Source organism: Balaenoptera borealis (genome assembly GCF_965194805.1).
Source record: "Balaenoptera borealis genome assembly, chromosome: 15".
In the NCBI taxonomy this organism is placed as follows: Eukaryota; Metazoa; Chordata; class Mammalia; order Artiodactyla; family Balaenopteridae; genus Balaenoptera; species Balaenoptera borealis.
In genome coordinates, this window is record NC_138871.1 from 87,368,786 (window position 1) to 87,495,846 (window position 127,061).

Sequence of the window (127,061 nt, forward strand, 5' to 3'; positions counted from 1 at the left end):
CCCACCTGGGACCTGAGCCCAGGGTGCCCTGAGCACAGTGGCCGCACTCCTGACCATGATGGTCTGCCGCCCGTCCCGTGTCGGCCCCATTCCTAAAACGCACACCCTGAGAGACGCTAGAAAGGGAAGAATTGTAAAAAACCAGTAATGAGCAGGAATGGCTATTTTTAAATGTCTGAGTCATCCACAGGCTGAGACAGAGCCCAGGGAACAGGAGCATTTGACACTGTGTCCGGATCTGGCCACATCAGCAGCTACATTCTCCCATAGGAACAGGGCACCCGGTGAGGTCGACCTTCGCAGCAACCCTCATAGGCACACAAGCCGTGGTTAGTACCGACACCCTCCCACGCCCTTCAGTTTGGGTCCCCTAAGAGGCTGATGTTGGTGAGTGCTGGTACAGAGAGGAGTATTTTTTGTGGGGAGGACGAATCCATGCGCCCATGTGTACACACACACACTCACACACACACACAGATTTATTTTGCTTAAAAGCAGTTTGCTTCTCAGCAGAGTGTCCTCTGGGGTGATTCTCACGTTCCAGGTCAGCTTGAAGAACTGAGGTCCAACCAGAGTGGCGAGGGGTTGCTTCAGGGCGGGGGAGGCTTGGCAGTCCCCCACCTTTGGGTCTTCTCTGCCTTCTGTGATCGGTCTTACTCAGGCAGGGCTGTCCACCCATGGGCCATGCTCCCTCTTTGGGCTGAGCTGTGACCCCCCAAAACATGTTGGAATCCTCACCCCGAGCACCTGTGAATGTGACCTCATTTGGAAACGGGGTCTTTGAAAACGGTTAAGTTAAGATGAGGTCATCCTGGATGATTTGTCCCTGGTGGCACTAATCCAGTGACTGGTGTCTTTATAAAAAGAAGAAATGTGGACACAGAGACAGTCAGGCACACCGGGAAAGGACCATGTGAAGATGAAGACAGAGGTTGGTTTGAGGCATGAACAAGCCAAGGAATGCCTGAGATGCCAGCAAACCCCTAGAAGCTGGGAGAGAGGCTGGAAGAGATCCTCCTCGCTCGGGGTTCTCAGAAGGAACCAAACCTGTTACCCGTTGACCTTGGGCCTCTGGCCTCCAGAACTGTGGGAGAAGACATTTTTGTTGTTTCAGCCCCTCAGTCTGTGGGGCTTTGTTATGGCAGCCCTAGAAAACCGACCCACTCCCCGTAGCTTTAGAATGAAGGTCGAGTCCCAGAGCTTTTCACGCTATGCCCACCGCAGGTGGACGCTTGAGTGACAGTTCAGCCCCGGTGTGCTCGTGACCAAAGCCCTTGCACTTGCTGGACCGGGCCATTCCCTTGAACACTCCAGCCCTCGTTTTTGATTGGCTGACCCTTACTCACCTCCAAGATCCACTTCACGTAGCTCATCCTCCTGACAGCCTTCTCTGGCTGAGGGGCTGCAGGTGGCCCAGCAGATCACTAATCATCGTCTCTGATGGGCAGACCTGCCTCACTCCAGACTAGGAGTCCCTGTGAGCAGGGACTCTGTGTCTTCAGTGCTAGCAACGAGTCCCCAGTTCACACAACACTCCTCGCTCCATCTGCATCTCCAGATTCTAAGGGTGGTTTTTAAAACGTAGCCATAGGACAGGTAACTAACTGTCTATGTCTAGCCTTTCATTTCAAGTTAACGAGTGAGGTACGTACATTCTTCCATGAGGTTTAGATGAAGCAAAGGAAAATCAAGGTGGAACACTCAGAGTTACTATTCTTTTCCCTTGCTAAACACACAGAATCCATATTTATTCTTTTTTTCCCAGTAGTGAAAGGATGATCACTGATTTTGATGATGGTCTTGTAAACTTTGGTAGTTTTGCAAGTGCTTGTCTCTGTGGATGTAGGTAGAGTGGCCAGGCTGGGATGCCTTCTGATGCCGCCTTCCTGGGCTGGCACCGTGAGACGGAGACGGGGGAGGCTGAGTGGGCTCACCTTCCCAGCGTCCGAGATCGTTTTGGCTGCAGAACAGAGTTGAGAACATTCCCAAGAGAGAAAACCTCAGTGTAGGTGGAGGGACCTGGAGGGTATCATGCTAAGTGAAATAAGTCAGACAGTGAAACACAAAGAAGCTATGATTTCACTTATATGTGCAATCTACAAGACAAAACCAACAAGCACACGAAACAAAACACAAATAGACTCATAGTTACAGAGAACAAACTGGTGGCTGCCAGAGGGGAGGGGGCTGGAGGACGGACAAGGTAATGTGCAGGAGGTTAAGAGGGACACACTTCCAGCTGTAAGATCCCAGGGATGCAATGTAATACAGGGAAAATAGTCAATAAGATTACTCAGCCATAAAAAGGAAAGGAACAAAATTGGGTCATTTGTAGAGATGTGGATGGACCTAGAGTCTGTCATACAAAGTGAAGTAAGTCAGAAACAGAAAAACAAGTATCGTATATTAATACATGTATGTGGAATCTAGAAAAATGGTACAGATGAACCTATTTGCAGGGCAGGAATAGCGATGCAGATGTAGAGAACGGAAGGGTGGACACGGCGGGGAAGAGGAGGGTGGGATGAACTGGGAGATTAGGATTGACATACATACACTACAGTGTGTAAAATAGCTAGCAAGTGGGAACCCACTGTACAGCACAGGGAACTCAGCTCAGTGCTCTGGGATGACCTAGGTGGGTGGGATGGGAGGGAGGTCTAAGAGGGACGGAATGTGTGTGTTCGTATGGCTGATGCACTTCGCTGTGCAGCAGAAACTAACACAACATTGTAAAGCAATTACACTCCAATAAAAAAAAAAGATTGTAAAAACTTTATATGGTGACGAATGGTAGCTGGTCTTACTGTGGTAATCATTTCATAATGTATAAAAATATTGAATCACTATGCTGTACACCCAAAACAATATCCTAGTGTATGTTAATTATTACTTTTTTTTTTTTTTTAAAAAGCTGTTGTCCCGGTGGTAGAAGTTCCCCTTCCCGTCCACCTCCAATCCTCATAATATTTTCAATCTTCAAGACAGCCAACTAAGAGTATAAAAAAGATGGAGCCAGACAGGATTTACAAAAGTAACCTGTATTCCAGCCAAAATATCTTTAAAAAGAAATCCCTTCTAAAGGGGGGGACAAACTACATAAGACACAATACACTTAAAATATGTATTGAAATTACAAATCAAACTTTTCCGTATGATTCCAAAGTACAAAACACAACATTAAAAGGCATTCAAACAGCTCTTTTATACATCACAGTGTTAGTGGCACAAAACGTACTGACATTTCAAAAACACAAACCAAACTTGTTTTTGTTTTTTTGTTTTTACCACCACTTGTCAAATACATAATGTATACATGTGCATGACTCATTCATGCATATTTTTATACAAGATTAAAATACACCCATGGTAAAATGAGCATGGAATGAAGGAAAGGTCGGGTACCTACCCCTCCCTGAAGGCTGCTGGAATCTCGGAAGACAGGATTGTGCAAACCAAGGACGGGGAGACCACGGGCTTTACACACCCAAACAGCAGGCTCTCCTGGTTAGGATGCACCTGTCATTCTGCTTTAATGCAGCCCCTTCTTTCCAGCAGGCATTTTTGACAATACCAGTCATAACGCTTTATTTTGTTTACTTTCATAAGGGCTTGCGTTAATGATAAGGAATAAACAAGCTTTGGTATTTTTTAAAGAGACCTTCAGGAAGCTTTATACATGCAAAATGTTTTCCCTTGATGATTTTACTGTGATTTATATACACATACCGGGGTATTTATTAATCAACGAGAATCTGAGAAATATACAAAAAACCCACCCTGGTTCTTTCCAATCCTCTCATTTTTAAAGACGACCAAGGGAAAAATGCTCTCTTCTAATGTGCGAAATAACCTTTAACATTTGTAACATAGGAGAGGAAGATAAAATCATCTTGGAGTAATTTTTGCATATCCGGTACTCCCCTTCCCCCGGGAACTGGCCTGGTTGCTAAACCGGTTTTGTGCAATAATATGCTGTAAAGAGAATTTGTTCCCCTTTAAAAAGATGCCAGGGGTGGCGGATATTGGTCCCTCAGTCCGCAGCTCCCCCTGGAGGTGGAGCCGACACTGGTCTGGACGGTCAAAGGCTCTGCGCATGCTCAGGTCCCAGGTCGGTCTCTGCCCCGTGAACATCTACAGAGACGCCTGTGATGGCGCTGGTCCCCCGTGACGATGGCGAGCTCGGCTCGCCAGGCTGAAGGGTGCAGGACAGGATCAAGCTCGGAGACCGGGCACGGCCGGGGAGACCTCACGGCCTCGTCAGTTACCGAAGGGACTCAGAGAACCCCACCCGGACAGTGGCAGGGTCAGCCGTGGTCTGTCTCCGTCCTCTTCCTCCCCTCGTCCCCAGATTTAAAGGCCTCTAAATGAATAAACAGACGTGTGCTCCCAGAGACTTTTCCTGCTGACTTTCCAGAGTCAGCAGGAAAACCACCTGTAAAAGTGTCATTTTTAATCAAGACCACCTCCTAAGCATCGAATCCCCAGGTTTTACTGGGAGGGACAGCAAGGTCAAAACCCAAACCGCGGGCCACCTTCCCACATCCTGTTTACATCTGACATCAAGCCTGGTTCATACTGCGTCCCCACAAACAATGGGATGGCATTCCTCCCTGAACGAAAAGGAGTCAGATGGGGGCGATGCAAGTCTATGGAATGATCTCAGTGCGATCCCGCTGGTATCTTTCTAGGGAGTAGACAGTTTTAGTTTTGTTTTTACTGAATCAGACTGAGCATTCTGAGGCATGCTTGATGCAAAACCTCAGAGCAAGTAGGTGCTGCTTTGGCCCCGGCCGGCCCCAGAATCTCCGGTGTTCCCTACCTGGGTCAAACCACGTGCTATAAGCCTGTCAGAGGTAAAGGCACAGGGATGTTTGGTGCTCTGGATGTGCATGATTTGCCCATGGACTCTTCTAGGAGAGACAAGACAGCCCGACTCGCTAGGAATAAAGGGACCTGAGTGCTGACCCAGGGAATGCAACCTCTCCAAAGGCTCTGGTTCCCACCCCAAAGGAGGGGGTACTACGGTATGGACGTCTGTATGCAACGGGCAGTAGCGAGCGCAGGCAGGATGACCTGGGATGATGAAGACCTGCTCCGTGGACCACTGGACACGGGCCACAAGCCTGCTGTATTCCATACGAATTTGAAAGCGCACTCACAGATCGCGATGTGGTCTCCCACCTGGGCCACCAACCTCATCTTCAGGCCTCACGGAGTTGTCACTCTCTCCAGAAAAGCCATTCTACCTCCGGGCCCGATCAAGACATCTCAAGCTACAGAGACCTGGTGCTCAGGCTTCATCCGGAAAGACGGTCCCAGGCATGTTCTTATTGTTACTGAGTTTTCAAACTGCAATTATAAGGAGGATATTTTGCATGTAATTTTGACACAGACTGGGTTCCTAAATGGCTTCAGTTTCAAAAAGAAAATCAATACTAGAGGGGAAGAGTGAGGTGAGCCTGTGTCTCCTAACTGATGAAATGTTAGGAAATAAAGACATCTCTCTACGGGAACCAGGACCTGAGACAGGTACACAAATGCAGAAGTCAAGGATGTAAAACACCACCACACTTTACAGATGTGCTTGCCACAAGCAAACAACTGAGATAAAAGTCAGGGTTTGTTTTCATTTTACTCCTTTGTGGAATGCTTAGTAAGCTTTAAAAAAAGTTCCACCACGATAAATCTACAACATTTGCCTTTCTACTATGTTTAGAAGTCCCAAGTTGGATGCAATCAGTTTGCCCTTTAAAAGCCATTATTAAAGTCAACTTTCTGTAAAGAACACACTGTCCAAAGGCAATTGATGGAGTTCCGTGTGTCTTACTGATCCGGGCATCCTGCTGCCATGGTAATAGACACACACAGCCTGTAAAAGACCAATCAAAATAACTAAGTGAAATGGAAGATTTTTTTCAGCAGGGTAAGCAAAATGGTAAGCAACAGGATTTGGAACTACGATGATGTCTCCAAATTAACTTAGTCATTACAAAAACTGTGAACCTCCAGAAGCTTCTCCCCCAGGCCCTGGGAGCCCCCCAGCCCTGATAGGAGGCCCCCCTTCTGGGCATCAATGTCACTATTTGCTTGGTTTTTGTCTGCTTGAGGAGACTGAGGCTACCGCCAAACCACAGGGATTCTCAGCAGAACTATTTCCAAGTAAAACATTTGGTTTCCGAAGACATGAAAAAATATTTACTGACACTTGGGTGAAAAGAGAGGAGCCCTGTGAGCTGAGCTGAATCACCAGAGAGAGAAAAACAAAAGGCAAACCTAAGGATGGACATGTTCCTTCAAATGCATCAGTATTTTCAAAGAAATGCAACGATACAGGAAACACGTTGATAACAGTACACAGCTTACAGCATCCAAAAAGTCTCCACAAGTTTCAAGAAAAACACAAAGAGCGCATAAGGCTTTCTCAATCTCCTGAAAAGTGGCCGAGCCAGAAAGGTCATTTAACCATAACTTCTTAAAATGCACATTTCAAGAAAAGGCATAGGATGGTTTCAATGCACCTTGTTGATTTTTCACTACTCAGTTGGAAAAAAAAAAAAAAAAAACCTTCTAAAAAGGATTTTACTAAATGCCATTAGTAATAAAAAGAGTTGTCATAAACAGAGTGCTTTTCTCAAGTCAGAACACTTGGATTCTGTCTGAAGTGAGAGGCGATCCTTAAAAGACTTCTTCTCTCAGCAACGTGGCGCCAGCTTGAAGCCAAGGAGGAGACGGACAACATTCTGCGAGAGAAGGTCTCCTAAGCAACACCAGATGTTCCTAGTCTACCACTACCTGGTGCTCCATACAGCAGCTCCCTTGTCAAGTCTGCAGAGACCGACCGACTCTGTGGGACGTGCCCCACCCATGCCAGCCTTGCCTCCCCCATGCCGGGGTGACTGCACCTGGGGCCTCCGCCAACGATCTGATATCAGTCCCTGAAATCACGGCATCCGGCGTGACACTGTGAAGCTCAATGGGGCACATAAGGCAAGAAAGATGTTTAGTGAGAGGGGGACGGCGGGTGGGGATGGGAGAGAACCACGCTTCCCGGAGGTGGGGTCTTGTTCCAGCAGCACGCCTTCCTCTAGGTGGGCAGGGGGTCATCGTCGCCTTTACTGCACTTGCACTTGCAGCAAAGTACAAACGGAGTGGCCAGGAGCAGGAAAGGCGAGGCCACCAAGAGCAGGAGCCCAAATCCAGCAAAAATGCCCACAACCTGCAAGAAGGAAACAGAGGAGCAGAGGGTGAGTTGGCTGGTCTGTAGGTTCGATAGCTAAAGTATAAACCACACAACCACCCACGCATCCATCACCCACCCACCTATATCCACCCATCTATCCATCCACCCATCCATCCATCCATCCACCCATCCATCATCCACCCACCTATATCCATTCATCTATCCATCTATCCATCCATCCATCTATATCCACCCATCCATCCATCTACCCATCCATCCATCTGTCTACCCATCCATCCACCCACCTATATCCACCCATCTATCCATCCATCCATCCATCCATCATCCACCCACCTATATCCACCCATCTATCCATCCATCCATTCATCCACACATCCATCCACCCCATCCATCCCATCATCCACCCACTTATATCCATCCATCCATCCATCCATCCACCCATCCATCATCCACCCACGTATATCCATCCATCTATCCATCCACACACAACATCCACCCATCTTTCCATACATCTGTCATCTCTCCATCTACTCGTCCATCCACCCATGCATGCTTCCATCATCTACCACCTATATCATCCCTCCATCCATCCATCAGTCCATCTATTCATCCACTCATCATCCATCATCATCCATCTATCCAGCATCCACTCACCTACCCATCCATCCATCTATCCACATTTCCTTCCCTTCACTTCCTTCCTTTCACTCCCTCTTCCCTTTTTTCCCTTTTTTTCTTCCTTTCCCTTCTCTTCCCTTCCCTCCTTCCATCTAAATACCCAAACCTCCATCCAATTATACATCCAGTTAACCAACAAGCTTCCTCTGAGCCAAACGCTGTACTAGGTGTGGCAAACACAGAGGCACATTAGATCTTGGCTCTCAAGGACCACCCAGTCTGGTGGAAAGAGACCATGATTACAACTGATAATAATACACTTTACAAAAACTGCCATTGGGCTCCAGGGTGTAAAGGGAGCTCAGGAGCCAGACACCTACATCTCCAGGGGCAGGAGACTTTGCATGCAATGGGAAATGGTTGAGATTAAAAGGATTATGAGGAGGCGGGTGGTAAACAAAAATGAGTCGGAGAAGGAATTCCAGGTGGGAGAACAGAAAGGCACAGGCATGGTGCATTAGCGGGTGACCAGACCTGTGTTATTCCTGGAGTTTAAAACCCAACATTTACTGTTAGGAATTTTGATTTTTTAAAAAAAACATATGTTTATCCCTAGGTATGAGTAAATGCCGAAGGAAATAAGCCTCAAATGTAGACATACTGTCATTCAAATCAGGCAGTGAGGCTGGACAAAGAAGCAAGGGGGGTTGTTCTTTAACTGGTCCCCTCCACCAGCTGCTAGAGCCCAGAATCGGAATCCGAAGGTGGAGTTCGTCCGCCACCTAGTGTTCAGAGCGATAAATACATGAACCCCTTGGGCTCATGGTTCTAATCCTGACTCAGTGTGTTCACCTCTCTGGGCTTCAGTTTTCTCAATTATAAAATAAGCAGATGAAGTAAAAGATCTCCGAGAGCTAGTATCAGCTCGGAAGTATGATGCTACACTACAGCATCACAGCAGCGTGAATGAAAGTACACCCTTAGATTTTGCCGGAAAACCATCGCACACACACACACACACACACACACACACACGCACACACCATGTTGTGTTTCTAAATTAGATTGTGCTCATGCTAAGAATCTGTGTTTTCTGCCGACTGGCTGAGTCCATTTGTCTGAACATAATGTCAACGGTGGAACTACGTGGTGTGGATTCAGATCATGCTATGTTACAATCACGCACGCAGATATTTCAGAATACATAAAACCCTTCAGAAAGGCGTCTCTGATCTGCAGGGCACCGTGAATAACCTCGACCACCTGGGACACTTCCTCAGTCTCTAGGGAGCCAGGGACTCTTGCACCGATAACACACCAAAATCCTTCACCAAATGCTCACATTCTTGGTCAATGAGAAAGACACCATCTTCATTTTCACTCAGGCTATCTTGTCTCTTTCTTTGCATGCCATTGAACAAGCGATGTTACCCAGTGGGTCCCAACTGGTGATGGGAGGATACAGATATTGTCAGAAGGAAGTCAGCCAACAATAAAGAATGAGACAGGAAGCAAATACCTCACAACAAAAATAATCACTTAGGGGCTTCCCTGGTGGCGCAGTGGTTGAGAATCTGCCTGCCAATGCAGGGGACACGGGTTCGAGCCCTGGTCCGGGAAGATCCCACATGCCGCGGAGCAACTAGGCCCGTGAGCCACAACTATTGAGCCTGCGCGTCTGGAGCCTGTGCTCCGCAACAAGAGAGGCCGCGATAGTGAGAGGCCCGTGCACCACGATGAAGAGTGGCCCCCGCTCGCCGCAACTGGAGAAAGCCCTCGCACAGAAACGAAGACCCAACACAGCCATAAATAAATAAATTAATTAATTAATTAAAAAAATAATCACTTAGTGAGCATCTTATAAGTACGTGTCAGGCAGAAATGATACACTGTAGGAGACAGAAGGATAAAGAAGGAATCACGGTGAAACGGGGATCATTCATACTGGCAAACCCTGATTTAAAGGAACGGCTAACCAGTCAGACAGTTTCTCAAGAGGTACACTCGTTCCGAGCAGGACACAGTTTGTGTGACCATCATAAGCCCCTGTGCACAGCCTGGTGGCTCTGCCTTAACAAATGTCCAATATGTGTTTATAGGATAAACCAGTTCAATGGAATCTAGTAGCTTCTGAATCCTTTCCCCCCAGTTCTGTGACAAAACCACTCCAGGGCTTGGGAACACTAACCCAAGTCAAAGAGATGGTAAGATGAACGGGACACATTTAATTCACTGAAACTTGGCATCGGACACAGCCCGGGTGTCTGCCGCGCCCAGGCCTGACTGCGCAGAGGCCGGGTCATTGGCCGAGGGCTGTGCTGGGGTATATGGGGGCTGCTCCCATGTCTCTTCCCAGTTCTCCATCCAATGACATCACCTTGGCAACTTGAAACATCACCAAGCCATCCTGGGGGTGCTGACGCCACAGAAAGCAACCGACCTTACAAAGTCGGCCTGCCCCCTGCCGCCCCATGGCCGGTTGTTGAATGTTCTCACTACGCTGGCCCTGTGTGTGTTTTGAGGCAGGGGACGAATGAGCTAAGAGGGCCGGTGGCAGCTGCGTCGTTTACGTGGAACGTTTACTGATCGCTCCCACTGCAGTCGTCCTCGCCCCACCACAGAGCTCCTCTTTTCTCTGCTTAATGAACATTTGCTGTTCTGAACTGGATAGAGTGCGAGGGAATTAGGGTCTGCTTTTGTCCTCTGAGAGAATGGGTTCTCCTGTTGGGAGGAGGAGATGGACGCAGATAATGAAAAACTTCTGCACAAAAACAGAGTCAGGACACTGAAAACAGCCTCAGGAGAGGCGGCAGGTCCCGCAGGAGTCAGGCAGGTGGAGACGGGGGCCTGATAAGGGAGTGACGGAAAGCCGTCTCTGAGGATGGGACCGCCGAGCTGCTGTCCAAAGGAGAAGGACCCCAGCAGGGAAGGTGAGGACGGCTACCCGTGCAGGGAGGCTGGGAGTAGCGTTCGGGGAGCAGGAAGGAGGTGATGTGGCCGGAGTGGAGGGGTGCTGGGGGGAGTGGGAACCCTGGGGGCGGCCCAGGTCTTTTGTTTAGAAGATACGGAAGCTGGGGGTGCGCTTCCCGAAATGAGGGAGACCTGGAGGAGGAGGCGATCTTGAGGGAAAGTGTAAACTTCTGTTCACGCCTGTTCTATCTGAAATGTACCGTTAGACCTCCAAGTGGAGGCGCTGGCAGCCAGGTGGGCACGGAGCTGGGAGTTCGATGGGGCCGCCAGGTCGGAAACCGAAGTGAGGCAGACATGGCCTTGCAGTCCCGGGGGGGCGTGGGCTCTAGGAATGCACACAGAGGGCTGACACGACGTCCCCTCCCTGCCGTGGTCACAAGCGCGGGTCCCACCTCCCTATAAACGTAGAATAATGAAACCATGGTTGACCCTGGATAATAATCCAGTCCAATTTTCTCATTTCACCAATGCAAAATCTATGGCCAAAGAGCGATTCCAAAGGCCCCAGTACTTAAGCCAGAGATGACTTGGCGTCTAGTTCAAGTACAAGACATGACTTGTGTGTATTTTCCTGAGCATAGCGAAAAATACCCTCCGAACAGGTGACTGCGCGAGGCCCCTGCCTGTGGCCCGGCCCGGGGGGCTGAGTGAGGGCACCTCCAGCACAGGTGAGCACAGACACCAGCAACCAGCCGCGTGTTAAATGCCGCCCTCGGGCTAAAAGTGAGCTCTCTCTACAGGCAGATGGGTCTCCTGTTCAGAAGGAAAGGAAGAGCCAGCGTGGGTGAGACCCCCCTTGTCAGGTGCTGGCCTCCTAAGGAAGAAGCTTCACTTGACTGAGAAAGGAATGCCGCCCTTGTCTCTTACGCATGATGGCTGATCACTGGAACAGCACTGGGAAAGGCAAGGGGCGCTCCACAACAAGCGTGTTTCCAGAGGATGTTCGCAAAGGCAGGTGGAAGGTCTGGGCCGCGACCCCTCAGTGTGGTCAGGGACGGGGGCAGAATTAGGACGTGCAGAGCCGGGCACGGACAAGACAGGGAGACAGAAGGGTGGGTGACGAGGACCAGGACAGCAGCGGGGCCGCAGCAGGGCCAGGGAGAGGGACACAGCACAGCTGGGGGGCTTCCGTCCCGAAGGCCAGGCAGTGACGAGGAGAAAGAGGGGAGGGGGGCTGCAGAGAGAGACCCAGAGTCGGGCCATGGAATGGGGGCCTGCCCGCCGTCCCAGAGCATCTGAACATCAGCGCCTACTATGACCCCTGGGCGCTCGGGAGACACTGAATGCAATTTTCCTCAGTAAATTGATGGAAGACAATCAAGCCTGCATTTCTGCTTAAGAGACTTGGTGCTAAATACAAAGTAAAACTCTACTCGCGGATCGTTGACGAAGCAGGTGATGAACATGCCCTGAGCCAGAAGCCCGTCTGATGGGTAAGGGAATGGAGGCCACCAATCGGACGGAAAACCAGGAGACTCACAAGGGAAATGAGGACTTTCTCAGCTTCCACGTGGATGCTCTTCCTCTAAAAGCGACTTACGAGAGCGAACGTTCCTTTCAGTAATGGAGATTCTGTATCTTGTGCTGGGAGGTGGTTCTAACTATGAAAACTGAAGGCTTACGAGCAAATTGGTCTTGTGATTGTACACGAATGTCTGCTCTGGGTGGGGCTCTCCCACTGCACACCATGTCCCTCGCTAATTCCCAAGCCTCTGGCCTTCGTTCCTGGTTTATATGCCACACACTTTGCTAGTTTTTGTGACTCCCTTACTTTCCTTTTGACACTGTTCACTCATATTTTATTGTTTACCCCAAATCCAGCACTAATGTGTGGACATCTGTCTACAACCCTGCGTGTCTCCAGGGCTCCTCACACCCCAAGGAAGAGACCCCTGCACCCCGAGTGCCTTTGTTCAATTCCACCAGCACCGAGAGGGGCCTGAGATCGGGGAGGGGGGGGCTTCCTTTGTCCATGTGGCTCAGAGCTGGCACTCAGCAGGTGCCCCTGGCAGGTGCCGACCGACGATGCTGAGAGAGGCTGGTGGGGGGTGCCCCCAGGCTCCGTCCTCAACAACCGGGGAGGCTACGGACCCCCGTCCAGGCTTCTGCGCTTCTCAAGGGCCCGTTCTCTAAATGACTGTTACCAGGAACTGCAGCTGTTCCAGGACCCCAGGAACACGTGACTCACTCCCGAGGATAAACGGGCACGAGGGCTGAGGTGTGAGCGCCCAGCCCAGCCTTGTTATCGGGCAGGGTGACAACGGTTTCCCCGGCTCTCACGCTCTCCTGGGAAGCTTGCCACGGCTCCGGCCGCCATGCTCTTAGGGAGCTCAGGCCACGTGGAGAGGCAGCTCCTTATTCAGAAAGAGGGTCTTTACAGAGGGAATCAAGTTAAAATGACATTACCAGGATGGGCCCTGATCCATTACGACCGGTGTCTTCATCCAAAGGGAAGTTTGGACACAGAGACAGGTGTGCACAGAGAAAGATGAAGTACTGGAGAGACGCCCCTGGGAGCCGGGAGCTAGGACTGTGGGGAATGGCCAGGAGCCAGGAAGAGGCAGGAGGGCCCCTCCTACAGGTTTCTGAGGGAGCCCTGCCCACACCTGACTCCAGACTCCTGGCCTCTAGAACCGCGAGGGAGTCTATTTCTGTTGTTTGGGGTGCTTTTTTTACACAGCAGAGGTGGAGGGGCGAGCACTGGAGCTGGCCGTACTGGCCAGGAGGACGAAATAAAATACAGCTAAAATCCACTCTCCACACCGAGGTCAGCAGACTGGCCCTCGGGCCAGATCCGGTCCACAGTCCGTTTTGTTTAGTTTGGTTCTTACAACTTTATGGAGCTATAACTCACATACCTCGCAACTCACCTATTTAATGCACAATTTGATGGTTTTTACTGCACTCAGAATTGTGCAACCTTTGCCACAGTCAGTGCTACCACTTGATTGTTTAAAGCGTTTTCCTGGAATGCAGCCATGGGCCTTTGTTGGCATACTGTCTGCCGCAGCTGCTTCCCTACCAGGCAGAGCTGATAGTTGCAACAGAGACCTTATGGCCTGCAAAGCCAGGACCGTCTACTGTCCGGCCGCCTGTGGACTCATCAGCCCTGCCACGTGGTCTGCAGTGAGGATCACCGAAGAAGCACAGTTACGGGTGGTCTCTTTCTATTCCCACAAAACTGCCTGAGTCTCTGTTCCTGCATCTCCCAGACAGCCTGCTTCAAGGCTGTGCTGAGAAATGCCGAGAATGTGGTAATGGTCGGAGCCCATCAAGGCTCTTCCCCGCACCCAGGAGCTGGCGCACACCTGGGTCCTGCCTGCAGCTCCCCTCGGTGGGCTGCCCCCGCGCCCAGAGCACACCCCGAAGATCGCACCTCAGCCTGCAAAGCCCGTGGGGTCAACTCTGATCATCTCTGACCACTGCTGCCTCCTGCTGCTCTGTCCCCACGGACCTTTATGCCATAGTTCTGCCCATCAGCCCATCTCCGTCCCCCCTGCCTGGACTGTCCCCTCTACCTTGTCCCACCTACTCCCACGGCCAGCTCCCCAAAACTCAGTGCTCGGTCATAAGCATCACCTCCAACAAGCCTTCCCAGCCACACCATCTAAAAGACCCCTCCCCAGTCACACCTCCCCTATAGCTGAATTCACGTCATGTACATATACATTATCTGTCCCTACATGGAATGTGGGTTCCTTCAGAGAAGGATGCATCTATCTTATTCACTGGAGTATATCCAGCTCCTAGAATACTGCCAGGCACACAGTAGGAAATAAATATGTGTTGAAAGTATGAATAACCGCACCAGCTGCACAGACATCACCACCCAGGGACCTTTCCATTCTTTCCCTCTTACCCTTCTCTGTGACTAATTTGCTCACCTGGGAGCCTCTATGGAAAGCTCTTCCATTAAAGGCCATGCAAGGATTGACTAAGCACAGCGGGTCATTACCAAGGTCAAGAGTAGGTGCAAGCAATCGAAAGCCTGATGTTGAAGAATCATCACGGGCTAAGTGTGGTGCCTATTTATTCCAGGCCTACTGAAAGCATAATCTTAGTCCGGGAAAAATTCAGGCAGGAACCCCATTTACTAGCTGTTTTTCTATATAACAGACCTTGGACCAACTGGCAAGTCTCCTGGAAACCCCACACACGTGTACACACACAGTCTCTCTCCCTCTCTCCCCCCGGAGGTCAGAGTTCGAGGTGAGCAGCCTCCTACCTGTGTCCGATGCCAGATGACAGATGCCCTGGAATGGCCCAGCTTGTTCCTGCAGGGCCCTTTATCATAATGGATCAGGAGGAAGTCATCCTGAGAAGGAAGAGAAAGAACAGGGGTGGGTGGGAGAGTCCTCTCTGTTTAGTGAATGAGTCCTGCCTGGTCCCAGTTTCTTTTTTTTTTTTTAAATAAATTTATTTATTTTATTTATTTATTTTTGGCTGAGTTGGGTCTTCTTTGCTGCGCACGGGCTTTCTCTAGTTGCGGCGAGCAGGGGTTACTCTTCATTGCGGTGCGCGGGCTTCTCATTGTGGTGGCTTCTCTTGTTGCGGAACGCGGGCTCTAGGCACGTGGGTTTCAGTAGTTGTGGCACACAGGCTCAGTAGTTGTGGCGCATGGGCTTAGTTGCTCCGCGGCATGTGGGATCTTCCCGGACCGGGGCTGGAACCCATGTCCCCTGCATTGGCAGGCGGATTCTCAACCACTGCGCCATCAGGGAAGCCCCCAGTTTCTTTTTTTAAAGCTCAAATGGGCGATGTGACAGAACGACGACAGCAGAGGAAGAACGTACACCCAGAGGGGGCTGCTGCCACCCCAGGTCCCCGTGAGTCCCCAGGCTCTCCCTCCTCCGTGGCGCGTCCCCGACAGACTGCTCAGGGGCCACTAGAGGGAGCCCTGCTCCAGCGTCGGTCTCTGCCCCAGCCCGGCTCCCCGCCCCCCGGGCTCAGGCACTCCGTGCTGATGCAGGCCTTCTGAACAAGTAGGTCAGGGGCTCCCCCAGCCCTGGCTGTGCTTTACTCCCCAGAGTCTCTGCCTGTGCATCTTCCCGCCACCCTGGCAGGATTATTCCGGGATGAAATGACTTCCTTTATGTCTGCTCCATCCTCCTCGCCCTGAAAGTGCCTCCTCTCAGCTCAGACCAAGAAAATGTTCTCAGTTCTCAAGAGGAGACCCGCCCTCCACCTAACAGTTCCTCGGACTGTCTAGAAGTGAGAGGGAGCTCGAGGGAACGTCCTGCCCACCCTACCACCTCCAGATGTCCTCACATCCCACCTCCATCTCCAATCACCTTCCCCTGACAATCTTCACCAGACCATCAGGGTCCTGGAGCTGGGACCCTGAACTGATGTCAGCCTCTGTAACCACGTCCCCGGCTCGGTGCTCGGCCCCCAAACCTCAGCAAGCAGTGACCGAGGTGCAGGAGTGGGTTTTCTGGACAAAACCCTCTGCTTCTCCATGTACAGGAGGTGCCATTTTCTCTCCTATTGTCCATAAAAAGAACCAGCTCAGTAAACAGCACAAAAGAGAGGCCGATGCTGTTTGTTCACTTAACTGAGGCTGTAAACTGAGCTTCTTTTTGAGAAAAGGGGAAATAAGCACAAGGCCCAGGGTGTCTGAGACGGGAAGTCACTCCTCCGAGGGCCGGGCAGAGCCGGTGGCGGTGGTGTCCTTTGGCCCTTCGCGGCCCCGCTGGGTGGTCCTCCCAGGGAGCCCCCCTCTCATCCTGAGAGCCGCCGGCCTCCAGTCTGATGATTTCATAGGTCGGCCTCGCGGAGCCTGAACCCACGCTGGAGCATCCGGAAATCCTGGCTTTCTGGGGGTTGTAGCGAGGGCCCAGACTGCCACCCCCGACTCACCCCCTGTCCTAGACCCTCATCTGTCCAAGCAAGCACAGGCGCGGGTGAATGCACGCCTCTTCCGGCTGGAGCTTGTCCTCTCTGGGGCCATTTCTCATGACTTCTGTCCACGGAGACTCTCTGTTCCTTGAACTCCTAATTCTGTTTTCTTTCACCCACACACCACGGAGATTAACGTCCCATTTTAAGCCTCATTTTCCCAGGCTGCCTCTCACAGTCTTGCTCTGTAGATGCCTAACAGCCTTTGGATTTGTTTTCTGAAACGCAAGCTGAGCTGCGTCACCCAGCTGAGAAGTCTTCAGGACTCTCGCCTGGCAAAGCTGGACAAACCCAGCTGGACGTTACAGTCACCGGGGCCACCTGGGGAAACGCGGATCCTGACTCCGGGTCGGGGTGGAGGGGGTGCCCAGGTCACAGATGCCCCACATGGCCCTTATCAAGCTGCTGTTGGACCAGTGCTCGGGGGGCACCAGCCCCCGTGCCAGAGGTCCAGCTCTAGCTTGGCACGGAGACCCTGGTCACGTCCCCCGCCTCGGCCAGACACAGACCACGTACAGCCCACATCCTTCCTGACCACGTCCTATCCTCTGGAGGTGACCCGTCTCCCACACTCTGCCCTCTGCCCGGTCAGCTAACTCCCCATAGCTGTGCCCACACCCCACTCCCACCCCAGACCCAGTGACCCGCCCCAGAGGGGCTGCTGGGGACGCCACACTAGCTGTCTTGTAGCACTGCTCCCTAGGACCTGGTGCTCCCAGGGGCTTCTCAGTCGGGAGGTCACCAGCCCCTCAAGGTCACGGATTTTGCCAGCGACATCCAGGCCTCCATGCGGAGTTGAGTTGCCAACACTCACGGCACGCTTCCTGAGCAAAACAAAAGCCTTCTCCCTAACAAAAGCACTCCAAGATGATTTTACAATATACAAGTGATTTCACCGTGACTTTAAGTTCCTGGATGAAGCCCTTGGGCATACCCACCGCAGGACCTGCCAGGAACCTAGGTGCGTGGTGAGAGTGAACGTTTCCCTTACATTGTTCAGAGAAGCCTCATCAAGCTTCTGGGTGGAAGCAGAAACAATGGTGCTGGCGAAGGAGAGCACGGTGGCCCAGATGCTCGCAGATAACAATGAATTCCTCAGAGCAGCTCCACCACGGAAGGTTTGAGCCTTCCTGCCCTACTCTGGCCGACAGGGACTGGTCGTACCCAAGCTGCTGGGCCTTAGGGTCGGAAAGACCAGAGAGTGGATGCCGAGTCCATTCCTCACTCCGTCGGTGCTTTGGGGAAAGACGGCTAACCTTCCTGGACTGCTTCCTAAAGTCAGGAAATCATCATTCCACCTCTCACAGAAAGAGTGTCCGTATGGAACAACAGAGGTGTGCAGCGCAAGTCACAGATAGCCTAACCTTCAGCCCACATAAGCATCACTTCATAAATAGGGACCATTGACCACCACCTCCAAAAACGACAGAAGGCGAGCGGGTCCCTTCTGTCTGTGAGCGGTGAATGTTGGGCCCGCGGGGGCAGCAGAGAAGCAGTGCGGTCCTGGGCCTCACGGGTGAGGGCGGGGCCTGGCGGGGGGCAGTGGCAAGGACGAGGATGGAAAGAATCACCCTAAGATGACTGATAACTCCGGGACGTGTACGTGCACAGGAGCCGGTGCTCGGAGAGGAAAATTCCCGAGAGGATGGAAGGGGGACGTGTAAGCCCCTCCTCCGTCTCAGAAGCTCTGCTGCTTCCAGACACACGTTCACACACTTGTCTTAAATCACGGCTACTGTCCTTGACTGACCGCTGCAGAGCTGACCCCCTGCCCCTCAGGGTCTGTTTACTGTGGTCACAGGGTCACTTTTCAGCAGCTTGTCATCTACAGAGGAAAACAGGCCACCCTTGGCCCCGAGGACGCTGACTTTCAAGGAGGAAATTGCCCTGTGCTACCTCTGTCCCCGGTCCGGGCAGAGCCAGGACACAACGGGGCCTCTGGCTGGCGGGGACTGTGCTTTAGAGCCAAGTCAGACGGACACACAGACGGACAGAGAGGGTGTCTCTCCAGAGACCAGAGCAGAGAGAGAACAGCTTTGGGCTCAAAGGGGACAGACCTCGGGGAGGTCAAGGTAGCAGGGGAGGTCACAGCAGAAGCAATGCTCCCTCTGGAAGTCTGTGTCTGTCCATTTCTAATACTTCCCCCAAAAAATCTACCAGGAGATTTGATAACATGAGGTAAAACTGGCATTTCATTTCCTTTCCCCTTTAGGAAAAGTTGATAAGGAATTGCAAATTGCAGGCCAGGCTTTAGATAATATAACATAATTTAATAATCAGTTTTCAAAAAAGAGAAATACAGTAAAATGCAAATTACATATATATATTATGTATAATACAGGGAGACTATATATAGCCTATATATGATATATAGAGACTATATATATAATTATATATATGATATATAAAGAAACTATACCCATAAAGCCTCTGAAGGCCCTAAAGACTCTGTAATGCTTTAGACATCATTCTAAACAGCAGAGACAGCGCAGGGTACACTGGGGAGATGGTGGCCGTATGAGGCCAGAAACCTCCATTCTGCCAGGCAGCAGAGGGTCTGTATGTTCTTCTGCCCTGCAGGTGACACGAGCGTCACTAAAGTAACTGCCCCGCGCCCAGCATCCGCGGTCCCCTGCCTCCGTCATCCTTGCTATTCCAGGAACGGCCCCGGCTACGGACTGTTTGCATTCCCCCAAATTCCTGTGTTGAAGCCCTGACCTGCAGTGTGATGGTGCCTGGAGGTGGGGCTGCTGGGAGGTGTTTAGGTTCAGAGGAGGTCATGAGGCTGCGGCCCCCGTGACGGGATTCATGTCCTTACAGGAAGAGGAAGAGAGTCCAGAGCTTCCTCTCTCTGCCAGGCGAGGCCACAGCGAAGGCGGCCGTCTGTACAGCAGGAAGAGGGTCCAGAACCTGATGATGCCGGCACTGATCTCAGACGTCCAGCATCCAGCACGGAGAGATCAACGTCTGTTGTTTCAGCTCCCTGATGTGGGGAGGTGCTGAGATCCTACCCACCCCTTTAACGCCCAGGCTGAACCCCAGCCTGAGCTGACCCTCCGCTCCCAGGGCTCCTGCACAAACTCCCGTCTTTTGATACCACCGCACCCAGGGAGCTCATATTACCATAAATACGCACAGAGAAAACGCCTGACCCTGTAACTTCAGTGAAGCGGCTGGCGCACGCCTCCGGCTCCAGCCCGACCCACAAAGCCCCCCGCCGCGTACTCACGTCCAGGGACTCGAGGCAGTACCAGCAGAAGGCGTGCTTGCAGTTCTTACACATCATCTGTGCACACCCTTCGTCCCGCTCGATGTAGACCTTGCACTTGGGGCAGCGTTTGATGGGCACGTCGTCCTCCTCCAGCGGGAAAGCGGAGCTGCTGAGGGAGAAGCTGCATCAGGGCTGTGCTCAGAGGGCCGGAGGGCCAGGAGACACCTGCCAGCACAGGTTAACCCTGGACGCACCAGCTCAACTAGAGGGACTGAGGTCACCTGTGTTAAATGAAATATGTTGAAACCAAAGAGACTCGAACTCTGGAAAACAATCACCGCAAAACTGGGAAGCAGCCAGTTTGACTTAGGGAAAAGAGCACGGTCAGCACATGTCTACATTTAGATGAGCACAGACGACCCAAAGAAAATAGGGCTGAGAATGGAGGCCTCTGAGTAATGGGAGTACGGTCAAATGTTGTGCCCTTATTCATATAGTCGTGTGCTTTCCTAAGGGTTGATAACACATGGTATGCTCTTCGCCATGATCAGAAAAAAAAAAAAAAAATGTTAAAAACACACACACACACACACACACTAATCGCTTATTAAGATCTACTTGGCTTGTCTGTACAAAATTGTTTTCCTGAGGGGTCTGAGCAGGCCCCCAGGGGTGAGCATGGTGGCATTTAAGCCTGGGGTCGAGTGCAGCTCTTCTGCACACAGGCTGGGTGGCAACCTGTCTGAGGCCCAGCCTTCTGGCCAGTGTGAGTGTGACAGATGGCGTTATGCATGTGTGAAGGGCGCAGGGCAGTGCAGGCCTGTGTGAAGTGCCCAGTAAATGGCAGCAATGATTCTATGCTGCTCATAAAAAGACAGCCCAGGTATCTTTTTAGGTTGACTGTAGAAAGATGTCCATCCCATGCTATTCATCTTAAAAGACAGCTAAAAATATGGAATCATCTGGAAAAAGAAGCGGTCAAGGGCAGTTATCACTGATTATGGGGCACGTACTGTTTGAACTCACTGCAGCTACTCAATGTCACCAGGAGAAAAATGATTTCCCATTGGGATGAGCAGCCTTTTCAGAACCTAATGCATTCATGAGTATAAATTCACTACAAGTGAGCAAATTCTGGCATCCTGAGTAAATTCTGGCTGAAGGATCTTCCACAAGCATCATAGTGAATGTCAGCCTTAATTATGTCATCACTTTACACGGTTGTCTGAGCATCAGTGAGCTTCCAAACAATTGCAGCCTCAGGGTTTTCCTAAGCTCGGGGCTCCTACACCGTGGGGCATGTGCTCCAGCTTAATAGGTTCTTGTTTCGTTCACTAGTACAAGGTGACCAGGTAAGACGCCCTGGAAAGAAGCAGTACCTCCTCATAGTCAGGGGGTCTGGAGACAGACGTGCAAGCCCTGGTTGGGCTGTGTACATACTATCAGTCTCCACGTCTGCAGACGTGAGGCAAACTGCATCCGTCTCAGAGCGAGTGATGAAGATGTAAAGAGTTTCTCTGTGCTGAGCACATAGAATCCAGCACGTATATAGTAATCACTCAATAAATGCTAGTTGTTAGTAATACTATTACTGAAAGATAATACAACTGTAGCTCAAATTCATCTCTAATTTAACAGCAAACTGCAGACCAGCCTGGCCACACAGAATGTGATTTACAATGAAGCAGGGTTGTCATAACACGTGTTATGACATGTAGCTGGGTAAGCCAGAAAGTCAGGTTTTTTTGGTAAAATCTTTGTTTTTTATATTTTCACAAAATGAGATTTGTGAGTTCTTATTCAAGTTGCCCTTGCGTCAGTTTCTTAGGTTGCACAACCTGATTTTTTTTTTTTTTCATTTTGTTTGTTCTTGTTCTTTCTAAGGTATATCACGGATGATTTAATATACACGTACGTCGTGCCATCGTGACATGATTGCGGTCTTTGGGCAATGACTTCCATGAGACCAGAACACCACAGATGAAGAAATACTAAGTCGTCAGGCTCCCAACACCCACCACCCTCCACCTTAAGAAGGTTTTATGGACCCCTTCTCCATCCCTCCCAAGAGCAGGACACTGGCTCTTCCTGACTCCGGGTTTCACTGGTTCTTGGAAGGGAGGAGCCCCTCACTCACTAAGTGGGGCCTTCTCTTAAACAGTCACCCGACTGCTTCACGAGGGCACAGCCCCGCCTGCCCTCTACCTGCTTCTTCCCCAGCCTGGAAATCCAGCTCTCCCAGTTATGTGTAATCTGTCACACATGCAGTGTGGCTCTTCTCGCAAAATTATGAAGGATCAAGGCCCTAAGTATAAGTTAAGTGATCATTCTAGCGTTTCATCGCTTGCTGTATGCCGAGATTTGGGGTGACAACGTCCAAACAAACACAAGAGCTCAGCCTAGTGGAGGGATTGGACACATAAACAGATGAACTAACATCCAACAAGGCTGGTGTTGTCATCAATGCAAACGATCTCCATGGGGGACACAGAGAATGGGTCTCCAACCCTGCCCTGGGAACTGGGAAGCTCGACAAAAGAGGGGACATGAGCCACGTCCTCGAGGGTGGCAAGGAGTCCCCAGGGAAAGCAGGAGGGCAGAGAAGGGACATTCCAGGCACAGCACAGAGGTGCAGGCGGCAGGCGACAGGGGTGTGTCCGGCGTCACCACGAGGGTCCCTGGGCAGGTCGAGCTGTGGGGAGAGGGGCGGGGGCAGCAGATGGGGACAGAGGAAGACAGGCTGGTGACACCTTCGGGTGGATGGTGAGATTTACTCCACCAGGAAGTGGCCTCAACAGGCGCTGGGCCACCTCTATCTGATTGAGCCAGATGCCACTGCAGATACTGGAGGACAAAACAGCTGAATACTATCAATTTCTATGCTTCAACCTACTAAATTTCAAGGTACACAGAGTGATGCTGTGGTGTCCACCTGGCCATCCAGGCTGAGGGTCTGGCGGGGGACGGGAGGGCAAAGCCGCTACGGCGGTTTACCGCATCCTTCCTGCCAAGCCCCCCATTTCAGGCACATGTGGCCCCCTTGGCCTCAGGCACCAGGAGCCTGTATTTGGCGAACCTTCTGGTGTTTCTAACCACTGCCCCCCCTCCTCTTGTTCCTGCTCCTGCACCCCCATTTTGGATCATCTTCAGCACGATGGAGTCTTGGAAAAACTTCAGGTATCACAGGACTTAAAACCCTGCATAGTAACTGACTGTTCATACGTTTGCCTTTCTGGATGGGCAGAGTGTACTCTGTTTCTTATGCATCTTTCTATTTCCAGAGGCTGGCACAGTGCCAGGCACATAATCTGTTCTCAAAAATAAATAATAAACGAATAAACAAATCCAGGTCTGAATGAGACCCAAGAGAAGAGCGTACGTGGAGACTGACCGGGCTGCAGGCCTGTCCTCCCCAGAGGCATACTGAGGGAGAAGGCTGATTCCTTCTCCCAGCCTGCAGTCTGCCCCGAGCATACCTGGTCTCCCCGGGAAGGAAGGTGATGGGCATGGTCTCCGGGCAGCCCTGGCCAGGGTGCCAGCTGGCTTTGCAGGCGGAGCAGAATTCCGTGTCGCAAGCTTTGCACTGCACCAGCTGCGGGGTCTGCAGCCCCATCTCCTGGAGCTGGCACACAGCCTGGCAGGTGGACGCTGGGCACCAAGTCCGACAGGGGTCCAGGAGCACCTCTGGCACAGGGAATAAAAACAGGCAAGTCAAACTCTGCAGGACCAAGGATCTGGCGGGGCTTCAGACTGATGGACACGGACTTCACGTATTTAAGGGAGAAAAGGAAATCAAGGTCAGACATAATATACCCTTCACGATCAGGGACCCATCTGGCTCCTCCTCCTCCCCCCGGGCCACTCCCCACTTCCCACTCCACTCACGTGGGGGACAGCAGATCCCCAACTACCCCCAGAGTCCTCGTGGCTCAGGAGCCCCTACATCCTGGAAGCCTTGTGGTCCAGGGACCACCTCCTGCTCCCTGCCCGCCTGCCCTGGGACATAGCTTCGTGCAGTCAGGCCCGTCCTTCAGGCTCGTAGCCTCACAACCTAGCCCAGGGTGGGATGTGCATCGGGCATCCCAAAATATTGGTTAAGGATGGAAGGAAAAGAGGGAAGGGAGATGGCTGATTCTTCTTCTCATCAAAGGTCAGACCTCTGACTTATGACTGTCTCCCTCCCAAGTTCAAATCTAAGCCCTGAGCTAAGGACTGTATGAAATTCACTCTTCAACAGCAGGCTTTCCCTCTGAAGTGGAGCCCACGTCACTAAGAAGCCTGATTTGATGAAATTAGTCAGGAGGTTTATTTTGAAAAACAGAACACCACAACACTCCCATTCCTTCACATCTGCTTTCATATCTCACATTTCTTTAAGTAACGGTCCCGAGCTGTCCTTCACGTGAGCCTGGTTACTGGTTCCTTGGACCCTTTGTCCAGTGTGACTGGACTCTCAATGCAGGCCAGCGGGAGGGAGAGCTGGGCAGGAACCCACACGGATGCTGACGCAAGGCCAAAACGCCGCGAGGGAGGCCAAAGGATTCCAGGGAGTGTTCAAAGGCCTCCAAGTCAGCCACGGAGGGTCGCTCTTGAGAAGGAAGGGACTGCATTGTGCTGGGAACTTGGAAGCAGTGAAAGGCGCCTGCAGGCTTCTCGGCCATGTGACCAGCGATGGCCGCGGTGGGTCGGTTCACCCACATCAGAGACAGGATTTGGAGGCACTGGGACCTCCAACAGGCTGGGGCTGTCATGAGCTGCAGGCGCCCGGGCCTCACCTCAACAGGCCACCCGTGTGTTTGCCATGTTCCCCAATCAAATGTGGATTCAGCCCGCCATGAATGAGCTCCTGTCAGGTACAATGGGACTAAAAACCATCTCACCATCCAATCCGGGGGCTAACAGTAAGTATTTCAGTCTTTGAGGGCCATGAGGTCTCCATCCAACTACTCAGCTCTGCTGTGGTAGCACAAAGGCATCTGTGTTGATGCGTAAATGAGTGTTCCAATAAAACTTGATTTATAACCCCAAGCCAGGGGCCGTACTAATTTGGCCCACTGGCCATGGTTGGCTGACTCCTAATCGAATCTAACTTTTTTTAAAAGGTGAATTAATCAACAGCACAGAAGTATCAAATTGGTAGGTCTGGCAGAAGCTTTAGAAGACTTGCTAATACAAAGGAACGCCGGCATTCAGGAAAATGTGATACTTTTTAATTGTTTTTCTTTATAATAAGGTAAAATCTTCCTGATGCGCCTAATAGTGAGCGAAGGAGTAAAATTAGCTCTTGTCACGCTGAGCTGAGAGTATTGGCTTTTCTAAGACTGTCTCTGGCTGTCCGAGCCAAGGACGTGGTTTTGTGGGAAAACGCACGTGTGTGGGGCAGCGGCCTGCAGGCCCCTGGGCTGAGGAGGCAGGAGGAAGGCGGAGGGAGGGATACAGAGGCGGCCCGGGGCACGTGGGGGACACACCAAAGGCCGCTGCCCCAGGGTCCTGTGCCTTTTAGCGGCGGCCCTCCCCCTCCCTCATCTGGAATTCTCTAAGAGCTCTGCCTCCGGTGCTGGTGTGTGTGGAGGGTAAGCCAGGGTTTGCGGCACCTGCATCACGGGGCCCCCATGGGCCCGGCCCCCGAGGACAGTGCTGCGGGATGTGGGCGCTCGGCCTGCCAACAGCAGGACACGGGCAGGTACGTCCTCAGCGGGGTCTCTTTCCCTGCCAACTTGACAAGGTGTTGAGTGCTGTTGCCCCTAAAGGGACACCACTGTCCAGTTTAGACCCTTCCAGTTCCCACCGCTTCTGCTCTGAGGAGGCTGTGACCTCAGGAGGGGACCAGCAGAACCTCTTCCTGCATCTCACGGCCGAGCGCCATCTTCCGTCCACTCCTCTTAGAGGGCACGAGTGGCTGCCAGGGTGGGGGGGGCCTTTTCATGAAAGGCCCAATTATATCATGCAGCGCACAGCAGCGGAGACCCAGTTAGGGTTTCCATGGTAACGACTTCAACAGTGCAACCTGTGTCCTTATGGCTACGCCCATCCCCATGGGAGAGACTCCCTGTGGGAGACGTAGAGGGCAAACACTCTGCCCCATCGATCTGCTAGCTCAGAACACCCTTCCGCAGTGCTGCCGGCACACATGCCCCTGTGGGCACAGCCTGGGCTCCTCTCTCAAACGTCTATTAGAATTCTACATCATCACCCCGCTGCTGGAGTCTGCCAGTTGGGTGTACAAGATGAGACGCGATCAATAGTAAAATCCACACTGGGCAACAGCAGAGGTTTTCTTTCCAGGATGTGTATATACATACATATCTATGTCTGTCTATCTATCTATGTATTACATGTATATCTTATACTATACATTAGATACATTATATCATATGATATATTATAACTATTATAAATATTGTATCTAATATTTATATATATACATATTTGTATATATTTTCACACAAGGCAAGCAGTGTATTTTCTGGCACACTAGAAGAAACTCATCTTAACTCCCATCTCCCAAAGGTATATTCATAATAGATTAATGAAGCAGGTCCCTAATAGCTCTACTTATCAAAAAGCCCAAGACTCTTTTTAAAGATGTTTTTCTTTCCTTTTTTTTTTTTTAACATCTTTATTGGAGTATAATTGCTTTACAATGGTGTGTTAGTTTCTGCTGTATAACAAAGTGAATCAGCCATACATATACATTTATCCCCATACCCCCTCCCTCTTGTGTCTCCCTCCCACCCTCCCTAACCCGCCCCTCTAGGTGGTCACAAAGCACCGAGCTGATCTCCCTGTGCTATGCGGCTGCTTCCCACTAGCTATCTATTTTACATTTGGTAGTGTATATATGTCCATGCCACTCTCTCACTTCGTCCCAGCTTACCCTTCCCCCTCCCCGTGTCCTCAAGTCCATTCTCTACATCTGCGTCTTTATTCCTGTCCTGTCCCTAAGTTCTTCAGAACCATTTTTTTTTTTTTTAGATTCCATACATATGTGTTAGCATACAGTATTTGTTTTTCTCTTTCTGACTTACTTCACTCTGTATGACAGACTCTAGGTCCACCCACCTCACTACAAATAACTCAATTTCACTTCTTTTTAGGGCTGAGTAATATTCCATTGTATATATGTGCCACATAAAGATGTTTTTCTTTCTTAAACACAACTGTCCTTTGAGAAGCACACTGTGAAGGGCCCAGCACCCCCGCTCATACTGGTCCATTCTCACTGCCCTGGATATATAAACAAACGCCTGCAGCGTGGTGTGGTCGGTGCTCAAATAGGAGCTCGTGTGTAGTCCAGTGGGGCATGCAGGCAAGGGCGATGGACCTTCCCTGGAAGCTTGTTTGTTCCCAGCCTTGGGGGTCTTCCAGTTGGGAGAGCAGGTGCTCAGAAAGCACCTCACAGCCTCCCTCCTGGCTTCCTGCTTCCCAAGGACCTGGCTGGAGGACTGAGGAAACTCAGATTGAAATCAAGGCTCTGATATAAGATGAGACATGTAAAGTTCACAGGAAGACAGTGCTTGAAACTTTAACCATAGGACTTTTTAGTTACTAAAGGTTGTCAGAAAATCATGGCAACTGTCAGTTTTAATCCAGTCACCATCCTCACTTGAAAATGAATTTCAAAGGGAGAGAGTACGTTGAAACTTGCTCACTGATCCTGTCTCAGAATTTGCTCGGTGACCAGCTATAATCAATAGCTGTATTTTATTAGCCTTAACATTTTAACATTTCATTCAGACCGGTCTCTGGTCCTATTAAGTCCGAGTCCTTTTTGTGTTTTTTGCTGCTTTGAACGTAATGCTAGAAAAATGTTTTAAAGTGATGGGTTTGAGAGATATTTTTTTAACCTAAGTCGAGTTGGGTTCATTATGCAAAGGAAAAAAAAAAAAAAATCTTTGACTAAGCTAAAGTTCGGAAGAAATAACACAGTTAAAATTATTATGTAGGAATATTTACCCAGCTGCGTTTTTAAATTCAATGTCATAGAAAGTTCATTTTCTTGTAATCCAAATAACTGCCAGTTTCTGTCAAGATTCCCACTGGAAAATGTTTTCAGAAGACGCTCAAAGTCTCAGAAATCCAAATTAATTTTATTGCTCCACATACTGACGTTTGTATCACATGGCATTATATTTAAGCTATAAACTGCCCCAAACCAAACAATACATGGCATTTAAATAAATAAACTCTTGAAAACAAATTTCAATGCCATCAAAAATCCTGTTTGATTTTTTTTAGGTTGGCCACACATTACCTTTTTTTTTTTTTTTCCTTGAGAAGTGAGCCTCAAGAGGAAATGCAGCTATCTTTAGCATTTCTTTAAAAAAAAAAAAAAAGAAAAAGAAAACTTTCCACATTCAGCTAAACTAAGAGTCTCTGGACACTTTCCTCTAGTCTATTCCGCATTCCATTCCCATCCTGATGGTGTTTTCCTGTAAACACGCCACCCAGGGCCGCATCTCTCATAAAGGCCTGATCCAGGCAAGGACTGGGAACCACTCCAGGAAGAGGGGGGAGCAAACTTCAGTGCTCACAAACCGAGCTGAAAACTTTACAATCCGATGCGGCATCTTCACGATAAAGTTTTACCTACAGAGCATCTTCTACCCATGTCTTATTCTGCTCCTTTTCAGGTGAGCCCAAGGTCCAGAATATATATGAAAACGAGGCCAAACAGAATCCACAGAGTCTTTAAAATATCATGTTATGATCCTGACGTACTTCAGACAGCAAAGAGAAAGACCCATCCCAGACGGTCAGCGTGTCTGAACTCCGGAGCGGCCCGGCTCCAGCCAGCAGGGCTGGGCAGGGCACTGCGGGGGACCTGGTCCACACCCCACCCCACTCCCCACCAGAGATGGACATCAGGGCACGTCAGTCAGCCTCTGTGGGTGTCAGGTTAACAGACAACCTTGTCGGGCTGTTGGGAGACTTGGTGAACCAAGGGCTCAGCACCCACTGGTCCCGGCGTGCACAAGGCAGCCTGTCAAGGCGATGGACATGCGTGCGGTCAGGATGCTGAGGGCCACGATTCCACCCTGCCTGACCTCGGGACTTGCTTCCAGGCCTTTGTATCTTTTAAATTCTCCGGAGGTCTAAGAATTAGTTCTCAGACTGTTAGACTTTAACCTGGCTGGAGAATAATGCCCCACGAGGGTCTCTTTAAACTACCCCCAAAATCCCAAACCCCTAGAAGCAAGCTGTGTTTCACGAATCTTTCCTGTTCCTAACTAGATCCCCAACAGAGGCCTTCCAACTGTGAGCTCTGCAGAGAATTCAAATGACAGCCGAACTTTAGAAGTCTACTTTACATCAATGTTTTCACTTCTGCTGTAGCCAAATGATATATAATCACAATCACCAAAAGCACTCCCCCGGGTTACCCGGATTCTGTCACAGGAATCATAACTGGCTAAGACACGGGGGCACCTACCTCTTTCAAACTGTAGCTTTTTGTATCTTTGCATGATTTCAGCTGCAACCATACACTCAATCTAAGGGAAAAAAGAAAAAGGAGTAAAACAATCTGAGGGCTAGACGACAATGCCAGGTCAGCCCAGACAGAGCCCATGACCCCCCATCACTGAGGAGCCCATGCTCGTGCACCCCAGTTTCCCCAGCTGAACATGCCTCGTTCTCCTGTAGGTGGCCCTGTTTGGGGCAGGCAGCATCAGGGCAGCTAATTGCAGTTTCTAATCCTTCTTTGATCAAGAGTTCCACATACTGTTTCAGGCACTGAAAAAAAAAACAGAAATATCTGTAAACATCTTTACTTCCTTAAGGCTGAAGGAGCAGTGAGGCATTAAAAAAAAAAAAAAAAAAGGACAAATCAAACACATTGTTCCAATACGGTTTTTTGTATATTTGCCGTGTAGCCATAGCAACGACCAACTTAGGGGTTGTATTCACTCAACAAATATTTGCGGGGTACCTCTTGTGCACCGGGACTAGGGATGTGGGCTGGAGCCCTGGGCCCGACCTCGGCAAACACCGTGCCAGTGAGCCCAGGGCAGAAGCAGAGGCATCGAGGGAAGCAGGGAAGCCGTGTCCCTCAGACACACATCAGACGTCAGGCGCCATCCTCAGTCCCCTATACTCCATTGTTTCATGTGCTCCTTAGAACATGCTCGCAGGAAAGGTGTGACCATGTCATCATTCAGGTGTGAACACTGAGTGACCAAAGAAGGAACTGCCAGCTTACCCAGACAGCAAGGGCAGAGCCCAGATTCCAACCCAGCCTCGCCTGCCTCTAAATCGCCCCTGCACCCCACACCGAGAACCCAGAATGGCTGCCCATCCTCCTTCAGTGACCCCTTACTTACTGGGCAGTTACTTGCTACCACCTTCCCCTACTTGGCAGTCTCGCTGGACATCTGAAGTAAGTTCAGAAAAATCAGTGAGGGACACAAAGCAAAGTTCATACCAAAGTGAGGAGGCCTTTCCCAATGCCGGTTTACTCTTGCTTCACTGTCTGCTAGTCATAGAAATCCAATACTCCCTTAAAAAGCACTTCGTAAACAACAAGTAGAAGAAAGGTCATGACCTTCCCTAGTTGCAAGCTCACTACCAAATGTGACTGAGACAAACATTGAAGCGCTTACATCAGAACTCAAAGAGCATGGGAAACCGGACCTTTCAGTGAAGGGAAGCAAAGCACAGTATCTCACCAGCATCTCGAACCTCCTTTCAGTCACAGCCCAGTGTAATACCGGGGCTCATAATTCCACCACCACTACACTATTATAATGACACTATTACGTGTCATAGTGATTCATCAAGAAAAGCACATAAACTGTTGGTGGGAATGTAAATTGATACAGCCACTATGGAGAACAGTATGGAGGCTCCTTAAAAAACGAAAAATAGAATTACCATATGACCCAGCAATCCCACTACTGGGCATATACCCAGAGAAAACCATAATTCAAAAAGACACATGCACCCCAATGTTCATTGCAGCACTATTTACAATAGCCAGGACGTGGAAACAACCTAAATGCCCATCGACAGATGAATGGATAAAGAAGATGTGGTACATATATACAATGGAATATTACTCAGCCATAAAAAGGAACGAAATTGGGTCATTTGTTGAGATGTGGATGGATCTAGAGACTGTCACACAGAGTGAAGTAAGTCAGAAAGAGAAAAACAAATATCGTATATTAATGCATATATGTGGAACCTAAAAAAAAGGTACAGGTGAACCAGTACGCGAGGCAGAAATCGAGACACAGATGTAGAGAACAAATGTATGGACACCAAGTGGGGGAAGCAGCAGGGGTTGTGGTGATGGGATGTATTGGGCAATTGGGATTGACATGTATACACTGATGTGTATAAAATTGATGACTAATAAGAACCTGCTGTTTAAAAAAATAAATAAATTCAAATTCAAATTCAAAAACAAAAAAAAAGAAAAGCACATAAGCTGTTTCCTAAGCCTCTTCCTCCCCCCCAAAATGTCTAATCCATTTCATTATAAGAATGCATGGTTACTAGGAACGGATGGTCCTAAAATCAGATCCAGCTGCAGTTTCCACTGGTTCTGTGCTTTGAACAAGTCTGCCTCTCTACCAGCCTCATTTTCTGGACCTGCATTTTAGGGTGGTTCAGCCTACCTCATGGTGGAGTCGAAAGAATATTGTGCAAGAGAAAGAGGTCGAGGACTTCCCTGGTGGCTCAGTGGTTAGGAGTCCACCTGTCAATGCAGGGGACATGGGTTCGAGCCCTGGTCCGGGAAGACCCCACATGCCACGGAGCAACTAAGCCCGAGCACCACAACTACTGAGCCTGTGCTCTAGAGCCCGCGAGCCACAACTAGTGAGCCTGCCAGCCACAACTACTGAGCCTGTGTGCCACAACTACTGAGCCCACGCGCCACAACTACTGAGCCCATGTGCCTAGAGCCTGTGCTCCGCAACAAAGAGAAGCCACCGCAATGAGAAGCCCGCGCACCGCAATGAAGAGTAACCCTCGCTCACCGCAACTAGAGAAAGCCCGCACGGAGCAACGAAGACCCAACACAGCCAAAATAAATAAATAAATAAGTAAGTAAATAAGTAAATAAATAAATAAATTTATATTAAAACACAAAAAGAGAAAGAGTCTAGAAGACGACATGGAAAAGAGTGTATGCTCAATATATAAATGACAATTGATCTAAATGGGTAATTCTCACCATTTTAGCAAACCAGAATATTTCATTCACTAAAGACTCTAAAGATGGCAATTTCTTTAAAAAACAGAAACCAAGGTAATCCTCGAAAAGACCCATCTCCTACAGCCTCTCTCAAGAGCACTGAACAGAACGCTGAGACTCCACGTGTCAATTGCAGCCTTGGTGCCTACGACCCAAGGGCCTGTATGCCTCTGTCCTGTCCAAGCTCCCTGTGACCACGCGGGCCCTGAACTTAGGTTTTTCCCAGATCATCTATGTTTCACCAATGCAATGATGATGAAGAGAGCTCCAGAGAACCGAGTAAGGATGAGCCTGGTCCTGGCGCTCCCTCTGAGGTCTCAGATGGCAGAGGTTTCAGAGGTAAACTCATCAAAACCAACACAGGAGCTTCCCAGAACGAGGGAGAGGCAGAGGAGGAGGGAGGGGGTCACGCGGAGCCTCCATCAGGCCTCCACCTCTTCAGGAAGACGGCACCATGGTTTGGTGGTGCGCTGAACCCCCACAGCAAGGTCTGTTCACAGTGGGAGGTGACTGGAAAGTGAATGTCCTGTGTGGGGCTGGGGGCAGGCTGAGGAGGAGAAACACGGCAGGCTTCAGAGCTACAGAGACACCTGGAATCCCTGCCCCTCCAGGCACAGCCGCGGGCCGGTTATGTGATGAGTTTGGGCCACAGCTCCCTTGACTACAGAATACAGATGCCCATCTTGCTGGGCTTTTGCAACGGTAAGAAAGAAACTATGTAAAAGCACCTGGCACAATTCCCAACACACAGACCACCTAAGTAAGAGGGATCGCTGTTACCTGCTGTGTGTCTATCTGGGTGATAGATGTCTTACAGTCATAGGTGAAAAAAAAATCAAAACCTTAGCAACAAGATCGTTATTTTACTTCTTACAATTAAGTTTGTCTAAACTGAGTCTCTGGAGGACCCTGGAATGCCGTAAACTGATAAAATGCTGAAAACTCTCACAATACTGTGCAGAGAAGTACATGATGAGAGAAGGTTTACAAAATGCAACAATGAAAGATGGTGTGAAGCACACACCCGGCGGGGGGGATCTCCGAGTCTAAACGACGCTGTTGAAGAGACCGCACGTATCAACAAGCAGTGCGTCACGTCTGCGGAGGACTGCCCAGGGGCGCACGTCCTATGCCATTCGCAGGCCTCTATGCAATTTGCAAAATGACTGTGCTCTGGAAGCATCCATTTGTTTACTATATAAAAAGAGATGAGGATCCAAGTGTCTGACCAAGCATCCGTGGAAAACAAGCCCAGGCTTCTTCCAGATATAAAGCAGGCCATGACTCACAAGCTCTGTTTTTCAATCTAATAGCAAAAAGATGTCTTGAAATGAGCACCAAAAAAATGCCAGAGAAACCTCAGTCAAAATATACAGGACAAAGGCAGGCACTGATGTACTGATATTTCCTGCTATCGTATTAGTTACAGCTCTCTGTAACCAAATGCCTCAGGACCCTGTGTTAATCACTACCTGTGTTAGCCAACTAAACACACACGAGGCTCTTAGGAGGTGTTAATCCCTCCCATTTTATGGAGGAGAGAACAAAGCCCAGGGAGGTTAAAAACGGGCCCAGAGGTGGAGTCCGTAAGCGGAGGAGCTCGAGCTCAAACCCACGTGTGCCTGACTCCAAAGAGGTGAGGGTTTTGCTTTTCTAAACTCGTGCCTTCTTCCTCCCCAATCAAGAACTCTTTCATAAGCAATCGTTTATTACTTATTTTCTGTTACCTCATGAGGTTTTTTTTTTTTTTTTCAGTACAAAGCATTGTATGCATTTTAAAGTGGCAAAGTCTGAGTCAAACTAGACTGTGTCTTTATGTGTCCCTGATGCTTGGATGCCAGGACATTCCATGACATCAAGACCCCAAGGCCCCTGTGGGAAAAGATGCGGGTGCAGATCCTTAAGACGCACTGTGCTGGGGCTCCAGTGGGGTCCCGCCTCGGGGGCGCGGGTGGTCAGGAAGGCATCCCAGAGATGGAAAGCTGGCCAGAGAGACAGGACGTCCCAGCAAAGGAGCGTCTACCACACAAAGGGCAGGAGGAGGGAGGGGGGCTGTCGAGAGCCGCAGAATGTTCCAGGCCTTTCGTTTTCCACTCTGTCGTCCAACTCTTTGAAACCCGGTCCAAAGGCAGAGGCAGCACTGCTGATCTGCTAAGGTACCTCCGCTGTGTCAGAATGTTTCTGCCAAGGAGAAGGGGGCCACAGAGACACCTCTGCCTAATGTAAAGTCTGCAGCAAGTCAGAACTTCTGTTTTCTCCCTTGGAGGCCTGCTGGCTACTGATGATGCTAAAAGCCGAAAGGGACCCGCAGAAACTGTGCTCAGAGGCGCCTGAGTAGCTTCTGCTCACCAAGACCCACTGTGTACGAACGTCCGTGCAGGCAGCTCCAAACAACTGCGGTGGGGCCCCCACGAACAGTGTCCAAACAGCAAGGACCCTGGAATCCCCGCCCTGGGTTGGAATGCCAGCGAACCCGCTTGCCAGATGTGTGACTGGAGCAGGAGCTGCGCCTCTCTGAGCCCCCGTCCTCCGCGGCGTGGAATGAGACAAGCCTGGTGGCCAGAAGAGGATGCGTCTACAGTCGGTGCCCCGGGGCCCGCAGCGCTCCGGCATGGTGCCCGCACACGCGCCACGTGTCCTGCTCGGCACGCCCCGGCCTCCACCGCCGAGGGTCTGCTTACATTCCTTCTCTGTTAGAGGGCAGGCTCTCTGAAAGCAAGAACTGTTCATCTTTCCAGCCCCTGCGCCTGTGAGTGCTGGCAGAAAGCAAGGGATCGACGCCGCCGCAGGGAAAGGCAGATGCCAGCAACCGGGGAGGTGAGCGCTCACACACACGACAAGCCGACGCCCGCGCGGACGCGGACGCTCGGCAGCCGTGCGGAGGAGGGGAGACCCGGGGCGGCGCGGGCCTCAGGTCGCTGCCAGAGAGCAGCTGGCGGCGTGGCGTCCCGGGCATCTCCGCGGGCGGGGAGGGCAAGCCCTTCCTCACACAGCTGTCCTCGGGGAGGCGGGAGCCACCGCCTGGCACAGCAGGCAGGACAAGGATGCCTCGTGCATCCCCCCCGCCCCCGCCCTCCGGCCACGCCACCGGGGGCTGGAAACCTGAGCAGGCCACCCAGCCAGCCCCGCGGTGAATGTTCTGGCAGCGAGGCTGCTCCAGGCTGCAGGAATGTGACTTTACCCAAAGCAGGGGAGTCCAGAGTATGAAGGTTGCTTTTGTAAAATTTTTAGGGGAAAACAAAATTCAGACTTACTTTCTACCAAAAAAAAAAAAAACCCCAAAAAACAAAACCCAGCTCTCATCTACGTGTACTACTTGTCCTCTGCTCTTGACAAGCCACAGGGTCTGCTTGCTGTCTCCTGGACTAAGCTGCCCTGAGCTCCGACCCCTCGGCTCTGCTGAAGACCACGTGCAGCCCCACCGTCAGCCCTGCTCCAGGTACCCTCGGTGCTCTGCTCCCCGGCTGTCCTTGGGCCTTTCTGGGGAGAAGACAGCATTCTCTCCTCCGCAGGGAGGGCGCTCTCCTCGCCCTCGGGCTTCTAAACGAGCTGCAGGAGACGCCGTGTGTGTAGGACAAGGTCTCTCTTCTCCAAAGTCGCGGAGAAGCAAGTATGAGCCTTTCACCAAACCACACCTTCATCACCAAGACCTCCCAGCGAAGGCCAGACAGAGCTGGCTGTGGTGGGCAGGGTTAACATACGGAAATCAGAGTCAGGGACACGAAGGGGTCCTCCATTTCATCCACTCAACAGATATTCATTTACTCTGCACCAGAAGTCCAGGAGGCCGGAAATGCAGAAGCAACAGATAAACCTTGGGTTGAACTCTTCCTGAAAGTAGAATGAGTGTGTTTCGTGTGCAGTGGTGTGGGATCTGGGTGTGTGTGCATGTGAATTGAAGAAGGCATGTGAGAGAAGGAGATGCAAGGATACGACGAGTTTGAGGGTCTGAGGGTGTGACAATGGGAGTATATGTGCAACGGCTCAGAATCGGCGGTACCTGAGGGCTAATGCTAATAGAGGGTATTCTGTTCACCCGGCCTCGTTACGTTAAGCGGTCTAGATTTTCCAAACGACTGGAGATTATTCCATCGAATGGAGAAACCAAGAGTTTTGTTTGTCTTTTATCTCATGAATAAGAAGGGGCTGGGGAGACCGAGAATGCCCATTTGGGTGTCTTGCCAGCAATGGGGCAGGGTTCCAGGACCCTGACCTCAGCAGGATGCGGATGGGCCTCCTGCAAGAGAACAGGGAGGTCGGCTTTGAGATTCAGAATCAAGTGCACAGAACGGGGAGAGAGAAAGAGGGACCCAAGTGTCCTTCCCGGTAGGAAGGTACTGAGATCTGGGGGCGTGAGAAGGAAGCCCAGTGCCTGTGACCCAGGACGTGGCCTGCAAATGCCTCCCAGCAGCCCTTCAGCTCTCTGCTATGTTTGTCAGCAAAGCTGATACCAGGAGTCAGCACTTTCTTCTGCATGGTTAGTGCCCAGGCATCAGGTTTTAATGCAAAAAGCAAATGCACCAGAGTCAAGGCACACCCAGTGAACGTTCTAGAGCACCTCGTCCCGTCTTTCTGAGCTGCGGTGTCCCTTTTAGGAGATGGAGAATCCTGCCCAGTTTGCAGGGTCTTATGGGAAGTGCGGCCATGTTGCAAGGCACGGGGTAGACCGCCAGCAATCAGAGATGCTGTTCTTTCACCCACAAGGTGAAGTTTTAGAGGGACCCTAAATCCAGACATAAACATGAAAACCACGCCTGTGGAGCCTGTGAGCAGTGCCCCAACTCGCCGGCCCCAGGAGAAGGATCAATGACGGTCACACAACCAAGGAGGCCGGAGGGTTTCCTGGGAACGCACGTGTCTCCTTTACCCACAAGTTACCGAGAGAGATGCCCTCGCTCTACCTGTGGACAGTGCGGGGTGAGGACGTGCCGTCTGCAGCTGCTACCGTTTTGTTACCATCACTGGGAGCCCCAGCTCTGCAGGCTTCCTGGGTCACGGGCAGGACCCTTCATGCCACCTGAAGCTCTTAATGCCTACACAGAGGCAGTGCCAGTGGGGCTGGCAAGTGACAAAGTCCGTGCAGTCTGAGAGCTCAGAGACTAAAGAGTCCCGCTTTCCTTCCCTGGACGAGGGCACCAGAGAAGACAGGGAAAGGGACTCGCCCAGGGACCCCCCCATTGTTAACGGCGGGGCGGACCCTAGAACTAGTCACCAAGCGCCCTTCCTACAACGTCCAAACTGTGGTTGTCTAAGCAAACAATGCCCTGCAGAGAAGCCGGTCTCACTGGAAGATTCCTGCGCTTTCTAGGCGCAACGCTTTCTGCTCCTGCGGGAGGCGGATGACCCAAGGCTGCCCTGCTCTCCGCACGGCACCATCCAAGCACAGCTGCACGTTCACAGCTTTCCGGCCTGATGCCCTTCCGATCCCTGCCAGTTATGTCACTGTGGGAACCCTAGCAAAATCCTCCTGTTCTGGCCCCTCTCACGACACCCCGTCCTTTGCCTGCCCTTCCTGATGGGGCTCCATCCATCACGCTTTCTTCAAACGACCCCCTGAAGCCTGCCGGGTGAGTTCCCTTCTCTGTGCGGTCACATACCTCTGTTTATACTGCGAATACAAGTCTTTCCGTCCCAATGACAGCGACCCAGACCTCTCTCTCGCCTACACATGGGATCGGGAGAGCAGACACTGGAAGCTTTCATCTCCCCCAGGTGCCCAGGGCACTTGCCACAGGCTGGCGCTTGACAAGGACTGAAGAACGGAAGTGACCAAGCAGCCACTTTGTGCAAAGCTGACGGGGATGTTAAGATGTGCAAGTCAAGGCCCATCTCCTCAGCTGCTGGATTTCTGGATGAGAAAACATAACTAAGGGAAAGAGTCAGAAGTTCTGGGTCTCGGAAAACAGACATTTCCACCTTCCTGATCCCTGGGGCGTGTTATCTTGAGGGGGGAGCCACAGCACCCCACGTCTTTGAGCCTCAAATCACCCAACCTTCGGAACAAGAAGATCCCCTCCAGTGCTGGGAGCTGTCACACTGACCCTGCTTTGTCAGCTGTGAAACACCATAAACGTTCTATGTTATAGGATGCTGCAAGTATAGGGGAGACCACAGTGGCCTTGATGGGCTTCATTTTAGCTTAAAATGTCATACATTTTAGCTTCTGGCATCTCCCAGGCCACCAGAAACATAGGTTGACGAAATGGAAATGGGATTGGCTCTCAGTGCAGGATCTAATTTTAAGGACGTATTTTGACATAAATGTCAACAACCCTTTCTCTCCTCCCAGTACTTTTGCACAGAAACTGTTGGTCATCCTTGATGATTTCACATTTTTGCACACAAATGTTCAAGTTTACGTTTATCTCTTTTTCATTTTCACACTCAGCCAAAACCTGACCATTTGAGCTACCTGGTGGTCGTCACATCTCCAAACCCCTGGAGCTTAGCATCATACCTGGAACGTGCACAGGGCTGGGAGGGTCCCTCCAGCCACTGAGACCCTTGGACCAGTGCATACCTCTCCTACCTGAGTCACGCCCCACCGGCCCCGTGCACAGGCTCTCCATGACCTTTGAACTCACCCTAAAGCCACCAGGCGCCCTATAAACAAGGGAAGTCCCCCGGAACATGTGTCATGGTCATGCCACGTTAGTAACTGGTAGGCAGACATTTCTGGTGCTCGAGTAATTTGGGGAGATGCAAGTTAAATCAACAGTTGTCCCTCGTGTGGATTCCTCGGGGCTTTCTTTGTGCTCTTGGGCACCCAGAGCGTCCCAGGGGTAAGGGTACAGAGAGGGACACGGCATGCTGTGTTTAGCAAATCCACTGAACCACAAAGTTCGTCTGAGTGCATCTTTGAAGACAAGTGTTCCTCAGGACGCATGCTTGGGGATAGCTGCCCAAAACTCCTTTTGATCCCTGCGGTTCTAAGTCCCAGCTCAGAAGTGAGATGGAGAGGATCTGAGCCTCCACGTGGCAACTCCTTCACACATGTCCTTCCTGAACCTCAGGGTAAACTCCGTTCAGCTCCATTATACAGATGAGGCACACAAGGGAGGCTGAGGTCAGAAACAGCCTGCGTTTCAGTGCCCTGATGCCTGACACCAAACACCAGGCTTTCCCCTCGAGCCCCTTCCTCCTTGAGGTCACTCTACCTCAGACCTAAAGCCCATAATTCTCTAGTAGTTCTTTATTTGAAGAGTGCCCCCTTTCAGCTTTGCACAATTTTCTCTCTTCACTCTTTCCTACCTTCCCAGGTCTGTCCCCAGGAAAAAGACAGTGGCAGTTCTGCAGGCTGGGGGGGGCCCTGAGGCCTACACAGAGGGGACGGCAGGTGACGGAAGCCCTCGGGGACATGGGCGCCTTCCCCCAGTCTGCGACACGCAGGTGTTTCCTGTGCTTCACGTTGCAGGGAGCTGCAGGCACAAGTAAGCCTGTCTCAACATCTTAATTTTTAATAAATGGCTGTGAAAAAACAATCACAGCTGTCACCTGTTCCTCAGTGCTCCCAGCAGCCCCTCTTTGAGAAAACAATGTTATTCTCCTCTATTCACAGTGCCTGACTTAAATTAAGTGTTTGATCTGAATTAGACTCGCTTATTTATTTTCACTACTATGCTCTAGAAATAGAAAACTAAAACAACAATGACAACAAATGGAAGGCTGGGTAAAACCATGCCAGGGTGAATGGGAGACCTCACGGTGGCAGAAAAGAAGCCGTGGTCCCATGAGGCCCTCCCCACACGACGCAGGCAGGGGGCAGCTAGTGGCAGCAACCTCGCCTACAGGCACATCTGCAGAGGGGAATCAAGCCAGTTGGTTGAGACTGCGGAAAGCTTCCCTTCAGGCAAGAGGGAGGCAATTTTTGCATTAAGAGAACTCTTTAATCCATCCCAACGCTGGACCATCTCATCCTCCAGAGATGAAAACGAGTCCAATTCTCTGTGTTCGTTGGCTGCGCATCTGTCTTTCCACCCACCTCCCCCCAGGGCTCTCTCCCTCCCATCCTTCCCCAGCTCAGAAAAAGCCCAAAGCAACTTCCAGCGCTCCAGGTTGAAGTTACTTTCCTGGGGCTTTAATGAGGCACGTTTCTCAGCTGCCAAGCACACGGCTGAGGCGACTCTGTGGGGTTCAACCCCACTTGCCTCTACCGATCATCTGTCATGCGCCCTGCTGCAAGCCAGGCATCTGCAGGCAGAACTGTGCCCTCAGGAAGCCAGTGTCTAACAAAGGGAAGCCAGAGACCCAGACTTCAACGATTGAAAGCTCCGTCTCCTCATCTGTAAAATGCAGATGATGCTATTGAATGCACATAGGTCCCAAACAGACAAGGTCTGTAAAACAGAGACAAACAGAATAAGGTCTGTAAAATCGGGGCAGGAAGAAAGAAGTCTCTGAAAATCAGAAGGAGGTTGTCGGGGACAGAACCCGATCCAGACATCTGAACAATACACGGGAAGGCCGTTCCTGTAGTCCGTTTATAACAGTAGTCAAATTCAGAAACTTTTTTAGTTTTTCACAATTTAAAGAAAAATTGTTTTTCTGGACTTTTCTTTCTTTTTTTTTTTTTTTTTTGTATTCCTTGAATGGGAAGAAAAACCAAGCAAAATTAAACGAGACAAACTGAAAACAAACCCTACACCCTCATTTTTCTCTTCTGATAGGTAAAATGCTGGGTCTGAGTGAGGCCTGATGGAAACAGAAGCCCCTACAGGCATTAAGAGCAGGTCATTTGGCCCAGGATGTCGCTGGCTGCATCTTCAGGAAACTCAAATGTGATTTCAAGATGCAGCCTCTCCAGCTTAGCACTAAAGCAGTGACAGCTGACACGGAGAGCTGACTATCCTGCCTACACACTCACCGGGCCAGCACCCCTGCAATCTCAGGCATGTCATCGTTCAATTAAATTTAAAGGGAGCTGTGGTGAAGCTTTTCCTTTCCAGAAAGGAGCGCACACGCCATGATCAGGGTTTCTCAACTGCGCTTCCAGCTCCTAAGATTCTGTTTAACTGATTACTTTTGCACCACGAGTGCCTGCCATCGAACCTGCTTGGGGAGCCTGACTGATTTGGAGGAGTATCCCTCCAATAACTGGGTAAAAGTGAGGGCAAAGGGCTGCAAGGTGTCTCCAAAAACAAAAGTGAAAAAGGCTCATCCTGGAATTCTTTTAAACTGGCGTTTTCTGCAAGACCCACCAGGGTACAGAAGATGCATTGGCACTGGGCGATGGTCGTCATCTGCTCCACTGGGTACTCCCCGAGACACAGCTTGCAGGACACCAGCGGGTCCAGGGCCAGGTCCCAGGTGGGCCGGCACCGCGCTGTGGTCATGGCAGAGCAGTCTGAAACGAGAGAAGCACAAGTCATCAGACCCTTGTGGCCTCCCCCGGAACCGAGGCAGGGGTCACTCCTGGCTGAAACTGGGGCTCTGGGGGTGGCCAAGTGAACACTGAGGGGCCCAGGGTTTTACAGTCCTCGTCTGGGTCCTCTGAGAAGTTTTAGCCAGAGGTCCCCGATCTGAGTCTGTGGGTGATTCCTTTCCCGTATTGATGGTAATATTCAAGGCGGCGAGTGATCTACCCGTTGGCATCCTTCCCTCCACCCCTCCGGTGGGTACTGAGGAAGACGCCGTCCACTAACGAAGCACCCAGCTCAGGAGGGCGGAACCTTAGCAACCCGACGAAGAAAGCTTTTGTTAAAATAGTTACTGATCAGATCAAACTGTGCTCCAGTCTCTGCTGTAGAGATATCCTGGGGAAACCAGTTGGGGAAGTTCTGGCCTCTCTGTGCCCTCCCAGTAGAATGGTCCTTCCACACTGGTTTCGGCCCTCACCGCCCAGGTGTCACCTGACCTTCCAGAAGCAGCTCAAGCACCACTGCCTCCTAAGTCCTGGAAGACTGTCTAAAATGTAAGTTTCAGGGAGGCAAGGGCCTTTGGCAGATTTGTTCATTCATGTGGGTCAAGTGTATCCAACAGTGCCCGGTGTGTGACAGACACTTCACAATCATCCATGGGACAATCCTCACTTCCCCACCCTCCCCAACATTCTCTGTGCACATCCACCCCTGGTCTGTGTTCCCCTGATAACAGGCATCTTCCTATTGCTATGTTACACACCGATTTCCACTGCTTACTGCTCGGGGGAAACAGAGAAGGTATGAGTGTCCAGCTCTTAGCTCGGCTCTGACCCACGGTGGCCTCAATAATTGCCTGTTGATTGACTGAACTCTTGCATCTAGGGAAATGGCTCCTCACTCCTAGCGTGTCCCCCCTCAACTTGATTTAAGCCTTGCAACACTTATTTTGCACCTGTGGTGGGTAAGTATGTGCTTTATTCTACCGGCACCCCCTTGTCCCCCAAACTCAGAACTGAGAAAGATTCAGTTAAAATTTCAGATAAAATCCCCAGCCATCCAAACTCTCACTATCTGCTATCCAAATCTCAGGACCTAAATTGATTTAGAGAATTTGATATCCTTCCCTACTGAACCCCTAATCTCACTCTCTGAACTGAGGCATGAAAAGATTTGGATAGAAAGACACACATTTGGATAGAAAGATACATTCCCCCCGAGTTTGTGAGGCCATGAAAAGAGGGTTTGTCTTGTTCAACTCCACATGTACAGCAGAAGACTGTATGCATAACGACAAAGGTACACACATGAAGGGAAAGAAAACAAGACAAAACAATACCAACCAATGACCAGAACGTACACAAAATGGCTCTCGGATCTTGGAAAGACTCAAAGATGTATGAGACAGAGTTCCCCACCTTAGGGTCTTTGGATTCAACTCAGGAACATCCTTTGCCAAATAAAAAGCTAATTGGTAATAACACAAGGCAGAATGTAGGATTATGTGTGAAATCAGTGCTCAAGGCACTCGGGAAAACTGGAAATCAGCCTGGGCTAGAATCTTCCGAATAGAACTTCGCAGGGGAGATGAGGCCTGAGTTTTAAGGGGAGCTTACATTTCATACAGGTGAAAAGGGGGTGGATATCAAAATAAGAGAGAGAAATGTCCCAGCATCTTTCACCAGGCAACAGGGTGTGCAGGCAACACCGTAGGGGCAGAAGGAACGCTGCTCCTCCAGGGCAAACAGAACACCCATATCTAGTAGGGTGCTGGGTTACTTGACCACTGTCAGCCTCAGTCTGCTCACGTGTGTGATGGGGCCACAACCTCCATCTCCCAGGGCTGGTGCAGGATTAGCAGAGATCGTATGAAGGACCTGGCACACGTGGCAATGCTCAGTAAACCCTCTCCCCTTCCCCTGGGATGCCTCATTTGGCCATAGCTTGTCCACCTGTGAGAAGGCCTCTGAGGATACCAATCAGGGGCTGGGTGTGCAAGTTATTTCTAGGGTCAGGAAGCTGTCATGATACATTTTTTTAGAAAAAAATTACATCCGTTTCTCGTGTTTTGACAGTCACAGTTCAACGGGTATCACTAAGCAAATATTTAGTTAGGACGAACCACTGTGGGTCCTACGCGGGGCTCTGGGGGCGGGGAAGGCACGTGTGAGTTGGGGAAGAGACTCTGCGATGGTCTTGGGAACGCGCAGAGGAGATAAGACACAGTGACACACGATCCAGGTGCGTGAGTGATGTCAGGGTGGCAGAGACCCTGGCCTATAAGAGCTCAAGCAAGTGACGGGAGTTACTGAATTCCGGCGGGAATCGGCATTGGGAGTGAGGGCGGGAAATCCGAGCTCGGGGCGGGGAATGGACTGCGGCCTCCTCCCAGGCCAGTTAATATCTGTGGGCGACTTAGTCTAAAGTAAGTGCACTTTCCATTGTTAGAAAAGAACTCTGACACGAATTCAAGGAATTTTGGGGTGGGTTGGGGCCTTCCGGATAATTTAAACAAACATGATCATTTGACCTTAATCCAAGGGCACCAGAACACTTAGGTGATTTGGGGGTCACTCAGCGATCTGGGGGTGCAGAGCGTACCAGAATCAAGACTCCTCATGTCACTGAGTTCATTTTCATTTGGAACGTCTGCCTGCATCTTGAATTTATGCTTATTATGATTATTTTAAATGTCCACTGTCGCCTGGATCCTGGGCTCAGGCGCCAAGAGTTTTTTCTGTATGTTTCTCGGCACCTTTTTCTGTTTTAATCCTTAATATCTCTTAAAGCTCACAGTACAGAGTGTCAACTGTGTTTTGATTAAGAATGTTAGCTAAGCCCTAACAGGGGTCACAAACCTTTACTGGAAGCATTGAGAAATCGCTTAAGACTGGAAATGTCCCCAAGGGGACAGAGGTTGCTTAATTGGCTTTTCTGTCCTGGAGAGCTGGGGAAGGGCAGCAGTGGACACTGTCCTAAAGGTGTGGGGTCCAGATTCTGCAGGGCACTGAGCCGCAGATGACATGTCACCCAGCAGACCTGGGTCCAAATTCCTGTTCTGCCACTTGGTCATGTGATTTTGGAGAAATTACTCAACCTCAAGGAACTTTAGTTTCTTTCTCTCCGTAAAACTTACACACCATCACCTCCCATGTACACTTGTGAAGAGTGAGAAACAATATGTTTAAAATTCCTGGTAAGTAAAGGTCATTAGGCTATGCTGGGTTTAAGAGTTTGGACATTAACCCACACGAACCAAGGAGAGGAGAAAAACTGAGAGGTGATAAGATGGACTTAGTCTTAGGAAGTTCACGCTGATGGCCGTCATCTTTGGAAGAAGCAAACACCACGACCTCAGAAGCCTCCTGCTTTATCATCCGCTGTGCAGGGTGCTCCAAGGCTGGACATCACCCCAAATGGCAGAAATCAGGGACTTAACCCTTCGACATAGTCCTTGAAGCCCACGGCCCTGACCCCACTCACTGCCTTTCACCCTGGACCACTGGTCCCATCCTGGCTGGTTCCTCCCCAGACAGTTCTCTCTCCCCCAGCTTCTGAACTTGGCTCCTTTCTTGTTTATAATGACCCTCAGTTCAACTTGCAAGGCTTGACTTCTCACTTCCTTTCTTCCTGGACCATGATTTCCACTTGACCTACGACAGCGTGGCCTCCACTGCCCTGGGCACAGGTTAGCTGTAGCCTCTCACCTCCCAGCCCCATGATTCAGCCTTGAAGCAGGTCAGGCACGGTCTCCTGGCATCTTGTCAGTATTCTTTCCTACAGAGTAGACACTCTCTAAGGTGAGTTCACAATCATGATTCAATGGGAACAACAATTGCACGTATTTTACAAAAAAAAAAAAAAAGGATACATTGTCTAAGCCCATCACGACCTTCCCGACACACAGGATGGTCTGAATATTATTTTGCAAACATTGAACAGCTGCAAACTTGAAATAGGAATTTGCAAAGAAAATCACAATGCACAATAAGAGAAAAAAACAGTCTTTGTTTTCCTAATGTGAATGTCAAGTCGAATGAAACAACAAACTATTTTAAGAACATCTGGTCAATTATAAGCATTATTCAATCTAAGCAACTCAATATGTTTATAAGGCAAGTTACTTATTAAGCATGACTGGGTTATGCAAAGAGGGTGCATTGTGATGAGAGGTATACAAGGATGAGAAAGAGCTAGAAGGGAAAAGAACCCATTGAGGGAGATAGTCTAAAAGTACGATGTGGTTATTTGGCCAGGACCATTGCACCTGGGCTCTGGGGCTGTGGATTCTGCAGGTCCCTATTCGCCCACTGTCACCCCTTCAAAGCAAAGTAGGGGAAGGCAAAATCAAATCGTCGTCAGCCAATCACTACCCAACTTTTACTCTCAGGACTGCCCTAAAGCCCGCGGAGGCATGTTGGTGGTTCTTCCCCGAGGGGGCAGGGGGAGTCACAGCCATCTGAGTTTTCACTAGCCTTTCAGCGAATTCCCATCTGCAGTGAAGTCTAAGAACCACTGGGCTACATGATTCCACAGGATAGCATCTCCCCCCAGGACCGTCTCACCCCGAAGCCCATAGGGGCTTAAGCCCGACACATGATCACCTCTCAAAAATGCTACACCGCGCAGCCTGTGTCTGCCAGGCACGGGGCTAGACTCTGCATATTAGCCTCCTTTATTCTTTGCCATGACTCCCTCTGGGGAAGCGTGGCCTTTCCACGTCTGCCATGTGTGTTACTTTGTCCCCCAAATTGATAAGCAGTGTTTTCTATCCTGCTGGACAGTGCTGGTCACAGGCAGACCAGCATACATACACATATATGTGCATCAGGCGTCATGTGAACCAATTTTATACATTATTTCATGTATCCGCACAGTGACTTCGAGGCTTTAATAGTTGCTATTATTCCAATTTCAACAATGAGGAAAGCAAGACACAGAGAGGGCACGTAACCAGCCTGCGAGACCTCCTTTGTATAGCCTATGGATTGCGTGAGAACGGAGCTTTCTGGGTCTGTAGACAAACTAATTCCAGTTCTGCCACGGAGCTTCCTGGGCCTAACCCGAGTGCTTCCATGTTGGCGGCGGGGTGGAAAGCTACAGCATCACAATTTGGAGCTGCCAGTCACAGCAGAAACATGAGAACGGTTGGTGGCTGGGTAGAAAATTGACTGCAGGGAGGTCGACTTATCCAAGTGTATGTGGTTCCATGAACCTTCAGGAAGGTGTCTGAATGTCATCTCCTCCAGAGGAGACGGTGCTGCTCCCAGTTATTCACCCAACTAACGTGAAAACTTATATTCACACAAACACCTGTGCGTGGACATTTACAGCAGCTTTATTCATAATTGCCAAAACGTGGCCTCAACCAAGATGTCCTTCAGGAGGTGAACGGATAAATGACCTGCGTGACATCCAGACAATGGAACATTTTTTCAGGGCTAAAGGGAAATGAGCTATCAAGCCATGGAGAACCATGGAGGAACCTTCAATGCATGTTATTAAGTGAAAGAAGCCAATCTCTCTGAAAGGCCACAGACTGTCTGAATAAAACTATATGACATTCTCGAAAAGGTAAAATTATGGAGACTGTAGAAAGATCAGAGATTGCCTGTCAGGGAGAAAAGGATAAACAGGCCGAGCACAGAGGATACTTTAGGACAGTGAAACTAGTCAGTATGATTTGTAATGGTGGATGCATGTCATTATACATCTGCCAGAACCCACACCAAGTGTGAACCCCAATGTCAATGGTGTGGGCAAAGTCATGTCCCCCGCAAAGTTCCTATGTTGAAGCCCTAACCCTCCATGTGATGATTGTATGTCCTTTCGAGGCAATGAAGGTTCAGTGGGGTCATAAGGGTGGGGTTCTAACCCAGTAAGGCTGTGGCCTTATGAGAGAGGAAGATCTCAGCATCCCCCTCTCTTTCTCCTACAGATGAGGACTCAGCGAGAAAGTAGCGACTTGAAAGCCACAAAGAGGGCTTTCACCAGCACCTGAGGAGGACCCAACCCTGCTGGCCTCCCGATCTCGGACTTGTAGCCTCTAGAACTGTGAGAAAATACATTTCTGTGTTTTAAGTCACCCAGTCTACGGCGTTTCGTTATGGCAGCCTGGGCTAATATAGCAAACTATGGACTCTGGGTGGGAGGGATGTCTCAGTGTAGGTTCAGCGCTGTAACACCCGCGCCTCTGGTGGGGATGGGATGTCAGCAGTGGTGGAGACCTAAAACTCTTCTATATGGTACCTCCCTATACAATCTGCATCCGCTTTCTAAATATAAGTCCAAATCTGTTAACCTAAAGCTAAATTTAAAACCAAATCTGTTCATCTAAACTGCCCTAAAATAAAAAGTTTATTTAAAAAATTTTGTTGTTTTCATTTAAACCCGAATAAGCCTATTACCATGAAGAGTCAACTGGAATCTTTTAAGAGTCTAAGATTTTAATCTGTTTTAAGACCATGTTTTCCCCAAGCAGTATTATTTTTTAACTTATTTTTTTTTCTATTGAAGTATAGTTGATTTACAATGTTGTGTTAGTGTCAGGTGTACAGCACAGTGATTCAGTTATATATATGTATTCTTTCTCAGATTCTTTTCCATTATAGGTTATTACAAGACATTGAGTATAGTAAACTGTGCTGTACAGTAGGTCCTTGTTGATCGTCTATTTTATATATAGTAGTGTGTATCCGTTAATTCCAACCTCCTAATTTATCTCTCCCCACTCCCTTTCCTTTCCCCTTTGGTAACCATAAATTTGTTTTCTATGTCTGTGAGCCTATTTCTGTTTTGTAAATAAGTTCATTTGTATCCTTTTTTTTAGATTCGACCCCAAACAGTATTATGAAGTGTGATACTAAAAATCAGAGGAATACGGGATTAAATATAATTGGGCAGATTCGTGTGCTTATTTTTAACCATCAAACCCCGTGCGGGCCTTCAGGTGTTAATGAACACGGTGATACTCCAAGAAGGGCGTACAGTATGGCTTCACTGGACGAAGCACAAAACACGCTCTCAAGCACAACCACACACCATCAAGGTTAAAAAGGGGAAAAAAAAAAGCTACTTTTCAGTCATTTCACTGTCACAGGTTTCCCAACATTCAGACTTTGCAGGGAAAAGAGCAAAGAGGAGACAATCAACAAGGAGCCCAGGGACCAGAGAGAACTCCGGCCTGTCCGAGCTGCACTCTGCACAGGAGAAACAGCCCGAGACCTGCCCGGCGCAGCTAAGGGTTTCCACTCCGCACGTCGTAGAGGTCCTAGGGTCCCTTACCATAGACAGGATGAGGAAACCTGCCTTCACTTAACCTGAGGCCTTCCGTTTACTTCCCTCCTGCCTCCCAAAGATTCGGACCATTTTACAAGCATATAAACTCACCTCTGTTAACAGTGGCCCAGAAGCCTCTTTGTGCTAAAAGCATGGACGTCTAAGGCAGTCAGCCATTCCCAGGCAAACAGGTCCCGTTACGTTCGGCTGCCCAGCTGCCCCCACCGCCGTCCCAGAGGCCCCATCCAGTAAGGCAACCCCCTTGCCAGGCTGTCCCAGCCGGGCCCCGCGTCTGAGGAAGGTAAGCCTGTTTCCCCTTGACGTCTTCAGTAGGTTACCCGACACTGGTGTCCCTCAGTCACCTTTTCCGTAAAATGGGGTTTTTAGTTTTGTCTTTTTTTTTTTTTTTTAATGCTGGGAAATACTTGCATTCAAGCAGGGAAGGGAAGGCAGAGGTCTGGCCCGATGCTCTATTCCTTTAATGCTGTGGGATCTGCCCCGGGAGCAGACCCTCCTCTGTCGAGCCCCAGGAGCTTCTCTGCTTGTAGTTATCTCAAGTTCAACATATTTCACCTTAACCCCCTTCTAGATGTCGTTTGGAGGGCGAAGGAGATCTGCTTCCCATCGCCACTGGGCTATGGGGTTCTGACTGCCTTGCCTACAGATTCATGGCTTGATAAACTTGTCATATTCAAAATCTTGAAATGTACTAAAAGTGGGTTTAAAAAACCATCCACGAATGGGAGCTCTGCACCTTTCAAATGCACCTGCACAGGTGAGAGGGAAGAGGAGTTCCTTCACCCGGAGCCTCCTGACCGTGATGCGGCATCTATTACTGGGCACTGAAGTACACAGTGGGGTTGAGGGGAAGGTTGACTTAAAGGAGCCGTTTCCTTCCACAGAGCAGGCCCACCTCCTCCCTCCATCCTACCCTGGTGCTCTGGGTCTGCGCTTCTCTTGCCAGAAAAAAGTCTGGGCTGGGGCGAGGCCAACACAGTGAGTCTTCCTGCAGCAGGGCCCGGAGGCCCTGCTGCTGCCCGGGGTGCAAAAGAGGGAGGGCCACACAGGCACGACGGAAATCCGGCTGAAAAAGCCCTTGCAGACGTTTCCAGCGCCAGCCGGGGCTCCGGCCTTGAGACGCTTCCTCCCCGGCCTGGGCAGACCTGTGCACTTGCTTCTGGAAGCTGCCGCTCTGTGGGAAGCTTGGCTTAGGAAACAAGTGACATTCAGGGCAGAGCACTCACTCACAACGCCCCAGTATCTTCCTCATCACAGAACGCTTCCCGCAGACGGCCCAGCCCAGCCTGGCTCTCTGACCTCGGTCCAGGAATGAAACACAGAGGGAGACACAAAGGGACTATTATTCCCACCGCAAACGTCACACTTTGGCTACTGGCGAGCGACAACTTTAAAAGTCAGACCTAAAGGCATTGCGTTTTAAGGCTGATGGGGACCATCGTCAGACTGTGTGTCCTTTTAGAGATGATTTCCTTACTCCCAGCTGGTTAGGGATTTGCTAAGGGGTCGCACAGCCCCCTCGCCCCATTCCCCCCGCCTTCTACCTGGTCATGAACTACCCTGATCGTACTATTGCCAAACCTTGCCAGCGACACAGTGAATCATTGTCTCCACTTTTTATTTTTCAGATAAGGACACAGAGAAAAGAGCAACTGAACATGTCCACACATGTAGAACAGAGCACGGACAGCATGAGGCACGCCCACTCCCTGCTCCAAACATCCCCAATCACGCTCTGCCAAAGAAAGGGGCCCCAGTGGGGCACAGGTGTCCTCTGCGTCCTCCCGCCCTTTTAAGTCAGTCCTGGGTGATGGCAGGTGGTTGGGAGCACGCTCTGGCCAGCTCAGACGGGCGTAGGACAGGTACGAGGCTGTGTCCTTCCAGGCACCAAACAGAGGTCTTGCTGCTAAGACAAGGAGCCTGGGCAATTCCTGGGTGTGGAGCTTGTCAATCCCTTGGGTTAACAGAACAAGACGTGATGGAGTAGGGAGCACGCAGTGGGATGGACACAGGCCTCCGTGAAGATCCCAGAAGCCGGGGTTCTCACATCAGCTTCGCTGCCCACCGACCACGCGACCCCCATGACCTGTCCTGGGCCCTCCTGGATGAGCAGGCTCACCTGAGCTCTGGCTCGGGCCTGGATCGCAGGATTCCTCCAGGCCCTGCACCCTCCCTCCTTCCCCCCACCCGGGAAGGTGTCACCCAGCTCTCAGCAAGAAGGACTGCTGCTGTGACTGCAGCAGCAAAGGGGGGCTTCGGCAGGGGGGCGATGCGTCTCAGAGAGAGAGAGCTAGAGGATAAAACATGCTCTTGAAGGTTCGATCCTGCCACCGCAGACCCATCTCGGAGCTCAGGTACTCCTGAGGCTATGAGCCCCGTCTGTGCACGAAATCATCTCAACACTCCCGCCCTCCCTTTCTAAGAGCTCACCGCAATTCCACCTCAAGCCCCTCCCCATCCCAGTGCCTATGGTTACACACCCCAGTCCTTCCACCTACTCGCCATCAGTAGTTAGCCAGCCGGCGTTAGGTTTCTGTAATGATCCAAACACTGTTCTAGACACGGGATTACAAGGGCCAGAGGTCTCACCCACACAGCACGTCGGGCAACAACCAAAGTCTTTTCTCCGGTTGAAGCACCTGCTTGTGAAGATCTCATCATGAAAGAAAAGGGATCAAATAAAAGGGATACAATGACAGGGAATCTGTTCAAAGAAACCTTGGGGGAGTCAAGCAGAATCACCCTTTTATCAATATTGAGCTGCAGGTGGTTTCAGCTTCCTTGATGTACTTTAGCCAGAAAATTAGGTAAAATTTGGAGCTTCCAAATACATGGAGCAGATTTCTTATTGTATCGATATATACACTTCTTCTATCAGGTTTATTTGGATTTTGTCTTTGCTTCTTAAGAACAGATGAGAGGAAGGGGCATTGCTAAAAACAGAGTAAGTGGATACAATAAACTCCACTCGGGTAGTTAGAGCTGATTCATCTTTTCAGTGAGGAGGCCAGGTATCTGCCAGATTCTCTAAAGACAGAGCCGGCAGGATGACATGCAAGACTCAGTGAGGGGCCTGAAGTAACCAAGAGGCACACATGGCCCAGCCTGAGGTTCAGGTGGTGCCCCTGCAGGCCAGGCCACGGCACGTGCCAGAGGCCTGGGGTCGTTCAGGGTCTGCATGCCCGAGAAACGTACATACACATACACCCCTTAGTTTTCAAATGTACATGATATCATTGGGATGAACTAAAAAGTGTCCCTAGGGGAATTCACACCTGGGACAACAGAAGGCAGTCTTCCTTCGATCGTTCATTAAACAGGTATCTCGGAGCGCTTTGTTCCAGGCACTGCTCTGGTCACCGGAAACGTTAACAGTGCACAGACTCTACAAGCACCCCTGCCCTCTGGGAGCTAACACTCCGCTGGGGAGACAGGAAATAAATAAGTAAATCGGTAAAACAGTGTGTCAGCCAGTAATGCGTGTGCAGTGGGCAAAGCAAGCAGGGTGGGGGAGATGTGCTGAAATGGTGTCCAGGGTCCCCGACAGGCCAGCGGGGCAAAGGCAGAGGCCAAGCGACCGGTGGAAGACAACGGCACCTGTCCAGGTGAGAGACGGGGTGTGTCCGGCTGATGCCATGAGAAACAGGCCGAGGACAAGTGGTCATACTCTAGATCTGCTTGGAAGAAAAGCCGCTAGGACGAGCTGACGGCCCAGGTATGGCTGTGAGAGAGAGAGGGTCCAGGCCAGCCCCAAGGCCTTTGACCTCGCAAGTGGAAGGACTGAAGGACAGAGCTGCCCTTGCTCAAGTCTGGTGGGCGTGGGAGGAAGGTGCCAGGGTTTCTCCATCATTTACCGCCGGCAGCAGGATCTCAGCGAGCCCCTCTGAGCCCAGCTCAACCGCTTTTCCAGGAAGCAGACACGGTAGGTACACGTTACCAGCAGGCAAGGCAGGCTCTGCACGGGGCAGAAGCCCTCCAAGTGAAGAGCAGGGTCTGCGAACCAGGGCCAGGCCTTTCCTTTGTACAACCTTCAAGCTAAGAATGTCTTCTTGTATTTTGAGAGATTATAAGACAAACACAAGCAAAGAAATGTGGGCCAGCAAAGCCTAAAACGCTCACTATCTGGCCCTGCACAGAAAAGTCTGCCAACCCCTGATTTACAGGTCAGCCTCCTCGATTCCGTGCGTGGAGCCAACTAGGACTCCTGGATGAGGCTCAGAAACAGGAAATTCCTACAAGAAGTCCTCCAGGAGAGCAGGCCCAAGGTCAGGACCAAGGCCAGGGCCTGACAACAGCATCCTGGAAATGTCACTTTAAACACACGTAACCGTGAGCAACTCTCCGAAGCCTCCTGAGGTTCGAAGAAAGGAAGTGAAAGAACTAGAGGTTTGGGCCCTTTCTCTGCTTCCACATGTATGACAGCCAAAGGCTGGACACTGCCTGGACAAGACAGTTTTGAGTGCCCCATCCTTTGTGCTCTAGTTCACTGAGACCCAAGGGCTCCTAAGGATTTGTCCTAGAAAGACCACAGCAGGCACAAGTCAGAAGGTCCAGCGCACACCCTCAGCATCCAGGAGACTTCCTGTGGGAAAGCAAACAGGAAGCTTTAAATTCCGCTTCTCCCATTTGGAGCAGACCATGAGGTGATTGCTCCCACGGGGACCAGACATGTAAAAGTGCAATCACCTCGTGGCGTGAGCCACACTCAGTCCCCATGTCTTTAGATCTGGAAGCAGTAACCTCTGACACCTGCCAGCACAGGCGTGGGAGAGACATGCAAATCCCATGTGCACAGCAGGAGTGGTGTCCCCTGCCTTGGACCCTGTAACACTTCTATGACAAGTATCTTTCCTACGCTGTGTCCAAACTCTCATTTATACCTTTGGGTATACTCAGAGTTCACTTTTCATCACCAATAAATTATAACCCGCTGTGCCCCGAGTTGGGCAGAATCCACATCATTCATTCCTTGGGGGCTCAGCTATTTTCTCAATGTAATAATGGCCTGATAACTATGAAAGGACCCCTGTATTTAGAAAACGAGAGCTTGGAACAAGCCTAAAGAATCCCATGTCACTTCATCAGTATGATGATTATGACAGTAATATCACGAATCTCTGTTTTCCAAAGCCCATGACCTACAGACTATCACATCTTTCACCTTCTTTCAATCATCTGATCACCTACATAAAACCCCCCGCATCCCACCAACTCCGGTCCCCTGCCCCTCTTTATGTTACCCCAGGCAATGTCTACATGCACTTCTTTATTTATTTATTGTTTTCTTCCCCCTTGAAAGTAAGTTCCATGAGAAGAGTCAGTATTACCGTCCGACAGTTCAAAAAAACCTACTCAAAGAAAAATATGGCTGTATTTTGTTCTTTCTTTTACTGCCTAGTTAACTAGGTGGAAAAAACAAAAAATACTAGCCTCAGTGGGCATTACTTATTTCATTGGGGTGAAGAGGATATACCTATTTTCTGACCAAACAAAGCTGAATAGCATCTCAGAATGCCCTTGTGATTGCCTGCAACATTTCTGAACTTCTATTCGAAAACACTTTGTATTGTATAGTTGATAATCAACACTTCAAAGAAGGAAATCAGCTCAGCTATCTCCATTTAACAGATAAGAGCAGAGGCTGAAGAAGAGTCAAACTTTTGCCAAAGTCTCAAGGTAACAAATGGCAAATCCAGAATTCTCACCCAGTCTCCTGACTTTCCAAGCCACATTCTCTTCCCGCACCAATGTTTCCACTACTCTCGGGTCCACCGAACGCTCTCAAAGCACCCACTGCTCAGATTGCTGATGGGGTGGCAGAGTCTTCCCTGGAGCCTGGAGAGGCCCCTTCACTCACCAGAACTCCACTCACGGCCCCTCTACTCTCGTCCACTGCACACAGAAGCCAATCGCTAACCGGGCTGTTCCACCTTTAGATGACAAGAGAGGCCACCCTCTGAGAAAACAAGCCACTGACGTTTTAACCTAAGAATGTTGAAAGTGTCATGTTTTGCACATAAAAATATCTTTTCCGTCACCGAGGGTCCTCCAGTTATGAAGTGAGGCATTTGGCCCCATGATGGTAAGGATAGTCCATTTAGTTGGCTAAGATGCCGAAATCAATGCAGCGCTCAACTTCCTTGATGAGATGATGAATCATAATCTCACAGAAATCTCCTCTGTCTTCCCCAGGCCCAATGCCAGAGTCTGTACTTTCTAATAATCAGGAGAAACAATCTATCACCCTACTGGGTTTCCTAACCTCTCTGTGAGGAAGGCTGGGTCGTAAGTATGTCCTTGGACAGGACTGAAGACCAGGGGTCCAGAGGTGTGGCCAAGATTAGGAGGTCAGGAAGGGTCCCTCCCCCCCAGTCCTGAGCCCCACGTGCCCAAGCCCCAGGCTCAACCCTCGCCCACGATTCTAGAACTCATATTCCAGTAGGGACTCAGAGAAAACTACGGCTGCTCCAATCTCTCTTTCCTGCCCCTGGCTGAGGAGACCCCAAGTGCAGATGAGCTTACTGGATGGAGAGAGAGACACCCAAGTCATGACAGAGAGATGGGATCATGGAGATGCCACGAACCCCTTCTTGTCCCCTCCTGTTCCAACACCCCGCCCGTCCCCACTCTCCAGCCTTTAGCTAGACAACACTGGGGACTCTATTAAATATGAAAGCCACAAAACTTACTCAAAATTCGTTCTGACATGGTGGCAATAATGCCCCACAGGTGCAGACACAGAGCGTTAATTTACAGAAGAGTCACAAAGACGGAAGGAAGGCCCCAGACGAACAGGGTCAGCGCGCTGCCTGCAGACCTACTTCACCGTCTCCTGAACACGCAGCTTTGTCAAAGCCCACCCATAAGGGAACTGGATGTAATCAAATAAACTGACGCAACCTTTCCTGCAGGGAAACAGGGAGGCCAACTTCAGATTACTCCCAAGAAAACCCCAGCTTCCAAGGTGGGCAGCATTCCTGCTGGGAACACCCGTAAGAAAGCGAGTCTAGAAAGCGCATTGATTTCCAGCCCGGTGTGGAAACCTGGGTTGTACTCCTCGGACCGGCACATGGTGTTCCTGTGCGTGGAGCCTTCCTTCACGGAGAACAGACGTGGAGAAGTCTGTTGCGGGGTAGGACCAAGTTGTTGACATGATAGTGGGTCGAAAGGGACTACGTTCTCTCAAAGACGTACAACTCTTTGGTCACTTGAGAATCATTAGTGTAGAATTACAGCACCCAAAATAATAGGACCCGCTAGGTCCAGCCAATGTTTTCCCCTTTCACAGGTTATTACAGGCCTCTGATGCATCAAGGGCCGTCTGCCGGCTTCCTGACATTCCAGAAAGGAGCGGGCTCAGGTGCTCCAGGGCCGTGCCAGCCCACACACACCCTCGCCCACGGGCACCCAGACCTCGTCTCCAAGTCTGCTCGCACCTGCGCAGGGAAGCTGAGGGATGGGGGCCGAGGGGCTGTCTCTCTGGGCTCGGCAGCAGCCTCACGTGTCCGCAGGACACTATTTCATCAGGTCTCTCCTGCTTGAAAGCTTCCGACCACTCCCCAGCGGTGCAGGTGAAATGCAAAGCCCTCAAGCCCCACCTGCACCCACCTTCCTCCTCCTCAGAGCCCATCACTGTCTGCGGCTTACCTTACTTATCTCGTTTATCCTCTGCCGCCCTTTCCTCGAGGAGGCTGCTTTTCATTGGCTTTGCTTGCATCCAAAGGCCCCGGCACAGAGGACGCGTCCCATAAAAATAGGTCAGCACCGTCTACCTGATGCTCCAAACTCACGCCTGGGAGAAAGCCAGGGTGGCTGCGTGAGAGGGATCTCTGCTCGACTAGAAGCTTTTCTGGAACAGGGAGGATTTTATGTCCATGTCATATCCACTACCTGGTATTATGGGCTACATGTGGAAAGTAAATATTTACTCAGTGGATGTCTCAATAACTACTAAATTAGCAATTTGGTGTGACTTTTCTCTGCAGTGAAATAAAATTGCTCATTTTGGCCCAGTTAAATTTACGTGAAAATTGTCCAAAGAACCATGTCCAGTCACCTGTGCTTTGGTGTGAATTCACGTGGCAATGTGCCAGCTCCCTCTCCCTGGGAACCAGGACACTGGCTGTAGCCAGCTCTGTGACCTTGACCCACCTCCTGGGCACTCTGCACCCTGAGTTACTCATGTGCAAGATGTCAGGGCTGATTTTCCGCCTATAAAAATCAACTGCACTTTTTTTGAATTATAATAATCTGGTTACAGTCATGGAGCCACTACTAAATACACGTGGCTGATGGAAATACATAACGATAGACCACTACTGAGAGGCAACAGGCAATAGTTTTCAAGGACCTTAAAAATGTTCAACTCCTTTGATCAAGTAACACCGTTTCTGGGAATTCATCCATAAGAATAAAAAAAATCAGGACTTCCCTGGTGGTGCAGTGGTTAGGAATCCGCCTGCCAATGCAGGGGACACGGGTTTGAGCCCTGGTCCGGGAAGATCCCACATGCCGTGGAGCAACTAAGCCCGTGAGCCGCAACTACTGAGCCTGCGCCCTACAGCCCACGCTCCGCAACAAGAGAAGCCACCACAATGAGAAGCCTGCGCACCACAACGAAGAGTAGCCCCCGCTCATCGCAACTACAGAAAGCCCGTGCACAGCAATGAAGACCCAATGCAGCCAAAAATAAATAAATGAATCTATAAAAAAAAAAAGAATAAAAAAATCAAGGACATTAAATGTTCATTATAGCATTTCCCGTAATATTAAAAAAGTTTTCAGAGCATAAATATACTTTTTAAAAAGAAATATCAAACCAGTAAAAACAGAAGAATGGAAAAGTACGAGCCACAGAATGATATTTTACAGTCTTAACCAATGGCTTTACAATATAATTTTGGTGAGTGGAAAAGGAGCATAAAAATCATGCTATGTTAGCCACCACAGAAAAAGAAAGGATACACACTCACACAAGTAAAATCATTGCTTCATTAGGATGAGGAGACATTATGTTTCTTCCTGCAATATTCCTTTATATATACAATTTCAAAAACTTCTGCAAAGCCAAGGTAAGTCAAAATAAATAACAAACTTATTTAATAAAACAGTTGCAAAACTTACCCCAGTTAACCTCCTTTGTACAGAGTTTTAGAAATTGAGAGATAAAAGGGCAACAGTAATAGAAAATGATCAAAGAACAAGAAATGGTTCACAGGGAAAGAAAGACAAGTGTCCCCAGATGGACACATTCCTAAGAAGAGAGATGCAAATTCACTGCACAAGATGTCACTTCTCAACTCTCCAACCGGCAAACATTCAAACGTTTGACAAAACACTCGTCCACGAGGCTGTCGGTCAATAATTGCCCTCCTGCCTGACTGGCTGGAGTCCGAGATGATACAACACATCAAAAGGGTTTTGTTGTCAGAATCTACTGACACTTCACCTACATTTATCCTTTGATCCAGAAATCCCACTTCTCGGGCATGTGACCAGTGTATATGTGAGCAAGTTTGTCATTGTGGTCATGTGACCAAGTTTGTCATTGTGGTCTTGTCTGAAATATCAAAAGATTAAACACAATCCAAGTAGGTGACAGGTTAAATAAACTGAGGAAATCAACCCTGGAATGGATTACTAGGCTACTGTAGAAAGAGGAGAAACATTCCATGCATTAAAATGGGAAGATTTGCACAGTGTAGTAAATTTAAAAGGCAAAGCGTAGAACGTGTATATTGCATACTGAATGTTGTGTAAACTTCATATATATATTCGTACTTATTTGTATTTGCATAAAGAAACACTGGATGCTGCAGCCACTATGGAGAACAGTATGGAGGTTCCTTAAAAAAATAAAAATAGAGCTACCATAGGATCCTGCAATCCCACTCCTGGGCATATAGCTGGAGAAAACCATAATTCAAAAAGATACATGCACCCAGTGTTCACTGCAGCACTATTTACAATAGCCAAGACATGGAAGCAACCTAAATGTCCATCAACAGATGAATGCATAAAGAAGATGTGGTATATATATACAATGGAATATTACTCAGCCATAAAAAAGAATGAAATAATGCCATTTGCAGCAACATGGATGGACCTAGAGGTTATCATACTAAGTGAAGTAAGTCAGACAAAGACAAATATCATATGATATCATTTATATGTGGAATCTAAAAAAGATACAAATGAACTTATTTACAAATAATGCCATTTGTAGCAACATGGATGGAAAAACAGATTATCATACTAAGTGAAGTTAAGCCAGACAGAGAAAGACAGATCTCATAGGATATCATTTATATGTGAAATCTAAAAAGATGATACAAATGATCTTATTTACAAAACAGAAATAGACTCACAGGCATAGAAAACAAACTTATGGTTATCAAAGGGGAAAGGGGATAAATTAGGAGTTTGGGATTAACACATACACACTACAACATATAAAACAGATAACCAAAAAAGAACTACTGTATAGCACAGGGAACTATACTCAATATCTGTAATAACCTATAAGGGGAAAGAATTTGAAAAAGAATATATATATATATATAACTGTATCGCTTTGCTGTGCACTTGAAACTAACACAACATTGTAAATCAACTATACTTCAACAACAACAAAAAAAAGAAAATGAAAATGAAAAAAAAAAAAGGAACACTGGATGAATACCCGAACCATAATTAAAGCAGTTACCTAGCGGAGTGGGCTGGGCTAGAGGGTGGAGGGACCGACCGGGCACAGAGGCAAACAGGACTCTTCAAATATTACCTTTAAATAAATTGATTGTGAACTATATGGATACTCCTGTTTAGAGATTACGAAGATTTTAATGAAATAAACTTAAGTATTTTAATAACAGTAATTTAGAATGAACAGAGAGTCTCTCGCCTGGTCTTACTTCAATCAAGGGATAATGCCTATTCATTCTACACATAGACTTGCCTACTTAAAGTCAGGGGATGCATTTCAAAATCGTATAAGAGAAAAGCTCCAAATGATATTTTAATAGTGTTTTTCTTCTCTGAGCTAGCTCAGAGTTCCAAAACTGTCAACGTACGTCTGCTCTCCTCCGTGTCTCTTCCAAATTTAAAATCTGGCATTTATTTTATTGTCGAAAGGTTCAACATTCTCTGATCAGCTGCCTGTCAGTGCTAAGGTTTCAGACAAGGGCCTGTCAGCTCACGGAGTCATAAGACTTTCACAGTGTCAGCCTTTGGGGGAGGGTTTTATATTTCCCACAAGGAAAAAAAAGCAACATCAATTCAAATAAAGATGAAGAAATAATAATAGCAGCTAACATTGACTGAGAACATGCTAGGTGCACAAATTCATGAGCCACTTAATCATACAACAGCTGTAAGAAACAGCACCCCTCATCTGCAGGAGGGCTGGGGTACAGGGAGGCTGAGTGGTGGAGGTGGGGTGCATCTCTCGGCAGGCAGGACCCAGGCCTGTTCTCTAACCACAAGGCTGTACGTCTTTATTTTCTGAATGCAATGAGACCGCATGTAGCACTGGTTGTCACGAGGCAGCTATAACCTCAGCGACACGCAGGACCACGCTCCGATCGCCGCTCTTGCTTTTTAAGAATCCTGTGTGTTCAACTACAACGCTCCTGGTGAACGGGGGTAAGTGAGCTTCGCCATCCCAGTTTACAGAGTATGAATGAGATGCAGCTGGTAAGTGAGAGGTCTCCAAGCTACCATCAATAGACGAGCACTAACTATGGCCTGGGAGCTGTGGACTCTAGAATTCTTACCCGGTCTTAATTTCTACATCCTTCCTTCCACTAGTGAATAATGTGCTACGAAAGCCCAGTAAAGGTGTAGACCAGAGGCTGGCAAATGTTCCCCATAAGGGTCAGAGAGTTCCTACTGTAGGCTTTGTGGGTCATAGAGTGGTTTCGCAGCAACGGCTAGACTCGGCAGTCGTGGCCCCAAAGCAGCCAGAGGCAGCTCCTAACCCATGGGCGGGGCTGTACGCCAGTGAAACCAGGGACCATATCCTGACCCTGGTGTAGGTGCCTGTGGAGGAATCCTGCCCATCTTTCTGACCGGCCCCCTGCCTACCGTGGTTAAATACTGTAACAAAGTTTGCTTTTTTTTTTTTTTTTAAATCATTTCTATTCTGAATGCCTGAGCCTGCAGTGAAGACACTTCACACCCTGATGCTTAGCCAACTATAGCCCGAAGAAACTGTGCACCGAACAGCCCGCCTGGCTTCGCGCAGGGTGGGGACCCAGTCAAGGTCAAGAAAGATCCTTCCATTCGGGCCTCGTGCTCTAGTGTTTATTTCTTGAAGAAGTCCTGGGCCTTTGCTCGCTCTGTTCCAAGGGCACGGACATCCACGCCTCTCCTCCACCTAGGGAATCCGTGCCCCGCTCACCATCCAGCTCAATGGCACCTCCCAAGACCACCGCAGCACAAGGCATTATGACCCTCCCATGAATCTCACCGGCCCCAGGTCTGAGGTACACTGACCACAACTTAGATTCAGACACAATGTCTTATCTCCATGCTCAGTATCTAAGACCCTCCGGACAAAACTATGCCATCTTGCCTTGAGCTCCTGACTCTTTTCTTTTTTTTTTTTTTAATAAATTTATTTTATTTTATTTATTTTTGGCTGCATTGGATCTTCATTGCTGCACGTGGGCTTTCTCTAGTTGCGGTGAGCGGGGGCTACTCTTCGTTGCGGTGGGTGGGCTTGTCATTGCCGTGGCTTCTCTTGTTGTGCAGCACGGGCTCTAGGCACGTGGGCGCGTGGGCTCAGTAGTTGTGGCACACGGGCTTAGTTGCTCTGCAGCATGTGGGATCTTCCTGGACCAGGGCTCGAACCCATGTCCCCTGCATTGGCAGGCGGATTCTTAACCACTGCGCCACCAGGGAAGTCCCGCGCTCCTGACTCTTACGTAAGCATTTCTTCTGTGGGTCAATGGCAATAGGATGGCTTTCCCATCCCAATACACACGCGGGGAGCTGAGGAGGTGCAGTACAATAGCCCGGCTGGGCTGTGGTTAAAGAATTAGTGGCAATTCTGAGAGAAGGTCCTAAGTCTCTTTATCCACAGGAGCCTAGTATGATAGACAGTGGCCTTTGCTGAAAGTGGACAATCTCCAGGACCAGAGGTCACTGGGTTTGAATCCCAGCATGGCCTCAGGATGGTGGCAAATCACTTAAACTTAACATCAGCTTACAGTTATCACGGCACTATCTTAGGCTGTATAAAATGCATACTGCTTCATTTAATACTTCCACCTACTGTGACGTATGTGCTCTTATCCCCATTTTATAGATAAGAAAACTGAGGCACTGAAGTTCTGCAACTTGTCTAACATTAAGTGGCAGAGCCTAGTTCCAAACCGAGGTATTCTGGCTCCAGAATCCCACTCTTCCAACCATAAACTCTAGAGCCCCTTGGGTATCACTGGCAATGGTGTCTGTTGTTATTGATCATTCAACACATGCTGTTATTATGATTATTCTCTCCTCATTGGTAGAGGATGTACACCTCTCTAGCTAAGGTGGGTTGGAGAACTGACCTCATCAACTCTTTCCTGCCTCATCAACTGCTCCGCCAGCCACAAGCATCTACAGGAGGTCTTCCTCTGGGAGTCTGGGCCTGGACACAGCCCAGGGATGGGCCCCCTGATCTCGGCCTCGGTAGGTGTGGACAGTGCCCTCACGGAGGGTCAGACATACCCTGGAACACTGCCGGCTGCCTTGTCAACCGAGATCACAGCAACATCTACAGCCAATGGTAAGATGGTGCATAAGCTAGAGAGGCCAGGAAGTGGGCGGGGAGGACCTAGAAAGGGAAAGGGTTGCCAAGGAGTCTGATCCTACGCTCTCATCCCAAGAAAGAGCAATTAGCCCACAGAAGAAACCACCTGGGGCTGTTTCTGCTCAGCCTGACCCACTGGAAAATTCTTCTAAAAGGGAAAAATCAGTTACAAACATATGAAGACTTGCAGTTTAAGAAGGTGACTGCCAGAAGTTACATAACATCCCTTCTGTAGGCTGGGGGAAGCTGTCTCCCGAAGTTTGACAAATGAACAAAGAAATGCGGCAGCATTTCAGACTGCCACCCAATCTTTCTGTGGAACTGATGTGCCCACGAGCGAGCCCATCCCAAACCCTGGCTCGTGATGAAGAGGAGGAGGTGGGGAGGGGGAGGGAGACCATGTAAAATTAGCATCTTCTCAGCTGTGTGCTGCGCTGGGGCTTCCAGGATGGCGGAGAGGTTCTGTGGCTCCAGCCTGACTTGCGGTTATTGCATAAGGTTGTGGGCCTGGTGGTGGGAGCCATTCCTCCCCAGGAGCCTGAGAACAAAGAAATGAGGCTCCTCCCCCATGGCCCACCGCTCGTGAACCAGGCTACAGTCTCCCCAGTGTGCAAACCGGTAAGAAAAGACCAGAAAGAAAACTGCATTCAGTTCAAAAGAAGCAAACAAGGAATCTAGAAATATACATGCTGTACTTAACCCACAGCAGAGAAACACGCAAGGCCTCATTCAAAGGTAGGGTTGCAGTTAAGCAGAGTTTACTCCATTCTGTTAGCACAGTAAAAGCAGGGAGAGCTTTGGGAATCACACTGTCCAAGCCCTCTTCCATATACATCACTCAGAGACAAGAGACCTCCATGGCCACAGAGCAGAGCGGCAGAATCTAATCAGAAGACAGGCCCCTAATCCCCAGGTCAGTGGAGGTGCCATACCAGAACAGTGAGATTGGAGGGCTGTCTGCGTTTAGAATAAGCTGTTCACGCAGCTGAAATGAGGGTTAGAAGGCACGAGGTCTACAGAGAAGGGTCAAGGAAAACGCTCAGTAACCCTGACACTGTATCTTGTTTTTATCCAGAGCCACCCAAGAACTCAATCTGTTTTTCAGTCTTAACCATCACATCTCAGAGGTAGCTCCGTATTTTAATTTCGCAACATTCAGCATCTTCCTGGCATTTATGTGGAGCAAGGTCGGAACTACCACGTGTACCAGATGCCAATCAGCGGGACCGCCCCCCAGCCATCCCCATCACAGCCCCGTCCTGGGCTCCCAGCGCCAAATAAATCAGGCCGACTGGAGAAACCAGACAGCTGGAGGAGTATTCAGATGGGTTCACAATGGTTCACAGACTCTTGGAAATCGGAGAATTAAGAGAACACTGCACAGCCCTCCCTCGAGGCCCCCGCATAACTTCCGGGCTCCGGTGAACCTCACACCAGCTGGAGCTTCTGCAGCCAGGACAGAAAGGGACAGTGGGCAACCAGTGACGCCAGCAATAAAGTCAAACAAGGTGCTAATCAGTCTTCCTGTTTCTCTAGATCTGCCAGATATTTCACAAAGTGTATGTTATACTTTGTAAGAAGAAAAACAAGTAAGAAAAATGTGGCAAAGAAGAAAAAAGTTTAGGAAAGTAAGGTAGAGCTGAGTGATTTTAGCGCACAAAGTTCATGTCCTCAAGGTTTTTGTTTGTTTGCCATTTTTTTTAACAAATTTTTTTCTGCAATAAATTGTGTGCAGGCCATGCTTCAGGGGCAATAAATTTAGCTCAAAACTTCAAACAGGGACTTCCCTGGTGGCACAGTGGTTAAGAACCTGCCTGCCAATGCAGGGGAGAAGGGTTCGAGCCCCGGTCTGGGAAGATCCCACATGCCGCGGAGCAACGAAGCCCGTGCGCCACAACTACTGAGCCCAAGCGCCACAACTACTGAAGCCCGAGCGCCTAGAGCCCGTGCTCCACAACAAGAGCAGCCACCGCAATGAGAAGTCCGCGCACCGCAACGAAGAGTAGCCCCCGCTCACCACAACTAGAGAAAGCCCGCGCGCAGCAACGAAGACCCAACGCGGCCAAAATTTAATTAATTAATTAATTTTTAAAAAAACTTTGAACAGGGACAAGGTCTTGGGAGAAAGGCAGGGAGCCCTGGGTCCCTTGAGAAGTCTCCGCAGGGTGAGGAAACTCAGCCCCTGAGCTTGCGCAGGAAGAAGGCTCACATCCCCTGCCCCCCGGGCCTGCGGGCCGAGAGCACGTGGTTGGAACCAGATGACCTAGGTCACACCCACCTGCGGCCCGTGCTCTCTGGGGACCTTGGGCAAGTTACTTAACCAACCCAGCCTCGGTTTTGCCATCTATAGAATGAGGATAAGGAGACGTGCATTAGTTAGTTAAGGCTGCCTTAACACACCACCACCGACGGGCAGCTGAAACAACAGTCACCTATCGCCACACAGCTCTGGAGGCTGCAAGTCCCAGGGCAGGCTGGGGGCAGGGTTGGTTCCTCTGCAGCCCCTCTCCTTGGCTTGTGGATGGCCATCTTCTGCCTGCGTCTCTTCACATCGTCCTCCCTTTTGTGGTGTCTCTGTCTCCAAATTTCCCCTTTTGATGAGGACACTCACGATATTGGGCTAGAGTCCGCCCCAATAACCTCATTTCAACTTAATTCCATCTGTGAAGACCCCGAGTGACTCTGCTGAGGGCCCTAAACTCAGCCAGTGCCCTTCACGGACTCACCGCCATTGTCATCATCGCTCCCAGAGCTCCATCCCTGGTGGCAGGCTGTCACCAAGGCCGTGTCCAAGCCCTGGACCAGAGGCAGGAGGCACAGCCCGAGGCACAAGACCCCATCTGTCCGACAGAACGAGTCACACTCTGCCAGCCTCATGCTTTCTCTGCAGGGGATGGTGTGGCCTGGAAAGGCAGCACTCGGGGACACAGCGTGGCCACCATCACCCTTTCTGCTGCTGGAGGAGGAGGCTTCGCAGAGCCATTGCCCACTGCCCCCCAAGTTCTAAGTGCCTCCTTTGTCCTGAAGAAGAGTGAATTCGTTTTTCTAGACATGGTGGCTCAAATGACTGGTAAAGAACAAATTCACAAGGAATTCCGGGTGCTGTTTTGTATGGTTGGAGAGAATGACCTTTGTGTCAAGCATGTTTGTTTCTGTGACAAGAGCAGGCTGGGCCAGAAGCCCCTCATCCCTGCCGCTGCCACAGGACACACTGAAATTACTGGACAGGCTTGTGTTTTCCCAGAATCAGTCAAGGGTTTGCCCGGCTGCAGAGGTGAACAGCAGTTGGCTCAGCGGGGCCTGCCAGCCAGGAGGGAGCTGCGGCTCTACTTCCCACCTGGCTTCCTTCTGTGCCCTAAACGTTCACTGCACTCCTCCTTCGACCAAAATATAATGAAAGTGTTTTTGCCAACATATTTCAACTTGAGAGTCATCCTGGAGGATATTGTGACTCTGTATTTTCTAATGCAAATAAGGAAAGCCGGAGGGCCCTGGAATGTCTCTCTGCCAGCCTTCCAGACAGCGGCCCAGAGAGCGGAAGGGACTTGACAAAGGGACGCACTCGGGGTTGGCAGGGATGGGCTGGCTGCGGACCTCAAGTCCAGCACGTCTGTCCCTGCCGTGCTGTCTTTGCATCAGACTGTCCCAGGCCATAATATCCTGTCTTCATAGAAAAGTTCCCTTCACTCCGTGTCATAGTGGCAATGCAGGGGGAATAGTAGTGCAGTTCAGGAGAGGGACACAATTTAAAAGCAACGAACAACAAATCCCACAGAGCTAAGAATCCTTTCAAGAGGGAACCATTTCTCGGGCCCCAGAGATATCAGCGGCTCATCACTGCAAGCAGTGACCCGTTTCTGAAAAGCGTCAGTGTTCCTTGAAATGCTCATAGGAGGTCCGCCAACACATGGATTCCAAATTCAAATAGGTTAGTGCTTTGAGTTTAAAAGTACATCTGTGCCCTTTAATTCATCTGATTCTCCCAGCAAGCTCTTGGCTTTTCCCTCGTTTCGCACATAGGGAAACAGAGTCTACGGAAGCATCTCAACTTGGCCTCCCCCAGAAGCAGAAGCAGTTTATCTGGGAAGTGATCCCAGAGACCCAGCTGTAGACGTGCAGAGTGAGGCAGGAGAGGAAAGGCAGCCAGAGCAGGATTCATCAGGAGCAGCCCCCCCGGTGGTTAATGGGGGCTTCCTCCCCACAGCTGGGTGCTGCAGGGGGCAGGGTACAGACCACCGTAGTCACCGCAGACCGGGGGTCTCCATCCCCCCGCCAATGGGAGTGCCCAGCTCTGAGCTTCGGGAAGATTTCCTGGGGCAGGTGACAAACAGGCTGTGTCTTTCTGTACATGAGGAATTAGAGGTTTCACAGAACATTTTCAAAGCTTGATTTGGGATAATTTGTCAGATAAATTAGTCTCTAATTGGAGACAGAACAACCTGAATGCACAGAGATGGGTTAGAATTTATTAGAATACGTGTCTGAATTGATGAGAACCTGCATTCAGGGGGATGGCGATGGGAAAATGAAGGAGCAGAGGATGGAGGGGATAGTCAGGGAAGATGCCAGAGGGATGCGGGGAAGGATGGGGGGCTGGGGAGGAAGAGACAGAGAAGTATCCCCCGAATGCCCCTCGCAGGTCCTGGAGACACTCTTGACACGGTAACAGAAGTCAAGAAAGCAGGGTTGATTTGGGAACAGCAGTCTGTGCCGGGCAGAAACAAGGACGTTCCCAAGACAGAAGGGCTTCCAGGTGGACACACAAACCCAGTCTCTGTATCCCAGGTCTGTCAACAGGGAATCGGGTAGTTTGTATATCCATCTGAGTACCCACAGCCCAAGGGACCACCTGGCATGCCGAAACCTGCCCAATGGCCCTAACCACTAACCTCTTAACTGTCCTGTTCACAGAACACCCTCCTTGGTTATTATTCTACTAGACAAACTTGAGGTTCTTCAGACCACCCCAAAATAGCCTCCAATCTCTCACCTTCTCAGACCAATATTGACTGGACTTCATAAATGCAAGGGGGGAAGTTGTTAATTTAGCTACTCTTCGCCTCTACCCTAAGATGTTCTTTTTATAATAGATTGTTTTGGATATTTTGGTGATTGGGGATTTCTCCAGTGGCAATTTACCCTTCTCCCAAAACAACCCTCAAAGCCCAGCCTTTCCCGGCTCTGGGAAGCCCAGGGCTGGGCCATGGCACCTGGATACCATACAGTCTGCCTGCTGTGCTTGTGGTCTGGGTCCTGCACCCTAGCCTGAAGGTGAAGAAAATACCCAACATTGAGAGGATACCCCCAATCTTAAGATATTCTAGAGCCCTTCTGGCCAATTTGTCACAATTAAGACTCACACGGAGGGCTTCCCTGGTGGCGCAGTGGTTGAGAATCTGCCTGCCAATGCAGGGGACACGGGTTCGAGCCCTGGTCTAGGAAGATCCCACATGCCGCGGAGCAACTAGGCCCGTGAGCCACAGTTACTGAGCCTGCGCGTCTGGAGCCTGTGCTGCGCAACAAGCGAGGCCGTGACAGTGAGAGGCCCGCGCACCGCGATGAAGAGTGGCCCCCGCTCGCCGCAACTAGAGAAAGCCCTTGCACAGAAACGAAGACCCAACACAGCCAAAATAAATAAATAAATAAAATTAATTAATTAATTAATTTAAAAAAATATATATATATATATATCCCCAGAACACAAACAAAATTGTGGTTAACTGAATAGGAAAAATATCTTCAAAAATAAAGGCAATGGATTTGTAATGTTAATTACTTATAAAAAAAAAAAAAAAAAGACTCATACGGTCAATTAAATCTCCTCTTTTCTGACTATATAGGAGTTAAAAAAACAAGGCAAACTCAGGGCCTCACGAGGGCACAGCAAGCGCTTGCTGAGTGAGACTTTCCTAATACTGAACGTGGGATTTTGGTTTGGGGAGAGTCTTCTTTTTTCTTCCCTTTTCTTTCTTTCTTTTTTTTTTTTCCTTTTTAAAATAACACTAAACTTTTAACTCTCTCAAAACTGAAATGCAAATCCTGTTTAAAAACTGGAAACGTAATAAATGAAAACCCCAAGAAACATACACCTGGTAGTTAAAACAAAGGTTTCCTTCTACTATTACAAAGTTACTTGCAGAAAAAGAAAAACGTTGTGCTTATTTCACTGTTCACCCGGAAAGGACAGACAAATGGCTTCGTCTAGGAAACCCTGAAGATAGAATCCTGTAATATTTTCCGAGAACTGGTGCCGCTGGCCTATCAGCCCTGCACATCTGGGGGAGTCGCCTGCACCTGGAGCAGCGACCTGTGCTCACGTTTTACAACCTTGTCCAAGACTTTGGGAGGTTCTGCCTTTATAAGAAACGGGTCCCCCAAACTTTACCAAGGCCCTAAATGTACAGACCTTTCTGTAACTGAGAGAAATCTAGCCTCCCCAGGGAAGGGGGCCTGGTGCTGCCATCCCACGCACCCCGGGGCTCCCATCGGCCTTGGCAGGTGTGGTGGGTAGCGGGGAGGGCCGGCGGGGAGCCCTGCACAGACACCTCAGTCTCCCCAGCAGGGTCAGAAAACCTGTCTCGTGTCACCGCCTCAGACAACCCGCCTTCAACAGCAAGGGGCACGTCCTCATTTCCTCACCAGCCCGATCACTGCCCGTTCGTCTGCGGAGTGGTTATGCTTCTGTAATCTGCTCAAAGCAGCCTCGCCAGCCAAGGCGAAGGAAACGTTTCCCACCTGGGTACACGTGGCTACACGCAGTTCCAAACGAGGGCCCTGCATAAACACGCACGCGGGACTCCTTTCTATGCGGAAAACCCTGCTTTTGTATCTCATCTCCTTACTGTCTCCTTGATCTCAGACCATAAGCCCTGCTCCAAATAAGGAGAATTCACACTGGAACCAGTGTGTTCCTTTGCCCCTGCTTTTCTGTTGTTCCTTTCCATCTCTGCTACTCTTGCAATGGTTTTCCTTTAACCCTACTCCTCTTTTCCGGGTCACTTCATTAATTCTTCTACAGCTCTGCCTCAAGCTGGTGAGGTGGGCCGGTCGGTGAGCAAGGAAGATACTAGACTAGACCACTTCCCAGCACAGCTCCCAGAGGGACCCTTCTCCAGTGCAAAACCACTTCACTGTGTATAGCCTGTGTGCCCGACGCCTTCCCCAGGTGAGGATACTCGGGACCAGGGACTACACTAAATGCATCTCAATGACCCCCAGTTCCTCATCCAATGACTGGCACGTAAAGCACAAATGAGCCAGAAACCCTGAGTTTTACCCCTGGACAGGTCATGAACCAGCTGGAAGACTTTTACTCGTCAATAGGAGGGAGGGAGAAAGGGGGGGAGGAAGGGTGCGGAAAAAGAAAGAAAAGTGGAAGAAAGATAAAGAGAGAAGGAGGAAGGAAAGGGAGTTAGTTAAACCATGTGGTTTATCTGGTTCTCTTCTCTTGTAATGTTCTTTCGTTCCGTCATTTTCTTTCCAGACGTGGGGCTCAGGCAGAGGACATCTAAGTGGACATCACACTTTTGACTATACAGATTCGTTCTGAGAAGGGGGAGGAAGCCAGACGAAGGGTTTAACTTAGGACAGCCAGGCGCCGAGGAGCAGCGTGACATGTGCGGAGAAGGTTGGGGCACGTGGAGGGCACTCGGCTCGATCAACACCTTCAAGAACAGGAAGAAGGCAACACGGGAGATCTATCTGATCAGAATCGGCTGCATGGTAACTTGGTGCCCTAACAAAATGAGGGGAAATTCTTTTCTCTCTAAAATGCACGGACATACTTCAACCCAAAGACCCCTCGCTTGGCCAGTGAGGGTGAAAATACACTCGTGCAAAAGTTGGGCTTGCATCGTTAGGCATTTAAAGTCTGTGTCATCGGAGAACTCATGATGCCACCTTGATCCCTCCTCTCAAGGCCCAGTGCCTCTCTGTGGAAGGGACAGAAAAATATGTCCTCACGTGTCTCAAACACAGAAAGCTTGATCTCAACAATCAATCTGCTGCTCTCAGACTTGCTGCCTGATTCCAGGCCACATGCAACTTTTCCCCTGTCCTCTGCTTCTCTGCGCCGAGGACGGCCCCGTTATTCTTCCGTCTTTCAAGATCGCCATTATGATCATGCGGTCTCCCTAGACCAAGACCAACCAAAGACTCCAAAGGTTCAGCATTGGCCTCATGATGGCACAAACCATGGAGAGGGCAAAGGGCCGTCCAGTCTGTGTGTGAGGGTCTGCACTGGGCCCTGGGTAGGACAGCATCCAGCCTCAGGAGGTTTCCAACGCAGGTGATAGAATAAGACACGTGCACAAATAACTACACAACATAGAAGGGAAAAGAAGTGATGTTTTACTGGTTGCCCAGTAAGTGTTAGGAGCTTTACCTATTTACATTAATTTAGCCATGACCTCAGTCCAATGGGATATTTGTTACCCTAACTTTACAGATGAGGAAGCCTATTGTCAGAAGGTTAAAGACTTCTCACAAAGTCTTACATGTATTTAGTCAACAATGGGAGATTTCCAAATGCCAACCAGATACCATAGCTAATGCCAAACACTCTAGGAGTTCCCAGAAGAGACACAGCATTTCCAGATGAACTCATCGGTAATGCTTCATGGAAGAGGAGCTATTTGTGTGGGGCTTTAAGGGACCAGTAAGATGCTGCTATGCGAGAGGAAAGAGATGCCAGGCAGAAGGACCAGGGAGTGATGGAAAGTAACAAACCACACGCCGGAAATGAAAGCACGACCTTGCTGGAGTCACGCTCATTGGCATTCCCATTTCTTAGTGACATGTGTCTCTTGAAATAAAGTATTAACAATGTCATTATCATGCATGTCTCATCTCTCCAAATACATAAACATCTCTGTGAAGGCTGGATCTATGCCAAATATCTTCAGATCCCCAAAAGGTCCACTCCCAGAGCCTTGAGTGTAGTCGTCACTTAACGCAAATCTTAAATGAACAGATAGCATCCTGAGACGCACAGTGTACTTTTACAGGGATTCAACGGCAAAAATAAAATACCTCCACCCCTTAGAAAATCATTTGTTTTTTTTCCTGGTCTGATCTTGCTGCATGTTATCATTTTAACATCTGAGTACAACGAAAGAAATAAAACGTAATCTAAATATATATCAAATACCTATGAAGCAACCAACCTCTCTGTAATGCAGTAAGAGGCAGTGAGAAACCCACGGACTGATTTAACAACAGACTTAAAAAAAAGAAAAGCATTTATTATTTCTTTTCCAATTGCAAAAGTATGGCTTGATGTTTTAAAGAGAAAATACAAGAAAAGGCATAAAGAGTCAAATGATAAACTCACAAACCAAGAAAGAAATGAAGGAGGCCAGGTTTATTTCAAACACTTAAGCAGGCTGTTTTAAAGGTTTCTTCAATACCACACACACACACACACACACACACACACACACACACACACACACACCCTAAACTGGCATTACACTGAGCAATGGCTTCACACAATCCCTTCACTGCCAAGTTCAAAATAAAAGGCAGACAGTACTTTCTTCTGTTCTTCCTTTCATACTGAAGGTAGCAAACAAACCACTTGTGAATGTGAACACGGCAGAGCTCCCAACACCCTGCCTGCAACACCTCGCCCGTCCAGGGCAAGGGGAGTAAGTACACACACAGCCACATGCAGGGCGATTTGCAAAGACAGGACTGCCAGCACCTCTTCCTTTTATAGGTGAGGAAATTGAGGGCCAGTGAGATGAAATAAACGCCAGGCAGAGAGCAAGCCCGTGGCTCCTCTGACTTCAGTAATTCTTTCCCTGAACTCCAGCACGTCTGAGTCATGACTGCTTTCTCTTCACGTTCAAGATTGGGTTAAATTTCTTCAATTACAGGTTTGGGTCACCACTTTCCATAACGCGTGCCTGGCCACTCTCATTGCCAAGAGGAAAGGGCAGCGCGTAGGGATCCTCGTGGACATGCCCCCACTCAACTGCTAACAAAACAGAAGCAAAGGCTCCCTTCTGGGTGAGTCTTCCAGGCACCAGAGCAGACTGTTGAGAGGTTAAGTTTCAAAAAATAAGAACATAGGCCAGCGTTTATCTGGAAACCTCAGAGGGCTTGGCTCTGCTATAAAGACTCTCTTCCAAAGGCACCAACGTCTCCATCTACACTGTACATCTTCCCTAGCCCACCCCAGGGGAGAAACAGAAAAAATAAAATAAAATTAAAGGGTTTCAATAAGCAAGAAACCAAAACAAGGCACAGTTGACTCTTCCTCTTCTCGTGTGTCCGTGTAGTTTTCCAAAGGCCTCCACTGTCATAAAGCATCCTCTCAAGTATGAGAGGCAATCTGCACATTTCCAAAGAAAAACTAATCCTTAGAATCACAGAACGTGAGGCCTGGGGAGATGGTAGGAAGCAAAGGGTCACAGAGAAGAAGTGGCTTAGAGGAGAAACGTGTGATGTCTGTACCTGCAGGAAGGTGAGATCAAAGTCCTATTTGGTGCCAGACAAGTCTTGGGGGACCCATGGGACTTGGGGCTCCACGGGCTGTTCCAGCTGCAACTCTCCTGCCCAGATGTGAGCGCGCAAACGGACCCAAGACCTCCACGCTCTTGACTAGCCATCAAATTCTGCAGGGGCTCTGAGTTTCCCTCCCACTGCTCCATCCCAGGTCTCAATTCCTCCTCTTTCTGTCCACCTTTTCCTACTCCTGGGAACCCCAGACCTCTCATTAGGAGAGGGGCTGTGAACATTTCAAGGCCTCCTAAGAGTCCAGGGGTGTGGAACTGAGAGCCCCCCGGGTTCAGGCCTGGGATGCTCATGCCGTATAAGATCGCCGGGCTGGCCCGGGGCTGTGACTGGGGTGCAACAGCGCCTTTTACAGGGATCCGGAGGCCCCCTGCCCTCGCAGGGTGGGGACGAGGGAGGGGGAGGTGTGTGTTCCAGATAAGTCACCGGGGCAACTTGACGGGAGCATCGCACGTCCCTGCTCGAAGGGGAGAAGAGGACGATCAGAGGAGAAGCCAGCCCTGCTCGACAGTGACCGAGCCACACGCTGGCTCATCTGAAGTGGAATTTAGGGGGGCTGACCGTTGGGGAAAATATAATTCTTAATTCAGTACCCAAAGTCCTCTCAGACGGCCCCGCTGCTCTAGACCTTGATCTCCGCACAACCCACCGCAGTGTTGTTCTGCACCCTGGACACTCAACCCAGATCATGACCCCGACCCTCTCCTCCAGGGTTCTGAGAGAAAAGTGGCAGTTTCTCCACGTTTTCATCCTTTAGGTCTTCTGACGTTTGCCTTCTGCAACACAGAAGCTTAATTCACCTGTGCTGAGTTGATCTGGCCGCGGGAGAACAGGCACAGGTGTATAAAAATGTACAAAAATAAAAGACAGTGTGCCCTGACCACCGGAGGAGTGGAGGGCGGTGGGCGACGCAGGGGGCAGATGTGGAGTCGGGTAAACACGGCCATTAAGGGGGGTCAGCACTGACCAGCCCCGTGGCACAAGCCTGACCTCTCTGCGCCTCTGTTTCGTCATGGGAAAAACAGGGGCATAAGGCCTGTCTCGTGAGGTTTCCGCGAGGGATGAACCAGCCTCTCTGCGCACAGAGACACTCAGGGCCTGGACAGAGGAAACCCGCCAGTGACAGCTGCCTGAATCCGGTGCTTCACGACAGAGTCAGCACTGAACTGAAGGGAAAGGGCTTGTAAATGATTCTTAAAGAAAAAACAAAACACTAAGCTCCCTAATATTCAATATAAACACACCACACCCTAACTGCAAGGGTTTTTAAGAAGTGGTCAGTGGGGCTGGTCATCCCTCACTGTCGCAGGCGCTGGCAAAGCTAGCCCTTTCAGCACACGGCGGCGGTAGCCCAGGAGGACAGAGGGGAAGCCTCAACTCCTCGACAGCCCGAAGCCACCAGGCCCCCGACACCTGAGCCAAGGTCCGAGAAGATGGCATGAGGGTGGTGAATGTTCATGGTGAAGCCGGGCGTGTGGACGAGCGAGGGGGAGACAGCACTCTGGCCTTCCCCCTTCACACTGCTGGCCAGCCCGCCTGCGTCTGGACAACCCGCCGGGCCCCTCAAGCCTCTGAACCCCGGTCTGTGTGTCTGTGCATCTATGTGTCTGTGTGTCTGTGCATCTGTATATCTGTGCATCTGTGTGTCTGTGTCTGTGTGTCTGTGCATCTGTGTGTCTGTGCATCTGTGCATCTGTATGTCTGTGCATCTGTGTGTCTGTGTGTCTGTGTGTCTGTGCATCTGTGTGTCTGTGTGTCTGTGTCTGTGTGTCTGTGCATCTATGTGTCTGTGTGTCTGTGCATCTGTGTGTCTGTGCATCTGTGTGTCTGTGCATCTATGTGTCTGTGCATCTGTATGTCTGTGCATCTGTGTGTCTGTGTGTCTGTGTGTCTGTGTGTCTGTGCATCTATGTGTCTGTGCGTCTGTGCATCTGTGTGTCTGTGCATCTGTGTGTCTGTGTCTGTGTATCTGTGCATCTGTGTGTCTGTGCATCTGTGTGTCTGTGCATCTATGTGTCTGTGTGTCTGTGCATCTGTATGTCTGTGCATCTGTGTGTCTGTGCATCTGTGTGTCTGTGTCTGTGTGTCTGTGTATCTGTGCATCTGTGTCTGTGCATCTGTGTGTCTGTGTCTGTGTGTCTGTGCATCTGTGTATCTGTGCATCTGTGTGTCTGTGCACCTGTGAAGGCAGGCGGGCTGGCTTAGGACCAGAAAGGGGCCCCAGGGTCTGCACAATGATTTGGGGTAGAAGGGAAGGGGGTTCTGCGTCCTCCACCCCAGCTCAGATCACACATGATAGCTGATTTGGAGGGAAAAAGTTCCACTGCCAAAACAAAAGCAGTTTGTAACATGTGACCTATATTCGTTGCTAAGGCCCCTGTGGGTCTGAGACCCTCTGACTGAACCCTGCAGCTGTGGACAGGCTCTGGCAACACCACCTACCCTGACAACAAAGCCAAGGACCAAAAGGCCCCCGTATTCCTCTAAATCCCGTGTTTTCAGGTACTTGCACCCTCCCGGGGTCAGTGACATCTGTGCAACGTGCGGGCCAAACCCCTCACACCTCCTACCGAGATTCACGGGAACACCGGACTGATTGGGAGGGAAGGCCAGCCTGGGACCCTCTGGGAGGTCAACTGTGGTCACACAGATGTTCCCAGAAGAGTGGATGCTGAGGCTCTGGCCTGGCCCAAAATGCCACATCAAAGGCCCAGGCACCTGCCACTGTGATTCAGGAGAGAGGCTGCCACGTCATCAGCTAAAGGTGCGAGCCCAGCCTGACTGTGTGATGCCCAAAGGGGCCCAGAGCTCCCCCGGAACCGCAGACGGGTCCCATGGCCACTTTCTCAAGGTCTGTGCTGAGAGGCCTGGGGGGAGCTAAGGACCTTCCTTCTTAGAAACTGCTCTACCTGCAGTAGGGCTTTTTTTCTCCCTCACTGGGTGATGGAAGGAGAGCAAGAAGAACTTGTCTGTTTTTTGTCCGTCTGTCTGTGTACACCATCTCTGTCACAGCATTAGCCAGTTAGCTGGGCTTTGTCTTTCCATCACTCCTGTTTACTTTCTGGACCTTTCCCAGCTTCTACAGGAGCAGCAGTCCAGAGCAGGGGGCCTGAGGAGGGGCCGCAGGGGCAGGGCCGATGGGACAGGGCCCAGCATCCTGAGAACAAGCGGGCCTGCCCCCTGAGGAAGCCGCACGACCACCACCCCACAGACTGCCGGGCGTCCCTCTGTCCGCTCCATGCACGGGGCAGAAGCCCTCCAGGGGCCCACATGCTTCCCGGAATGCCCCCTGCCGCTCCCAGCCCAGTCTGTCGGTGACTAATGGGACACATCCAAGATTAGGTGGCCTCGGTCCAGGAGAAAATCCGAGAACCTGTATCGGGCTGCTGACCAGTCAGGACAGGGTGCTGGGAAAGCAGGGAGTGTGAGGTCCCCACGGGGCCTACAGGGTGACACACCGGGTGACACACAGGGTGACACACACGGTGACACAGCTCAAAGACTGGAAAGGGTGGAGCAAAGGACACTGCTTTTATTACAACGAAAGCATTTGTAGAATTAGCTCTCAGAGCGTCCCTCTAAGTGCCCTCTGGGATCTATGAGAGGCCCAGAACCGAAAAGGCTCAAAAAGTCTAAGTGTTGAGGGAAATTACAGTGTTATACAATCCCATAAACATGGCTGAGAGCCAGCGCCGTGCCAGAGCGCTGTGCAGAGCTGCTGGGAGAACACAGAGACGAACCCCGTGGGGCAGCCTCCCTGGCAGAGGCCACAGCGCCGTCCGTACATCAGGGGCTTGGAGCCCAGGACCAGCGCCAAGGTGAACGTCAGGTAGAGCAGGTTCCCTCTGAGTGACCCATGGCAAGCTCCCCCCTCTCCATCACATCCTTCCAAATACCCATACTGCGCACACACGTGTAAGGGGATTCAAGAGGGAATTTTTGAACTGTAAACGCAGTTCGTTCACTCACTGACTAAGTGCATGGCCCTCCAGGTGCTGTCAGAGCCCAAGGAGATGCACGGTCTTCCCCACCAAGCTCACAGCCCGCTCAGAGCTGGTTAAATCCTGATGACAGGGAGGAGGGACACGGGCTCCAACAGAAGCAAATGCAGGGGACAGGGGAGGGGCTTCTCCACCGAACTGGCTCTCAGGACCAGCTTCCTGCAGACACTGGACGGAGGGAAGGGAGTAACAACGGAGAAATCACTCCTCGGACTCCAGCCAGGTGCGTGCCGGGGGCCTCAGAGCAGACAAGGCTGCAGGTAGGCTGGAGCTGCCTCGCGGGTTCAGATCAAGACTCTTATCTTGGTCCTTGAAGCTCTGGGAGCCAGTGATGGAGTTTTGAACAGAGGGTATGTTTATCATTTTAGGACGATTACTCCGCGGCAGTAATCCAGTTAGATTACCGGGGCAGAGAAACCAGTGAGAACTTTGCTGAAGATCAGTAACAATTTGGAAGTGGCCTCTCTGTTTTCAGCAGTGTATGTACATAGTGAAAGGCTACCAGGGAACGTGTGAGGGCGTGGGATCTACAGCGGCAAGCCTTCCAAAGCGTGATGCTGAGGCAGCCCAGTGCCCCCAGGGGCCAGGAGATTAAAAAAGAGCTTCTTTGAGGATATACCAGTAGTGAGACAGAAAGAACCCCTAAGATTCAAGAGACCTAGACTCAAGAGCCGATGGCACATGAACTTCACAAGCTCTTGGATGATTCCTCACCCCCTGGAAGCCTCAGCACCCTCACCTGTAATGTGGGATTAAAAGCAACCACCCCACTTCTCATGGGGCGGTCATGGGGACTGCACAAATGAAACGGGAAAGCATCAGGGGCGTCCGCGTGGGAGCGTCAAGGCAGGGAGCTGGAGGCCTCTTCTGCTCTCCGCCCCCTGACTCTCTAGTTCAGCCACTTCACAACTATTTCAGGTCCATACGTGTGCCAGACACTGAGGCTACCGAGACAATTAAGGAAGGCGCCGCCCTCACAGCGTTTACAAGAAAATAAATGACCATTACTGTGCATCTTGTCCCAGGAAAATAGAAACAAGAGAGGAATTTGCCAGTCGGCAGCCAAGACTCAATCCCCTATGAATCACACCCCCCCTTACCATGTAATCTGGGATATTCTGGAACAGCCATAAGCCTTGAAAAGATTCAGAGGGACCACCTCGTTGTCAAAGGTCTCGGAGGGCTCAAGGCCATGTGGTATTTTTATAGCTTCTTTTGGAGTCACGAGCAGTACAGATTTTGTACTTACTCCGAATTTAACCAGCATTTAAGCGTGCTGATTATAGCTGCAAATACACTTTTTGCTCCTGCGTGTGGTTGGAGAGGTGGCTAGGGGAGAAGCCTTGGAAATTTACAGAACAGAAATAGCATGTGGTCTGTCTGCTTGAAGGAATGGGTCGCTCTGTGACCAGCAGTGAGAAGACCAGCAAAGGGCCTGAAGCAAACCCAAGACACAGAATAAAATGAGGCTTTTTGTCACCATCTCCCTGTTACCAGCCACCTTTTCCCCAGTCTGGGAGACCCCTAAGAAAGCCGGCAACAGACCCGGGGCTGGGGTTTCAGAAGACACAGGACGCAGCAAGTCTAGCTGGTGAACTGGGGTCACCCAAGCAAAACGTCTAGACGTGGTTCTGAATATAAAGAAAATAATGAAAGTGGAAACGTGGAAATCGCTTCCTAATGGGCTTTGCACAAAGGAGCAGCTATCCTGGTTGTGGAAATGAAGCATTAGTGGCAGGAAGGCCTGGAAAAGGATGCAAAGACCTGATCTCTGGTCCAGCCCCCAGCCAACCTGGGGCCCCTTTGAGGTCTCCAGCTGCTCCTCTGCTGAGCTAGGAGCTAGAAGGAAAGGCCTTGTGTAGGGTCTGCACTTCCCCGGCTCCCCCTGGGGGCCAGGGCGGGGAGGCCTTCACTGGCACGGGCTACAGGTGCCCCAAGTTTGTTCCAATCTGAGCCTGTTTATTTTTGAGACATCAGGCTTCCAGAAGACTTCTTTGAAGAAAGGATCACTGAACCACCTCCCCGAAATAACTGTGGAAACCACGTGCTACATGAGCAGCACGATTTCCTTTAAGCAGAACACTCCACAATTCTATATCCAGACACATCGGCACTGCCTGGCAGGGAAACGTGCAGGAGAAAAGGGAGTGGCGATCTTGCCCCATCGGGTCTGGCATAGTGCCAGCCTTTGGATAATGAAACCATGGTATGTCCCAGAACTTCAAGTCACTGAGAAAAACATGGAACAGAGAGGTTCCTTTTTAAAGAAATACACACTTGGACTTTATTTATTTTTTTCAGGGAAGAGGGTGTAAGTCTCTTTATAAGTGTTGATACACTATAGAAAATAAGGGTAAAATGAAATTACAGAATTAAAAAATCTAGAATACCATGTTGATAAGAAGTAATGTTAATGCTGTTGTATCCTTTCTGTATGTTTGTATGATGTATGAAGGAAGCCCCTCTGTTTACATACAGGTTACATCTGGATCAGTCATCTGGTCCAAACTGATCAACAAATATTTCTTTACACTAACACTTGCTGCACCCATTTCACTGACCATCTACATAAGTGTCATGAAAACCTTCCTAGCAGTAAGGGGTTATCACCCACAGTGATGTTCCCAATACTGAAATGGGCTTGGAAACCATCCGTATCTTCAGTAGCAACAAAGATGCAATTACTTTAAAACAAAAAAATGGGAGACATCTACTTCTCTCAATATGATAAATTAGATTCTGCAAAGGTCTCTCACACTGGAAGATAACTAAAGTCCAGTTAAAATACTGAACCAAAAATAAATAAGTACCCCTAGCTTATATGCTTCCAAGTTAATTACAGTGTTCTGAGGCTTTTGTGAATTAAGGAGTTAAAATATTTATTTTAGACCTTAGATGTATTTATGGTAAAATTTCAGCAGTTTCCACTACGAGAAGAGAAATTGAATATATAACTGCCTAATGTAAAAGGAGGAAGTGGAAAAAGAACACAAAGAGACAAACATGCACTTTAAAAAAAAAGCAACAAAGAAAATAGTATAAAAATAATTTAGTAGGAAAATAACCAACCCTATTAAATCATATAAGAAATAAACTGATTAAACTCAATAGCCAAAAGAAATAAATGATAAAATTGAAATTTAAAAACAGAGATACACATAAAACGATAGGAAACTGGAAAGATTGGAAGTCAAAGGATGGAGAAAGTTGGTCCAGAAAAATGCAACCCAAAGAAAGCTATCGGACAAAAGAAGACTTAAAGCAAAAGATATAGCTCGAGTAAAAGAAGGCAATTATATAACAATAAAATACCCAATTCATTATGTAGCTATAGTAATTCTAAGTTTGTATATATTAAATAGCTTCAAAATATAAAAAGCAAAAATAAAATAGTTTCTGAAAAAAATGGCAAATATACCACCACAGTGGGGAAATCACAATACATTGTTTAATATAGCAAATATAGAAAATTAGGAAAAATAGAGGTGATATGAAAAGCACTATTAACAATCTAAATTTAATAGACATAGGAACTCTCATAATCAACAAACTGAAAATCCACAATCTTCTCAAAAATACACAGAACATTTACAAAAACTGACCTTACACAGGGACATAAAGAATGACCAGCGAATTTCTAGTAGCTGGTATCATATGGATCATGTATTTTGACATCAGTGCAATTAAGACAGACATCAATAATGAAAAGATTCTCCATGCTTGAAAATCACAGAAGACTTGTCAATAAACTCATGGGTTTAGAAGAAAATATTGAACTTTAAAAACATGTAGAACTAAACATACTGAGAATATTGTTTAACAAAACCTATGAGATGCCATTAAAGCAGTACTAAGAAATTTATAATCTTAAATGCTTATATTTAAAAAGAAGTCTAAAAGTTATTGAGCTGTCTCTGGTTTAAGAAGTTAGAAAAGCAACTGCAGAATAAACACAAAGCAAGTAGAAGAAAAGACCTATTAACAGGTAAACAAAAATAAATAAAACACAAAGTTAAAATAGAGTCAACAGTCAAAAGTATTTTTCTTTGAAAATAATAATAAAACATACACTGTCTGGCAGATTGGTCAAGGAAGAAAAAAGAGATATGGCCCAATTAACATATTTGTAATGAAAAATATGGATAGCAGGGATCTTAAACGAAATGAATAATTTTATGCTAATTTTAATTTGAAAAACAGGTAACGAGGAATATACTCCTAGAAAAATATAATTTAAGAAAACTGAAAGAAATTCAGTTTAAAAAGGAATAGGGATTCAGATCATTTTAAAAGCCTCAAAAAAATTAAATAGATAAAAATCTTGCAACAAGGAAAGCACGAGTTCTTGTTTTTAGCTGAGTACTACCAAAATTTCAAGAGCAGATAATTCAAATCATACAGAAACTCTTGCAAGAAATAGAAAAATAGAAAAAAAAATCCTCTCTCTAAATCAGACAAAAAGCAGTTAAAGAAAGGAAAGATAGAGGCCAAACTTACTCATGAGTAAAGAAACAAAAATTTAAAACAAAATAAGAGCAAATAGAATCCAGATGTGCATAAGGCATGTATTTAGGGGGAAAAAAATAAAGTCGAACAAGCTAGATTTATCCTAGGCATAGAAGAGAGTTTACCATCGGAATGAGCCATACATGTAAGATAACATAGTAACAGGAAAACAGTGAAAATCATACGGTCATCCTAATAGATGCAGAGCAGCCTTTGATAAAATTCAGCATACACTTACGAATAAAAGCAGAAAACAAAACTCTGTAAAACAGAAACATAAGGGAACTTCCTTAACCTAATAAAGGGTATTTGGAAAAAAAGTGATAGCAAACAACATTCTTAATCAAATTAGAACACTCCTTATAAAGATTAGGAACAATGAAGGGCTATCTTCTATTGCTCCAATTCATTATTGTACTGGAGGTCCTAATTCAAACAAGGAAAACAGGAAAAAGAAAATGTGGGAATTGAAAGGAATAAACCATACTTTAATTATTCACAAATGGCTTTTTACATATAGGAGGATCCATAGACAAAATATTAGAAATACGAAAGGTTTAGTTAAGAGGCTGGATGCAAGATCAATGTATAGATATCAATTACACTTTTATCCTCCAGCAAAGACGCCATCTCTGAAGGCACCCCAAAACTGAGGTGGCTGGAAACGAACAAACAAGTCACATGTACCTAGGAGCATACAGCAAATGAGTAAGACCTATCTACAGAAAAGTATAAAGCTTTCCCAAAAAACATTTGTGAAGACAAATATATGGATACTGACAAAATGTTCAAGGATAGGAGAACTCAATATCAAAAAAAGTCAATTTTTTCTCAATTGATCTACAGATTGAATGCAATCCAAGCAAATTCCCCACAGGTTTTTTTGTTGTTTTTATTGTTGCTATTGCTGTTTCATAAACTAACTCTAAAATCTCTATAGAAGAGCAAAAATCCACATACAGCCAAACATCACCCAGTAAGAGGGAAAAGATGAAAGGACCAAATATCAAGACTTCGTAGAGAGCTACAGTAATTAAGAGCAGGCAGCACTGATACAGAGGTGGGCAAATTAACCAACATACAAATAGAGACAACACAGAAAAACAAACCCATGCACTTAGGGAAACTCAGTATATTACAGACTGTATATCCCAGATCAATAGAAAAAAAGGATTATTCAATAAGTGGTACTAGGCGAATTATTATTCTTTATGGATAAAAATAATCTTGGATTCCTCTATCACACACAAAAATTAATTCCAAATAATTGTAAAACTGATAAAAGAAAATAAGGGAGTAACTTATAACCTTGGGATACAGAAGAATATCTTAAATGAAAGGCTCTAACTATAAATGGCCAAGGTTGTATACATTAAATACATTAAAATCAAGAACTTCTGTTCATCAAAAAGCACCTTGTGAAAATATATGGCACAAACTAGAAGGTAATATTTTTAACAGTATGAATCTTCAGAATATATAAAGAACGCTTTCAAATCAATGAAAAAAAAATATACAACCCATTGGGAAACTAGACCAAGGAGGTGAACAGTCCTTTTACAATAGATGAAACAGATGATAATTAAATATGTAAAAAGAAGCTCAATATTATTGGTACATTAAGTTCACTTTACTATTAATCTGTCAAAAATTAAGAAGTCCAATAACACCAAGTGTTGGGATAAGGCAGGCATGAATCTTAAAGGAAACTTTTATTCACTGCTGATGGCAATGTGCATTGGTGGTATAATCACTATGGAAATCACCAGGACATTTTCTTGTAAAGCTGGTCATGAATTAGCCTTTCTTCAGGCCCAAACTCTCCTCCTAGGTATATAACCAAGGGAAAAAAAATGGTGTACGTATAGCAGAGATATGTGCAAGAATATAAATAGCAGAGTATTTTGTGACAGTAAAAGCCTGAAAATAACTCAAACACCCACTGACAGGAGGAAGCATGGATGTCAACCTTATCAGATATTATGTAAGTGAGATGAATAAATATAGCCTCACGGAACAAGGTGGTTAAATCTTAGAAACAAAACACTGAACAACAGCATGACACAATTTTTAATGAGTAACATTATATATACTTTTAGGAATACAGACTACCAAAAATAGCAAGGGAAGATTAAATGATGGTGCGGGGGAAAGAGCAGTTAGATAGAGGAAAATGTCCACATCAATGTCACAGTGTTAATGATGTTTTTCTTTAAGAGACAGGTTCGTGGATATTCATTAATTATGCTTCATAACTCACATACATAAAGTGTTGTATGTACCGGATCCGACTTAACACATTTCTTTAAAAGCTCTGCTTAGAATGGTGTTGTCTAACCTGGTTCAGATTTAAAACGGGTATCTTTTCATGGGCACTAAATTTTCTAGATGGGGAAACTAAAAAAATAAATAAATAAATAAAAAATCAATAGTGGTTTTCTCTGGGGAGGACAAAGAGATGAAGCATTTACATTTGTATTTAATAACCTGTCTGTATTTTAATAATTTTACTACATGCATATACGTATTTAAAAAATGAAGTAACCAGCTTAACTGGTAAGCTTTAGGAACTCGAATTTGGTGGTTATGAGCAACGATAGCTCATTGGATTCAGAAAGCTCATTGTTGATTCATCATCGATGAAATTAAAGAAAACAAGGATGTCCGGGCTGAGCTGGTGGCCAGCTCTCTGAACGGATGTCCTGGACCATGCCCACACCGCCCCCCCAATCCCACACCTCCATCTCCCTGGCCAGGGAGGCAGCTCTGGGCGCAAGAAGTCCAGATTCAACTCCAATACCAGCTCTTAAGGTCTACAGATTTCATGATCCTTTCAATAAAGAGGACACCCTTTGGGTCCTGTCCTATAAAAGAATAAGAACCTTCCTCAGATTCTGTACTTGTAATTTCTTCTCTATTCTATTGGAAGCTTTCTGATTCCCGAAACACGGGGGAAGAAAGGACTACGAATTGTTTTCCCCTGGCTAGCCCTCTCTTCAAAGATTATGAAATATGATTTTTTCCCCATCTTGGAGCAATTTATACACAAAACATCCTGCTTCTTGTTAATCCTCACATTCAGTTCACTCACTCACACAGTGGAGAAATCACAGTATGATCTTCATTCTGATGTTTCAAAACCCCATAGTTCATTTGATTTTCTTTCTGGGGGATATTAGTGATAAGATTACACTCTCTGGTGTTCACTTCAGCTTGCACCACAGTGTTGAACTTGAACTGAGCAGAGAGAATCCAGAACAAAATTACAAAGTACCTTGTGGTCATCTTATACAGCCTACACTTCCTAACACTTCTAGGGATGGATGCCCCAGAGCCCAACTGGCCTCTTCCCTCACCACACCAACCCCGCCCACTAATGGACTTCACAAGGATGTTCCTAAACTCTGCAAATAATTCATCGCATTTCAATATATATGGCCCCTCCCATACCTGGGTAGTTACTACTGGCACTCCAGGTGTCTTGCAAACCTAAATAACTACCTGTTGGCATGGTTGCAGAGGAAGTGACATTCTAATACATGGCTCATGGGACTCCCAAATGTTACAGCCAATGTAGAAAACAGTCTGCAAGTTTCTTGTAAAGTTAACCATATCCAGCAAAAAAAAAAAAAAAAAAAAACTTAAATAACTTCCTTTCTGAATTTTCTGAACCAAGATGTTCTCCAAGACTTCCTAATCTTCCCTGCTTTCCTGGGGGCTGAGAGTCCATACAAAACCTTCTTTATCAGGCAGAAAGGTCATGTGAGATCTGGAAGTTGGGTGTCCTGGCTTTGTTGGGCTCCACCACCAATTTCCAGTTGCATCATCTTGAACAAGTCGCTCTCAGTCTTAGTTTTCTCAACTGGACAGTAGGAAGAACAATAGCTATAATCACAGGAGAGCTGTGTAAGCTAATAACAGTACACAGTGCACATGGAGGTTCCTGTATGAACTCCAAAGCGATATACCAACGACAGCTATTAGCAGCCATCACTAGTTACCTCATCTCTCCCTAGACATTTGGACAGTGGCTTCAGAAGCCAGAGAGTAAATCAAACTCTCTAGGGTTGTGGCTTCTCCCTCCTGTGCTGGAAGACATCCCTTAGCCAGATCCTCCAAATTCCTGCAGCCCTCCCTAGTAGTCAGAATATCCCTCCTCAGAGAACAAAACGTGCATGACTGTGGGAACGCCTAGCCCTCCTCACAGCTGTGAGCAATGTGCTTCCTGTCATCTTGTTTGCATCTTCTGTGGTTCCAAGGTCCGGCCCCACCTGCACGCACACCACCTTCACTGCCCCTTCCCTCAGGTCCCAGAGGAGGCTGCAGGTGGTCATTTCACTTGCATTTGGTTCCTAACCAGTAAATAATAGCTGACAGTTGTTTACACATCATGAGAAACGTCCCCATCCTTCACTCACATCTGATCCTCACAAGGGACTTCTGGGTAGGTAGGGAAGCATTGCTGTCATTCCCGTTTTGCTAAGAAAAAATCCAGGCTCTGAGACGTTAGTGACTTTCCCAAGCTGCACTGGGCAAGTTAGTGGCGAAGCTGGGCCTAGACCTGTCTTCTGACCCCTGTGTCCATCACTTCCCACCGCACCACAAAGCCTTGAATTTGCTCTGTGTGGCCCAAAGCAGAGATTTTCTGGTTTTGCTGAAGAGGGGCTGGGCTATAGCCAAAAATAACCTTTTACAAGTACACAGGCCTTTAGCACATTCCTCAGTCGCCATTAAAAATTATAGAAGAATTTTAAATAGTTGCAGAATACGTAACTTCTGGCCTATTGGAAATATTGCCTTTTTAAAATAAAGTAGCAACAGTTCAAAAAATGTAATTTCTAGTATATCATTTATTTTTTTTTAATATGCATGAATAGCTGAAGCAATCCTGAGAAAGAAGAACAAAGCTGAACACTTCCCAATTTCAAACTATATGATGCAGCTATGGTAATCAAAACAGTATGGTGTTGGGTAAAACAGACACATAGATCAATGAAACATAATAAAAATCCCAGGAATAAACCCATATGTATAGGATCAATTAATTTTCAACAAAGGCACCAAGAATATACAATGGGGAAAGAATAATCTCTTCAATAAATGGTGTTGGAAAAACTGGATAGTCACGTGCAAAAGACTGAAACTGGGCCCCTATCTTACACCATAAATCTCCTAGAAGAAAACCTAGGCAGTAAGCTCCTTAACACCAGCCTTGACAATGATTTTTTTTTTTTATTTGACACCAAAAGCAAAGGCAACAAAAGCAATGTAAACAAAAAAGTAAACATCAAACTAAAAAGCTTCTGCACAGCAAAGGAAGCCATCAACAAAATGAAAAGGCTACCTACAGAATGGGAAAAAATATTTGTAAATCTTATGTTTGATAAGGGGTTAATATCCAATATAGAAAGAACACATACAACTCAATAGTAAAAGTACAGGGCTTCCCTGGTGGCGCAGTGGTTAAGAATCCACCTGCCAATGCTGGGGACATGGGTTCGAGCCCTGGTCCGGGAAGATCCCACATGCCGTGGAGCAACTAAGCCCGTGAGCCACAATTACTGAGCCTGCGCTCTAGAGCCTGCGAGCCACAACTACTGAGCCCATGCACCACAACTACTGAAGCCCGCGTGCCTAGAGCCCGTGCTCCGCAACAACAGAACCCACCGCAATGAGAAGCCCGCACACCACAATCAAGAGTAGCCTCCGCTCGTCACAACTAGAGAAAGCCCACGCACAGCAACGAAGACCCAACACAGCCAAAAATAAATAAATAAATTTATTTTAAAAAAAATAGTAAAAGTACAAATAATCCAATTTTAAAACGGGCAAGGAACTTAAATAGATATTTCTCCAAAGGAGATGTACAAATGGCCAACAGGTACATGAAAAGATGCTCAACATCACCATTCATCAGGGAAACACAAATCAAACCACAAGGAGATGTCACCTCACACCTGTTAGGATGTCTATTATCAAAAAGACAAGAGTTAACAAATGCTGGCAAGGATGTGGAGAAGAGGGTATCCTTGGACACATGATGGACATGTAAACTGGTACAGCCACTATGGAAAACAGTATGGAGGTTCCTCAAATTATTATAAATATAACTACCATGTGATCTAGCAATCCCACTACTGGGTATATGTTGAAGGAAACAAAATCATGAACTCAAAGAGATACCTGCACCCCCATGTTCATTGCAGCTCTACTCATAGCAGCCAAGGTATGGAAAAACCTAAGGGTCTGTTGGCAGATGAATGGATAAAGAAAACGTGATATGTGTGTATGTGTGTGTGTATATATATATATATATATACACATATATAATTATAGCTATAATAATAATAATAATTATTATTATTATTATTATTATTATTATTATTCAGCCTCAAAGAAAGAGGAAACCCTGCCATTTGCAACAACATGGATGAACCCGGAGGCTATTTCTCTGTCTGGAAATAAGCTAGACAGAGAAAAAGACCACACGGTATCACTTACATGTGGAATCTAAAAAAAAGGAAAGAAAGTAAAACTCAGAGAAACAGCAAAGAGTAGAAAGGTGGTTGCCAGGTGCAGGAGGGTGTGGGAAATAGGCAGAGGTTGATAAACGAGTGTAAACTTTCAGTTACATGATGAATAAGATCTGAGGATCTAATGTACAACATGCTGACTATAGAGGTCCCTTGTTTAAACAAACACACTCAGAAAAAAATTTGAGAAAAAATACATTCATTTCAATGCACCTCTCCATAGAAAATACCTTAATACATGATTTTATTATAACCATGTTTCAACTATATGTTTGTCCATAGTATTTGCATATTTAGCTCCTTCCAATAACTCACTGTCAAACCAATGAGCCAATGAGAATTCCTTTCTATCAGAAAGATTTTACCTTGTTTTTAAATTCAAATAAGTGTGTTTATATATAGAGGATAGATAAATTATGGAATACACTCATAAAGTCAGCCATTAAAATAAGTAAATTCAGGATTAAAATGAGATTGAGATAATTCAATTATGCTACGCAGTTTTCAATACATGATAATGACTAGATACTAAAGGTTTCCTCACTGATATTAATCAAGCAATGCTAAATGTAGCTAAAATCATAAGTATGATAGAAGGATGATATTTCTCTGGTAAAAGTGCTTGCGTGTGTTTGTGAAGCTCTGCTCTTAGGCTTTGGGGAATAATCAAAAACCTACTGTATTTTTTAAATCGGGGGGAAAATATTCCATTAATTTTGTTAAGCCACATGATCAAACTTTTCCTTTTGACTGTTTTCCCTGCTTTCGATCTTTTCTTTGTATTAGGAGCACAAGAGTGTCCAATGAATCTGTCCAAATCACTTTTTAAAAAAATCCTATCACTACCCTTAGCAAATCATAATGGTTCCCGACCAGCCACAGGAAAGAGTCTAACTCCAAACCTGCAGGGTCCAGCCCGAGTGGCCTTCCGTACCGCCTTCTCATCTCTGTCCCTCTCTCCTCTCCACTCAGACATGTCTCAGCCGTGAAGGGATCTAGTGCTCAGCGCCCACTTCTCACAGCTTCACTTCTGCTCTGTCCTGCGCTCAAGTTTTGGGAATTGGCATTCCACATCTGCTTGTTAACAGTAGTCAAAGGAAAACCTAACAGCAGAAACCCGCCCCGTGTCTACTCTTCCATCCCTCTTGGCCCAAGCACACGACCTTGCACATAATAGATGTTCATTAGGTGTCTGATGCTTGGCTGTCTAGAGAAATCCACACTGTCCTAGGGAACAGGCACTTGCTTCTCCTTGACCAGTGGTTCTCGCTGCCTCTGGACTTTGGGATGTGGAAACACCGAGAACGCTCACGGAGACTTACCCAGGAAATACTGACTTGACAGCACGGCTTAGAGGATAGCACATATAGCTCTCAAAACAAAACAAAAAAAAAGAACAAAAAAAAAAATTCAAAGAAACTGCAGTTGAGACAAATGTGGGAAACGTGGTCGTTAAGATTTATTTTAACAGGAACTTCCACCATGGCATCTCAGAACAGCATCTCTAAGTGTTTCTATTTCTAAAAATATTGCTCGTGTAACCACCTCAGCCACTCCAAAACCATGAGAAGTAAAGCAGGGTATTGATATTTTCGATTCTAGTTAGAGTTTTAAACGACCTTTGCCTTAAAGCTTCACCAGCCAAGAGCAGCGTTGAGCCCCGCTGTCCCAGCTGCAGCTCTCCAAATGCCGGCCATTCCCAAGGCTGAGTCAAGGCCAAGGCTCAGTTAAAGTTTCTTAACAGAAGATTTATTTTCTTACCAATGACATTCTCCACTTGGGGAAGAAAGAAAAAGAAAAAAGAAAACTATCTTTTAGATATAGCTACGTCAATGACAGAAGTGTGAATTGGGGGTGGTTTATACCCTACGGAGGCTGTTTCTCTTTATAAATCCTAAACATTTAAAAATATCTTTGCTTGTGCTGGAATGCCATTTTCTGGTATTTTGGCTTCTTCAACATGAATCTTTTGTAACTACGAAGCCATTTCAGCTCTTGGAATTTGCTGGAGACAGATTCCCAAACAGAACGTCCTGGGAGGTGGGAGTGGGCAGATGCAGGAAAGAATGCACAATTCCACTTGGCCTTGCAGTGCATTTTTTCCAGGGTGCTTTCATGTTTCCCTCATACCTGAGGGAACTCTATCTCTGGACCAGCAAATGTACTGCAGAGAGGGATGCAATAACCCTAAAACGTTAAAGTCGATGTTAAAAAAAAAAAAAAAGAAAAATCCTCTTAGTGTCCAAGGCCTGTGAAGAAGGGGAAGGGCGGCTTCAAATGTCAGCTGTCACATTTCCTGTGTCTTCACTGCACTGATGATACGGCTGCAGGCCTCCCTCTGCCTCAGCAAAGAAATGTGTCGGTAAGAAATCAGCAATACATTCCCAGTATTACCAGAGGAACATTGGTAATATCGGTATCTGGTTCGGGATTCAGCGAGAGTTCTCGAGCAGGCCCTTTTACAGGGCAGGCAGTGAGGGAGTTCCCTGGTGGCCTAGTGGCTAGGACTCCACACTCTCACTACGAGTTCAATCCCTGGTCTAAGAACTAAGATCCCACAAGCCTAGAGGTGTGGCCCCCAAAATTTAAAAAATAAAGGGCAGGCAGTGAAAAGGCAAAGTGGGGTGATGAGAACCTGAGGCCCGGGGGAAGGAACATTGGAATTTAGGTTCCCGAAAGCACCCCAAATCCCCAGGTTCAGGCACACGGTCAGCCCACCACCTCTTGTCTCCCCAGCCGCTCTCTCCAGTGTCCCCGGCCAGACAGCTCTGGCGCTTCTCCTGCACCTCCAATCCCCCCATCGCCCAGCCCAACCTCCTCCTCATGACCGATGTCCTCTGTCCTCAAGTCACCGTGGTAATCTCCAGGTGACCTGGGCCATCTCTCTCCTGCAGATGCCATTGCTGGGGCCACCCCTTTCAATTTGTCCCTCTCTGCTCAGCCAAATGATAATTCAATTCTTTTTTTTTTTTTAATTTTATTGGAGTACAGTTGATTTACACATTTGTGTTAGTTTCAGGTGGACAGCAAAATGAATCACTTATATTTATATATGTATCCATCATTCTTTTTCAGATTCTTTTCCCATATAGGTTATTACAGAATACTGAGTGGAGTTCCCCGTACTATACAGTAGGTCCTTGTTAGTTATCTATTTTATATACAGTAGTGTGTATGGACCTAGACATTATCATACTAAGTGAAGTGAGTCAGACCGAGAAAGACAAATATCATGTGATATCATGTATATGTGAAATCTAATTAAAAATTGATACAAATGAACTTTTTTACAAAACAGAAACAGACTCACAGATCTCCATAATTCAATTCTTGAGCTATTGTGTGTGTGCCCTCAACTCCCCAGCTGAGCTGTCTAGAAAAACACACAATCTCACCGATGGGGTCTTTCAACTTGTGGCCAAGAGCTCCAGGTGGACTCTTAACGACTAACAGGTGATCACTCCGCACCTCCTTCCCTTCCTCCCCAAACTTACAAGCCCTCCTGCACCACGGCACTCTCAGCTGGGGACTTGACTTCCTATTTCACAAAGAAAACAGAAGCAATCCGAAGAAAACCTCTCCTGAGCACCACCTCGGCACCCATGTGTCTGTCATGTAGTCCGTCCCCCACCAGTAACTATCTGTGCTCTTCCTGAAGCAAACAACTCCACCTGTACACGAACGCACCTCCTTCACCCACGCAAGACATGCTTCCAGCAACCCTCTGTCCTATATTATCAACTTTTTACTCTCTACTGAATCATTCCCATCCATGTATAAATCACGCTAATGCTTCCAACTAAAAACGAAATCTCTTGGCCTGACTTACCCCACCAGGTACCACCCCATTTTCGGCTCCCCTTTGCAGCAAACCTTCTCCAAACTGCCGTCAACAGTCTCGGTCTCAGAGTTCTCCCTCCATCTTTCCCTCGGTCGCCATAGTCACCAGACCCACATGACATTTTGCTGTTTTTACCAAAGGCACCAATGACCTGCGTGGCACTGATCCAAGGGTCAATTCCAGTCTCCGCCTCATCTGGCCCATCCACACGCTGGGCACAGCTCACCATTCCCTCCTTCTGAAGTGATTTTACGTGGCTTCCGAGATGCCTCACCCTTGGATTTCCCCTCCCTCTCTGGGGGCTGCCTCTTGGTGTCCCTCTTCCCTTGCTCCTCCTAAAGCCGGAATGTTCCAGGGCCCACTCCTGAGAACTCCTCTGTCACTAGGATCTCACTGACCTTATTCCTTTAAATACCAACTGCAGGCCAAAGACCCCCGTTGTACCTCCAGCTCAGATCACCATCTTCAACTATCAGATCTGGAAATACCTGTCCACTCAGCATCTCCATTTGGGGGGGGTCTCATAATCTCAAACTCAACCTGTTCAAAGCTGAACTTCTAACCTCTTTTGGCACCAAACCCTCCCCACCCTGCAGACTTCCCCATCTCAGGTGGCGACAACTCCCTCTAGCTGCACAACCTAAAATCTCTGCCATCATGATGGACTTTCCCTTCTTCTCAAGCCCTACACCCATTCTGCCAGGACATCTTAAAGGCTCTTTCTTCAAAATATATCTAGAATGTGACCACGTTTTCCTACTTCCACGGCTACCAGTGGAGCAGGCCACCGAATTATCTCCTGTCTGAATTACTACAATGGATTTCTTTAATGACCTCTAAGTGGTCTCCTGGTCTACCCCCCATCCTTCAACACTGATATCAGAATGAGCCTATCACAATGGATCCCGTCCCTCCTCTGCCTAAAACACTGCACTGATTTCCCATCGTAAAGCCTAGAATTCCCCCCAATAGCCCACGATGCTAAACACGGTCAAGTTTCTGTTACCTCCTGACCACTCTCTGACCCCCACCGCCCAGTGTTCTGCTGGCTCCCCTGCCTCTCGGTGTTCCCCCAACATGCTGCGATGCACAGACTGGACTCTGGGCCTTCACACCCACCTTTTCTTCTAGCTCCAAGTCTCTTGTCCCAGTCGGTTAAATGGCTAATTCCCACAGTTCCTTAAATCCACGTTCAAATGTCGACTTTTTTGTAAGACCTCCCGGAGCACTCCATTTAAAACTCCACCCCTCTAAACTTGGTAGCTTTTTATTTTCTCCACAACACTTAATGCCTGGGAATGAGACATAAAATTTACTTCTTCACATGGTGGTCAGTCTCTTGGTGCCTGTCCCCACCCTCCACTCACACGCCCCCCCCCAACCTGGAATCTCCATGAGAGAAGTTTGCGTCTGTTGTGCTCACCATGGGTCCTGGGTTAGAACAGCACCTGGCACAATACGGTTGCTCAATCCATATGTTCTGGACGACTTAATGAATCACTGAGACCCTAGGGACATCACTTTGATCTTCTAAACCTGTTTCCTGGTCTACAAAACCAGACTAGCAGTAACAGCCTCATGAGCTTGTTAAAAGCAGAAAATGAGGATCCATGTGGTAATCTCTGTAAAATACTAATTACTATAACCGCTTAACATAATATGTTGAAGACCATCCTCAAAATTCATTCAGGGGAAGCAAACTAGGCAATTGCTTATTTCGTGTGGTTTAAGAGGTACAGGAAAACCCATCCAGGTTGGGGTCTTTCCCAACAATGGCCTGAGATTCCACCAAGAAGACATAAATGCAGGTTTTCAAGCTTTCATTTTCCAATTTCAAAGTTACCTCTGAAAAGTCCTGATGGGAGGAGAGGAACGGTCTTCTGGCCAAATCCTGGTGTCCTGATGTGCTCAGCTGGCCCTCCCTCTCATGGCAGGCTGCCCATCTGGAGTAGTGGGAGAAGATCTCTGGCACTGGGGTCCCTGCAGACCTGGGGGATGGGCAGTGTATCAGACTCAGCAGGGTGAACACCTGGGGAGCAGGAGGGCACAGGAGCTTAGAGAGCAGGTTGGGGGGTGGCAGGGGGCAGCAAAGATCATTGTGCTGATTTAGAACCCAGCATCAGCCTTTCAAATCCCCAGCCCAAGAGGGAAAGCTATTGATATAACTACTAGAAATCTAATCTGATCAACATTTGGAAAGTATCACTGGAGAAGAAACTAAGGTTTATGGTATAGGTAATCAAACTCCACAAAGAAGTTAACAGATAAATCTACCAACACAGACAATTCTCAGATAACAGTGTGTCCCTGGGTCTCCATATCTGTCCCCTCCTTTTCCAATCACAGCCATTCAGGTTTGCCCCAATGGGACTCCTACAGGGAGAGGTTTAGGGCCATAGAAAAGTTTAAACATAAGGCAAGATTAGGTTAACTGTAATCCCCACGGAAACCACTAACAAAATAACTGAAAAATGTATAAAACATGAACAACAGAATTAAAATGGTATGCTAGAAACTAACACAAAAGAAGGCAAAATGGAGGAATAAAGGAACACAAAAGACATAAGATCCATAAGGAAAAAAAGCAAAATGGCAGACATAAATTCTATCTTATCAGTAGTTACACTAAATGGTCTAAACGCTCCAATCAAAAGGCAGAAATTGGTACAATGGATAAATAACATATGCTGTTAGAAGAGCACCAAAACAGAATCAAAAAGAATAAAATACTTATGAATAAATTTAACAAGATATGCAAGATTTGTACGTTGAAAACTACCAATATATCATTACAAGAAGTTAAAAACTAAGTAAACAGAAAAGACATCCTGTGCTCATAGGTTGGAAGACAATATTGTTAAGACAGCAATATTCCCCAAATTGGTCTTCAGATTCAATGCAATCTCTATTAAATTCTCAGCTTTCTTTTTTGCAGAAATTGACAAGCAGTTTTTAAAATGCATACAGAAATCCAAGACATCTCACATAGCCAAAAGAACCTTGAAAAAGAAAAGCAAAGTTGGAGAATTCACACTTTTGGATGCCCCCCCCCAAAAAAACGCTATTGTAATCAAGAGAGTATGATACTGGCATAAGGAAAGACATAGAGAGCAATGGCTTAGAATTGACAGTCCAGAAATAAATCCATACATTTATGGTTAATTGATTTTCACCAAGAGTGCCATGACAATCCAAAGGGTAAATGATAGGCTTTTCAACAAATGATACTGACATTCAGAAAATGAATCTCTACACAGACCTCACACCTTTCACAAAAATTAACTCAAAATGGATGGTACACCTAAATGTAAGAGCAAAAATTATAAAACTCTTAGAAGAAAGCATAGGAGTAAATCCTTGTGACCTTAGATCATGTACTAGTTTCTTAGATATGTCACCAAAAGCACAAACAACAAAAGAAAAGTTAGATAAACTGGGACTCCATCAAAATTTTAAAGTTTTGTGTGTTATAGAACACCATCAATAAAGTTAAATCAACCCACAGAAAGGGAGAAAACATATACAAATCACGTATCTGATAAGGACTTTGTATCCGGATTATATAAAGAACACATTCAAATCAACAATAAAAAGACAAATAACCCAAATAAAAAATGGGCAAAAGATCGGAATAGACACTTCTCCAAAAAAGATATCCAAATGTCCAATAAGCACATTTTAAAATGTTCAACATGACTATTCAATTATGGAAATGCAAATCAAAACCATAATGAGATACCACGTCACACCAACTAGGATGACTAGAATCAAAGACAGAAGATAACAAGCATGGGTGTGGGTGTGGAGAATTCTGAACACTTACACATTGCTACTGGAAACTAAAGTGGTGCAGCTGCTTTGGGAAATAGTTTGGCAGCTCCTCATAGGGTTAAACACAGAGTCACGTATGGCCCAGCAACTCCACATCTAGGTATGCACCCGAGAGGATGGAAAACAAACGTCCACAAACAACCTGTACGTGGATGTTCATAGCAGCAGTATTCAAAATAGCCAAAAAGTGGAAACCACCCCAATGCCCATCAACTGGTGAATGTGAAAACAAGATGTGGTATGTCCACACAATGGATTTGAAATGCTACAATAAGGATGAACTATGAATATATCATGCTAAGTAAAAAAAAAAAAAAGTCAGACCAAAAAGGCTACAAACTGCAAGAAAACATGTATATGGAATATCCAGAACAGGTAAATCCAGAGGGACAGAAAGTAGATTCATGGTTTCCAGGGGTTTGAGGCAAGGCAGAGTAAGGAGCTACGGCTATTGGATCAGGGGTTTGGGAGGGAACTGAAAATGTTCTAGAATTAGATGATGGTGATGCTTGTACAACTCTGTGAATATCCTGAAAACCCCTGAATTGTATACTTCAAAATGATGAACTTTATGAATTACATCTCAATGAAACTATTATTAAAAAAGAAATATATCAACTGGAAAAAATGTAAGGGCGTAATAACTCCAGAATTTCCCAAGTTTCTCTCTCCTCAAGTACAACACCTGCTCATCAGAAATGCAACACCAGCATCTGAACTTGGCTTATTTTTAGGCGTCTATGGTCAGGAAGCAAAGAACAAAATCAATTCTGTCTTTCTAGTCACTTCAAAGTAGGGCATCCGAGAGCAGCAGATGTTTCCATCCGAGTAGACGTGAGATACATCCCAATGGACAAACCCACATCTCCTCCGGAGCTAGCCCTTCCTCCCTGCGCTTTTACTAAAACGACAAGCTTTGCCCACGTGGGGCCTGAGCAAGTGAGTTTTCCTGCAATGCTCCTGCCCAGCTCCCAAAGTCTACAGCCTTCGATGCGGAGGCTGAGGGCTCTGAGCGAGCCCTGCCCGTCACCTGGTCCCTGCACAAAGCAACCCTGTCTATCTGCAGGAAGCTCCTCCTCTGCCCTGAAGCATCAAGGTACCAACTTCAGAAAATGTGACCCTGTGTTTTGCACATCTTTTCTCTGCCTGTACTTGGCAATCAATAGGAACCCTTCAAACAAAAGATAATACAAAAGTCTGCTTTACTACATGTTTCTGCCATTTTTCCCAGGTACGAAGAGCCAGTAAATAGAACTATAATCTTCAGCAAGAAAGAAAAGCTCTTGGTGAGCTGGTGCAGTGACAACAGAAGACTGTTTTAGCTGCATTAGAAAAAGGTTCATGAAAAGAGGCTGCACGCAGAGCTCTCTGTCCGGAGGCTGCGCCGTCAACCTGTGTGTTTTCAGGCTGCCAGCAGGTCGGAAAACCCCTGCCCACCTTCCAGAGCCCCACTCTGGGGGCTGCCTTACACTGGCATTGCCTGGGCTCCCCAAACAGGCAAGGGTTAAAGTATTAAAGCGCTGCAGCGTTTCCCACGGTGGTTCTTCAATCACATGTTTCGTGGAAGTGGTGGCCACCTCCAGCCTCGGCTCAATCCTCCAGGTATGAAACACTGCCCTTCACAGAGCTCTGCTTACAAAGCTGCACAGATTGTGATCGGTCAGTCCCCATCCTAGGTCCCCACAAGCCTTGCTATTTTCAGTGCTGGTGCTGCAGAGAACTGGGAATCTATGCACCGGGTTTTAGCAGAAACACCTATAGTAAACATCTATCAGTTATTAACCTTTTTCTGCACTCCTACCATCTGCTGAGATGCTGGGTAGGGATGATACAAAAATGGATCTGGCATGATCCTGCTCTCAAGGAGATCAGACTTGATAGGAACTTTTATGTCCACACATTACTCTCCTGGGTGATTAAACATAAAAAACATTACCGTTTGTCACTGGAAGCAAATATGACACACCACAGCCTAGGACCAGGCTTCTTGTTTCCTAAGTCTGTGCTCCTCTGGAATCTCAATTTCATTCCAATATAAATTTAATAAATTCACCCTTTTATAGGAACAGGGATGCTACATCAAATAACAAAGGTCTCAACTGTTTGGAATAACCTGAGAAAGCCAACCTGGTACAAAAATACGCATTAAAGAAATTATTTCACCAATTGTATGTACATCAATATATAAATGGGTCCTATTAATGAGTTATACATAAGATTATTCCTTGTTAAATTCATTCACCACACAAAGAACAGCTGGAATCACTAAAATAACCAGGCTTATAAGAAAAAACCTGGGGGAATTCCCTGGCGGTCCAGTGATTAAGACTCCGAGCTTCCACTGCAGGGGACACAGGTTCGATCCCTATTTGGGGAACAAAGATCCCGCATGCTGTGCCTCATGGCACGGCCAAAAAAAAACAAAAACAAAAGAAACAACTGGGGTTAGGGATAACCACTCAGAACGTTCAGAATTTCGTAATACATACACGCACACCCACATATATATATACGTATACATATATATATATACACACATACTGCAGGGTTGCTGGGCCCTGCTGAGGTAGCACTGTGCAGCTCTAGGGTGGCAGGGGACCAGGCGGAGCCCTGGAAAATGGGCTTACCCAAAAATGGGTTTTGCCAGGTGATTATGAAAGTGGGAGAAAGGGCCACATTTCAGAAAGAAGAGGATTGAAGACATAAGGGTGGCAGTGAACGCTGAAAAGAAAGTAGGGCTGACGATCCTGTGGGGATGAAGTGTTTCTGAAGACCAGGAGCGAAAGGATTAGCTGCAATGAGGACCGATAGGGATCAGGGTGGGTGCTGGATGTCGGGTGTCGGAATAACCAGGTATCACTTTGGGAACGGGCAGATGACAGAATGCTTCACAGCACTCTTTGCAAGATAAAAACTGGAAAGTGACTTAAATGTCCATCAAGAGGGCCAAGCTGAATACATAAGATGGTGTCTTTCATATAAGTGAAGAAGGAGCTGGACCTGCAGGCATTGGTATGAAGAGATGTCTAAGACATAACAGCAAATACAAAGGCGTAATACATAACCATGTGTATAATAATCCCATTCACAAACATAAGTTTTAGTTATACACTCACACGCACAAAACTTTTCTAGAAGAATGTAGAAAAAAACAGTAATCACTTTATACTAACGGGAATTTTACTCTTCATTTTATTCCTAATTAAACTTTTTTTTTTTTTTTTACTTTCTACATTTATAACTCTAAGTTTTTAGCACTAAAGATTTTTGATGTAGTCTATTACCCATGAGATGCTACACATTGAGAGAAAGTAGTTATTTTTCTTTGGCCTCACACAGGATCTCATATTACAAACTGAATTAAAATCCCACAAAAAGCCCCACTGCTTTGCATTCCGGGCTCCCTGAAGCAAATCCTTAGAGCGGAACCGGCTCTGCCATGGGCACAGGGATTAGAGTTAGTGGAGGCTCTTCCTTCTCCCTGTCTGTCTCTACACTGAGTGGACATTGAGACCCAACTGTTTATCAGCACAGACTCCAGCTCAGAGAGTGAGATCCTCCCACTTACCTACAATTCCATACACACAAGTACTCAAAAGAGATCCAAAGGCAGTCCCTCCACCTCTTCCCAATCTTTCAATTTCCAAATCAAGAACTGTCTTTTAGTTGCTGCTGGGCTTGAAAGTTCCTAATTCAAAAATGCGTGTAGTTCTACTCGGTTCAGCTTCTGTGGCCACAGTAAGTGGAGGTTTTCATATGTGCAATTTGTTTGACTCTGAGATGAATAGAGGTCTTGTCCAGCGTGTATAAAGCCATCTCTGTCTACGGGCATTGTATACTAATAGCATCGCACACTGGGGGACAGAGGGCCCCACAGCCATCCCTTTGGAGTCGTCCTGCAGTTAGTTATTTCACATTTGTCTTCTCTGGGGGAAAATAAAATACGGTCTTCAGCAATGGAGATATTTGTCAAATTATAACTATGGAACAGATTCATTGGCTCCTTAACTATCAATTAATTAAATGATTTTCAATTCTCTTGTTGTGATAAAAGTCATTTGGCTAATACCATCATCCTTCCTGATTCTAAGAAATGACTCATAAAAACGAAGCTAATTCTTAGGTTTAAACCTGCTCACAAAGAGCAGATTGATTTACCCAACTGGATACTGAATTAGGCACAGATTAAGCAGCTTGTTATATAGTAGAGGCATTACCACAGGAAAGAATGGTTTATTTAGAATGGTGAGATAAAACACACACCAACTTTAAGAACTTAGAAAATAACTCCTTTGACTATGTAGCTCTGAAAAGGAGAAAGGTAGTTCTTTATGTGCTGATAAAGAAAAATCCAAAATAAGTAGAAAAAAAGCAATATGCAGCATTTCCCACTTAAAAAGGGAGGTGAGAGGGACTGGTGTGGAAGTATATAAGAAACTGATAGCAGGTGCATCTGGTTCAGAAGATTAAAGGCCTGGGGCAGAAGGAAGAATTGCTTTGTACTGTAAAAGTTTTTATACTGTTAGACTTTTGAATTTTTAATGTGCTATATACAATTTTTATTGAGGTCAAATTCACATAACATAGAATTAACCATTTTAAAGTTAACAGTTCAGTGCATTCAGTGCACTCACAATATTGTACAAGCAGAACCTCAATCAAGTTCCAAGATATTCCCATCACCCCAAAATAGAACCCATTACCTACTAAGCAGTTAATCTCCACTCTCACTCCAACCGGTCCCTGGCAACCAGAAATTGGCTTTCTGTCTCTATAGTTTTACCTATTCTGGGAACTTCATACAAAAAGGAATAATACAATATGTGACCCTTTGTGTCTGGGTTCTTTTGCACTTCATTATTAAAAACTAAAATTTAAATAAAATATTTCCTGGAAAAATTCCATTCAAGTCATTCACTCCGTTTTTCAAAAATATTTAAATGCCTAATATATGTAAATCCATTATATCATGTCCCATAAACGACAGAACAATGAAATTAGCCATGAAAAGATTATTCAGCTAATTATGTTCCACTTCAAAGGGCAAAAAGTTACCAGCCTACTGAAGAAAAGTTTGAACACCTACCTTATGCAGAATATCCTGCAAAGTATCATGAGTAATTTAGAAGAAAGAGAAGGTTAGATTCAAAGCTGGAAGGGAACAGAGGTTTCATTCACTTATAGGTTAAAAAGTCAAGGCCCAGACCCACAAAGTTCCCCAGCGTCACACCGCAGTTCTGAGTGCCCTGGTTTCCGTTGATATCCTCTCCACTCTCACAGCCAACGCCTTCACAAGGTTTGTTATTGAACAAAGGAGAGTAAGGCAGAATAGCACATGTGGGCAGAAAACTGTGAGGGTGGAGACCTGAGGTTTCAGCTCTGACACATAAAGAGCTGTCACTCCCATCCTCACACGAAAGGGCTGGACAAACCCACAATCAGAAACTTCTTGGACCCGTCAGAAAACTGAGGGCACAGGGCAAACCAATCCCCTGAAATCTGGAGGGGTCACAGAGTCACAGCCAAGATCTGTTCACCAGAAGGAGAATCCTCTAGGCCCTAACAGATAGGATCACCTACATGGTAATTTTCATGAATTGCTAGAGGTTGAGTATGAACTAGACTGAGTGAGAAAGAAACTACGAGGGGCCACAGTCTTGAGGAGGCCCCCATGCTTTGGTGGGTTGGACCTCTAGGAATCCCACCAGGTTCTCACAGTGAAGAACCAAGATAATTCACTCCTGGTTCTAGCTTGGAGAGGGGAAGAGTAACCAATTGAAATATGCCCAGGACGGTCTACATAACACAGGCCCATTCTGCAGCCCTCACCTAACCTGAAGAACAGCAATGACCCCACTCCAGTCCTGTCTCACCCTGTCTCACCCAAGGAGGAGCAAAATAGCTAAGAAACTCTTGTGAAGAACACAGCCCAGCTACACTGTCCTGCTGAAAGACTGAGGCTTAATGTTGAGAGTATAGAATGCTCCCCTGCCTCTCAACTTACAGCCCCATTAACAGGGCACCAGTATGGTAACAGTGAATTACAGGTGAGAGGGCTGCAGGAAACGGACACTCTCTAATGATGAGTTCTTAAGAAAGTTCTTAGGAAACCCCAAAGACGTCAGGGAAGACAAAAAAGTTCACAAGGGGAATCTGAAGCCTCTGGCACCTACAGCTACAGCACACATTAAACACAGCTCAGCTCCTACCAACATTAACATAAAACCTCACCCTAAAGGCTCTCTACCTCAGTTCCTACTAACAAATACATCATGCTCAGCTATCAACAAAAAACCCACAAAGCATACCATATGCAAGAGAAATTGCAATCTGAAGAGACAGAGCAAGCATCAAGCCGAGACCCAGACATGACACAGATACTGTAATTATCACACAGGGGATTAAAATAGCTATGGTTAATACAATAAGGGTTCTTTTGGGCAGCGTAGACAAAACGCAAAGCCAATGGGTTATGTGGACTGAAAAAAAACGCACAACCTAAAAGCTGAGAATTATATTTTATTTGGAGGATTTTCTGAGGACTTAAGCCTGGGAGACAGCCTCTCAAATCGCTCTGAGGGACGGCTCTGAAGAGGTAAGGGAGGAACCAGGATTCATAGGAGTTTTGCAACAAAAACTGGGTCTTCAGAACATTAAAAGATTACAGTTAATTAAAGAAAAAACAGACATCTCAAGTTAATGAATTTAGCGCTTTTCTATGTATGGGAAGATGTAAGAGTCTGGACTCATTGAAACCATTCCTTTGATGTGCACCTCAGCTATCTAGGGCCAGTGTCCTACTTTTCTCCACCCTAAATCCCCTCAGGGTACACAGTTGGCGGTGGCTGCAGTGGCTGATGGCTTGATGGCCACAACATCCTTTGTTTACTGATGTGGCAGGTGACATTTTTCATCCACAGTTATGTAAACATAAAGATGGAAATTTTTTTAAAGAATCAAAGGAAATGCTAGAAAACAAAATATTGTAAAGAATGAAGAATGCCTTAGTCGGGCTCATCAACAGAGTAAGCACAGCAAAGAGAAAAGTCAGTGAGATTGAAGATAGGTAAAAGAAAGTTCCCAAACTAAAATGCAAACCGAAAAGAAAGAAAGAAAGAATGAAAGAAAGAGAGAGAGAGAGAGAGAGAGAGAGAAAGAAAGGAAGGAAGGAAGGAAGGGAGGGAGGGAGGGATGGAGGAAGGAAGGAAGAAAGGAAGGAAGGAAGGAAGAGAACATCCAAGAACTGCAGGAAAATTTCAAATTTCAACAGTAGGAAAGTTCCCAAACTAAAATGCAAACAGAAATAAATAGATAGATAAATAAATAAAGAACATTCAAGAACTGTAGGAAAATTTCAATATACATACTGACATATGCATATGTCAGTATATGACATATACATAATTAGAACACCAGAAAAAGAAAAAAGAGGAAAATATTTGAAGCAAGCATGGCCGAGAATTTTCCAAAATCAATTACAGACACAAAACCACAGATTCAGGAAGCTCAGAGAACATCAAATAGGAGAAATACCGAAATATGTACTCCTAGGCATACCATACTGAGTTGCACAAATCAAATACCAAATGAAAATCTTGAAAGAAACCAGAAATGAAGGAGAAAAAACACTGTACCTATAGAGGAGCAGGTATAAGAAAGTAGATCTGACTTCTCTACAGAAGCCATACAAGCAAGAAAGTGGAGTGAACTATTTAAAATGTTGAAAGAAAGCCACTACCAAACTAAAATTCTATTTCCAGGAAAACTATCCCTCAAAAGTGAAGGAAAAATAAATACTTCTTCAGACAAGCAAAAACTGAGGGAATCTACCACAAAAAAAAATGTAAAGTTCTTTAGAGAGAAAGAAAATAAGTCAGAAACACAGATCAACATAAACACAGGGAAAGAGTTAGAGAGAAAATAAATGAAGGTAAAATATAATGTTTCATTTTTTAATTTTCTTAATTGATCTAAAAGAAAATTATTTAAAGCAGGAATAGCAACAGTGCATTGGGTGACTACAGAATATGGACAAGGGAAAAGAATGACAGTGAAGTCATAAGGGCAGGGAGAGAAGAATCAGGAATACTTGCTATAAGGCACCTTTCCTACATAGCAAGTGGTATAGTGTTATCTGAAAGTGGACTTTTAGTTTAGTAAAATATGTATATTGAATACATACATATATATATGCTATATATATATATATAGCAAACTCTAGGACAACCACTGAAAAAGGTTAAAAATAAGTATAACTGATATGCCAATAGAGGAGATAAAATAGAATGATATAAAATACTCAAAACCAGAGAAGTCAGAAAAAGGGGGAGAAAAAAACAAAGAACAGATGTCATGAATAGAAAACAATTTCAACTATGGTAGGTATTAATCCAACTATATCAATAATCACTTTAAGTGTGAACGGTCTAACTGTACCAGTTAAAAGTCAGAGATTTTCAGAGTGGATAAAATAGCAAGACTCAACTAAATGTTGTCTAAAGAAACCCACTTTAAATAAAAAGACTCCGGTTAAAAATAAAGGAATGGAAAAAGACATAACATGTTAATGATAAAGAAAAGAAAGCTGGAGTAGCTATGTTAATTTCAAACAAAGCAGACTTCAGACCAAGGAAAATCATCAGGGATAAAGAAGGACACTACGTAACAATAGAGTCAATTCTCCAAGAAGACATAAAAATACTAAACGTGTATGTACCTAACAACATAGTGGGAACATACAGACGCAAAAACTGACAGACCTGCAAGGAGAAATAGACAAACCCACTATTATGGTTAAGAGGCTTCCCCACTCCTTTCAGCAATGGACAGATTCAGCAAGAAATGCAGTTAGTACACAGCTGACCTGAACAGCACTAAACAATCAACTTGATTTATTTGACACATAGAATATTCCATCCAACAACAGCAGAATACACATTCTTCTAGTTCATATGGAGCACTTTAGGCCATAAAACACGTTTTAACAAATTAACAAAAACAACAAAAATCATACCGAGTATGCTTTCACATCACAATGGAATTAAATTGGGAGTCAATAACAGAAAGATAGCTGGAAAATCCCCAACTATCTGGAGATTAAACAGCACACTTCTAAATAACACATGGACCAAAGAAGAAGTCTCAAGAGAAACTAACAATATTTTGAACTGAATGAAAATTAAAATATAACTTATCAAGATGAGCAGAATGTAGCAAACACAGTGCCGACAGGGAAATTTATAGCATTAAATGCCTATATGCCAGAAGAAGAAAGATCTAAAACCAATAATCAAAGCTTCCTCTTTAGAAAACTAGAGTGAAGAGAGCAACTTAGGCCTAAAACAAGCAGAAGAAAAGACATAAAAACTGGAGCAAAAATCAATGAAATCATAAACAGAACAAAACAGAGAAAAGCAACAAAACCAAGAGCTGATTCTTTGAAAGATCAATAAAATTGATAAACATCTAGCTAGGCTAAAATTGTGATGGTTAAGATGGTACATAAAACATAAGGAGTGTGAGCTTTCAATAAGAAATGCATGTAGGACTAACCTCAGCCCATAGCCTGTATCTGCTGTGTCTACCAGCAATGCAGTGGTTTGGGGCATTTTCACTGAAAATTTAAAGCAAAACAACAATCAAAAGAGAAAAATAAGGAAAGGAAGAAATGTGGCATTATTTCATTTAGACTGTTGTCAACAGAAACAGCTGAAAAGCTAGAGAAAATAACAGCCTTGATGGGTCTAATACTTTCCATTTTTGTGGACCAGAAGGGCGGTATTGTATCCAACCGGGACGTGCTTCCCAGATGGAATTTGAGTTCATTTAGAGGCAGTATTTGTCCGAGTTCCCAGACCCCTCACCACTTCCTCACATCTCATACCTGGCTGCCTCCGTCCCTGTGGAACTCTGAAGACTTATTTGTGACTCTGCCTTTTGGATAGAGCTTAAAGGCTTTTCTTCAGGTTTTCTCACTGGCGATTTATGAAATCCTCAGAGGAGCCCCGAAAAAGAAGTAGCCCTAGTACTAGTCTCACTTTTTAGGTGGATAAAATGGGACCATTTACAGAGAGGTTAAAGGTCTTTGCGGAAGTGACCGATGGGATGTGGAGTCTGGAGGAGGATTCTGAGCCACCGGGCCTGTGGTCCTGCTCCGTTCAGCTCAGGCAGTGACCATAACCACAGGACTAGGAGGTGCCCGGACTTCACAGGCCGAGTGTCATGGTTCTGACATTAAGTGTCACTGCTGGGACGCAGGGGCATTAGCTATAAGCAAGCCTGGAAGAGCCCCCTTTCGGGAAAAAGGTCAGTGTTTGTATTGCTTTATCTTGTTTAACTAACAGGAGGGGTGTCTACTAGTTTACACTCATTTCTCTTCAAGCCCTGGAAGCAGAACGTCCACTTGAGACACAGGGTTATTTGCTGAAATATATTTGTTGTATATGAAATAATAATAAAATTTGGGGGGGGGGAGTGCAGAATTTATAATTAAACATTTTTAAACTGAAATAATTCCACTATAAAATTAAAAAGAACCACAATTTAAAAAATCAAAAATAGAAAAAAATGTCACAATCCTTGTGAGTTAGGATTCCCTTTCTGTAGTATATTTTCCATCTTTGTACACATATCATGCATACAATTCAGTCTCATAATTTTTTTCACTTAATGATATATTTTAAACATTTTCCCATGACCATAATCTCTAAAAATCTTACCAAATAAGAGCGGGATATTCGCTTATCCATATTTAGATGTTTGCCATTTGGGGCTATTATTAAAAACACACAAAGAAACAAATGAAGAGCATTTGGGCCTAAAGCACTTCTTTTTCTCCAGATTTAGTATCATTCCCTTGAGCAAAATTCTCCAAAGTGCAACTGTCTGAAGTAATCATGCGGTTACAAATAAAAATCATGCATTTATCCTTCAGTCATCCCTTCCCCCAGATTAGACCTAGAAATTCATTCTTCCTGCTGAGGCAACATGATTTATATTTAAACGCTCCCCGCTCTGCAGCAGAGCCCACTTCATCATATTAGCAAATGTTCCCTGTAGCTTAACTTATCTTCGGATTGTTTTTCAATTAAAAAAAATTTTAACCCAGAAATTTTTTATCTTACGACCTAAAGTATTTATTATCACATAATGGTAGTTACACTGTAACTAGACCGGTTTCTAGATAAGCAGTGTGGTATAAAGTACATACGGTCCATGGAAGGAAAGATCCACATACAATTTAAGCTAAAATGATACAAACTATATTTGCAGCTTCTAGATGATTATTTTTATTAGCAGTTCATCTAAGGGTTTTTGTCACGTGGGGTCAGTTTATAAATGTCAGTGGTTTTAAAAACTACCATATGGTAATGCTTCAGAAAAAAGAGGAAACTTTTAAACCTTCAGGCAGCATCTTAATGTCCCTTATTTATTTATGTTTTTAACGTACTGAATTGCGATAAAAGTTTAGCACACTGAAGCTGGGTGTAAAAGGCCCTGTGCTGGGAATTCAAAAATGAGTGATAGGCCTGGCCTGCCGTTTAGCGAGGAGAGTGTGACAAATAAATGGGGAAGCCTGAATCTCAGAAGGCAGAAGCATGGAGAGCAGTGCTTACCTCAGGGATGTTTTACTCCCAGAGGCCCCACCGTGAATCATGCCAAACACTAAAGAGTACCCTCATTTCAGGTTAAATATGATTTTCTATATGACTGTGTCTTAACTCTCAGCTGACTAAATGACAGTTATATTTTGTTGACATAACACGACACGGGTATTACCATCAATTTTGGCTTTTCAGGTTTTGGGCTTCTTTTCTTTTCTTGTTTTTTTTTTAATACTTTGGAGCTAATACCTGTTTCCAGGATTTTAAAATACTCAATTTTGCAAAGCTCGCAGGCCCTAGGCACCGTGCCTGCTGTGATCGGCAGTAAAAGGACGCTGACTCAACTCCGTGTCATCCACAAAATGCCAGGGCAGTTCAGGGACAGGATGAGGGCCAAAGGGGCCGCGCAGAGCTCCCGGGAACCGGCAGGAAGAGAAGCAGCTGGTGAGCCAGGACGGCCGTAGGAGAAGGCAGAGTGCCGAGTCAGGAAAGCGGAGGTGAGCCTGGGATGCCGAGAAAAGCGGGACGGCCACAGGAGAAGGCAGAGTGCCGAGTCAGGAAAGCGGAGGTGAGCCTGGGATGCCGAGAAAAGCGGGTGATGTGGAGCGTGGAGGCAGAGGTATCCTGGGACGCCCTGGACCATGGCAGTGTGACCAGTGACGGCAGGGAATACAGCCAGCCAAGGACGGCAGGCCAGAGAATGGAAAGGGCAGGCGAAAGAAACACATCTCAAAGGTGCAGGGAAAAAAAGCTGGCAGCTCTGAAAGCGGGGATGCAAACAAGGCAGGCACCGTTGCTGGGAATGAGGACGACAGCTTTCCGGAGGTCAGCTAGAGAACGATGCCTGGGTGGGCAGCTGACCAGCTGGAGAAAACACTCTAGAACATCTTAGGCGAGATGTGTGGACTCAGGCCAGGCACGGGCGGCAATATTCACCAAGAGGGGACATGTGTGGGAGAGGATTCTCTCAACCAGTCTCCATTGGGCATCTAGTGGTGGAGGACTGCTGGATGCACTTGACCTGACCCTCGACAGCGGGTAGCCAGAAGCCGATGTCCCAGGGCAAGCCAGGTGGACACTGTGAGCCACGGGGGACTCGGGAGAGAAAACCAGGAGGGCTTGCGGCTATTAACCCGAGGCCGGAAGTTGACAGTCAAGGAAGATTTCAATGATCAAGGAGCTTTGTAAAGAAAAATGTTCATCTAAGGCGAGCCCCTCCTTTTACACATTAAACATAAAAGTCCACGGACTTGCATCTGAATTGGTACTGAATGGACTCAGTGGAACGCTTGAATCTGAATAGCGAAGGCTGAAGAGGATGGGCCGAGCTGGGCAGGAATCTCAAGCATCCAGGACTAAACTCAAGAGAGAACCTTCCAGTGACAGTAAACTCGACACAACCCAGGCCCAGACCTGCTCCTGGCCGGCCCACCAGTGCCAAGTCCCCGGGTGGCCAGGTTCTAGAAGGGGGCAGGGCTAGGCTGGTCACAAGGTCTGTCAGCTGAAAAAGAAACTCACCCCTCCAAGTCCCTTCGGACCATCAGTCCAAGGAAATATCAGGAGAGCCACATCGGTAATTTTAAATGTTCTGGTATCCACATTAAAAAAAAAAAAAAAATGTAAAAATAAGCAAAGGAAATTCATTTTAGTAATATATTTAACTCAATACAGCCAAACTAAAATCATTTCAACATGTAATCAACTTCAACGTTATTAATGAGACATCTTGCATTCTGTTTTTCACACTAGATCTTGGAAGCCAGATGCTTTCTACACTCAGGGCACAGTTCACGTGGGACTGGCCACAGTTCAAGGGCTCAGCAGCCCCACGGGGCCAGTGGCTGCTGACTGGACAGCCCGGGCCTCCACCCGCACTCCCCGCTGCCTGCCCGCCTTTGGTTTGCTCCTGCTGTACCAGGAAGAGGTCCCCAAAGAGAGGCCTTATCTGTTAGGCCCCAGGACACAGCCCAAGGCCTCCAACCAGCGGCCCCCGCGGGCAGTCGAGCTGGTCCTCCTGGACAAAGGCTGGACCAGCTGCACGTGGCTGGGGACAGGGAGAAAACAAGGTCACTATCAAGGAAGCATGGCTTCAGGCCAAAGGAAAAGAATCCTAGGAGTGATTAAAGTATTAACAGATAAGAACTGTTCCCGGCCACTCTGCTATAGGAAGGGTACATTCATTGAAGGACAAACTGAAAACATTTCCTTCAGAGACTTATTCACGTTTGCACATTCCACAGCCCAGGACCTGGCTTAGCGTGAGGGCTCAATAAATATTTATTGAGCATATTAAAAAGCATGCACCTTACGTTGGAGCTATTTCACAAATAGGAGAAATGGAGAGTGAGCGGTGTTGCTACGTGGAAATTCCTATGTGTCTCAAGTGGTTGTTTTTAGTGAAACTGGATTTTATAAAATTACAAAAGTTTACGAGATTGATACCTGTCCGTCCTGTTGATTACTGAACAGCACACCCTATCTTGTTCTAGAAACGCCTCACCAGTCCGTCCCCCCCAACCCCGCCCATGGCTCACCCTCACTGTCTATTCCTTAATCTGCCTTTCAACCCCCAGGACCAAAACCATGTTGCCAAGTGAATGAATGAACAAAAAGAAAGAAGGAATGACGATATTGTTTCTGGACTCGAACGTCTTTGAAGGAAAAAGACGCCTACTAAGTTCAACAAATATGTACTGGGCACCTACCATGTCCCAGGCACCGTGTGCCAGGTGTTAGAGGGATACAGAAATGAACAAGACTGGACTGATTTCCTGACCCTCATTGCACCCCAAACCACAAATATCCACGGGAGACTCAGGTGTGCTTGCACTACCCTGGCGAGACACTAAGAACATTTAAGCCACGTGCACGGTGGTCTGGACCTCATCCCATAAGGATTTTTGCCTTTCAGAGAAGATCAAGTGAGAGCAGCAAAGACATTGTACTAAATCACAGTCTAGCCACGCACCACACCGGAAGCTCTGTCCCGTCCCATCCACTCGGGGACGCTCTCCCTGCTCCCGTGGTCTCTCACGTTCCCAGCTTCTCTTACTCCCCAGAGTTGCCATCCAGCCCAGCGCAATGAGACAGAAACAGAGGCAGCCGTGGTGCTTTTGGAAAGGGTGGTTTCCATGATAAAGAAAGACAAATGGATCTGACACCAACTGCCCCACCTCTCCGGCTACCTAAACACGGATGTGAGTGCAGCCTGGAGAGCCACCTGGCCCCGGGGTCCAGGGCAAGACGGTGCAGACACAGGAGACCCTGGGTTGTCAGGGCAGCTGAACCAAGGCCAGCCACCAGCCCCTTCCGTGCCTTGTCACCGAGGACACAGGGAGTGTCGTGTTGCTGGCCAGACATTCAGTAACATACAAGGACATACGCACATGTACTGCGTGGCACTGGGAGATGTGTGTTATGGGCTGAACTGTGTCCCCAAAAGATATGCTGAACTCCTAGGTCCCAGCGTCTGGGAACATGACCTTATCAGGGTCTCTGAAGATGATCAGCAGAGCGGGTTCACCCCCAATATGACTGGTGACGAGCCATTTTGCCTCTTAGTCTATCCAGACTTCCCTAACAAAAATTCCAGACTGGGTGGCTTCTAAACAACAAACATCTATTCCTCACAGCTCTGGAGGCTGGGAGTCCAAGAACGAGGTGCCAGCAGATCTGGTGTCTGGTGAGACCCATTTCTAGTTCACAGACAGCGGTCTTCACCACGTCCTGCCACAGAGAAGGGGCGAGGGAGCTCTCTGGGGTCTATTTTATCAATACAAGGGCACTAATCCCGTTCATGAGGGCCCCACCCTCACGACCTCATCTAAACCTATCACCTTGCAAAGTCCCCATCTCCTAGCAACATCCCACTGAGGGTCAGGTTTCAACATACGAATGTGGGGAGGCACACAAAGCCTGGGTCTATAGCATCATACGTCTGCCTGAGGACAAGAGGGAAGTTAGGAAGGTCTCAATGAGCGAGACTGGGAGAAGCGGGGAGAATAAACACGGAAGCAGAGGCAATTTCTTAGGGTCCCACGAGTTGAGGGACTAAAGATCCCGTTTTTCTTCTTCTCATACATCCAGCCCACCCACCGCTCTACCTCCCACTATCTCAGGCTAATGCTTCATCAAGACATAAAGAAGAAAGAAGAAGAAGCAACTGCGATCTCAGCAGGGACAGCCAGCTCTGTCTGGTCCACACCAGCACTGGCGCTGCCTCACCCCTGCCAAGCGATTAGGAAGAAATATACAGTTTCCACCAACAAATTCGGCTCCCGAGGCGCCAGCTCTGAAAGCCTTCGGGAAGCTCTTTGTATTCCATTGTCCTAGGACTGCTATGAGCCATGCATGTGGTACCAAGAAGTACCGTGTGGCAATCAGGGTGTCAGGAAAAATCAATTTATGGGACTGTTTGTTTCTTTATGTTCTTAATGTCATAACCAACAGCCAGCCCCCCAGGGTGTCTGCAAGCCTTCCCACTTCCCAGAGCAAAGCTGCTCTGGGAACACACAGCCTACAAGATGCTCTAGAATGCAAACTGGCCTCATGCACCAAAGCAGAGGGGAAGGCACTCAAAAAATAAGACTCCTCGGGGACAGAGAACACGCCCACCACTATGGATTATCTTACATGCCCTGTAGGTACAGAATCTCTAACAGCTCCGTTCTTCCATGTGACTCGAGGGTCCCCACCACGTTCACCTGGCAAACCCTCCAGGAACCCTGACCACCTCTTTACCTAGAGCACCTCTGCCTCCCATTAGAAAGATCCAGACTCGTGAGGCTGATGGAGCCTCATCCTCAGCCCCGGGTCCCCGACATCCTCATGAACGCATCCTGCAGTGTCCTGCTCTGTGGCCTGACCTCCCCAAAGAGAAAGCATCTCTCGATTTGCTCAGATCTTCCTGGAGAACAGAATGTGAACCCTGATCCCATCTCCTTGTCGATAACCTGCCTCAGGTTCCCTTTTGAACCAGGTTTCTCTATCTTGGATTCAATCACAGAGCAAAAATTCATTTAGAGAGAGCACGATAGGCACTGAGGGAATGCAAACATGAAGAAGTTCCTACCCTCGTAGAGCTTATAATTTAGTAAAAGAAATGATAGGAGGGAAAAACAAAAGACAAGACAAAAATTCAGTGATGAACAAAGCCAACCATTAAAAAGTAGAGTTCAAAAAAAAAAAAAAGAAATAAAGTTACAGCAAAATTAGATTAGAGAGGTTTAAGTGCAATTACAGGTTCTGAAAAAATGTTGCTGTGGAAACACCTGGTAGAGAAGAGGCTCCCAGCTCACAGGAGAAAGAGGAGGCTGGGGCCTGGAAGGACAGGGGCCTGGCTGGAGCCCCAGGTCTGCCATTCCGTCCTCTCTGCTCCGCGCCTGCATTTTCTCATCTGTAAGACGCCAGTGCTGGCGGAGTTGGCCTCCACGGTCCCCACGTCGATGATCCCACAGCTTTAAGAAAAAGGCAACATGTGTGTGAAACCTGGAAGGATCATTAGGAATTTGGCACGTGGAGGTGGTGGGAGAATGTTCCAGGGCCTACGTGTGGAAGCTGCGGACAGATCAGCCTGGAAAGACGGGCTGGAACCAAGTGGGAAGAATCTCGGAAGCTCGATCCAGGGGCACATGCGTGACTTAACAAACAACGGTGTCTCAGCAGGAAAGCGACAAGAGGTCAGTGGTGAGCCTGGAGGCGGACACCACTGGGAACCACAAAAATCGTCCCGGGAAAGTGAAACAGTATCTGCATGATTCTGGCCTCAGAACACCTACTGAAGAGATTGTTCTACCTTGAGGTCAAAGAGGCCCCTAATGCAGAGGTCTGCGCACTTTCCACCCATGAGCCGGGGGAGAAAGCAGCCGCTGTGCCCAGGAGGCTGCCCTTCCTGTAGGGTGTGTGGGCAAGCCTCCCCGCAGAGGGGGCCGCAAGGGGTGGCCAGCGGGGCTGTTCTGGAAAGTGGGAGCGCCTGCAGACCTGCCAGCTACAGAGGACAAGCAGGGAGGGGATGCACACACCACCTGCCGCTGGCCAGGTAGCACGTCCCAGATGCAGTGACAGACCGTCAAGGAACGGCCCCCTGGCTACCTGCGCGGCTAGCGGGTCAGCGGGAGTCCGAAAGGCATTCTGTTCTCCTTCGATGCAGACCGCACAGCTCACCTCCCTCCAAACCACCTTGAAACGCTGCCACCTCAACATCAAACATGCCCTGTTTGAAAACTGACCCTTTGGAGGCCAAAACATGTCCCAGGTCAACCATATCATCGGGTTCCATCTTCCGGGTCTGGAATCCCCTGCCCCACCGGCTCCGCCCGGGTTCTTGCCTGCAGGGTGGAGCCGGCAGGAGCAGGGGTGACCCCCGTCTCACTGCCGTCCTTCGCTGGGGCTCGCTTCCAGCTCGGAGCGTCCCCACTGCAGGCCCGGCTGCCACCACCTGGGGAATCACAGCAGCCTTGCTCAGGTGACCCCGCAGACAGGGCGTGGTGACGCTGGGCTGTAAAAACCACCACGGCTGCTGCTGGGTTTCCTCTCATCTTCCCTGAAGCCTCTCTCCCCTACCGAGGAAACTGGGGGCGGGAAGGGAAAAGGAGGGAAGACTTCTAGGACAGAGGCTCCGACACCAAAGAACGAAAGTCCCCCGCACTGCTGGGATGGTCCAGAAGATTCCAGAAGTGAAAGCAGCGGCGTTGCACCCAGGAGCTTGGTTTGAACAGGGTTCAGAGAGAGCCGGGCCACCCTCCAGCAGGACAGGGGCTCAGCCCCACTGGGCCGGCCCGAAGTTCCCTTCCCACCCTGGGCAGTTTCTTGCTGTTCCCAGCCCCAGAATTTGACCCTGACCTTCTCATTCGCCTGGTTAACCGGGACTCATCCTTCAGGTCCTAGCCAGCACCAATGGCTCCAGCGGGCAGACTGCTCACCACGCCCCACTGCACGGTGCACACCGACCCCAGCGCTAGAACAATCTGTGACTGGCTACCTTCCGCCCCCCAGACCGTAGCCGCCTCAAGGTCACGGAAGATATCCTTTTCCACAGGACTCTGAGTTCCGTGCCAGCTTCAACATGTACCACGTACCTGGCCTCGGACGCCACACCTTCTCCTTGTCCCTCTCACCTGGGTAGGTTGGGGACAGTAGAGGTGCCTGTCCTACGGGCCAAGTGAGAACTGGGTCCGAGCACACAGAGCACTTCCTATCAGCACCTGGTGATGGAAAACGCTAAATGAACACCTACTGTTCCCTGGCTCTCCAGAGCCAAACTCCAGGAGACTATAACAGGTTGGTTGACATGCTTCTTCATGCTACCCAGGAGCTTATTTTTCCTCTGTAACACGGCATCCAGCTTGTCTACTTGCTTCCTGGTGAAAGCCCTACTCTGCGTCTATCTATAGGCCATTCAGGAAACACAATCCGATTCAGGCTTTAGATTCCAGGAAAGAAGGAAGATGCAGACTCTCACCACCAAGGAGCCACCCTCTTCAAAGCCCATCTCTCAAATTATCATCTTTGAGAAAAGCCATTGTTCTGAAAGCAGAAATATATATAATGTTTTTTTCTTGCAAAATTCTTTAAAAATGGTTGCATTGGCAATATTGATGCTCCTGGAAAAGACCTTTAAAGCAGCACATTTTTATATCTGGATCTTGGAAATCATTTAGACCAACACCTTAGTTTCACAGTTGAAGGAACTGGGGCCACACAGGGAGGTTAAGACACTTGCTCAAGGTCACAGAGCTGGGTCAGAAAGTTGTACAAGCTCTGCCTTTCAGCCCGAATCCCCAGCAGGTATGTGAACAGTTGCTTCCATTTAATTTCTTCATCTAATTAAGAAAAGGTATTCATGTGTGTCAGTAATGCAGAAACAAAGGAGAGAGGAGGCCGGTTCCAGAAACGATTGCCTCACATGACTTTTCCAGTCTTAAAGGAAAGAACCTTCAACTTAGTTCTCGGGTCTCCAAGGTAGGAAACTACCCAAGGGAATACAGAGAGGGTCCATCTTCCGTAGAAGCATTCCATTCTACTCACAGCCTCATGGCTGCCTCTGATCTTCCACACCCGCAGGATCCAGGGGAGGTCCTTATTGGCCAGATGCCCTGGAAGAGTCTGAGGGGCTCCAGACCACCAGACCCCAGGGCAGCTGACACGTCTCCATCCTCCCAGTTCTCGGGTGGAACAGGAGAAAGAACACCAGACCGTCGGGAGAGCTGACGCCAGGCCCAGGCCAGCCATGGCCCTCTGTGTCGCTGAGGCCCCTGACCTCCCCCCTCCAGCCCACAGTGTCCTCAGTCACAGTGGGCCAGCTGGCCTGGTGATCTGTGCTGACCAGCGAGCTCTGTGATGTTCAGTCTGCGGGGACAGACTTCCCCTGTCTCTACACCAGAGAGAAAGGCTCTCAAGAAGGAGGAGAAATGTGCACAAAAGAAGGCAGTGGGGACAAATTATGAACCACAGTGGAAAAAACAGGCAACGTGGCTCCCGGCGTCTGGCCCTGCCGCTGTCTGGCCTAGCGGCACGTTCACCCGCTAAATGCCAGCAGCTTCAACTGAAGTGTGGGCAGTCCCTTCCAAGTCCCAAACCACATCGAGCCCACAAGCCAAGCCCTGAACTCAGGTGAAGACCTAGATGCAGGGATTCCACTCGATCAAAGTAAGGGCACTGGAACAGGCTTCTAAAACACAGGGATTGGAAAGTGCTCTTGCAGGTTTCAGTACCGCCATCTTCACGGCCCGTGGGCGCCCACACCATCACCCGCCAGCTGCAGCTCTGCCCCCAGCCCTTGAGTTCTCCCTTCCAGCTCCTCTTCCAAGCGTCCTGACACTTGAATCAGAGCTTCTTTAAACAAACTCCCAAACCCCAGTGGTGCTGGATCTGGAAAAGGCCCCTCCCATTAAAATTAGGTCATTTGCACCTTGTTTTCTCCTGAATCCATGCCTGACCTTTGATAAGGGGCACAGGTGGAAGCCCATGCTGGGGACTAAAGGCGACACACCCCACACTGGACAGTAAGGTGTGGTCCCCATCCTTCAACCGCGCCTTCACCACTCTAAAGCAGGGCCCAGCTCACTCTCCAAAAGCATCAATGGCGCCCACTGCCACAGGATCAAGGCCAAAGGAGGCCTGGAATTCAGAATTTCACCATCTACCCTCATCTGACCGCTCCAGGCATAATTCCTTTGCACTCTCTAAAAAATAATAAAAGCAAAAATTAAAAAGGTGCTGGAAAACTGCAGAAGACCAGGTCCCGAGTCTCAGTACCAGGAAAGGGAACACCTGGGCTGCAGGCCTGGGGGAAAGTTCGAGGGTCACACTTTGTGTTCCTTCCCCCTTCCTCCGCTGGGCAGTTCCTTCTGGCCTGGGGCCCTTCCTGCCACCTAGAACCTGCCCCTCCTTCAAGCTCTGACCCAGTACCAGGCTCACCGGCAGCTGGGCCCCTCCCCCTGCCTCTACCTCGTGGGCACGCACCGAGCTCACAGCTCTTCAGGCAGGTGTCCGCACACCGCACTTCCCATCTCACACTTCACTATCCGCACAGCTTATCTGCCAGCTGCCCCAGGCCAGATTCACTGGAATGTGTCCTTATCAGATCCCCAGGCCCGCTCCTAGAAAAAGGCTTTCCTCCCGCAACAGTTCAAAGCAAGATGTGAGGTCCGTTTCTAGTTCAGGGACCAGAGCTCCCTCCCCCCGCAGGGCAGCAGGACCCCCTGGGGATACTCCCCTGGGGCTCCCTCACCCCGCCTGCCTTAGGCCTGGCACGAGGCCAGCACGGGATACTTGTCGAGCGAGATTTTTATTATTATTATAATTGTTCACTGGGAAGAGGGCAGGCAGAGAGAACTTCTGGAGTGCCCATCCAGAGGTCTGCCTACGGAGATCATTAGGGCGCACGAGGCACCCCTTCCTCCCCGCGACCCTGAGCCTCCAGGCTCGCAGGAGCGCCCGGAGCTGGGTGCCCAGGACGGTACGGGGAAGCTGGGCAGCCACCGCCGGAGGGTGGGGCGGGGAGACCCGCAGGGAACTTTCCGCGCGCCCCTGGGGAGGGGACGGCTTGGAGGAGCGAGGCGGGCGGCCGCGGGCACCGGGCGCCGGGATGTGCCCCGCGGAGGACGCGGCGCCGGCCCACTCTGGCCGGGCTGAACCTTCCCGACGCCCCCCCCGCCCCGCGCCCCGGCGGCTCGCCCTCGCCAGACCCCGTCCACCGCGGTGGTCCGTCCCGCGGCCCCCAACCCAGGGCCGCCACCTCGTCCGCGGGACCGGCCGGAGCGCGGGGACGCGGCGCTGCAGACCCGGCGGACCGGGAGGCGGGCGGGGTCCCGAAGGGGTCGCGGCACTGGAGCCACCGAGGGGCAGGGCCAGGGTGGCGCCCTGGGCGCGGACCGGCCCCCGCCCCTGCCCGCTGCCGGCGCCCGAGGCCGGCTCGGCACGGCCACCTCTCTCGGGCCCCTCGGCCGCGCCCGGCTCCCGCGAGGCCGACACAAAGGGGACGCGCGTCACCCACCTGGTCCCGCGCGGCAGGGGCCCCGGGGCCGCCGCTCCTGCTCGGCCACGGGCGGGGCTCCGCGCGCCGCGCCTAGGTCCGCGGTCCGGGGCCGGGTGTCCGCGCTGCGTGTCCGCCGCCCCGCCCGGAGGTGCCCTTTATTCCCGCCCGCCCTCCAGCCGGGGCGCACGGCCCGCGGGGGGAGAGTGGGCGGCGGCGCCGAGTGGCACAAAGACGCGGGGAGCACAGGCTCGGCCCGAGCGCCCCCGCCCGGCGCGCAGCGCCCCCTGCCGCCCGCCCGCCGCGCCCGCCGCCGCGCCCCGCCCCGCCCTCGGCCGCGCAGGCCCGCGGGGACACCCGGTGCCCGAGGACCACCCGGACCTCACGCCGCCAAGAGGAGCACGGGGCGCGTCGTCCGGAGGCAGCCAGAAGACTGCCCCAGATGCCCATGCGCCGGGGAGAAACGATCAGCAAGACGGGAGAGAAATGGGTGACCCCAAAACACTCTTAGCCGGGTGATAGAAAGAGCACTGCCTCAGAGCAGATCGGGGCTCCCAGAACCTGGGCTTGATGCCCCGGCGTGTGGGGACCTTGAGATGAAGGCTGAGGGCCTTTCCACGCCAGCGTCACGTGAAATGTCTTTGCCTCCCACTACCTGATTGCTTGGACGGACGGAGAAGAGGAGGCAACTTGTCTGGTCCTTCCTTCTGGGGATTCCCGAGATCCAGGCACAGCAGTTTATTTCCTATTCTTGGGGTTTCTAGCTTGCTAGAGCCAAAGATCTTTGAAGGTAGAATTTTCCTGTAAGATTTCTCTTTGCCACTCCCTCTAGTAGCTGGAAGTTGCACCAGTGCTAAATTATATGTCTCAGGCATGCGTATCTGAACAAAACCTATTGGTGCCTATGAAAGAATGCCTCCTTCAATAGACAGACTCTTTTCTCCAGAAGTATGGGAAAACCCACCACCATAGCTTTCTTCAACACGAATTCTAATGCCATCACCTACGGGCCCAGTGACCTTAAGCAAGTTACTTAACTTCTCTGTGCTTTGATTTTCTTATCTGAAAAATACAGATGGTCATCGAGATCTTGGCAGGGGTTAAATACGGCAAATATGCATAGAGCAATCTCAACATAACTGGAAAATTGTAAGGATTCCATAGTCCTTAGCTGTTATTTGTCTCATTTTCCCCCAAACTACAAGACTCTTAACTATCTTGACACTGCATCATTTGCCTTCCTCTACGACATAACCATCTTTTTAAAAATAATAATCATAATCATAATAAATCTTCTCATCTACATTGAGAAGTTATTCTGGTAAACATTTTTCCTCCCCAAATATGAATGAGCACTTCTGATGTCTTTGTCTAATTCTTTGTACAAATGTCATCTTTCAAGGAAAAGGCACAATGGGAAGAATTCCAACAATACTTGGTTACTCCAGCCTCTCACCAGAAGATGAAAATGATTCTGCATAAAGGCCTGAGCGTCACAGAAAATATATTCACCCCTTCTATACACTGGTTGTGGTACCAGGAATGTACTGGTGTGATACTGCTTATGAATGAATGATTAAATGAATGAAAGGATGACAGCAAATAGCAGGGAGGAGGATGAATGGGGCCATACTGAGATGCAGATGTTTGTATGGTTAGCAGGGGCATGGGAATGGGGATGGGGGGAGGGCTGGCAGGAAGAGGGCTGAGGTGCAAAGCCAACTTCTTACCCAACTGAGCCACTGGGTCCTTAAGCAGTGACGTGTGTGTGTGTGTGTGTGTGTGTGTGTGTGTGTGTGTGTGTGACTTCATTCCCATGTTTGTTTGTCTTTGTTAACATCACTTTTGTTGGGGAGATGGGGAAAGAGGACACCATCGTTGACAATACAGTTTGCAGCAGGCCATACACTGCATCTCAAATGTCGTTTTCCTCTGTGAAGTCTTCCCAATCCATCACTGCTTTCCCCATCTCCAGGAGTCTGAAGTTGTATAATAGTTTGTCTCAATGCTGATCATGGCATCTCTTAGACTTCATGCTTTGGATATTTACTGCCTGATTTTATTAGGTCGTGAGATTCTGTAGAACAGCAATGAAGTAATTTTGTATGGAATTTCCCAGAGGGCCTTGAGCATAGTAAGTGCTCAATAAATAAAGACTAGAGTCATTTGCTCTGAGCTGTGCCACTGAGCAACCTTCCTGGTTCTCTCCAATGTCTCTCAAGGTCACGTCCACCCATCACTGGTTGGTTTTCTGTCCGACTGACCCTCTGCACAGGTCACGGCTCTCAACCGTCTCACCCAGAGGTTTGTCAGGTCAAGATCACTTTAAAAAATACCCTTTGTTGCTAAGCGTTTGTGCCTGTGGGCAATGTGACTCATCATTCACTCTCTGAACAAGCCCCTTTTTGATTACCTACTAAGGGCAAGATTCTTGTGCTAGATGGTTACAGGCCAGGGAATCAGTGCCACAGTAAATAAATGGTCCAGAGGCTGGAGAAATGGAAGTCTGTTATGAAGTTCCTCCTTTACATAGAAAATTGAGCGAAGCTCAAGATTCACACTGGTGGCTTAAAATAGAACATTTTTAGACAGTGGAGTTTGTATGAATTCATAATCACACATTCTGAAAGTATAGAAAATTCACATTTCTTTAATTTTTAAAATTAACTTAAATTCAATTCCTTATTTCTAGAGTAGCAAGCAATCAAAATGTCAGTTGTTGTTCTACTTCTCTCTCCCTAGAGGTGAAAGGAATCTGGGGGATTTTACAGTGCTGAGATATGGGATGTAACCTGTCATCTTCAGCCCATCACGCTGTCCATCGAGCAGTCCCTTCTCCATGCCCTGCAGTCCCTTGCAAGCAGGCTGTGCTCAGCTTCTCTCCCAGGTACACGGGAAGCTGAGAGGTTCCCCACCTCCCAGGGCGATGCCAAGTCTCTGCCGCTCTCAGGGCCTCTTGGGAAAGCTTTCCTTGTCCAGCCCCTGCCTCCCTTCCCACAAAGACCCCCTCTCTTTCCTTCCCAGCCTAGATGTCCCAAATAATCTCCTCCGCAGGTGGAGCGTTGCATAAGGAACCCAGAGAGGCTGTCTTCAGGCAGCTCTGCCTTCTGCCGTACAAAGACCCCTGGAGCTAGAAAAAATGCAAGGCTCCGGGTATTTTCCCAGAACACGTGGAGAGAAAATGCAAAAAAAGCAAAACTACCTTACCGTCACAATAAAGTGTGTGGTCAAAACAACAAAGCATGATAGCTTAAGGAAGAAAAACAGAACTTCAGGAAAGAAAGTACAAGCGAAGGGGAAATTCATCCTTGCAATCACTTAACAACAGCACTGCTAGGGGTGAACTGTGTCCCCCAAATTCATAGGTTGAAGTTCTAACCTCCACCACCTCCTGATATGACCCTATATGGAAATAGGGTTGTTGCCGATGAAGTCGTACTGGAGAAGAGTAGGCCCTAATCCAATACAACTGGTGTCCTCATAGAAAGGGTAAATTTCGAGACAGGCACACAGGGAGGACACCATGGGAACGTGAAGGCAGAGATGAGGTGATGCCTCCACAAACTAAGCAAAGATTCCAGCTAAGCCCCAGAAGCTAGGAGAAGGCCTGCAACAGATTCTCCCTCAGCCCTCAGGAAGAACCCACCTTGCCGGTCCCTTAATCTCAGACTTCTAGCCTCCAAAACTGTGAGAAAATAAATTTCTTTTCTTTAAGCCACTCAGCCCATAGTATTTTGTTTCAGCAGCCCTAGCAAATTAACACAAGCAGCTAGAAAGTGCCCATGTGTGACTACGATTTAGAGAATAATTTCATAACAAATATAAAAATGTCATACCAAGGTGATAAAGTACATGCTAATAAGCAAGAAGGTTACCATGTTAAACAAAAAGTAAAGATATTTTTCTGGCATCCTCTCAGAAAGTAAAGGCATTTTCTGTCTTGTTCACCACTAACCCCAGCACAGTAAGAACAAGTTCTGGGCACTTAATAAATATTTGTAGAAAAAAACAGATGAATCTTGTCTTCCAGGACTCTCTGCTACCTTGTACTTCTATATGGCTCAGATGCAAAGGCCACAGGTTCTACACAGACATTTAGACCAGAGAGAAAGTTTAATCTCATCTTTTCTTTTCACACATAGAAACACTGAGGTTTTAAGTGGCCCTTGAAGGTCCCAAGATCACTGCCAGTTAGTGACACCCACGGTACTACTACTCAAGATTCTCAGCTGATTCAGTTATTTTCACGTTTTATTATATTGCTTTTCTAGAACAATCAATAGGATATGACCCTTGTGACTTGACAGAATTTTAAAAGGCTTTTCCAGTTCTGAAGGAATGACTAAGTTATATTCAACATTAGATGGACTTAATTGTGGGCAGACATTTGATGCTCGCTAAATATCTATGTGCTTCCCCACATCTCCCAGCCCCTTGCAGGTAGGAGGGGGCATGTGGCTCATTTTGTTCACCAGACTGTGCGCAGGACTGTCACTTCTGAGCTGAGGCAGAGAGAAGAACTTAAAGACCTCTAACTGGCCCGGCCTGTCCCCATCACAGTAAGCACACAGCCACCTAGTGAGACGGTTGGACCCTACAGTGAAATCAGTCTGGGTCCCTGGGTTACCTCCTGTTAGGTAATTCTTCTGGTAATTCCCAGAAGAATGTACACTTGCATGTGTTAAGCTATGGAAACCTAGTCTACACTTACTAATGCCTTCGTTCTAGATTTGCTGTCAAGTCACAGTAATTCACTGTGGGTCTTAAGGAGAGTCAATGTGCAGTACCAGCTAAGTAGAATGAGTCATCAAGTCTTAGACATGAGAGCACGTTTGAGGCAGGTGGCCAGGAGCCAGAGAATATGGGAACCTGGAAGGAATGGAGGTATCAGAGAGGCAGAAAGGCAACACCGTGAGGAAATCAGGCGAGAATCAGGACAGAGACTGTGGTGCCCGGAGCTCATTCCTCATGCGTGTGGCCACGTGGTATAATGTCTTAAAGGTTTACAATAAAGGCTGAGAGAGGAACAGGACATGGAGCTCCGCCCACTGGACAGGGTTTGGGTGAGATGTGACAGGTCGATGCTGTAGTGCCTTGCACAGACCCGCCTATAGAACCTGCGTTCTTCCATCCTAACATGGAACCATGGTTCCAGGCAGCGCTCACTCCCCAAGCTGCCTGGAGTGAGGGGGTGTCGACAGCTCACTTCCTGGGAATTCTCCTCTGCCAAAGGAAGCTGCCTCACCCAGATGTCTGGAGGCAGTGCTTCCATTCATCGGTCCATTGGGAGTTAAACGCCTGCTCAGCTGCATGAATTTGGAACGTTCCTGAAGGGTCCCAGCCACGTCCCATCAGCTGAAGCTCTACCGCAACCGCCTCCCAGGGCCTCTGCTCCCCACTCCCTGCGAGAGCCATTGGGAGAGCATCCCCTGCCAGGAAACTTCCATGTCAGAGCCTGCTTCCCAGAGAGCTGACCCGGACATAGTGAACAGCAGGAAGAGCCCCAGCACAGACACAGAGGGCAGAACCGGGACACATCAGGTGGGGTCATCTGGTTGGGCGAGGCAGTGGGTTTGTCTACCAGAAATGAGGGTGGAGGGTGGGTCCTGGGCGGCCAGGATCCACGGGGCCTTGGGTACCACCTGTGGATGGACAGTTCTGGGGGACCATGGGAGTAAGAATAGAACTGGGGCTGCAAAGACCCTTTCTGGACCTAAACAGACCTGGAGACCCCTTTAGAGATTCTTGTTTCTGTTTGTTCCTAAGAACCATTTGATTTTTTTGTATTTAACTTTTATTCTGCTATGATTTTAAAGATACTTTATTTTAAGGAGATTATTCAATCTCCTTAAGTTCTCTAACCCCGGACAAGCTGGCAAACCTCTCCTAATATTTCAGACCTCAGTTCACTGCTGTTGCCTTTGGTGTCGTTAGGTCATCAGCCTTTGTGCCTGACCCGAGCTCTCACACTTTCCTCACTCTTGTGGTGTCCATGGCTCTGGCACCATGGTTCCATGTTAGGATGGAAGAATGCAGCTTCTTCTTCCTCCGTCCCCATCCTGCATGTGCATGAAGGTCTGTATCAACTCTCTGTCTTCCCCTTTCCTTCCTGTCCTATCTCATATCTGTGTATGAATGCTGGATACCAGGCTGTATTTCTGAGAACTTTTTCTTACCACAGGATCTCAGGGTAAGGCCACATCTCATTTCCCTGAAAGAAGATGCACAGTCAGGACATCTAATCATCAAGAGAAGGCTGCACAGACTCAAGCAAACAAACAAATAACAACCAAGTAATACCTGGAGTTGCTGAGTCTGGGTATCCCGGGGGGCGGAGAGAACACCCCCCTCCCAGAGCCTGGAGCCTGGGCGAGTCCTCCCCATTGTTACCAACCGGTGGTCTCTGCCTCGTGAGGGCAGCAGGAATTGCTTACCTGGCACGCAATCAGCCAGCACCTTGGTCTTGGACTTCCAGCCTCTGGAACTGTGAGAAATAAATGTCTGTTGTTTAAGGTGTATTATTATGGCCACCTGAGCTGACTGCAACAGGTCAGGTCAGTGCAAACAACACTTGAGTAAAGTGACATTTGTGTTATGATGGAAGGAGTGACGAGGTATCCCTTGTGAAAATGCACAGCTCCTGCTTCATACACACACACACACGCACACACACACATGTCTTGTAACTCCTCAGTAACAGCTTATGGGGAGGAATTCTTGGAAACTTATTACAACCCAAACTCCAGGAGAGAACTGATAGAAGTCAGTCTATTCAGACATGGAGCTAAGGGGGTTGAGGGTGAGAGATCATGATTTATAATAAGAAATACATATTTGGTCTTCATCCTCATTCCTGGTGCAGAGCTCCTAAAACCCTTGGACTTTCCTAAGTGATGCTGTTACTAGGTTCTTGGACTCTTTAATCACTAGAAATTGATTAGAGGCCAGATGAGGAATTGAGGCAAGGCTTTATTCGGACTCATGCTGCAGCAGGAGGGAGTGAAAAAAAGTAACAGGTTTCCTTGTTTGCTCCCCAGAGGGGGCGAGCTGGTCCCTTAAATGGGGGGGGGGGGGGGGATAGATGGGTCAGGCAGGAGGGGCGGCTTGGATGGTGTGCCCACCCCTTTGGTGGTGCTGTGTGCAGGGGGCATGTGCGGTCCCCTGCTTTTGCTCCCAGCACCTCAGAAGTGGCAGTTGGGTTTTAGCCTTTTTGTATCTTGTTCATAATTTGCCCCAGCTGCGCAAGTGCACAGTTACCTTTAGTCCTTGTAGTTTCTTTTTATTCCATTGCTGTAGGAGACATTTGTCCAGGTGCAAGCATTTAGGTAAGGGGGTCCCAGGTCCCAGGTCCCAGCCTATCTCAATGACATCAATACGGATGTCTTTTGCTACGCTACTGAGGGGACTTTGGGAAAGCCCCTAGGCCACCTCTGGTGGGGGGTAACTGCCAGGGCACCAACCATGTGATTAAGGGGTTAGAACTTTCAGTCCCACCCCCAGACCTCCAGAGGGGGAGTCCAATCACCAGTGGCTAATGATTTAACCAGTCATGCTACGTAATGAATCCTCCATAAAAACCCAAAGGGATGGAGTTCAGAGAGCCTCCAGGTTGGTGAACATGTGGAGACTGGGAGACACTGGTGCCCCTGGAGAGGGCATGTAAGCTCTGGGCCCTTTCCCCATACCTGGCCCCCTGCACCTCTTCCATCAGCTGTTCCTAAGCTATATCCCTTCACAGTAAACTGGTAATCTAATAAGTAAAATATTTCTCTGAATTCTGTGAGCTGGTCTAGCAAATTAATCCAATCCTAGGAGGGGGTCCTTGGAACCTTCAATATAGGTGGGCAGTCAGAAGCACAGGTGACAACCTGCAGTTGTGATTGGCGTCTGTGTTGGGGGGAGGGGTGGTGAGGGGCAGTCTTGTGGGACAGAGTCCTTAGCCTGTAGAATCTGATGCTACCACCAGGTAGAGAGTGTCAGACTTGAGTTGAATTGTAGGACATCCAGCTGGTGTGGGAGAATTGCTTGGTGGTGTGGAAAAACTCACACATGGGAATTAGGAGCAGAATCAGACAAGGATGGGACTTCCCTGGTGGTCCAGTGGGTAAGACGCCACGCTCCCAATGCAGGGGGCCCGGGTTCGATCCCTGGTCAGAGAACTAGATTTTGCAGAAGTCCATGTGCCGCAGTTGAAAGATCCCACGTGCCGCAAGGAAGATCCCAGAGTGCCACAGCTAAGACCCGGTGCAGCCTAAAAATAAAAGGAATGAGGCAAGGACCAGCCGAGATGGCCCCAAGTGAAAAAATAAATCACTTTTGGGCAGTTCCCCGGATCCTCCAGGAATGAGCTTGCGCAGGGAAGCTTTCTTTTTCATTATTATATTTATATTTTCTAGATAATATGAATTCCCAGAGCACGGGTTGCATTCACATTCATAATCAAATATGTAAACAACTCAAAAACAAAATCCAGTGATTTTTTTTCAAATTAACTGTGGTTTTTAGAATACCATTGAATCTCTTCTCATCTTTTTGTGTGAATTGTTAAGAACTGGCTGTTCTCATTAAAGTGTAAGAATGCTAATTGGCTTTAAAACCCTTCATAAGATATTAGTGGAAAATAAAATTAAGTAAGAGCTCAATTCTATTAAAACTATGCATTACTGGACATATGCATGAAATGAATTAGCAGTTGCCTCTGGGTGATAACAATTATGGGTAATTTTTATTTTCTTCATTTTGCTTTACTCTGTTTTTCCAATATTCTCCAAATGAATATTCTTTTTAGAATCATGGGGGAAAAATGTGGTTAAAGTCTTTCTGGTCTTTCAAACCCAGCTCAATGGCATCTGAGTTGAAATTGCTATGTGGGTTTTCTGTGTAATTTCCCAGCCTTTTCCCCTGACTGGTATGACGTGTGCCCGCAGTGGCTTGACACTGGGTTGTGTACCCCAGATGTGTCTGTCCGTGTCCCAGCCACTATGACAGAGGACCTTGGCTGCCCCTTGAGTCTCTTTCACTGTCTTCAAGCCCCTGGATTTGACCTCTGTCGTGGGGGCTGGAGCCCAGGGTCGGCATGTATCCAGAATGGGAAAAGGTAGTGAGGCCATATCCTTACTGAAGAAGTGAGTACTTGTAACTGGAGATCAAGTACAAGGACACGTCTGAGAAACGCCGCATGTCCGAGGAGGACCAGTCCGCGTC

The 127,061-nt window shown here is 47.9% G+C and overlaps 1 protein-coding gene across 9 annotated transcripts; it reads right to left on the reverse strand.

Annotated features, from left to right (window-relative positions):
- Positions 1 to 3,025: 3,025 nt before the first annotated feature.
- RNF144A (ring finger protein 144A) lies at positions 3,026 to 118,125 on the reverse strand. Of its 9 annotated transcripts, XM_082356946.1 has the most exons (10): positions 117,879 to 118,015; positions 114,460 to 114,585; positions 93,793 to 93,937; positions 41,301 to 41,446; positions 29,532 to 29,636; positions 29,335 to 29,395; positions 23,378 to 23,585; positions 19,920 to 20,070; positions 15,018 to 15,107; positions 3,026 to 7,219 (listed from the first exon to the last, which is right to left on the reverse strand). In XM_082356946.1, exons 4-10 carry the CDS (start codon positions 41,433 to 41,435, stop codon positions 7,088 to 7,090), a joined length of 882 nt encoding a protein of 293 aa, XP_082213072.1. In that variant the 5' UTR covers positions 41,436 to 41,446; positions 93,793 to 93,937; positions 114,460 to 114,585; positions 117,879 to 118,015; the 3' UTR covers positions 3,026 to 7,087. The 9 variants fall into 9 exon arrangements, with proteins under 9 accessions (XP_082213072.1, XP_082213074.1, XP_082213070.1 ...); XM_082356948.1 differs by lacking the exon at positions 114,460 to 114,585 and having other exon boundaries at positions 19,920 to 20,067; XM_082356944.1 differs by lacking the exon at positions 114,460 to 114,585.
- Positions 118,126 to 127,061: the final 8,936 nt, after the last annotated feature.

Excerpts from the sequence above, each read along its gene's own strand:
- RNF144A (XM_082356951.1), bottom strand. The coding sequence starts at position 41,435 with ATGACCACAGCGCGGTGCCGGCCCACCTGGGACCTGGCCCTGGACCCG. Across the intron at positions 29,396-29,531 it reads GCCACCTACAGGAGAACGAG|ATTGAGTGTATGGTTGCAGC; the intron begins GCATGTTCAGCT and ends TTTTTCCCTTAG. Across the intron at positions 15,108-19,919 it reads ACTGCCTCGAGTCCCTGGAC|GATGACTTCCTCCTGATCCA; the intron begins GTGAGTACGCGG and ends CTTCCTTCTCAG.